This window comes from Diceros bicornis, chromosome 8 (assembly GCF_020826845.1).
Source record: "Diceros bicornis minor isolate mBicDic1 chromosome 8, mDicBic1.mat.cur, whole genome shotgun sequence".
In the NCBI taxonomy this organism is placed as follows: Eukaryota; Metazoa; Chordata; class Mammalia; order Perissodactyla; family Rhinocerotidae; genus Diceros; species Diceros bicornis.
The window spans coordinates 19,751,593-19,895,771 of NC_080747.1; the positions used below are offsets into that span (position 1 = coordinate 19,751,593).

A 144,179-nucleotide genomic window follows, 5' to 3' on the forward strand; every position below is an offset into this window, starting at 1 on the left:
CACCTGTAACCCACACCCATGTTAAAGGAAGCGTATTTTATTCATCTTAGATTCTCCTGTCATCTATCAGTTCATCCACCTGAAAGCAGCCTAGCATAGTGGTTAACATATGGGCTTGGAAGCCAGACACAATACATACAAATATTGGCTGCACCACTTATTAGCTGCATGGTCTTGGTTAAGTCCCTTCATCTCTCTATGCCTCAGCTCCCTCATTAGTAATAGGTAACACGTAATACTAATAATAATACCCACCTCATAGGGTTATTTTGATGACTAAATGAGTTAATCCACGTAAACCACTTTAAAATGTTTCTAGAGTCTTATAGTAAGTGTTCAATACATGGATTCTATCATTACTGACTCGATATAATTTATTGAAAACATACTATGTGTCGGGTACTCTGCTAGGCTGCCACATTGGTAGGTACTCTATAAATATTTGAGGACTGCCTGATAAGACCTAATATTGACTCAGCCCTTTATTAGTCAATAGCAGAGTTCTCTCCAGGTCCAAGGTCTCATTTAATTCTTACGACCATTCTAGGGGATGGATGTCATCATTCCTACTTTTATGCAGGAGCAAATGGAGTCCCTTATGCTCTTAATTGCTCTCAAGGACCTATCTGATGGGTGAAAAGTCTCCCTAGCGTTCACCTCACAAGCCCTCCAACTTCTAGAGACTTTTTCCATTCCCTCCTGCAGCTCCCTCCACTTCACACGAGGCATCTTTTTTAGCATCTGTTCAGCCTGACTCCTGTCATTAGATACATTCTTGTGTGTTTATAATGCACCACTGATTTGTTTCAGACTAAATCGTGGGATCTAAAAATAAAGTGATGTTTAACATATTTCTTTGCATATTAACTTTAAAGAAAGAGATTAATCTCTTAGAAATAATCAAAAATGGATGATCCACTCAGCATGTAGCAGTTCCCAAAAAATAAAAATTAAAAACCCTCAGATTCCCATTTTTCCTCCTTTATTCTTTCTAAACATTAATTTAAGTATATACTTCATAATTTTTCATTTTAAAAATTAAGAGGTCTAATGAGCCTATGGTAAACCAACCATGTTCTTCCCTGGGGATGCTTAAATGAAGGCAAGATTCATTTATTCTCCAAGTCAAATTCCCATTTTCAAAAATGACATTACAGAATTGTCCTCATCATCCTAAGAGATGGAACAAAGAACAATAAATAAAGTGACACATATAAGGGTATAAAAGTTATTTTCTGAAATTTCAGCCTTTTAGTCAACACATCTATTCCACCCCTCTACTACAGGCGAGGCATGATGAGGGATCCAGAACGGAGGGAGACATGGTTCCTTCCCGCAAGGAGCTTCCTAAGCAGTATGGGAGGCGAGACTTTCACATCAACAAGGACAACACAAGATAGAAAGGTTGTGGGAAGGAGAGCGATGGGAGTGGGAAAGAGAAATTAATTCTTGCTGAAGTAAAAATATGATTCGTCTATTTGATAAATCATTTTAAATGTTTCCCCCTCCAACAGATAATCACACACACCCATTTTGACGACTTCCTTCTTTTCTTTCTTTGGAACCTGAAAACGCTCTCAATCATCAGCCCTTAGATGTTTATCTTAAGCCACCAACTACATGTGGTGACATCATTTTATTCAATTCGATATTTTCCTATTACTCAGAAAGGGTTACATATACAAATAAACATACATTCTGGTGGCAACACTAAATAACGAGGAAACTGTAGTTTATAAAATGCAGCCATTCCACGCCACACTTCATTCTGGAAGAGGGAGGGCTACAGTCGACTGTGAACAATTACCAAATTGTCAATGGAATTCAATAAATGTTGTTTAAAAAAACTAATTATTTGTTACAATAACCAGCTACTACTGCCACTTTGTATTTGGAGGTTTGTAAACTACTTCCATTTGAAATGTAATTGATTCCATTTTTATCATTTGTTCAAGTTTATGTGGTTGTTCTCATCCTAAGAGATGATAACATCTATTTTCAGCAAATTATACATTATAATTCCTCATTCAAAAGCTGTAACAGAAAACAAAATGCTAATTTGTGCTGTAAACGCAACTACAGAATCATAATCATTCATTGTTAACATTAGGGACTAAACCGCTACCGGAAATAATAAACTGGAGCAAAATGTGGTAAGAGTTTTTGGTTAGAGCTGTCTTTCTTTTGCTTTGTGTCCTTTTGATTTGCTTTGTTTTGCTGTTACACAACTAACACACTTTCTAATATGCTTTCAGGCAAGAGATTACATGGATGTTTTGTGTTCTCCTAGATATAAGCCAGACACTCACTTTGCAATTCTGTATTTCAAATCTACAGGAAGATGTGCTCACAAGGCAATCAGAAGGGCACACGAAAGAGGGGAAGCATACGAGAACTGCACACCTGCTTTTGCACATTTCATTAAGCTCCCACACCTATATTTCTCCTTACATCAGCGATCACCCCTCCCCCCGCACACACTCCTCCCGTGCCTCTCCTGTACGAGGATCCCTCTGCAACACTCTCCCATCAAGGTGAGGCTTCCCCCGTGACAAGCTTCTCCTCTGCGTCAGGGACCACACAAAATAAACAAGCAAACAGAAATCTGCACACTTTAATAAATCAGGTCAATTCTTATTAACAAAAAAATAAAGGAAAGGGGGTATCTAGTATCACATCCCAGACACTCTGCTTTCCTTCAGTAACGGTCTTCAAGCAAAAAGATGGTAATATCACTTAACGGCATTTTCTCCTTTCCTTTTTTTTAAAAAATATATAATCCAAAAGAAAGAAATATTTAAACATAATTGTTATATCAAAAATGTGAATTCTTTGAAGGGACCAAAAAGTCACGTTGCCTTCTAGAGTAAATCACTTTTCTGTTGCCCTTTCATTTAACGCCGTCTGCTGTCCACGTTTACCTCTTCACTGGCAAAGTGTGATCATTGATTTCCTATGGTCTCTGGGGAAGGAAGTTCTGCTTCCCTGATGATGACTACAAAGGGTAGGTGACCCCATTCTCATTCCAATGCAAACTCTGCACTTTTACATTTCCGCTAGGGCCACAGGAACGTGAAACCAGCGAGAAGCTCTTTGTCCTCTTCGTAGAGACTGTCTTGCTGTAACTACTGACATTTAATGTTTTCCCTCCCCTTCTCCCAACTATATTTTGGAAGATCACAATATAAGGGATGAACCACTAAAAGGTATTAGTTCATGAGGGACAGAAATGTTAGGTGCATGATTCGGTACAGAAGACACCTGTTATAACACAGCCATGCTGAGAAAGGTATACTTCAGACAAAATCACCAACGTAACTAAATATAGCGCAAACCCAAAATGATATGGGTTTGCTTATGAGAGTGAGTTTATGCCTCAAAAAATATACATATACATATATATATGAGATAGGGTTTTGACGCATCTGGATGATTATGTATAATAATTATATTTGATTTATATATATTTAATATGTATAATATTTATATAAAATATATAAATATATTTAATCATATAATAATTATAATTGTTTATCCTATTCATGTATCTTAAAATTACATTTCTTCTGTAGATTATTATTTTACTGATACTCTCATACGTTTGGAATGAGCCCTCTACTAAATCGTAATTATCTGATGTTGGGAGCTGGCAATCTGAAGACCCTGTCTCTCTCTCAAACTGGATCCACCCTTCAAACCAAAAAGAATGGTAAACTCAAACATTTAGTCCATCACCAAGAAAAAAAAATGCATCAGGTAGTTATGGGTGATTCTGCCACAACAGAAGACTTTCACTAGTTGACCAAAGAGAAGTATATCTGGTTATATAAATAACCAGAAAAAAAAAAATAGACAAACAAAGGAGTTCGTCACTATTTCATGAAGGTGGCAAATAAATGACATGATCACAAACTTGCTAGGAATATACCTGTGGCCCCACGATGTCTTCATGCTGTGCTGGAGGGTAGGCAGAGTATGGACAGGAGGCAGCGAGTGGCATTCTGGGCTCTGAGACCAGACTGCTTGGAGGATATCACAGTCTTGCCCCTAACTAGCAGTAAGATCTTAGGCCAGGTACTTAACTCTCTGTGCCTTATTTTCTTCATCTACAAAAGGGAATAAAAATAAAAGTATCTAACTCACATATTGTCATGGAGATTAAATGAGCCAAATACATGAAGTGTTTGGAACAACATGAACAAACTGTAGCTATTGTCGCTGCTCTCTGGTTCCCAAGTTTTAGGGCAACAGATCTTTACAAAGAAAAGCGAACAATATTTTCAAGCTGGTGCCTTAAGGAAGCTAGTCTTACTGCAAGACCCACAACAAACCCAAATTATTACAAGTCTCTTACTTTTCTGTCTACCTAGGAGAAACCCAATGTTGGAAAAATTGGGATAACGTGAGCTGGATTTATAGGTGGATTTTTAAAATTTATTTAAGGTAAATATATAGAAATGCACCTAAAAATTATTTTGCAGTTCATACAGACACTTTTAGGAAAAGAAAAATGTTTAAAACATATAGAAGCCAAATTTATATTTTTTGAACTTTAAAATATTGGCTTTCTAACAACATTGTAAATAGAGGACAAGGGCCGGCCCCGTGACTTAGCGGTTAGGTGTGCGCGCTCCGCTACTGGTGGCCCGGGTTCAGATCCCGGGCGTGCACCGACACACTGCTTCTCTGGCCATGCTGAGGCCGAGTCCCACATACAGCAACTAGGAGGATGTGCAGCTATGACCTACAACTGTCTACTGGGGCTTTGGGGGAACAATAAATAAACAAAATAAAAATTTAAAAAAATAAATAAATAAATAAATAGAGGACAAAATTCCCAAGTCTTGATTCATCTCTGTGGATCCAAACATTGGCACCACTTTAAGAATTATGAAATGCCCAGAAAAGAGGAAAAAACTATCCAATTCTTTATAGTACTTGGACTGGACGGAAAAGATGTGTTCCTCAGTGGGCTGCTTTCTGCTTTAGCTATCCATATTCATGGAAGTAATGCCAAGCCAAAAAAACATAGGCAGCCAGCACAAGCTTTCACCAACTTACCCACATCCGTTAATGATTCTGCATTGAAACTTCTATCCTGCTTGAAAAGATAGAGTGAGTACCAAGAATTACAGGTACTGGCTAACAAAAGTCCAGGGCTGAATTCAAACAGTCACTGCCTACTCTCAGAAGATAGCGTGTGTCCTTATAAGGATGCCATTTTATATTTTTAGTCTGGAAAATTCGAGGGGGTTGTGGGGGTGGGGGCAGAGAAAGAAAAGTGAAAAAGCAGAGTCGAGTCTGGTGGTAATGCCTTCTTCACAAACGCAGGTTCAGCCATCCAGGAACCAAAGAAGTGGTCAATTGGGTGAAGAAAGGCAGATGTCTGGCTTCATAGACACCCAAGCAGTCAGCTAATTGGCTCCATTTTTCACTTTCAATTGATTGATTCAGTATCATACAGACCTGGCCTGCTTCGATTTGGGCTTACACGGTGACAACGAAGAAGGTGACCCGGCTCCAGACCGCAGGCAGTCATGACCACTCTGAGATCAGCTTCACGATGGAGACAGAGAGCTCAGACAACTCCAGGAGAGACTCACAGGTTGAAAAAGCACAACATAAAAAGATAACGCTGAGCTTTGGAAGCCTGCACTACTGCCATCCCTAGGCGTGAAACTGTAAATTAAAGAATAGTCTGTTGTCTGCTGCGCGGAGCCAAATCAGAGACATTTCACATACACACTTTAATTGGGGTTTTCATTCTAATTGAAGAAATAAATTCCACCTAAGCAGATGCTTCCCCCCCACACACTCTCACTCTGGTATACTTTGCACATTGGCAAGTGGGTCCAAAATATCTGCAGCATGCTCTATTCAGATATAAGGTGGAATTTCCCAGTTTTTAAACGGGAACGGATGCAGTTTCGGCTCTAATACACATTGGGATCTCTCCAAAAAAATCACCCCAATCCCACGCCCCCCCACCCCCCAGCTTGAATAATAAAATGTCACAGAATAAAAACCTTGCAGTCAACGATGATTCGTGGTCGGGTTTTTTGTTTTTGTTTTCGTGTTTAGTAATGAATAAATGCCTCAGTTGTTTCCAAATTTCCAGGTCTCTATATAAAGAACTCGCATCTTCATTATTTTTTTCACTTGCTTGTTTATAACCAGAGGTGTCATAATCATGTTTCTTGTGAAAATGAAAGTAATCAAAATGCCTTGTGATTCCAGGAAAAGAGCTTCTTAGGGAGACATGCCTGCCTCCTATTGATGTTGTAAAAAGGCTCCTTTTACATGGTGTTAGATGTTGAGAGCACATCATATTGATCTAGAAATAAAAAGCTTGATTTTTTTTTCTTTCGGTACAGTCAACCCTTACCTTTATAAGCACTTAACAACACTAGGAAGATGGTTTTATTTTTAATTGAGGTAGAGTAAACAAATTATATTTGAAAAGCATTGCTATTTTTAAGGAACAGAGGATTTGTAAGCTTTTTGGCAGCAATTCAGGTAAAAATCAAGAATAAGTCTCACTCTTTCAAATTTGGCCCAAGCCTTCCCATAGCAGCCCTGTCCTAAGTCCAAGAAGAGATTTAAGAGATGTCTTTGTTTTCATCCTTTCTCTCTGTAGGAACAGTTGGCAGTAGGTTTCTCAGTCGTTCCCCCAAGCTCAAACGCTGAAAACGCAAACCGGAGATCAATATGAGCCTAGGTCCATATGCATATACAGTCTTCATCCCTGAAAATGGTGATACGGCCGCATTGGAAACCACAAATCCTGGTAAAATGCACTGCCTGGCTGCATTTACCACCAGAGATTAAATCTTCTGTAGCACTTGAGGGCACCTTCCTCTAATGATGTACATCTCTCATTTGTTTCTGTACTTTTATCTTAAAGTTCATACCGCACCACTGGAAGAAGAAATCAATATTTCAAATAATCTCCCTTTCCCCACCGTACAGTTCCAGCGCACTAAGAGTACCACGCCACCCAATACCAGCCTTTGAGCTAATCATCCTCCACAGAGCAGCGCTAGCTGCTTTATCAGAAATTCTTTCCGATTTTCTTAGCAACACGAGTCTTCCTTTGTAGAAGAAAGATTTGGCCTTTTGGGAGAATGCTTTTCCAAATCAAGTTTAACTTTACCAGAAGAAACCTATAGTTTTCCTCTTTTTAACACGCCCCCCCTCCTTGTTCTTTCCTTCCTTTACTCCAGCCCTGCCCCGCACCCCTCCCTCTTGCCCACCTCCTTTGGTTTCCGAGGAGTTTGCACGTGATTGTCTGTCTTGCAAAATCCGGCCGCAGCCCTTCGCTTTTAAACGCACTCAAACGACTTGTTTCCTATCTCATTAAAGATGTTGCCAAACCTCCCATCGCTGTAAAGCTGTGTCACTGCGAGCTTCCTCACAACCAACTCTCCTTTCCCGCTTCCTTAGGAGGGAAACAAGTGCCCGAGTTTCGCGGCCCCGAGGTGCAGGTCGGAGGTGCGCGCCCGGAAACTTATCCTAACGCATCTGACTCCAGGACTGCGGGGTCCCGCGCAGACGAAGAATCCCGAATCCCGAATCCTGGCCCGGCTTGTGCGGGGTGTGTGGTTTAAGCCTTTCCTATCCGTCTCGGTCGTTAAAGGGTAGCTGGGGTTGGTTTTTGACTCATCGATAATCACACACACAGAGGGGCGCGCGGACGCCCGCTCCTGGAGAGCCGGAGTTTGCCGAGCTGGAGGGGTCCTTGGGTCTCCGCAATTCGCAGTCGGCGCGCGGAGGCAGAGAAAGCACCCGGGCCCCGCCAGACCGGGCAGGATGGCCTGGAAAAAGCCCCCAGCGCCGGCCACGGGCAGCCGGAGAACCCCCGGGTCCCCCAACTCCAGAGCCGGCCCGACCACCCCGGCAGTACCTGCCAGTTTCTACGCACAGCGGGGCCTCCCCTTTGCCGGCTGCCTCGCCCCAAACCCGCACTTCACGCGCCCACCCCACCCAGAGCTCTGCGCCCCGAGAGCGGCCGGCGCGCTTCCCGGGAGCGGCCCAGACGCCCCCACCCGCGGCGGCGGCCCGGCGGTCTGCCCGAAGCTCGCCGCCGTTTCCTGCTGCTGCTGCCGCGGCGGCAGGAGCCTCTCCAAGGCTCCCGGGCCGCCCTTATGTATTATTCACTCGGATGGCCATAGTGCTTTCTGGAGAGCCCACGCCGGAGAAGCGAGGTCTTCGCCCGACAACTACTAGTTAGACGATCTCAGTTTCCTGGAAACTGGGTGTGATGCGGGGGCGGCGGAGCATATTTTTCGGTTGTTTGGGTTGGGGGTTTGGCTTTTTTGCCAGGAGCTCGCAGGAGCGCGTTGCGCCCCGGGCCCTGGAGAGAGCGCGCCAGAGCCGGCGAGTGCGGCGGGCAGCCCAGCGAGCGGCCTAGGCTGGCGGGCCGGCTGGGGAGAAGAGATGCCGCGGCTGCCGGGCGAGCCGGGCCCAGCAGAGCTCTTTTCCTCGACACTCCACCCTCACGGGCCCGCTCCCCCCGCGCCGCGCGCCCGGCCGGGCCCGGGAATCCCCCGCGCCCCGGACCGCCCACCGAGTTGCTGCTGCCGTTTACCAATGCTCTTTCACCTCGCCTCCAGCCCCAACTTTCCCCAGCCTGGTCACAGCGCGCGCGCGCGCGCGTATACACACACACACACACACACACACACACACACACACACACCCCTCTCCCCTCCCTCGACTCCAGCTCCACTTCCCCGTGTAGTTTGGAGATGACAGATGCCTGTAGACTTTCACCAAACAAGCAGTGGGGGCAGCAGACTACAACAGTTATTTAATTAAAAGGCATTTTTCCTCTCTCTCTCTCTCTCGCTCTGGCTCCCAGAATAGCTTTTGCACCCCTAGACCCTGAACACACGCCTGTCTCTCCAGGTTATCAGTGGCCCGCTGACATCCATCTCCTTCCACGCCCCCCTTCCGGCGTCTGACCCCAGCTTCCCCGAGCTCCCCCCCCCCCGCCCCAAGTAACACAGACATGCACACCTAAAGGCCGGCGGCGGGGAGCGTCGAGGGCACGATGCAGCCGGACTGCATTGCACAGTCATCAAAGTTAAGTGTGTGTGTTTGTGGGGTGCTTGTGCGCGCAGGGGGAGGCGCGGGGTCATGGACACCGGAGCATCCACTCTGCCCCCCCCCCCCCGCTCCGCGGGGTCAGCGGACGCCTCCACTTGAGATGCAGCCATTTTAGGGAAAGAGGTGGCTCGGGGCCCGGGGGAATGAAGGGAGGAACAGTACGTCGCGGGAGACTCGCAGCTCTGCAGCCCCTCGGCGCAACTGGAGGGCGGGCAGGCGCCAGGCGCACAGGGGCGCGGCGCCCGCGGCGACTTGGGGAAGGTTGCGCTCGAGTTCCCTGGTTTTGCCTGGAGTTGTTCGGGGTAACGTGCCGGCTCCTGCCTCTTTCTCGGGTTCCCGCTGGGCTGGGAGGTGGTGGGGGGAGGAGGTGTCGATGGCAGATTAGGCACGGGAGGGACGCGACAGACCCTGGAGACTGGAGAGCTAGTGCTGGGGGAAGGGGGACACCTCCTCTCGCCAGTTGGCACTGACCCAGACAGTGCGACCCACTTGGCCCCCCAGCCTCCCCACCCCCTCCCGAGCCTCTGCCTCCCCGCCGAGTGCCAAGTGTGCGCGCGGCTGGGGGCACGGGGCGCGACGCCGCCCGGCACCGAGCCACCCCTTACCTGGTTGGAAGGGGTTTCCCAGGAGGAGCCGTAGTTGTAAAAGAAGGAAGAGAAGAAGGTGTCTTCCGACAGCCCGCAGCCCGCCATGCTCTGGATGCAAATAAAACGAGGAAAGAAAAAAAAAGCACACACAAAAAAGCAACCAAAAATTTTCAAAATCAAATTAAACCAATAAGCGAAGAAGAAATTCTCTCGAAAATAAAGAAAAGGAGGGGGAAGGGAACGGAAACTCTCGGCGGTGCTCCCTCTCCGGTGAGGAGGGATGCTCGGGCTGCCGCTGCCGCCGCCGCCGCTGCCGCCTTCTCAAGACGGTACCTAGAGAGGTTCGTCCTGACTTGGGCAGCCGCCGCCGCCGCCTGTGCCGGCTGCGTGTGTGCGCGCGTGTGTGTGCGTGTGCGTGTGTGTGGTGTGTGCGCGCAGAGCGAGAGACCGCAGGGGAAGCGAGAGGGTGAGAGAATGAGCGAGCTGGGATGGAGGGCGCAGAGGCAGAGCGAGCGAGCGGGCGGGCGTGTGCGCGCGGGGGTGCGTGCGTGTGTGTGTGTGTGTGCGCGCGTGTGGCTGGGTGTGCGTCTGTTTGGGGAGCTCACCGGAGAGCCGGGGCCGTCACGTGGGCGCGCTGACTCCGCCGGCTGCCGGGGACAGCCTGTACTACAGCCCCGGCCACTACATCAGCCCGCGCCGCCAGACCTTTGCAGCCCCCCCGGCCGCCGGCCGCCCTCCCCGCCGCGCCGTGCGTGCCCCGGGACGGCAGGGGGCGCGGGGGCAGCCGCGGGCAGGTGGGTGGGGAGGGGGTCGCCCGAAGCCGGGCAACGGGAAAGAAAGATGCCCGCAGAGACGCACATGTCCCCCGCTACGCCCCGCACCCTCCTGGCAAGCCTTCTTCCCACCCTCTTTGAAGATTTTTTTTTTAAATTCCTAAAATTGCTTTCCCGTACAGAGACCCCTCTTCCAGCCACGGGGAAATTATTTTCACACAGTTGCTATGTCTCGATTTTCTTTCTTTCCCGGTGCCCCTCGTCCTCGGCGCGCGCACACGCAGGCACACACACCCGTGGCCGCCTCCTCCCATCCCAAATGCAAACCCACTTCCTTCTGCCGGTTGCTGTAGTTAAGCTAAGTCGATGCTACATCAAACTAGGCTAGGCTGAGAGAAGTGGAAAGTGGATTTAGGGGACAATACTGCCCCAGCAGGAAGAAAGGCTCTAGTTTGGCATTCTGTTGATTTAACAGTTTAAAACGAAAAAGGATTTTGTAGCGTCTGCACTAAAACTCAATCACCTTGAGTCACAATTTTTTAAATGGAGCTATTCTCTTAAGTCTATTGTCTGTTATAAAAATGTAAACGGATATAATTCCTCCCTTCCCCTCAAGATGGTATTTTAGGACCAAACTTGTCTCTCAGTTAATCGAGTGGCCGGAACTTTTTTCCGCAAAAAACTATTCCTTACCTGTTCCCCCCAACTCTTTATACAGATATTTATAGTAGGTATAATTCAAATAAAAAATGGCATATCTGTGTAAGATGCTCTTACAAGTATTTGAATTCTCGCAGGAAAACCTGAAACAACCTGTTATAGGCAATTTATATTATTTTCTTTCCAAATCCTTTTTCCAAATGCTGCCCATTTTTATTCAAAGCAAGTGTGTTTTTCCAAGAGTTCACACTTCCTCTTGTAAATTCCCCACTTGAGGTCGAAATCCTCTGTGAAATAAACATTTCCACAGCAACCCAGTGATGTCACAAACATCGGCTCGTGATTTCAGAGGGGAAATAAAACAAGAGGAAAGGATCTCTCTAGAAAGATAGTTTCTGTTTTCTTGCAAATAGCATCACTCCTAGTAGAAATTCAGAAAACAGATTTCTGGCTAAATACTTGTTTTCTTTTTCTGAGATTGACTTATTTTTCAAAGATATGTCAAATGATCTTTTAAAAAAATAGGTCACCATCCTCTTCTCTGGGTTCATGAGGGATGGTGTTTCAAATCAGTGGTCCCTAACCTCACTGGCCACTATAGATTTTAATAAAGGGGAAAAGGATTTTTTTCTAAAAAATTATGTTAGAAAGAACATGAGAGATGAAATTTAATGTACTAACTTCAGACCCAAATAATGCTGACTGACCTGGCTTCAAAAATACAATAGTTTTTAAGAAGTATTAGACCCACAGAAATTCTATTCAGTTATCATAATTAGTTATCACACCAATATTGAATAGAGGGGTTTCTCCTCCTTCGTTCCTTCTATTGTCTGCTGTGTCTCCAGGCTGAGAGAAAGAAAAGAGGGAAGCATTCTTCATGCTGTCCCCCATTTTCATCCCTCTGCAGTCCCACTCCTATAAATAGTAAATGTAAAGGGACTGGAAAATATAAAGTTAAGCCTAATGCCTGGGGTTTCTTAGCCTCCTGTCTAAAATAAAGTCCTTTAGATAATATTTATACAGAGCATTATAGAAACTTAGTTTGTAAAGTACTTTGCATATATCTTTTAGCTCAAGTTAACATTCTGTCCCTGCAGCCACCTGGTTTCCAGGTCCCACTTCCACCCCAGTGGAAGTGAATTCTGTCTCTGTGATCCCCTTTCCTATTTGTTGAATGAATGGATTTATTCCTCACGACAATCCTGGAAGAATCAGGACTCTATATCCCCATTTCACAGATGTGGAAACAGGCTCAGAGATGCTAAATAATCTACCTGCCCAAGGTCACCCAGGTACAAAGTAGTAGGAATTGAACCCAAACTTTGTGACCCACCTCCCTCTCTCACCCAGATCTAACTGAGCCCATCATCATAGGACTGCTGTTATATGACCGTGTCACATATCCCTCCAAGAACAGTCATGGTTCCACTCTCTAACTGCCCAAACTGGTGATAAGCATACATTTGTGAGATGTGTTCATTTAAAAACTGATGGTGCATGATCCTCTTCATGAGGATCCTGTTAGGAAGCTATTATTATTTTTGTTTTATAGATGAGGAAAGTGAGGCTCAGGGAGAGACTCCCAACTCCCCATCCTACCCACAGCTGGTAAGTGGCAGAGCTGGGTCTTGAACCAAAGATTTCTGGCTCGTGGCTTCTCTTTCCCTGAAAGTTAGTCTGTCCCATCCCCAAACACACAGGAAAATGGATACACCGAGCAGGCCCAGGGCCTGCAGAGGCATCGAGGGATGGAGAGACAGGAACAGGTGGAAAGAATCTCCTCTGAGCAACAAACAGGAGAACATTTGTATAAATGAAGTCTGGCCTCCAGCCACAAACATTTGGCTTCCCTCAAATCTCCAGCTCTTTCTTTTTCAAACAGAGAAGGCCCAAAGAGGGCTACCTGGATAGACTTCTGATAAAATGCCTCCCTCTTTGCACAGCTTGTCCTCTCCCAGGGCAGCCCTGCCACATTAGAAGAATTCTTCCTCGGTAGGTTTGCTCACCTGGCATTAGCACAGTAACATGGAGGTTTGTTTGCTAGTTCCCAACAACACTAAAACAAGCCACCCCCCTCCATCCCCACAGGGGCCCAGAACAGATGGAGGCAGCCCCTTGGGAAGCAGAGGGAGCAGCAAACTCATTGAGAAAAGATCACCCCAGCCACCTTGCCAACTCCTTGCTGTGCAGGATACAGAAGTCGGAAGATGGAAACCCAAAACAGAAAGATTTTGATTTCCAAATCCACTGTGGTTGGTTCTCTCAAGACAAACCAAACTTCTGCGTGCATTCCTGTCATATTGCCAAGTCACGATTTGTCACACTGAAAATATGTGACTTGTTGAATTGATATCCTTCCATTAATGAGAAAATCCATCTTTATTCATAAACACTTTCTCCCCAAGAAATAAGTTTTACATTAATGTCGTATTGGAAATTGGTTAATAGTCCAGATGATGCTGGGGTGTTTTCCTTTTTTATAAATGAGGTGCATTAACACTCTCAAACCACTAGGGTATCATTTAGTGAATGGATGCTCCACTCCGCAGATGCGAGAGGCCAAACTGTTGTGGATGTGGATAAAAAATTATCATTTTGGCTAAAACTACAGATGGGAAGCAGATGTAATATACAGAGGAAGTAGATCTCATTCGGTCTCCTTCCTTTATTAAAATAAAATCTGCTAATTTGTCTTATTTGAAAAAAGCCCTCTGAATACAAACTTAAGCCTTAATTCTAGGCAAAGTGAAAAGCAATATCTTTCCTGCCTTCAGGAAGTTTACAGTCTCAAAAAATGTTGTTTGGTCAATCAATTTCTTTAGTTGCCAATTTTTCTTTGTAATTCTTTAAAAATTTACTCTCATCAAAATTATAATTACCCTGGGGAAAGATTAAAATTAAGAAGTAGTAATGAGACAAGGAAAAGTTGAGAGGGTAGAAGAATGGTATAACAAAAGAGGAAGATATGCTATGAAAAGTGCAGAAAGACGAGGGCAGGAGGAAGGAGGCAGTAGTTAATGCAAAAAAAGAAACTAAGGCAGAAAATGAACCTCAAAATAACTATGACAATAATAACAATAACAAACTTGTATTGGATGCTTATAATATGCCAGGCATGATGTGAAGTGCAGGTCAATCTTTGTCACTTTGGGCTTCCCTGAGATAAGGATTGGAGAAGATGCTAGGAAACACAGGTAGGGAAGTAGGAGAAGAGAGAAAAAGAAGTGAAGGAAGCATTAAAGAGTGCAAGGATGTCAACCGGAGCTTAACCCTACTTGGGAACGTCTGGGAGGGAGTGGAGAAGGCACACTTCAGAGTTACCCCACTCGAGGCGGGAGGAGGCTGGGGTATTGATCCCCCAGCTCCTCAGCTGAAGGCTGCTCCCAGATGTTCTTAATTCCCCAGCACTTCTGACCTGTGGCAAGCATGGACCAAGTGGGGTCTGGCAGCCGGAGAAAGTCCTCAGGCAAAGGGATGCAGAGGCTGATGTGAGACTCTGGGGCCACATACATGGAAATGGTAAGGGCTGTGGGAACATGGGTGGGGGCACCAAGAGCATCTGCTACCCAGACATTAACTCATTTCATTTTACAAAAACCTAATGAAGTGGGAACCATTACAGTTCCACTTCTTCCCAAGAGAACACAGTCTAGGAGAGTAAGAAGTGGCATCTGTTGTTTTTACCCAGTTAGCATCAGTTCCCTCTTTTGCTAACAGCCCCCTGCTTTTCCTTTAAGAAACATCCCCCCCCCATCTCAGTGATCTGACCTAACTCTCTCACTCCAGGGATGCGCGGGTGACCCAAGCTGACCTGATAAGAGCTCTGCCTCAGATTTTCACTGGAGCCATAAGGTGAGAGGTGTGCTCTTTCTGCCAGGAGAGCAAAGCTGGGAGGATATAAGTCTGGAGCTCTTCCAAGCCATGTTACTCCCACGAGAATGAACCCAACTGCTTGAGATTGAAGCCAGCCCAGAGGAAAGCCAGTATGAGAAGCCGGCACTGAAAGGATGCACCACAGATTCCTGACTTACATCTTTTGAGCAACTGGATCCAGCCCAACCTGAAGCTAGGCACCTCCCTGGACTTTCCAAGTGCATAAGCCAATAAACTCCTCTTTAATTATAAGCCAGTTTGAGTTTAATTCATAGAAGTTAAGCAGCTTGGCCAAGATCACACATCTAATGAGTGTGGAGGTAATATTCAAACTCAAATAACCCTAATTCCATATGGCTCTATGGACCATGTTCTTAACCACCATACTCTATGGTGGCAACTAGCATCTACTGCAGGCAGAGCTCAGAACCATATCACCCTTCTCATTGCCTGGCCCTCACTTGGAACCTCTTTCCTTCCAGAAGCAGCTGCCAATTTAAGAGGATAATGGATCACGGTACGTCTCGGCTTTATTTGAATTGTTTGTTCCAACAAATCATTCCAAGTTCAGTCATGTCTTAATGATGGTCACTTGAAGAAAGGCTGGCGTGGAAGTGATAGAAAGTTTTAAAAGAAAAAGGAGGGCCAGCCCCAGTGGCCTAGTGATTAAGTTCAGTGCACTCTGCTTCGGCGGCCCGGGTTTGGTTCCCCGCTGTGGACCTATACCGCTCGGTTAGCAGCCATGCTCTGCTGGTGGCCCCCATACTAAAAAATAGAGGAATATTGGCATGGATGTTAGCTTGGGGTGAATCTTCCTCAGCAAAAAAAAAAAAATAAAGAAAACAGGAAATTAAGACCTTCAGATTTTGTTGGTGGTAGTATTTTGTTTTTATGAATCAATCAGGCGATATTTACAGACAACTCCAGATTTAGTCAGGACCTTTGGTTGCCAGTGACAGAAACCCCACTTTGTTGGCTGAAGCCAAAAAAAAAAAATGTGGGCTTTATTGGCTCACCTAACTGAAGAGACCACAAGCAGGACTGTCTTCAGGCAAAGCTGGATCTATGCGAGGCTCAGCGTCAACAACACTGTTTCTTGCTTACCTTTGGGTTGACCTAATTCTCGGCCCTGCCTGGAGCCTCCAGCAGCGCCTGGCTCACCTATTCCTTTTTACTAGTGGTCCAGTGGAGAGTAGATAGATGCACCTCTCTCTCAACAGTCCCAGAAAAAATCCTGAGATTTCAAATCATTGGCTCTGAATGGGTCATGTGCCCATCTTTACACTAATTATGGTAGCCAGTGGGATGCAATGCTCTGATTGACAAGACTTGAGTCAATGCCCATCCTTGGCTCTATTGGTGGGGTCAACACCACCAAAGCATGTGAACTGAGGCTGGAGAAGATGCGGTTCCCCAGAGGAAAATTGGGGCACAATCTGCTAATCTCCTATTTGTGGAAAAATGATGATTGGCTGTCAAGCAGGCAAAAATGGCAGTCGTTCACATTGATTGACATTGCAGAGGACACATGACCTCTTCCTTGTCTTTAAGAAGCTCATACTATGTTCAGAGAAAAGTAACACTACCTGTAGAACAACAAAGAAAATGTATAATAATAAATGAAGTTAATTGCAGGATCTTATTTGCAGGCAACAGAATTCACTTCAATACTTTAAGCAGATAGACTGGAGTAACTCATATAATTCCTGGGAGAGCCAGAGAATTGGGTTTGGAAGCTACAAATAGGAACAAAGCAGCCAGAAAAAGAAGCTGCAAGACAGGAAGGACTAGACACCAGAAACTCTATGCCCACTGCCCAGGAAGAACAAGAAGACTTTGCCACCTCGTTAACCAAAACATCTGATCTCCTGCACTTAGCAGCCACCATACACTGCTCCCTTCTGCCTGTCAGTCTGGAGCAGGTGTGTTTGCTTGGGGGCACCTTGGTCACATGCATGACCTTACTTGCAAAGGAGTTTGGGAAATGTAGTTTTCAGCTTTCTGGCCTCTAAGCACCAAAGGGTTAATTAGGAGGTGTTGCAATGGATACTGAGTTAATTTACAATATCTGCCATAGAGCAGATTACAGGAGTTCAGTGGGAGAGATGTCAATAGGCTGGAGTCAGGATCCAATCACCTGTCACGCTGGTCTGACTTGGCTCTGACATTTACTCAAAAATTAGAGGATTGAGACGCCAGGGGATAAGACATGCACAGAAGCCTGCACTCTCAGAGCCCTTCTGGACCATACCTCTAAGTCCTGGCCACCATCTGAAGACAGATGAGGGCACGTTGTGTTTGTCTGTGGGAGGCAATCAGGAGGAGGCCTGGACCATGTTGTATGAAGAACAGTCTTGACCCCTCCCTCCCCGTCAACACCCACATGCAGTGTTTCTGTCCCTTAACTACTTCCACTTCTCTCCATTTCCACTCTGTCACCCTAGGCCAGGCCACTTTCCTCTCTTGCCAGGATCTTACAGAAGACTCCTGATGGGTCTTTTTACATCCATTCTTGCCCTCTACCAGCCACCCTCCACCCTGCAAATAGAATAATCTTTTCAAAGCACAAATCTAATCCTGGCTTCCCTTCAGTGGCTTCTGTTGCCCTGTGGATCAAAGCTCAAATCCTTCAAGCGACCCCTGTCAATTCCTCCAATCTAGCCGCCCACCCCCCACCTCCCCAAGTCTAGCACGATTTTCTATGATCCCATGTGTCCTAAGAAGCCACAAGACCCCTCATGATCGGATTCCTACAGGTACCTCTCCAATCTTATCTCAAGGAACTTTCTCCTCTGCTCCTTCTCACAGGTCTCCCAGCCCACACGCAGCCTCAGTGCTGCCCACACGCTGAAGTTCCAGAGACATCAGATTCTTCCCCATTTGTATAGCGTGGCTTCTATTGTTCTATTGTCGGCCTGGAATGCCTTTCCTATCCTCTTTGCCTGGCAAAGACCTTCTCAAGATCCAGCTTGGAAGTCACCTTTTTGGGGAAAGCCCTTGGTAACTGCCCAGAGGAAACTGCTTGAGTCTCTCTTCCCCATTTCTACACTCCTTACGACCCATTTCCCACAAGCTGGTCTTATTCACTTTGATTTTCCCTGCCTAGCACAGGACCTACTCGATGAAAGTTGACTGAACAAGACCAAATAAACTTAAAAAGAAAAAAAAAGCAATCCCCCTACACAGAAAGCACTAATAAAATGTGCTCTACGACCACCTCGAGACCTCAATTAATGTGCTTTTCTCCTCGTGAGTCCTTGCTTCCAAACAAACAGAACCTGACAGCCCGAATTAAATCATTTATCTTGCTAGTTCTCTGCCTTGGCTCTAACACTAGTGAAATAGCCCTGCTATTTCATAAGAAACTGGCAAAAGCTACGGCCCAGTACCTTGACTTTATCTGGTTGTGTAACTCATATATACACAAACATGGGAGAAATGTTCATTTCCAACGCCAAATTACCATATTTGATCATTTTGTTTTCTCACATAAACCCTAAAGAGCCTGTGTGTGTGTGTGTGCATGCGCATGCAGCAACCACGTTATTCAGCTCCATACATGTATTGCACAGTGCAGACAGCCTTAGCAGTGAAGAACACAACCAGAAATGCAGAAAATTTCTGCTAAATGTTGTGTTCCAGTTCCTTCTACACACGGTGATGCCTTTTGATACAGAGTGACCTATGGGTTTACAACCATGGGCCAGCAAGGAGACAGAAGACCATTTCCGCTCTGCCCTGTATAATTAAATACATAGATGAAGTTTTCTCTGGTTCTGCTTTCAGAGCCAAACAATGCTTGTTTGCATTCCATCATCATATATAAACATCCTCAGGCCGGGGTAATTTACCTTTGCTGTTCTATCGCTAGACCCTTAAATCAGGGCACCCTGAACCACATTAAGCATATCAGAAGGGCCTCTGGTTATGAAGCCTGCGGTGTTTATTCTTCTTTAACAAAACAATCCTATTTACAGACCGCTATTTGGACAGGGATAACGTGGATACAGACACTCCATAGACAACCCCTGCACCAGGTCTACGGATTCAAACATCTTTTTTTCTTCAAACCTTTGTCTCAGAGCTAAGGAGTCACTGGAGAGAATGGTTTGGAGGCTGCTTCTCCTGGCCTACCCTGTGGAGATCTGGACAGTGGCAAGGAGTGAGAAGGCATCAGGGAGAGCCAAGAGGGAAGGGAGGAGGTAGGGGAGCACCACGGCCCAGCAAGGTGGTTCAGCCAGGGTTTCTCGAGCTTGACCATGCACATGAACCACGTGGGGACCTCATCACAGGGCAGATTCTGGCTTCATAGGGCTGGGTTGGGGCCTGCAGGTCTGCATGTTCTAGCAAGCTCCTGGGCGATGCCGCTGCTGCTGGCCAGGGGCCCACAATTCCAGTGACGAGGCTTTAACCTCAGGCTCCGAGTCAGAATGGCCTGGCTGGGAAGCGCCTCCTTGGCAGCTGGGTACTCTTGGGCAAATGACTTGACCTCTCTGGGCCCTGGATTCCTTATCTGTGTCTGCCAAGAGGATTACATTGTGTAATGCATGTGAGGGGCTGAGTGTAATGCCTGGCACGTTATAAAAGCATTTGCTAAGTGTCACTTACTGTTACCTGGTTCAGAATTGCGACCAGAGCCCACCTCCCCCACTCCCCAGAAAGGGTGCCTTCCCTGTTTTATTATTTTGTTATTTTTAGTATTAAATGACTTTTCTTGGTTTTATTTTCTCATTACACAAACTAATACATGTTTATTTAAAGAAAGAAAGGAAGAGAAGAAGACAGGAAGGGAGGTAAAGAGACAGAGAGGGAGGAAAGAACAAAACAAAATTTTAAAAAAGCGTATCCACCAGAGAGATCATGTGACACTGTGGTCTATATACCTCCAGTCACATAGACACAGATATTTTAAATAATGGAATTAGAGTGTACGTACCATTTTGCAATCTTTTACTTTCACTTGATACATCACACGAACAAGGGACACAATAGTTGTAATGTCAACAATAACAACAGCTCGTCTTCATTAGGCTCTCACTATGTGCCAAACACCCCCTCACACACAGTAGGTGCCTTAACTCATTCATTTTCACAACGACACTTTGACACAGACTCTTACCATCGTTGTTTCACAGTTGAGGAAACCAAGGCACAGAGAGTGTAATTGACCCAAGTTCACACAACGAGTAAAGGGGGAATTCAAGTAGGAAACCTGGCAGCCTGGAAGCACAGCCCAGGCCTTTAATTTCTATATTCTGCGTCCTTTGCAGGTTCATCCTGACACGCTGTTTTTTTTGTTTTTGTTTTTGTTTTCTTGTAAGGAAGATCTGCCCTGAGCTAACATCCATTGCCAATCTTCCTCTTTGCTGAGGAAGATTAGCCCTGAGCTAACGTCTGTGCCCATCTTCCTCTATTTTGTACGTGAGACACCGCCACAGCACGGCTTGATGAGCCCGCGAATCCCGGCCCGCTGAGGCAGAGCACGAGAACTTAACCACTACACCATCGGCCTGGCCCCCTGACACGCTGCTTTATTGCCTGATTTTTTCCCACTCACCATATCACAAACACCTGTCCATGCCATTCCATATTTTTGCACAACATCATTTTGGGGGACTATGTCGTGTCCTGTTGTTTATTATCATCTCCATTTTACAGATGAGGAAAGCGAGGCTTGGCTGCTCAGGAGATTGGCAGGTGGTAGGAGGAATCACCATGACCCATCTGGGTGCCTAGGCTCTGTCACCTGACAACGCTATCCCAGAGACAGAGACACTGAGCCCTACTGCATGCAGAGTATTTCCTGGTCTGGGTGGAGAGTGGAAGACCAACACATTCTTACTGCTGCGGAACTTGCTGTCCAAGGGCTTGAGCCATGCAATAAAATAAGCCAGCAAATGCATAAAGAAGATGATTTGAGATTTTGATAATCCCACCCTGTGCTCTGAGGAAGGGGGGTGGCAGGGGTCGTTTAGGAAGACTGTTTGAGGAGGTAAGATTTGAAGCGATACCCAAATGATAAGAAGGAGGTAATTGCACAGTAATCTAGAGTCAGATTTATTTAAGTCTCTCAACATAACACCAAAGCTTAATGGTAACTCTAGAGAATGGTACTCAGAAGTATCATTTACTACAAAATTCTCATAAAGAACATGTGAGAGAGGGGAAGAGGCTGGAGGGCGCAATCTTGGCTCTGTCCTCTGTGTGGCCTTAGACAGGGTCTCATCTGCCAAATGGGCTTATGACACTTCCCTTTGGGCAGGGCTGGTGTGGACATGGAATGGAATAACCATTAGGGCACCTGGCCCATGGGGACATGGAACACTTCAGCAGATGTTGACATTGACACTCAGTGTCTGGTTGATCTGTTGAAGGGTCAAATCTGGGATATTAAGACATCAATATTAATCAATAGTAGAGTAAGGAGATTCCTGAGACCTCACAAATGACATGTATTTATGAGCCCACTGGGCATTGTCACCGATTCATGATCAAGATCCAGATCGTATTTCACACATCATTTGCTAAGTCTCTCCACCAGGGAAGCTTAGAAAATTCTGAGTAATGACTTTGGCTTCTCATTTAATCTGTTTACTCTGGTAAACTGAGGGAGAGGGCTAACTGGGCCACCGCTGACCTCTCCACTCTCAGGTGGTGTCCTTGCTGAGGTAGAGGCCTCGTAGGGAAAAATCCTTCCTCACGAATCTTTGTTCATGACAGTAAGTAATAGGAACAGTGCCAGGCAGTGGGCTAGGCCCTTTACATCCATCATCGAACTTCATCCTCTGACCTCCTGTTCTCTCCATTTTACAGACGAGAGGACTGAGGTTCGGAGAGGTTAAGGAGCTTGGCCAAGGTCACGCAGACAGTTAGGCAGCTAGCTGTGCCAGGTCCTTCCTACATCCGTATGCTCAGTCCTCACAGCGGCTCGTCAGGCTGACTTCTGCTGCAGGGACCACACCCCTTCCATTTTTCCCTGGTTAATGCCAACCTCATCTTCAGATCCCAGCGACGTCACTTCCTCGGTGAAATGCCCTTATGATGGGCTAGCCAGGTTCTGTTTTCTCCTTCACCCGCCTGTCACAGCTACAATTGCACAGCTGTCGGGGCAATTATTGGCTTCCTGGATAAAGTAGGGGCTAAGAGCACAGCTCAGACATCAGGCACATGGGATTGGGGCAAGCGCCACCTCTTGGCAGCTGAGCGACTTTGGGCGAGTTACCTAGCCTCTCTCTGCCTCGGTTTTCTGGTCTGTAACATGAAGATGGCAGCAACGATGAAATAAACTAATGTAGCTAACGTGCTTGGAGAAATGCCCGGCAGGTAGCACGCGACACATGTAGGGAAGGGCCAGAAGGCCAACCCCCCCTTACTCTGTAACCTCCACCAGGCCAGGACTGTGCCCGGCTCAGCGCCTGGCAGAGCGGGCATGCCACAAGTATCTGTAGAACTCAGTGAAGTATTATTATGCTCATCATGCTCATTTTACAAATGAGCAGCTGAGTTGCTTGCCCAAGGTCACCCGGCTGGTTAAGAGGCCCAGCTGAGACTGGCCCCGAGTCCTCTTCTCATGCCTACTTTGCCATGCCGCTGGCCATAGGGTCTGTGCTTCCCATCTGTGGTCCAGGTGGGAGAGGTGGCAGGGGGACTCCAGAAGCTTAGGAGAAAACATCCCGAGGTAGGCGCATCTTCACGCCCACTGCCCAGCCCCTGGCACAGGGGCCTGCAGGTTTTCACTCTGCCCTGCTGTCCTGAGCAGCCGCAAAAGAAAGATGGCAGCAGAGGGGCTGAAGGGAATTCCTGGGAGGCGAGAGAGGGGCCTTGGCGGGCCCAGACCTCCCTGTCCAGGGCCATGGGATCTACCCCCAGGCCTCGGGCTCCTGGGCATGGAATGAGGACGAGGGACTGCCCATCTCTCCAATGCCCTGGTGTTTTTAACTTGTTCCTTCATTTCCCCAGAGGACTTGCGTGTGGCTTGGACCTAATGATTTCCTGTGAAAGCTCCACTCGGGGTGTTTTCCTGTGAAAGCTCTACTCGGGGTGTTTTCCTGTGTCTTCAGAGGAAGGGCGAATCCAGCCAGACCGTCTCCATTCCCCTCCCTTCGCCCTCTTGGAACAGACCAACCCGGCATTTTTTTCTCTTGAATTTAAGAGCCTTGCAGACACAAAGATCCTTTTAGCTTTTAACATATTTAATAATTTATTATTTATCTGATATTTTTGTAAATGTATTCTTCAGATCATGCCTTTGCATCTCCAGTTTCTAATTTGCACCTACCTGACATAGTTTATATTACAGTCCATTGATGCTCTTCAGGCAGGGTTTCCTCTTTTAACACTTCTTTATAGTCCTAATGAACTTCTATGCTTCATTTACTCAAGAAGACAGCTCTCTCCCCCTTTTCCATTTTCCTGCTCACAGGCATACAAATCATATGTGTCACTAATACAGTGTTGGTTTTCTCAGCGTTGGTTCTTTTTTTAAACATGTTTGCCCTTCAGCCTGCTATTAACCAGTTTCTTCCTACTTTGAAAAACTTGCTCTTTTAAATTTCATCATTCAGTTTTTTCCTCAGGGATTTTACCCTTTATTAAGAAGTCAAAACCAATTTTGGAGCAATCATGGATACCAAATAGTCTCATGAATCTTTTCTATCCTCCGCAGCTCCTGGCACAGGGGTGGGCACACAGCAGGGCCACCATCAATACTTGTTGGTTGACCCAGGTGGTCAGCAAAGCAATTTTTGGAAAGGCAGAGTGGTGGGCTGGTTAAGTATAGAGGTGTGAAATCAGACTGCATAGGTTTGAATGCTGCTTTTATCCCACATTAGCTGTGTGACCTTAAGCAAGTTACTCAAATGCTCTGTGCTTCAGTTTCCTCAGCTCTAAAATGGGAATGAAACTCATTCTACCATTTTCCAAGATTTGTTGCAAGGATTAAATACATAAAGCACTTAAGATGGTTCCTGGCAGAGCAAGCTCTCAATAAACAATAACTTTTGTTATCCCTGTCTGCCTACTATTTGCAAGACTTTTAGATATTCTGTGATTACCTTGAATCACAGACATTATGAGGCAAATCTCCCCTCTCCCCTCCCCTCCAAATTAAGAACCACACGTGATAAAGGTAATAAGAAGATCTCATTCCTGGTTGTCTACACAAGAGTTCAGGTGTGTGGAAATGGCCCATCCATGAGTCCCAGTGTCACCTTGTCACTTCTGTGTGACCTCAAGGCCAGCATCTGTAAAATGGGGATGGTACTTCATCTCTTGCTGGAGAAAGAACCCACAATCCCTGTTCTCAAACCTAACATCTTCATTTAAATAATTTCTTGACTCGTTAGTCTAAAAGGAAATGCCCACACACCAGCTCGGGACAGTGGCCAGCCAGGCAACAGTAGAAGCCGTCCAGCCCTCTGTAAGGATGGGTCCACTCAGGTGGCAGAGGCAGAAATGTCCACTAGGGGGCGAGTGCGTTCATTCATTGTTCTCGGCGGTGGATCAGCCCCAGAACCGGGAAGGGAAAGCCAGCATACACAGGGCACCCGGCACCTCCTCCGGCCCCATCTCTGTGTGCACAACCATTTATAATCCTTCCTCTGCCCCAGCTCAGGTGGTTGTATTAACTCCATATTAGACCCGAGAAATCTGAGGCTAACCTGCCCAGGATCAGAGAGCTCAGAGGAGAAACTGCGATGGAACCCAGATTTCTCTCACTCCACCAGGCTGCCCCCAGGATCCCAGGAGAGGGCAGCACTCAACTTTGCCAGGAGGAAGGGAAGGTGTGCAGACTCCTGAAAGGTAGACACTGATGAAATGGAGAGTCACATGCATCTTCCCCAAAGAAGGGACATAGGTTTAGGCCTACATTTCCCAAAGTGCATCCCATGGAACTTAAGTCCTGGAGGTGCTCTCTAAAAAGGGCCTTGGGCCACATAAGTCTGTGAAATGTGGCCTTCACTATTCTCTCTGAAATACAAAGTACACGTTAGTTTGTTAAAGGTTCTGAGAAGTCCTGCAGTAAAGAAACCTGTTTGCTTGACTCTGTTGAAGCCAGTCAGCATTTCCCAGGCCTACCTGACATCGGGGTTTTCACATACACGTGACATCTATTAGTGTTCACTTTGAGAAATGCTGGTTTTGGCAAATAAGGAACATAATGAAAGTGAAGAATAGGACTTGACACACTTGAATAACGAATTGACACAGATACCTCAAGGACAGAGGAAAATGTGTCCAAGCAGGATACTTATGGAAAGTCTGAGCTATGAAACAAAAACAGGACCAGAACCATAAAGAAACCTAAGTATTTACCATATGAAAAAGCATTTCAGCATTCAGGATGACTCCTGAATATAATCCAGAAGACGAAATAAAATGGCAACCAAGTTGTTTCCCACCACAGGGTACAAAATCTGTATTTTATTAGTTCATGCTCAAAGCTAAGATCTTAGCATGTAATGAGAGTTTATTCATGAAGCTGCTACACTCACCAACATGGTCAGAGGTTTTGCTATGACTCGGCTTTTGAATGGCTTAGAAAAGTACAATCCATGCAGCATTATTCACAGTAGCCAAGAGATGGAATATATATATAATGGAATACTATTCAGCCATAAAAAAGAAGGAAATTCTGCCGTTTACAACATGGATGGACCTTGAGGGCATCATGTTAAGTGAAAGAAGTCAGACAGAGAAAGACAAATACTGTTATCATCTCACTTATATGTGGAATCTAAAAGGAAAACAAACTCATAGGAAAAAGAGATCAGATTTGTGGTTACCAGAGATGGGGGGGGGTTGGATGAAGGTGATCAAGAGGTACAAAACTTCCAGTTATGAGATAAATAAGTACTGGGGATGTAATGTACAACATAATGACTATAGCTAACACTGTGTGTGGTATATTTGAAGTAGATCCTAAAAGTTCTCTCCACAAGGAAAAAACATTTTTTTTTTTGTAACTATAGGAGGTGATGGATGTTAACCAAACTTAGTGTAGTAATCATTCCACAATATATGTAAGCAAGTCATTATGCTGTACACCTTAAATTTACACAGTGCTGTCAATTTATATCTGTCAATTTATACAGTACGTCAATTATATCTCAACAAAACTGAAAAAAAAAAAAGAGTTTCAACTTGTACTTAAAGGACTACCCCGTAAAATAAATTCAAGAGACATTAAAATAAATAAATAAATAAAAGCTATCAAACACACAGTACAGCGCACAGGGACAGATGGTTAGACCCACGGCTGGCTCTGAAATCTGCGATGTCCAGTTCACTGAGAGGCCGGCGGGGCAAGGAAGCAACCAGCTGCTGCTCCCCAGCCGGAGGAGCTGCAGGACTGACCCTGAGCAGAGCCTCGGTCAGCACAGGAGCCCCGCAGCCTCTGCTGACCCGCCTCAGGACGACATTGAATTACAACACTCGCTGTTCCCGGCGGGTTCAAGACAGGTGCAAATCCTTTGAGACTCCTCCTTTCAATAGGTGTGATCTAATTTCCCTCCCCTTGCATCTGAGCCGGCCCTAGTGACTCCCCTGACCAAGACAATGTGGCAGCAATCGTGTTCTGGGACTTTTGAGGCTAGATCATAAGAAGCATTGCTGCTTGTGTCACAGACTCTTGGAACACTCTTGGAACCCAGCCACTCTTCTGTGAGGAAGACCAAGCAGCCCTGAGAAGAGGCCACATGCAGCTCTGGCTGAGCTCCAGCCGACAGCCAGCACCATCTTGCCGGCCATGTGAGACAGCCATCTTGGAAGTGGATCTGCCAGCTCAGCAGAGCCAGCTCAGCCATGGACTACCAACAAGCCATCCAGCCCAGCCCTCCCTGAAGAACCTGACCCTACATTCATGCAATATAGAAAGATGGTTGTTTTAAGCCACTAAATATGAGGTCATTTGTTAAAGAGCGATAGATAACTGGAACACAATTTTATTGAGCTACTACTATACGATAGGCACCAAAGTAGGTGCTGTGTTATCTCCTGTCATCTTTGTGAGAGCTTCCATGAGGTAGGTATTTAATTGTACACATGTGAGAATTAAGGCTTTGGACCTGGGAAAATTAAGAAACTCACCCCAAGTCACACAGGATATCTTTAATGACTAGGGAAAGAACCCACAAAGGGAAAGAACCCACAAAATACTCCAGGGATAATATAGGTGGGAGAAAAGTAGAAAATATAGGTGGTGAGTCTGTGTGGGTTTACGAGAATGCACCTCTGATTCTGGTCTAAAAGAAAAGAAAAGTTGTAGGCCGTGGAGAATTTTCATGAAAATATGCCTGCTCTCCGTAGCAGTTATATCGCTGCTATGGGACTGAATAGGAAAAAGGAGGGAAGAAGATTTTCACAACGTTAAAGATTTTGTTCTTTAAATTAGTAAGGCTAGCACACTGACTGTGCCCTTGACACTCGTTGTTAATAACAGTGCTCACAGATTCAGCACCTACTATGCGTCAGGCATGTCCTCAGGTGTTTCACCTGTCAGGTAACCACAGGCATATTTCCTTACATTGTAAGTGCTTCAGACTTTACAAACTACGTTTACCCACATGCTCATTTCATCATGAGAGCAGATGCTTGTCCTGGGGAGCAAACAGAGCCAAATTAATCCGCAAATAATTTATATGTATCAGGCACCCCTATGTGATTGAGAAATACGACCCTTCCTTACTTCCCCCACCCCACCGGCTTGCTTATTCACTTCTGCTTTCCTACTTAACAGTTTGTATTATCATGGCTTGTACATATTTCCCTCATGAGTCTATAAAGCTTCTCTTGCATACCACGGGCCTAAGTGCAGTTCTTGGGGCAGAAAAGGCAAGTGCCGCTGGTGGGAAGGATGGACAGAGGATGGATGGACGATGGATGGATGGATGGTTGGATGGATGGATGGATGCAAGGACCGTATGTACAGTTAAGCAGTTAAGAATGGTTAGGACCTGTGGAATCACCCAGTCCTTGTTACGTTCCTGACTATGTGACTGTGGGCCAGGTACTTAACCTTTCTGAATGGAGATTCTACTACTTACTTCCACAGAGTTATCAAGGACTAAATGAGATAACGCGTGTCTCTCATAGTGGCTGATACATTATTAACGCTCAAAAGCAAAAGCTGTGAAGAAGAGGAGGAAGAGGACACTGCAGAGGAGGAAGAGCTGGGAGATGACAATGAAGAAGACAGCACAGGGCAAGTCATCAACACAGGCACTAAAGAAGAAAAAAGATGCATTTAAAATATTACCTGGTCCTCAAGGTGCCCAAAGGCTATTTAAGAAGAAATCAAACTCTACCAGGCCTTTTAACATCAAGTGTCAGGTGTTGGTGAGGACAGTACAGGCAGGGAAGTAAGGGCAGGTTTCAAGGAGGAGGGAAGATGGGCAGGATGTGGACTGTTGGGGCGGGATGGAGGCTGGAGGGAGTGCAGCGGGGAAAGAATGAGGCTGTCACAAGGCAGTGAGTATGCGCCAAATGCAAAGAGGGATGTTAATTGCTGAATGGGACGGAGTGATCTGAGAAGGTAAGCATGGGTCTTAGAGGAAGGGAGGATGCAGCTGAAAGATGAGTAGGACTTAGGCAGGAAGGAATAGAAGTGGCCTTCCAGAGGTGGGGAATGGCACGAGCAGCCACTCAGATGCCAGCACCGAGAGAATCCAGGGAGTGAACCAACTGGTTAAGGTGGAGCTGAGGGTTGATTTCCAGTTTGAGTTCCCCCAGAAGAAGGTCTTCAGACAACAAGTAGTGCCTGCACTTTTTTGGGGAGGTGATCCCTGGAAATACTGGCAGGAAAGTAGAGGCAGGGAAGGGAGAGAAGCCAATAAAAGGGGCATTGTCAAGTTCCTTACTGCTGAGAGCACTCAAGCTCTGTCCTGCTGGGGAACGCTGGGAGACGGCGTGGAACATGCTGGAGAATCTTCCCAACAGAAGGGGAAGAGAATGAGGTATTTATCCACAAACTTCCCCACCCCACGCTGGCTCAAGGCTGCTCCTGGGGCCACTGACTCTTCAAGCCTGCGCACTGCTGGAAAGCCAGGCACAGCCTCGGGCAGCCAGGCACAAGCGCTGATCCCACAGGCCTGCGACAGTTACGGACCCGCCTGACTGCCTTCACATCGAGCCAGGATTTCTCTGTCCCCAACAGTATCATAAAACCTGCCAAGTGTCTCGCTGAAGCCTGGGAAGTTTGAGGCCAGACGGGAATGGGAGAAGGGATCATGTTTGGGAATGGGGTATATTTTTTTTAACCCTGGAGCCCAGGGAATGTTTCAATAGTCACCTGGCAAAGGCAGGGAGAGAACCCAGATGGTCTCCCCAGCTCCCTCCCAGCTCTGCTGCTTTGGTGGTGAATTAGGGTGAAACAAATCTCCTCCTGGGAAGCCAAGTGAGCCATGTGATCAGAGGCACCAGCTTCACCTCTGCCCTCTGCCCAGCACAGTGGCCCAAATCCCCACAATTATGGTTTTAGAAAGCTGCTGGCCTTGGACCAGGCACCTCTGTTTTTCTCGTTTGCAGTGTACAATTGATGCCGATCTCTCGTTGGCAACTCGCTGTGTGTTTGAAGCATTCCATGATTTAAGTAGAATGCCCTTGTTTTATTGAAAGATTCAAGGAAGAAATATACAAACGACAGTAAGAATATAGGTGAAGTGGGAATGTCATTCAGGAAGCCCTTAGGCTAAAGGATTCACACCACAAGCAAGATCTTGCCTTCCTTCAATCACTCCGCAAATATTTAATGAAGCCCCTACTTCGTGCCAGGCAAAGTCACCAAAACCAAGCCTCTGCTCTCGTATATAAATAAAAATACACACTTATATATGTATATTGTCAGGTTGTAATCAGTGCTATGAAGAAAAATAAAGCAGGGTAAGGGGAAAATACGGTGATAGGAGTGTGAAATAGGCCTCTCTGAGTAGGAGGCACATGAGGAGAGAGAGACCTAGGAAGGTGAAGGAGGTGAGGGAGGAAGCCATGTCGGTATTTCAGGAAGAGGGAACCAGAAGGTATTGCCATATTGGTCTATAGCTTTTGCATAAAGCATGTGATACAGGTAGTATTTGTTTCCTATTGCTGCTGTAACAAATTATCACAAATTTAGCGGCACAAAACAAAACAAATTGATTATCTTACAGTTCTGGAGGTCAGAGGTCCAAAATGGGTCTTACAGGCTAAAATCAAGGTGTCAACAGATCTGCATTCCTTCTGTAGGCTCTAGAGAAGAACCTGTTTCCTTACCTTTCCTAGTTTCTAGAAGCTGCCTGCATTCCTTGGCTCGTGGCCCCTTCCTCAAATCACTCCAACCTCTCTCTGCTTCAGTCATCATATCTCCTACTCTGTGACTCTCCTGCCTTCCTCTTATAAGGACACTTATGGTTACAATGGACCCACTGAATAATCCAGAATAATCTGCTCATCTCCAAATCCTTAAATGAATCCAACTGCAAAGACCCTTGTGGAATGCAAGGTAATATATTCACAGGTTCCAGGGATAAGGACATGGACAACTTTGGGGGGTCATTATTCAGCCTACTATAATGGTGTACAGCCAACACTTGACCGGTCATAATGCTGGAACCCCAATTCTTCACATTCCACTGGCCTGGAGCAGGTGGCCAGGAAAGGAAGCAGAAGTCGGTGACCGGGTGGGCACTGAGGAGGCTGGTAACAGACAAGCAGAGACAGATCTAGGCAGCTTTAGGCCATCAGGGGCCCACAGGTGGGGCTCCCACAGGCAGGAGGAGCCACAAATATGCCTAGAAGTCAGAAGCCAGGCAAGAGGCAGAGGAACAAGAGACGCCATGAGCAAACAATCAGCCAGATGGAGACAACTGAAGACATCTGAATATGGATATTAAGAGAGAATTGTCAATTTTGTTATTTGGGATAATGGCATAGTGATAATGTTTTTAAAAACGTCCTGATCAGGCAGAGCTGCAAACTGACTTATGAGTGAAATGCCATGAGGTCTGAGAGTGTCTTCAAAACCTTCTAGTAACAACTACAAAAATACCGGATATAAGCTGAGAGGATGACAAAATGTTAACTGTGATGCGGGAGGTGGATACACGGGAGTCCATTACATAATATCTATACTTTTGTGCACATCTGAAAAATCCCATTAAAAAATATGAAGTCTTTTGGGAAGAAACAGCTGAAGTTTAAGAGAAAGAACCTGGCTTTTGAATTAGAAAACCTAAGACTTATTTGCACCTGAAGACATGTTCTAACCCATTAGTAACCAGAGAAATGCAAATTGAAACAACGAGATATTAAACAGGAGAAAGCGGAATACCAACTGCCAGCAGAGATGCAGGAGGAAGACTACACCGTGCAGCCACCCTGAAGAGCGATATGGCCCCACCTGCTTACACAGGCCTATTCTATGACCTGGCAGGCAGCACAGATTCTCACACAGGAGCACAGGGACAATATGCAAGGACGTGTTCCCTGTAGCTTCTTCAGTGATGGCAGTGTGAGCTGGAGACAACCTGTGTGCCTGTCACTGGGAGAGCGGGTGGGTAAACCATGGGGAGAGCAACCCACATAACACTACGAGTAGTCAGAAACAACGGATTAGATGGACCCAGGGCAAGAATGGACCTTAAAGGCATCCAGTTCAGGGAAAAATTTAAAAAGTAAGAAACAAATGATATATGGAATGTAAATTCAAAATATAGTCCCACTAAACAAAATATTCATTTGGAAAGACACACATAACAAGAAAATTCATATGAAACAGAATGGTTACCTAACAGCAGAGATCAACAAACTATGGCTCCCAGGGCAAACCCACCCTTACCCTATTTTTAGAGAGAACATTTTCTTGGAACACAGTCTCACATATTTGTTTACATATTGTCAGAGGAACTTTATCTGCACAATTGATGATAATATGCCATACACTCAAGAGATGACTAACTCAATCCTGTGCACTTGAGGTTAAAAAAAGAAAGTGGTAAGAAAATCTAGGCTTGAGTCCTCACCAGCTAACAGTCTTGGGAAATCACTTTTCCTGCCTGCGCCTCAGTTTTGACAATTGTAAAAATGGGGTAATATCCATCTTAGAGACAATACACCTGCAAGTGCCTTGTGGATTATAAATGGCTCTTTCAATGTGAAGGTTTCTTATTATCAGGGTAACAAGAAGGTGGGAATGGTATTGCAAATAGGTATCCTCCCATAACCCAAGGACGTCTTCTCCCCAGACTTCTTACTAACAGTGTCTTATCCTTTATTTTCCTTGCCCACTCTCTATGGAGAAGCCATTGATAAGGAAGCAACCAGAAGGCAAAGCAAAAAGAAGGGAAACTGCAGACCAGTGGGATACACAGATGGGAAGCAAGCTGCGATGAAGTTGGAAAGCTCAACAGGGGAGCCGGGTTTCCATGAAGGTATGTGTGGGATGGGTCCGACTTTGTGGCCACTGTCCATCAGCCCTCATAAGAGGGAGCAGACTTCATGAGGGTGATGTCACCTCATCACATCTGACCTGACGTAGAGGGGTGAGGAAATTGGTAATTTCCTATAACAAAATACAATAGCTGCCATTGTTTAGGTGCTGAGCATGTACCAGGCATATGCTAGACCCTTCACATACATAATCTTATTTAATTATTATAAGTACCCTATGAGGTAAGTACTATTATTATCATTCCATTTGACCGATGAGAATATTGAGGGTATCCAAGGTAATTATTCCAAGGTCACACAACTGGGAAGTGGCAGAATCAGTTTATTCAACTCTCCCCACAACCCTAAAAGGTATTATCACCACTGAACAGGTGTGAAGTCACAGAGCTGCAAGCGTTGGAGCCAGGGCCTCAAGAATAATGACTCCAAATGTCCCACCCTTTCACCACTGCACCAACCATAACGCCTCCCTGAGACCCCAGGGCCCAGATACCCAGCTACCAAAAGAGTGCCTTCACTTGCCCAAGCCCTGAGCCATGTCCAGCACAATATAAAAGATGGAACTAAGCAGACTGGGTGCAGCTGGAGGCAGAACTGTGTGAGGGGCCTGGGCAGCCTGGGCCTTCCATTCCCTTCTTAAGGGTGCCCAACTCCTTTCTGTTGGCTAATTGAAGGGAATGCTATCTGATGTGACTAAGAAGCTGACATTTAAGGGGGAGACAGCACGGAATGATGCCAAGAACACTAGATTTGGAGGAGGAAACAGGACCCTATCATAAGAACTTGGGTAAGTCGCCTCTCAAACTCTGTCAGGTTGGGTTTCTTCATCGCAAATGGAGACATTCTTTCCTGCTCTACCCGACACTTAGTTCCCAGTCATTTAAAAACAAACCACAGTAATGATAATTTACTGGGGACTTGATCTTGGCTAGGGACGATGCTCTCGTACATATATTACACATACTTTTATACTTAATACAAACGTCTGAGGTAGATGCTAATACTATCCCCATTTTACAGGTGGCAAAACTAAAAGTTTAGATAACTTCCTCAGTGGACCCAGGATTTGAATCCAAGTCTGTCTGACCAACAAGAGCCCATGATTCTAACCCAATGGTTCTAAACCCTAGATTCACAATGGAACCAAATAGGGTATTTTGAAAAAAAAAAATACTGATGTTTGGGCCCCAAACGTAAAGATTTTGATTTAACTGGTCTGAGGTGGGGGCTGGGTTGAGAACCACTGTTTTAACCATATTATAAAGCAGCCCCCCATTAAAAACTGGCAAACTGCTCATCTCTCTTTCCATGTCAATGCACAGAAATGCACAAAGGTGAATTAACATAGCCATACAACAAACTAAAATAAGATGGCTTCATAATGTGTGGAAAATAATGATATTCTTAAGCAAGTAAATGTTGCTCTCAGTTATCATACTATTTTATACTAAATGCAAATGAATATATTTGACTTTGCAAATTTTTTTTAAAATCTGAATTTGAAAGGTGTACATTCCGATAACACATCAGTTTAGGTTGCTGGGGTGTTTTCCTTTTTTAAAGAGAAGATATAATAGGACAAATCAGGAAAAAGAATCAAACCGTAAAACAGAGAGCTCTAATAAAACAGAGTCCAGCCTACATTCCCACCCAAATAGGAGTAAGTTAGCCCCCAAATTGTTAGGGGTGGCTCACCAATGAGTGACGACTTTATGTTGAAGTTTACATCTGGGTGAATTTTGCAAGGTCAAGGTCATTGAGAAAGATCAAGGTATGGTGGGGAGACTTACATTTTCCCTTTAGAACCCAGAATAAGAGTTATTAACCAGTTATTATTGGCTGAGGAACTAATCTGTAGCAAGCAGGTACTCCTAGCCAATTTCTAGATTTAAGCTGAAACTGTCACTGGACATCAAAGTAGCATTTGTGCTCTCTAAAATAATTTCCTCATCTGCTTATTAGCTAGCTATGGGACCTGCGACACTTAATATCTCTCAGTCTTACTTGCTACACTGAGCAACAGGAGTAATACCCAGAATTCTTCCCAGTGTTGCTGTTAGGATTGAATGAGCTCATCTGTGTTAAGTAGGTCCAGCACAGGGCCAGGAAGAACGAAGGGCTCACTAAATAGCAATTCTCCACCTTGGCAACAAATGCTCATGTCAGGTTAGTGGAAAGAGGGCACGACTCAAACACATCCTTGAAGGATCTTGGAGCTATCCTTTTCTGTTTAGTACAAAAGTTTTAGTTTTAAATACAATTCACAACTATTCCTTCGCCATAAGCCTTGTTGATTGGGTTACGTCTGTGTCAAATAGCACAAAATCACATAAGAGCTGTATGTGTTGTGTATACATGAGTCAGGATGGGCCAAGCTATACTGTAATAACAAACAGTCCCCACACCTCAGTGGCTTCTACAACACAGTATTATTTCTTGCTCATCTCTCTCTGGGGTCAGCTGGGAACTTTGCTCTGTGTCGTCTCACCCTGGAACAGTGCCACAGCAGAAGGAGAGGGAGTATGGGAATTGCATTGACTATGCTCTTACAGCTTCCACTCAGATGTGACCATGTCACTTCTGCTCCATCCCACTGGGCTAAGCAAGTCATGTGGCCATACTCAACTTCAAGAGGGATGTGAAAACCTACCACATGCCTGGAACCAGCAATATTTAGAGAATCACATTTATGACTACCATAGTGATCTTATAGTTCACAAAGCATTTGTCACAATGATTACCCAACTTAATCCTCACAATATCCAACACAGCAATTAATTAATCAAATGTGATAATTCAATTATAAGGCATCAGCAAACACCAACAAAAACAGAGAAAACCCAATATAAACAATTGGGGCAATTGTGCCCACTATTCTGAGTAAAAGCACAGTGTATTAAATGGGAGGTGTGAATCTGCTGTGCACATCTCGAGACTTGTCTGCCTCTTGAAGTGTGTCTTCTGTAATAAGTGGGATTCTCATTTTGATAGATATTTCTTTTTTGTAAATGGCCTCTGAATGAAGGCCAACTATATTGATTCTCAGCTTAAAAACTGTGATCTTTCAATACTGGAGGGAAAACTGGCCACTGTTTTTTTCTGGAAATAGCCCAAGACGCATCTCTAACACAGCACCTCCTTGGGTAGATTTAATTTGGACTATATGATTTTTGCCTTAAGGACTGACTTCAGTCTGACCCCTGCATGAAAGATGAGACTCCACTTTATTCCTCTCTGAAAGATGAGGGAATGATCAAAGGCTCTGAAGTCAAGTAACAAGAACACTGAGCAAGGAAATGGCTCAGGTTCTTCATCTCCTCAACGTAGGTCCCCTGCGAAGGAACAGCTTAGATGCATCTCCAGAGCTGTGTGCCTCTCCCTGTCTGGCCCTTGGCTCAGCATTTCAGCTACCTCTTCCACAGTGGAGATGAAAATGTGAGGCAGGAGGCTAAGTCTTAGTCAACCCCGACAAAGAGGAGTTTTGTTTTCAAAACCTGACTGCTGGGTGTCAGGCTTCAGAGGAAAAGAAAATAAATAGAGATGGTTTATCAACTCCACTTAATTATGCCAATAGAACTCAAGAGAGATTTGCTAAAGGATAGAAAATCAGCTGGCCCAAGTATGTCAATATGTCAGGGAAAGCTTACTAAACTTTCACTCATCTGATTACATCAATAAATATTTACCTTTTCTACATCTGTAGAAATAATTCATTAGATGGCAATGATGTGACCTCAATCTTTTCTCTTGACTTAAAGACTAAGGAGGAGTGTCCAACTTCCATATTCAGCAATTCTAAGACAAATAACCTGACACAGACAACACCTGGAAATGCATTAGAAAATACATATATCAAGATTTTTAAATGTGCAGTTGAGCATACCAGGAACTAGGAGAAATGCCCAGAACGGGGTTGGGAAGGATCTCAAAAGTCAAATAAGGATGGTGTGACTGGATATGCTTTGACATCTGCCCAAGTTGTCAAGATGGACAGGAGGAATGGGAGTCAGGGGTGGAATAGAACTTCGATTTCTACATAAAGCCTGGGTCTTACAAAGAGCATGCCCCAAGTGGCATAGAGACATGACAATGAAGTTTAGCTTTGCACTGGCTGGGGGTGGCGTAAAGTGGATTAAGGGAAGTAACTTTGCTGTAGAGGTAAGTCAATGAGCTTTGAGGCCTGCTCTCTCCACTCTCCACCCTCCACCTCCACCTTCAAGGTCTGAAACCCAGCTCTCACTTATTAGTCCTAGACCTTGGGCAGCTCACATAACCTCACAGCACCTCATTTCCCATGGCTGGGCTGTTGTGAAGAACTGATAAATTCAGTGCATATTAAGTGCTTAATTAGCACAGTACCTGGTACATAATACCAGTGTTCAGAGAATGGTAGGGCAAATCAAAATGTGTTTGAAATCTGTTTTTTCTTCCAGAGTTCAACAGATTTTTCCTTAAGAAACTCAAGAAATGGTATGCATCATCTGAAAATTTAATGCAAAAAAAATAAACTTCGTCTTCAGTTGTAAAGGACCAAGATTTCATAGCCATATCAGATGCTAATCAAATGATTAGGAAAAAAAAATAGTCTGAAATTAGCAAAGGTTTAAAACTTCCTCCACAGTTAAATCACCAAAACAACATACACACGCAAATGTTTTGGTAACTATTATCCAAGTTTTCTTAACGCCACTGGCATAGTTTAAAAAGTTTTTATTTGGGGAAAGCAGGAAATCAAATGTGATTACAAATAAAATAAATGTATTTAACTGCATAGGGGGAAAAGCCCTTGCTTGGAATGCGGAGACAAAATAACAAACCAAGTGACCTCGAAAAGAACTTGGGTGATCTCCGGATCTTGGTTTTCTTTGAAAATGAGGGTTTGAAATCAATGACTTCCGAGGTCCCTTCCAGCACCTTCTGATTTTATGACAGCTGTTGCAATTGCAACAGAAACTAACTACCCATTTGGCCCTCCCATTCCATGAAAACAAAACAGTATCATTTTAAGAGTCAGAGTCAAATTTTTGTTTGAATTTTCAAGTGCTACATGACTGCTAAGGTTAAAACTCCTCTCTTTCAAAAATCCAAAAGGTTGAATCATCAGAGGATAAAACCGATCACCACCGCAAACCAAAGTGAATTTTCAACCTAGCAGAAAATTTGAATTGACAAAGCACGCAAAAATTAGCTCAAATAGCTGCAGCCGTCCTCTATGAGGATCCTGATAAATGCTTGGTGGTTTAAATGTTTATTGTTTATGCTGCAGGAAGCAAGGACGCTGGAAGCATGAATGTGATATGCCCAGAACCTAGAATCTTCATTCAACAGGGAAGGAGTCCTTTTCAAAGAAAAATAACACAACTAAAAAATTACAAATTCTTAATCAGAATTGTTTAATTGTTTTCACAGGATTTTTGGGGGGACGGGGTGACACATGGGGGTAAATCACCAACTGTCAATCATGTGTTTGCAAATTTCCAATTTTTTTCAGTCACTGGATTTACATACATTTGTAGGTGATGTTTCTCCATGTACACATACAGCAGAAGACACTGTCCAAATAACTTTTGATGTAAAGTGGAACTTAGAAAGAAAAATCACTTAAGGAATCAAATCTCATATAATGGAAATACTTTAACCGCTGCATTCACACATTTGACTATGGATCCTAAATGCTTATCTTAACAGAGGAAATGCAATTAAACTGCCATCACTCAAAATGGTGTCAGAAGGCAACTACCCTATTTACTAGCCACTGATAAGTTATGACAACACTATTTCATAGCCTGTCACCATATTTCTTTTAACCCCCTGGCATTAGGATTCAGGATTTCCTCAATACTAAGAACTTATCTCAAATGCTTTAGTAAAGAACGATAAAAATAAATAAATAAATAAATCAGGGTTGTAATGCCATATTCAGAAACTAGATAATGACTTAGAATGGGGGTGGAGGGGGGAGAGCACAAAGCACCCTGGGATGTGATGAATCGCCACTTATCTGTTTTTCTAAGTTTTCTATTTTTTAATAAAGCACAAAACTTTAAACTTAAACACTAACTTAAAAAAATAAATCTAGCAGGCCTAGAAATTCTATGGGAAATCCAACGGCCACGGAAAACTTTTAGATCACTACTAGTAAGTCTTTGTATTGTTCAGATAATAAATATGAACATATGACCAAGTGTTTATATTTACTAACTAGATAAATTTGGCAAAAGACACCTAATGTTTCTTTTCACGATGAAAATGAGTTTTGAAAAAAGGATTCTCTAGGGCTGGCCCCGTGGCTTAGCGGTTAAGTGCGTGCGCTCCGCTGCTGGCGGCCAGGGTTCGGATCCCGGGCGCGCACCGACGCACCACTTCTCTGGCCATGCTGAGGCTGCTTCCCACATACAGCAACTAGAAGGATGTGCAACTATGACATACAACTATCTCCTGGGGCTTTGGGAGAAAAAAATAAATAAATAAATAAAAATTATTAAAAAAAAGAAAAAAGGATTCTCTAGACATACCTTTATAAAAGCTATTAGTACTACTTTTTGATACAAAGTATAACAAGATAAATTCCTTAATTATGCTATTTAAATATTTTTCCCTCTTCCCTTATAGGACTGGAAAAAAAAGATACTACAGAAGAAAAGTAACCGTTTATGCCAAATAACTCAAGAAGTGTTCTGTAAGTCTAAGCACCTGCTCCTGCTTGCCTAGCTGTACTTAAACTCTATCACGAGACTAAACAGGAAGATCCAAACAAATAAGGCCTTTCCCTGGAAACTTAAACTGGATCTTTAGTGAGTGCATGATGCCCTGAGTTTCCTTTGCAGACAAAACACTTTTGGTCACTTATTTGTAATCAGATACTGACTTTAGTAGATTACAGCACAGCATCTATAAACACTGTCACAGACATGACACTGTCAATTCATAAATACAATGTGGATTATCCATGAAATGCTTGCGATTTCTTTCAATACGTTTTTTTCTTGATACTTCTCTGCAAGCATCCCCTAGCATACAACCAGGGAAGGAAATCATTCAGGTTACTTAAATCTTCTCGTCATAGTCATAGCAGTATTATTGTTCACAAAGGAGAATCTCTTTCCAGGTGACTTTAACTAAGAGTCAAGGATGAAGCAAGACAGACCTCAGGAAGGTCACAATAAATATTTTGAAGTACATGTAAAGAATGGAGCTTTACTCTGGCCCCATGAAATACCTATTTAATCTTATTTGAAACAGTGGAATAGGAAAAGCTGCCACTTATGGGCATCCACTGGACCGGGTGTTGGTTACCTATTATTTCATTTAGTGAACCCAACCCTTTGGCAAAGTATTATAATCAGTCCTCCCTTTACAAAGGAGGGAGCAGGTTTGGTAAGTCACAAATCCACAACCTCACAGATGGATAAGGGTAGAGCTAGAATTTAAAACCCAATCTGTTTACAAAGCTCACTACATCATATTCCTACCCCATTCCATTCCATACCCTTGGATAATCTAGTTTCTATCCTAGCGGGTAAAAAAGAGCAGGATGTCTAAGAAGAAATTCCACTCCTGCCACTGAGTAGGGGAACAGCACAACACAAGAAAGCCACAGCATTACATTTTTTAAATATCTGCTGAAGTGTTATTGCATACCAGGCCTAGTGTTAGGTACTAGGGACGTAGTGACATGTGACATGGCTATAGCCCTTAAAGAACCCATAGCCTAGCAGAGGAAAACAGCCTTAAATTCTAAGACTGCAAGGACAGAAATGGGAAAGACAACCAATCATGATGACTCCAAGTCACGGGGAAAAGCAGTTTAGTGTGAATAAGCAGGAAGGAATACGACTAACACTGGTTGGGAAATACTTCTAAGTCACAAGTGACTTTTAGATTATGTTCACTTCAGACTAGCATATCACTGATCCATTCTAAAAACATAATCAAGAAATGGTTGCATTGAAAATCCTACCATAATATAAATACTATAATAAAAAAGGAAGTCACCATTAAAAAACAATGACCTCATCAGACCCTTGTAGTACACTTAAGAGGAGGAGCAGAGACGCAGTAAATGGCCATGGGAAACCGGCCAATGGAAAACTAGACCCACCTTGCTCACAAGGTACCTAATATATAATGTAGATAAAGTTCTAAACTTATGATGAGAATCACAATCTTAGAACCATGCAGCAAATCAAGGACTCCAACCAAACCTTATACACCCAAGCTCCCTGATACACAGCTCAGGAAAATGAATCTGGTAGCACAGGGGACCTTTAGTTAGGCAGAGTGAGGAACAGCCAGCTCTGCTGATAAATGGCCACATGACCTTGGACCTCACTTTTTCTGAAGAAAAAAAAAAAAAAAATGGAAATGATGTAATCTACCCTAGAGTTATGAGGTTCCGTTCTGATCAAGGACTCTAAAGAGTTTCTATAAATTATTTTAAAAGTTGCTATTGATTGCTTTCTCTTTTTCTCCACCATGCCCAATCATTTCTATTGCCTTCAGTCCACCTGTTTCTTGGTGAAAACATGACTATAACTGCTCAAGAGCTATCTATTCACTTAAAAGCCCTCTTTCTAAAAGATACTCAATATTATATTTCTCTATAGTAATAAAACAAAAACTGGGGGAAATTTGGGCTTCAAAGACTGTTCTTATCCCTGACAAACAACACACCTTTTACCAAAATTGACATGAGCAGATCCAGATCATTACATTACTTTAAGGAGACATCTTTAAAGCATCATCACTTTCTATACAAACTCCTGTTTCCCTAAGGTAAATGTCTCTAAAAGGCAGGGGAAGTATAGACTCAAGACATTCAAAGCTTAAAAATACCTTTAACGTCATCAGTCCAACCTCTCTTAAATGTAAAAAGGTAAACAATAACAAAATAAAATGTAAACTATATTTTAAATTACAAAAAATTCATTAATATAATTAATCTTGGAAAGTAATGATTACACAAAACAGCCAAATATAAAGCTTTAAGAATTCTTAAGTAAATATTTTACAAAAGTCTTCCGTATGTTTTTGTACTAAGCAGAACTGAAACTGTACAATAAAAAGCAAACATACTAATGTCATACACTCACTATTGCAATTCAGAGATGAAAAACTACTCATTTCTTTTACAAGTTACTGCACAAGTTTACCATTCCTTAAAAACTACAATGTTTCCCTTTTAAAGAAGAATGTAAGCACTGGGAAATCCTGTCTGTCTATCAAACACTAGGTTCTTTGATAAGGCACTAAATAATGCTAGTGCCATAAAGCCAAAATATTCCCCAGTGCATAATCTTAGCAATTCTACTTCTTTTTATAATCTAAAATAAAGCAACATACACTTCTGTAAGCATTAAAATAAATTTCCATTAAGTCACTGTCTAAAGCTGATCGCATGCTTCACTTCCCTCTGATCATGCCTCAGATTCAGCTAAGTCAAAATTTCTTTCAACTGCCCAACAGTTCTTCATATAAATAACAAAACTATGAGCTGAAATGAAGACACTTCTCAGCAGAGATATCATATCTGTTACTGAGCATAGAATGTGTTCACCTATGCCACTAACCAAAAATCACAGGAGCACAAGGTATTAAGGAAAATTCACTGATACTAGATGAGTTCACGGGTATAGTTGTGATCCAAATCTAAATACACAAATGCATTAAACCTTAAGTATAAATAAAGAACATCTGCCTTGTCTAATGATTTTTTTAAATGGCAAGATCTTAAAGACTTCACCACTTTTCTCCATGCCTACTATACCCATCCTCAACCTGGGGTAACCTTCACCTTCTGTTTTCAGTTCCCAGGCTATAGAGATCACAGAAGAGGAACCTGAGGAAAGCGGATTCACTATCCAATTCCTAAGATCTAAACCCACCCCTGTGATGATCCCATGCTTATTCAAAATCAAACCACTTCCTAATTCTCTTTTGTACATTACTTCCCCTCCCTCAAGCCTTAACTTGATCCACCCTTACACTTAGATAAGCCAACAGACTGGGAAAACATTAGCAAAACACATATCTCATTAAGGACTGGGATCCAGAATACATAAAGAACTCTTAAACTCAACAATAAAACTAATTATAAAAAGGACTAAGGATGTGACCAGTCACTTCACCAAAGAGATATGAACGGCTAATACGCATATGAAAAGATGCTCAACACCACTGAAGATGAGTCATTAGTGAAACACAAATTAAAACCACAATGAGGTACAACTACATACCTACTAAAGTGGCTAAAATTTAAAATAAAAATGGATAATTACAAAATGTTGGCAATGAAGCAGAGCAAATGAAACACTTATACCTCGCTAGTGCGACAGCAAAGTGGTACAGCACTTTGAAAAACTGTTTGGCAATTTCTCATAAAATTAAACATGCACTTATCATACAATCTTGCAATCTGATTCCTAGGTATTTACCCAAGAGAAAAAAAAAACCTATATGCACACAAAGGCCCGTATGCAAACAGCTTTACTCATAATAGACAAAGGCTGGAAATAACCCAACTTTCTAGCAACTAGTGAATGCATGAACAAATACAGTACATACATAATGGACTACTATTCAGTAATAAAAAGGAACGTAATAACATATGCAATATGGATGAATCTTAAAAGCATTATGCCCAATGAAAGAAACCAGACACAAAACACTATACACAGTACAATTGCACTTATGACCCTCTGGAAAATGCAAAACTACAAGGACAGAAGAGTCAGTGGTTGCCAAACACTTGGAATGAGGGAAGAGGATTAGCTACAAAGGGATGGGGGAAACCCTTTGGGGCAATGAAAATGTTGTGTGTCAACTGTGGTGATCACTACACAACTGTATAAATTTGTCAAACTTCATCAAACTATAGACCTAAGAAGGTACAGTTTACTGTAAATTACACCTCAATTAAAGCAGAACTTTAAAACCTGTCTCTGAACCACGACTCTTGACCTGAAATGCTATTTATTAGCCATCCAAGAAATGCTTAGTGCCTGTTGAAATCCTAATATTTGTTTGAGGTCCAACTAAACCTCATCCACAAAATTTTCTCTGATTACTTAACCCAGAAGTTGCAAAGGGCTGCCCAGAATTTAAGAGTGAAGGAAAATATCTAAAATTTCTAATAGGGAGGTTTTACATATAAATTTGGATTTCCAGTGTTGTTTGAAATACCATCAGGCATTGTGACATGACGACTGGCGAGAGCCAGGGATGCGTGCTTATCCCAGCCCTTAACCACCTCCAATGGCTCACACTTAGCCATTTAACTGATGTGGCTGCTTACTGACATCACTTTCCTCAATACTTGCCTGATTTTAACCCATCTTTCCTTTCTGATACCTATAGCTCTTTGAACTTTGTTACTACACCGTTATGCCTTGGTTTTATATTATAGATCTTTGTACACATTTTTTAAACCCCAATCAGACAATAATTCAAGACAGTCTCTGAATTATCAATCTATTTTTATAGCCTCACAAAATGCCTTCCAGAATTGGTGCTTAATAAAATGAAGCATGATCAGTGCCACTAAGCAATTTATACAGAAATTCTATAAAGGAACACCACTAACAAGTACAATAAAACTATCAGGGAGAAATGTTAAAAACAAGTTATATAAATGTGGTTTTCCAATGTTTGACTTCTCAATCAGGTTCCATTTACTACAGTCTACTATTAATCACAAATGAAGACTTTACAAAGAATAGCATATTTTCAAACAGAATAAAATATGCCCACATATTAATAAGAAAAATGTAAGACACTTGTCAAACATAAGTGACTCCCAGTTGAGCTAAACTAATAGAGGTGGCTAGAGAGAGCTGCTTTTGCTAGGTTAAGTTCATATGCCCTAGAAATGAGCAGTTATCTAGTCTAAACTAGAGAACTCACAGTAAGCGAAATAGGCAAGTTGCCATAATCTTGCCAGCGTATACCAACAGAAGTAATTAAAAAGTCACTGCAGCAAGAAATTCTCTAATAAACACGTTTGCCTCGGCAATGGCAAGATAGACTTGACCACTTGTGCGATGGTTAATCTACAAGGACATTTCATAGGTACTGGGGGCACCATTAAAAATGTCTGAGACCTGAACACAATCCTCTCCCCTACTTTCTCTAACATAAAAAGAAACTGTAACATGCAAGTCAATGTTTAAGTAAGTATATGCCAAATCTGTTAACTTTATTTTTAAATTCAATATTGACAAAAACTGCATTTGAAAACAACGTATAGGTTAGTTCCTCAGTACAAGAATTCTGGAACTATTAGAAAACATGTATAATTAAGAGATTCCTATCCCAATTATTTAAGAAGCAATTTTTAAAATGTCTCTAATTTTTAAAATGTTATTTGAAGAGCTATAGGTGCATTTAAATACATGAAGTCTCCAAAGATTAACAGGGCCCAAGGCCTGTAAGGGTTTTTTCTCAGACCTGAGCCGCATCCAAACTATCACGTAATTGCATACCCTAAATGTACAGTAAGATTAATATGAGCCAAAAGTATGCTGGGGTTGCTTCCATGGTTAATGTATCATAAGTTGCATTAACATAAGTGATGGCATGTCTGGTCCCCTGGGAAATACAAGTTCCAAGTTCCACTGTACTCTGCCCAATTTAGACCATAGTATTGAATGCAATCCAAAGAATACCTGGGAGAAGTTAATCAGGAATGTGCAGGATATCTAGAAACCATGTCAAAGAAGAAGGTCGAGGGGAAAACAGCCTATTTAGCCCAAATAAGAGTAAAGAAAGATGACAGTTAACCCAAATGGCATCATGCAGTAGAACAAACAGCCTTATTTAACTAACTTTGCTCTAGAAGGAAGAATTAGAAACAATTAGTTACAAAGATAAGAGATTTTAGCTCAGCATTTCTAACACAACTATCAAGCTGTCTTCAAAAGTAATGGTTTTCTTTAAAGTATCTCAGTAGAGGGGATGCCTATTAAAATAATTCAGAAGAGAATCCCAGGTGCTTGTAGATACTTTATTAACCTAAAATTCAAGGACTAAGTCATATGCTATATAACACAGTTGAGTGTAGAACGCTTTCTGGTTTTCTGGATTCTGGCTAAATGGGTTGATTATAGAGTATATTTTATTCTGTCCTACTTCCCCTAAATTGTGTTCATTTCCTCAACTTTTACAGTCAAAGGTTCTACTTGCTGATGGCCTTCTTTCTGTATGCCACATTCACAACAAAAAGCAGCTCTTCTATTTTAAGTGAGAGATAAAGAGACTTCTCCAGAAAACATTCAGAAAAGATTTTCTGAATATTATGGAGAGAATTTTAAATTTTAATTTTCTTGCTCTATACCTCAGAGGGCTCATTTGATAGTTCTAACCACTTATGTAAACAAAGGAAACTGTAACCACTTTGATATTCAGTTGCCAAATCAATAAAATAAAGGGGTTGGAGAACACAAGTTTTAAAAGCCATACCTTTGTCAATAACATCAATGATTAAGAAACTCCCAGCTTTGGTCAGCCTCCCAAAACTGTTGACAGTAGGGTAGGCAGAATAGTATGAAATAAAAACTCAGCTTGCTCTACTGTTTCCATGTAGCCACTCCCAATGCACACCCAACATTCACAAGATGGAAAAAGCACTTGTCATTCGAAACTGCCAAATACCAACCTTTGTTCTACATATCATGTTTCTCTCTAAGAAAACCTAACGGTCTAACTTCAGATTTTAAAAAGCACAAGATTAAACAACACATACACTACACTGGGACCTATATAAAATTGGATAGATGGTCAGATTACAAAGATACACAACTGATTTACAAACTGTATACTTGTGGCATAAATTTTAACAGGCGACATATTTCTTTGGCAAGAGCTGCCTTTTTAGTGAAAAGTCTGATCAAGTGCCTAGACTTTAACATAACCTAAAAAAATTCCAGCAGATAATGTTGCCAGTACTTAATGTACAATAAAATTTTAACCAATTTTAATGTAACCTGAAATATCAGCATGTAAATTATTTCATGGGAACGAAACTAGGCACTTAAGCAAGTATATTAACTCTTTCAAGCCACTAGGCATTATTTAGTAACAACAGCTACCTACACTAAAAGGTATCCCAGTAGCCTGAAAAACGCCTTAATTTGCCCAATTAACTGCCTTAAGCCACATACTAGAAATATGTTTCAAAGTATATTTAAATTCCAACTATGCAGGCCTATAAATTTCCTTTAACATTTAAATATTTTTAAAAGGGGGAGGGGGCAGAAGAGCAGAGTCCAGACATTAATGAATACAGTATTTAGTCTTCAAGTGAAAGGAAGTGATTTTTTTATAGACTCTTTAATGAGTTGCAACAAACACTTCATTTGTGGTTAAGAAAGGGCTATTAACTTGTCTACTGCCTGTTACAGGAAATGGAAAGTCAAATTCACATTTTAATACACTATACTAATTACTTGCTACATTGCCTACAACATCCAACTCTGAGAATTTAGTAAAACTGACCAAGATCTACAATACATTTCATTCCCTGTTTATAAACATTGGTTTCAAAGGCTAGAGTGCTTAGAATGTTTCTCCAAGTGTAACAGAGATCTGCTAAAAATGTGGTAATAAAATAATCAGCCTTATGAAATAAACTTTAAGATGAAAAGAAAGTTCTCCTTTCATCATTCTGTTTTTTGGGATCCAACTTTGAATAAAAACTATATACTTTATCCCATTAGATCACATCCTGATTAACCTAACAAAGTGCTAAGCTATGTTCTTAAAAATACTGCTGTAATGACTACTTTATCTGAGGAGTAGTCCTTGTGGAAAGATGCTAAATATGTAATCATAGTATACTTACAAAAAAAAAAAACCCCCACCCTTGGGAACAGAAGCAGCCATACTTAAAGAGACTAGAACAAAGATATCAAAGTGCTTTGGCCGAAATTAGTATAAATAGACTTTATTGAAGTCAGTGCCTCTGTACTGAGACAGAAGATTGTGTCTACATAAGCACAAGTTGTAACATTTCACAACTTCTAAAAGGAATGTCAACAATTACAACGATCATGCATACCATGGTCGATAATCACATTTTAGAAGCATTTTCAACCATTTCTAAAGAAATGCTTATAACATTGTTATATATAGAACTACTTTCAATAAACTGCAAAACATTGATCGACTTTTCCAGTATGAGCTACAGTGTCAACACAAAAGGGAGGCATAAATGTTTAATTTATGAAATCAGAATGGAATATTTACTGTAAAGAAAAATTAAAAAGCTTTCAAATAAAGGCCATTATTGAACCAACGTGAAGAGCACAACTTGAACTTTTGAGTTCATTCATCTTTTAAAGCTGTCCTCTGAATAACTTCAGTTCTAAGCATTGAATTCAGTACTGTGAATATTCCTTGGATTGAAGTTTGGCAATGATGCGGTCCAACTGTCTCTTTGCTTCACACTGAGGAAAATTGCTCATGTCATAATATTGAGGGGCAATTTTCACCAACCTGTCCAGAAGGGGGGGAAAAATTACCAAATTAACATTTAATTAAAGCACTGGAGTTGCTAACAGGATAGGCAGGCATTACTCAACATACCGATAAACAAAGGCAAATCTACAAATCCAAATCAATGTTAAAATTACAAATGCCTAATCCTTATAAATACAACTCTTAGAAACGTGTTATTCTAGTAAGCTGTGAATTTTCTGACATTGGACTTTCTATAAACTTAAGAGAAAAAACCTTCAAAATAATTCTTTTAAAAACCCTTTCTTTACGTTAACATGATGATATTAACATAAGGTCCTTCATTTCTTCACTCTGAAACACTATTTTGACCAACTTCTCCAATGTTATAGTAAAACAGGTTCCATATAAGAAACATCTTGGTATTCAAATGATTAGATCTTCTCATTTCCAAAGTTTTAACAACTATAAATATAACTTCATACGCAAAAGAATACACTTGACTGAAATCGTTTATAATGTTTAGCCATACAATTTTTTCTCAACAAAGCATTTAAGATAAAATGGTAATGTCCTACACAATTTAAGTGTCAAAGTCATCAAGCAGTGTAGGAAAGAAGTCTCACAATACACAGCCAAGTGACATCAACTAAAATAAGTGCTTTCAGTCCTACCATTCTAGGCTGACGTTTCCTATCATAAGTTATAGAATGGACCCTGGTGCAAAACAAAAACAAAAACAAAAAACCCCACAAACACACATACAAAAAGGAGGGGAGGTAACTTTGCTTAAAATAACACAATCAATTTTGATTACATTTTCTAAGTCAAATTGCTAAGATACAAAGAGGTATAGTTTTTATGCTTTCTTAGTGCCTAAAGCACCAACTTATAAATAATAAATAGTTGAGAGCTAATTATAATGGGACAGATAAAATACAAAGACAGACTGACTGACTTCTGGAACCAGGGAAATTGAATTAATCACAACAGCAAGAGAATGGCTCCAAAGACACTCTTGATGCTAGTCAATTGTAACTTTATCTTTGGCACCAAATCCTGCCTATGCCCATACCAACAATCCCACTGTCCTCTTAGCAAAGCAAAGACTCTAAGAGATCAACCATATCCAAAGCCCCATATCTACACAATGGAGTATATATCCCTTAGCTGATGAGAACACCAAGTTCCCCTATGAGTGAAAAGGAGGCTAGGACTTCTGTAACAAAGTCAGATTACATTCTGAGCAAAATGCTAATAAAAACTATTAGAAGAAAAAAGATGCTGCTTACCATTCTGGCTTGATATCTGTACACGTCCGGATGTAATTCTTTGTTGTAAGTACAAACTCATTATAAAGCACCCATTCAGGCTTGTGGTCAAGAACAGTGGAGGGATGCAACTGAACCACCTGGTTATCTTTCACAGTTAAGTAATGCCCTGTTCGCTCTAAATGTGCCACCTGAAACCAAAACCCAGCAAATTAATAAAACACTTCTGATGTACTAGTTACAAAAAAAAAAAGTGATGTAAAGCTACCTATATAATCAGGAATAGGCAGGTCTCACTTTTTGCTTTTTATTCCATGGCTATACTTATGTATCACTGCCTGATAAAGCAAGGATCAGCAAACTACTGCAGGCCAAATCTAACTCACTGCCTGTGTTTGCCAAGGCCTGTCAGCCAAAAATGGTTTATACATCTTTAAATGATTGGTGGGGAAAAATCAAAAGAAAAACACCCCGTGACAAGTAAAAATCGTATGAAATGCAAATTTCAGCGTCCATAAGCGAAGTTCGACAGGAACACAGAGGTGACCATTTGTCCACGGCTGCTGCTGAGCTCTAAGAGCAGGCAGGCTTGAGTAGATTCCCCAGGGATCTAATGGGCTCACAGAGCCTAACACCTACTATCAGCTCCTTCCCTTGCCTTAGACCAACTAGAGTGGTTCTTCAGCACCAGGTGACAACTGTGCAGTAGATGAACAATTACTAGAAGATTCACATTTTAAGACAGAAAAATTTAAGAGAGCAAAAAGGGGTGAGAAGCAAAAGAGTAACCTACCAAGAAAAGGTAATAAAAGACTGGTGAAAAAGGAGAGAGAAAGTGCACGTGCTTCTTGGCTATATTTCTTCTACCTATAATCAAACACACTGACTGGTGGCACTCATCTAATATTTAATTAACAAATATTGAAGCAGATGATTATATGTCCTTTCAAATTCCAGAACTCTAGTAGCATAAAGAATGTGCACAAATAGAAATGAATAATTATTAATAAATAATAGAAAATGAACTCAATTTCAATTAATAAATATTTACTAAGCACCTACTAGGTGCCAGGTACTATACTGTAAACCCTGTTTCTAACAAATCTTTTTTTTTTTTTTAAAGATTTTATTTATTTATTTTATTTCTCCCCAAAGCCCCAGTAGATAGTTGTATGTCACAGCCGCACATCCCTCCAGCTGCTGTATGTGGGACGCGGCCCCAGCACGGCCGGAGAAGCTGTGCGTCGTGCACGCCCGGGATCCGAACCCAGGCCGCCAGCAGTGGAGCGCACGCACTTAACCGCTAAGCCACGGGGCCGGCCCTGTTTCTAACAAATCTTTATCTTAAGAGAGAATTAGGAATCCACGATGCTTGACTATGGCTTTGTTAATCTTTTTTGAATTATTAAAAGCAAATTTAAGAACACGTCAAAAAGAAGCTCGTGTACACTAGTACATATTAAATAAATATTAAGAATATAGTTAAGATTCTGGAGAAAGAATTTTCATACCTAACTCTATTATTCACCTAATTCTAATAAGTATAAGACCTTATAATAAGATGCCACAATAAATATTTTTACTGTTACTTTGATTTCAAATACAGACAATGCACCAATCTACTTTTGTTTTGATTCAGTGCATTTAGGTCCATTCTATTTATTGAGCTTACTTGGCCTCTAGGCAGGCCACATCTTGCTTAATAGACATAGCCAGGAGAAAGAATGAACAAACAAGCAAGAGATAGAAGAGAAAATTAAAATCAATCCCAACTGAGTAATGGATTGATTCGCTTTCAATTTTATCACCAGAAATTTTTGAGTTTTTTTACAACATAATTTGCTTTAAATCCTTTAAAATAAATGTTCACTATATTTACCTGACAAGTTTTACTTCAGTTTGTATAGCCTCCAAAACAACAAACTTAAAACTAAACGAAACAGTTTAAATTACTTTTCATCTTTATTACTTAACTCAAAAGACATTTTCAGTTTTTGCAGCACCAATGTGTCTTAGTTATAAATGATCTCCCATAGGAGATCACTGAATGAAATATAGTTGTTTGAATATCTGAATTTTGAGGTGATTAGTTTCTACATAAAGAGGAAAGTAAACTATACTTCTGGATCCATCCAGACAATTGCTTCCTTTCAGTACTCTGTTATGATTATGTGTCTCAAATGAAGACCTAGATTCAAAGAAACTTTTGAATACATTTATCAAAAGACAAGAGCTGAAATTTACATTGAAGAAATAGCTGCTAATCCTGCCTGAAAAATGGCTAGTATATCCATTTAGTATAAAAACCACTCCATTAATAAAAAAAGTAATTCTAAAACTGATTTCTACCCAACTGAACTACTAACTTTGCTATTTAGGGAATTAATTTGTTACTCATTAGACACACAAAATTTTTTAGTATATTAGTTCATTCGAGAATCTGGACATAACATTTAAGATCAATATTCATATGCATTCTTAAAATGACTTTTGTGTTTAAAGGGATTCAAAGGGCTATTATAGAAAGCAAACAACATTATGTAAAAATTTAATTACACATTCCCATATTAGCCACATACCTGCATAAAATACCCAGTAACCAAAGCTTTTCTTATATTAATATAATAGTCCCTGCTTGTAAAGTCAGTACTTCGACGAGGCAAATTAAATCTGTCCATAATTCGTGATAGCTGCTGGCGTACATTGTCTGCTGACATCAGGGACCTGTAGTTAATGAAGTTGTCATAACACCACTGAACTGATTCATGATCTACAAAGTTGGAAGGAGGGGAAAAAAAGAGGGGACATGAATCATCCAAACAGGTATATTATCTAATTAAAAAAGAAAACCATTATAAAGAGCAAGCTAAATAATCCAGAAAGGGAATTTACTCACATCATTTTTATAAATGAATCACAATGTTATCAATTTTCCTAAAAATCTGTAGTGAAGTTCAAAATCAGCAACAGCACTAAGGAATTTGGCAATGGGATGACAATGATTTGAATAAACTATTTTTAATGAACTATTTTACCCATGAACATCCACCTGGTTGTTTCTAATAGATGGTCTAACAGATAGGGGTGGGCTGAGGGGATCTGCTAAAATGCCATGTCTTTCTCATTTTCAAAGAAAAGACAGCCTTAGATTATCAAATACAATTTAAAATTTATAAAAGTGAACTTCAAATGACTATTGTGTATTTTTCTTTAATTATTCCTGAGCTAGAGCACCCTAAACCTAAAGTGTTTAAAGTTTTATTGTGATTAATGTGACCCTTAGCAGCAGACAAACAACGTTTAAAATAAAAGTGATACGGTTTTACAAGGATGTCTGGAACAGCCACTCATATGTTTAATAAATAAGGGTTATATCTAAGCAATTCAAGTAATTGCACTACATGTATTTATTATCAAAGGGATATTTCTCCACTGATGAAATCTTTGACAAGCTTCCAACTAACCTAATGTTGCTCATCTAAGAGCTCAAACTGCAGCATAATGTAAAATATTATACAGTGACATCTTTTTTTTTTTTTGCAAGGAAGGAGTCGCCCTGAGCCAACATCTGTTGCCAATCTTCCTCCTTTTTTTCTTCTTCTTCTCCCCAAAGCCCCAGTGCATGGTTATATATCCTGGTTCTAAGTCCCTCTAGTTCTTCTATGTGAGCCGCCACCACAGCATGGCAACTGACAGATGGGTGCCGCAGCTCCACGACCGCAAGGCAAACCCGGGCCGCCAAGGTAGAGAGTGCAGAACTTTTAACCACTAGACAATCTGGGCTGGCTCTACAGTGACATCTTTATATCCCAAAGACAGTCACAATGAGCCTCCCTTTTGATAAATAAACCTAAGAGCGTTATTGTGAAATAGGGGTAAAAAAAATCTTAAAAAGTCAAACTGTGTTGATCCTTCTCCAGCTACTGTGATATACATTATTCTTTGGCATAGTCTTTTCTCCTTTAGTTCTAAGATTCTACCAATTAAAATATACAATCTTTTCTTAGTAGCTTTTCAGAGGAAAGACATATATTAATAAATGTTAACTTAATCATTAAAAAATGCAGCCACATTTCAGAAACAGTGTGGGTGGGCCGGTGGGGATCTTTAAATTGAAGAACTGATACGTTGTAACATCCATTAATTAACCCATTAATTAACCCATCTAGAAATAAAAGGTACCCATCTGAACTTACTGACATTTAAAACAAAGCATTGAATATCTTCAGGAGATGAAAGAGAGAGAAAGTATGCTTTAGAGGTATTTTTGCTTATGCTGATGCTCTGTAACAAGCTGAAAGGCGATGGAAAAGTTGAAACCGAGATTAAAAAGGGCACTTTTGAAAAGGGTTGTTGATTTGCACTGATCTGGAACGTAGCTTTCTGAGGTTCTAAATTTTTTAAATTCATACACTAAAGAGTAACAAAATAGTTATTTTAAGTTGTCAAGATAAACAATGTCTGATGGTTTTAATGAATATCTGAACTTGTGAGAAAAAATTTGATAAATGGGACAGAATCTAAAAATGGGAACATCTGACTAAAATAATTCTAGCTATGTATTTCTCACCAATACAGTAAACTACTCTTAAGATCTAAAGCCAAACTATTTCAGAGTGAAATTACACATACACACACAGAAATTAAGGTGTTGCAAAATAATTTAAATCTAGTTTTGTTCCTCAAATAGTATTAAATTTTACCTTTACCATGTAATCAACCATTGTCTCTGATGAAATAGACTCTCGACTAATATTTGAAATACAGCTGCTATTTCTTCAAATATTCTTAGTGTTTCAACTAATAACATAGCATCAGTTAAAAATCATTCGATTCAATAAAAGGATATGAAATGTCCAAATATATGTGGAGGTCTGAAAGTTTAATAATATTTTTTAAATGGCTCTCCTTATTTGAAAAGGTGGCAGTCAGTGATGAAAGGCTAAATTCTTTGACTATTGGGGATAGTTCTATCAAGTCATTCTGTTCCCTTTGACTTCAGACAAGTGTAAAGAGCAAAAGGTCTAAAACCAACCAACAGCTTACCATTCCTATGGCAGTGAGAAGCATTTAGTAGAAAAGAATCATGCATCTAGTGAGTGAATGCTATCATTCTAACTCATGACACTCTCTCTAACTGCCAGTCCTATTTAGAAGGGGTAGGATTAAAGCTTTTGTAGATATCTACTGTTCAATATTTTCACAGAAAGGCCTTGACTATCAAATATGTGCATAAAGAACAAGCATCACTTAGCAATTTTATCATTTTTAAACCTTAAATTCCTTTAATTGCAAATATTGCATTTTTACATTTGTGTTTAAAATCAAAATACATAGTTCTAATAGCAATCCTAAATTTCATTTTCACAGCACAATTATGAAATCCAAATACACTGCTGTGCTTAGTTATCAAAAGCTTAAATGACAACACAATCTCCTAATTTTTAAAGAATTATAATGTGAGAGTAATAGGGTAAAAAAAAAAAAAAACCCATGCTGCTCCTTTAGAAATCTTTTAATTTCCACTTAAAATGATATCTTAATAATACCAAAGGATTTTGAGAACCAAGATGGACATGAACCTGTCCCTTCTCAAGGACTTCCCTTTACAGCAGTTATCACAGTCTGTTAATAGGTTATGTGTCTGGTGGTCACACAGTATCAACCAGTATGATACAGTTTGGCACACAACAGGAATACAGTAGATTTCTTGAACTGACCTATCCTAACAGGGATAAAGTCGGTAACATCATGCATTACCAATAATTTGGACACAAAAGAGAGATAAAATAAATGTTCTGAAGTAAACCATGTACTGGCCTTCATCTTTTGGTTTCTCAATCATTTTTCATTTACCTCCCTTATCTGCCCCAACTGTTAGACCTGGGCAGAGAAAAGTTCAATACTTTTTCTTAGCTGATAGACATCAGTTCTATTCAACTCATACCAGGGTTCATATGTATGACACATGTGCAGTACTTTGGCCGCTATGCTTTGTTCCATATATTGGCCCTCTAGCACTTGTAGACCCTGAGATGAATAAACTCACCCCCACCCTACAGAGATGTGGCAGTCAGCAAACCGCTTTAGGAGTCTAAACAGAATTTCTATGAGATTGAGTTACAAATAAAACAAGACGTGCAAAATTTGAAAGTCAATGTCAGGAAACTAACTTATTAGCAGAAACCACAAACAGAATGATTGAGAACCCCACATTTTTGATAAGGGGTAATGATGTGAGGCTATCAGTCTTTGATTACATATCATCCAACCTACTGACATGCAGAAATCAAACATTTTCAAAACCTGTTGCAGTTATTTCTGCATTTTTTCTCCTTTATTTAAATTTTCCTCTCATTTAGTTTTTAGAAACCGTGCATTCCAACAACAGCACCTGGCAATAACCTGATTATTATTACTTTGCTTCCTCATTTGCAAATAACTGAAAAATGTTTTCCATGTCACTAAATATTCTCTGAAAACATGATTTAAAGCTAGAACAATATTTCATCATTTGGCTGTAGCATAAATCACCAAACCATCTTTCTATTGGTGGACATTTAGGTAGTTTCTCTTTTTTTTCCAATATCATAAACAACTCTGGGAGGAAACCTTTAATCATGTCTGTGTTCACAGAATACTAAAAGATAATTTCATAGATTACTTCTGGGTTGAAGGGTATGAATTTGTTAAGGTTCTTGGTAACATAAAATCTACTGCTTTTCATAAAGACAACATCAATTTATTTTCCCACCTCTGGTGTATGATTGTTCCACTAAACCCTCTCCTACACAGCTAACGATTATTTAAAGTCTTTGCCAATTTTATAGGTGAGAAAATGGTACCTCTCAATAATAATGTATTTTTGAACTAAAAAGTAGAGTTGAATTTTCCCCCTCATGTTTACAGACCACTTTAGCCTGACTGAGAACAGCCATTCACATTCATTGCTCATTTTTCTATTTTAGTTTTATTTTTATGTTAAGAGCTATTAATTAGTAAAAACAATAAAGTAATGATTCTATAAATGATACAGAACTATTCATAAAAAATAAAAAATGCAGAATGTATGGAAATAAATAGTAGAAGTAAGGAGATCAAAATCTGCATGTCAGTGGTAAATTTTATACAAGTATTTCATTTTATCGTCCTGTATTTTCTAGCCTTCTATAATCGGTGCTTTCTCTCGGATTATAAAAGTAAACAACTTTGAAAAAGATCAGCAATTTCTATCTAAATGCTAGTCAGGAGTTTTCCCAAAAGTACCTCTGGGTTTCTAATGTAAAGTTGTCATGGATAATAAATGAAAGTGAGATGAAGAAACATCTTATATGCTGCGAGTGACATTTAGACAAAAGAGTGCCTTTAATCTAATTTACACTTACTTTGTTTAAAAGCGTGGTAGACATTCAGCAGTGTCAGATGATCTCCATCTATGTGGGCAAATCTCATCTTGGCCTCATCTGCGGCTTTCTTGGCCTCCGTGGGGCGAACAAAACACTGTGGGACTAAACAAGGTTGGTATGGGCCCAACACAAACGCCCATATCGATGAGTCACGCATTCACAGATAGAGGAACAAGGCCTAGCTAGGTCAGTTCACAGAGCATAGGGCAGGGCAGGATGGCCTCCAACTGCATCTTGGACTGTTTACTACCTTGATTTGGTACATCAACACCTAACCACATCTGTAAGACAAGAGGGTTTCAAAGCTACAGAGTACCTGATTATGTTAACTAGATCTAAAAGTAGGCATCAAAACAGCTATTCTGAAGGCCATCAAGATACTAGAAAGCTCAACTTATTTCAAAAACCAGTGCTGATAGCTCTACCAATAACCAGAATTATGGTGTCAATAGCCTTTTAGCTAAATGTAATTTTTCAAAAGGCCATTCACTAAATCCACTGAATGGCTGTGAAAGTTATGAAGCTATACTTGCCACTGCAGGGCTAAAAACAACTTTCCAACCAGTCTACTGCCATAATTCTACAGTAATTTTTTCCCTAGTGCTGTGGCTATTACCAACTGGTGGGTATCACTATTAGCACCGGTGAGCAGAAGCAAATGAAACATAAAAAATATCATGAAATCTTGGGTTTTAAGGTAGCAGTAGTGGTGGAAGGTTAAACCGCCTTTGAATTAAGAAAATTCAAAAAGGCTGGGGATAGTCAGCCTAGTTTTCCAGCATTTTAAGAAAAGGATCAGTAAAGTCTCAAGTTTTTTTTTAAAAACCTGTTATTTGAATCAAAATCTCAATATAAAAGCAAAATCCAATATTTAAAAAAGTTGACAATTAGTCTGAAACAGTCATTATTTCAAGGGTCATCAAAATATGTAACTATAGTATTTGTTTAGAGCCTGAATATTAATTCACATAAAACTTTAAGTTGTTACAAAGCGTGCACTACATTTTTTGAAATACAACTTTCCTTAATTCACTTTAGCAATTCCATAGTCATAAAAGCAATATGAAAATAAAAATACTTAACAGCTTGGGACTTTGTTGACACATTTTTAAAGCTGTTAAAACCTTTTCAATTAAAAAAATTATAAATTATCAGTTCAAATAGAAGATAATGGGAATAATTGACAATGAGATCAAATACAGTATCAAATTAGTCTTTCCCATACAGTTTCCCCTTTAAAAAGATGCCAAAGAAGCCAAATAGAGACAATGACACATGATCACAGTAAATATTAAAAGTCTTGCTTAATGTAATTGAAGCAAGGTAATTTATAAAAGTACAGAAACCTCTCATAGCTGTGAAAGTTACTGTGAACTAGCTACCAGAGTTAATAGTGGAAATAAGTAGCACTCCATAAGGCCCCTGATTTGCACTATTTATATCAGGACCTGAAAACTTTAGAAACTAAATGAAAAACACAGCATTACAAGCTTAGCAAACTGTTTTTGTTCCATGATTTCTTCCTCACCCTTTAACATTGTCCCCAACAAATACCATGCTTAATAACTGCTGCACACAAAAGTTCATTCTCTTGATATGCTAAAGATGACCAGTAAATCCTATGTTTTGCAGAACTCCTATTTAAACAAGACATGTAGTTGGAAGATTTTCAACCGCATCACAAAGACCAATTTTTTAAAGGGCTAATATTCTAAACTCAAACAATGGTAATTATATAGTATGCCTGATAAGAGAATCTGAAGAATAAAAACTGGGCAAATAAATAAATACACAAATAATCTGTTAACTCTTGCCCTACAGTTTCTCTAAAAACCAAAATCTTGAGAGAATACAACTGGGAGAATCTAACAAAAACAACACATAAGAAAGGCAGACAACAACCTACCACCACCTCCGCAAGTGAGACTACAATTTAATTAAAATGATTCAATACTGCCCTGCCCATCTGCTCTGAGTCTGATCAGTCATAACTCTGCAAAAAACATTTTAGCTAGTTCTTAAATAAAAATTCACACCATTAAAATATATATCTACACTAAGCCAAAATTTTTATATTTATTATCCTTTAATTCTGTAAGATCCTGAATTATTTTGAGGCATTAAGTTATAATTAAGACCAATAAACCACTCTGCAACTAGAAGTCAATTCTCCCCAATACTGAAATTCGTATTATAGAGTACTCTGATGGTCAGTCAAAATTTAAGATGTCCTCTACAGTTAGCTACAATAATCAGTGTATATTTGTATGTTAACAATATTTCTTCTTTTTGGAAAATCTAATTTCCAACTTACTATTCATTTGTGGATTACATTTTACTGCTACTAAAAACAGTACTGTTTGTTTATTTTAATGTCTCAATTTTCAAAATTAGCAATTTTATCTATTAGATTTATTTCTTTTATCAAGTGTTTTTCCGCCATTGTAAAAGAATTATCATCAGATTAGATTTTAAGCCTAAAATTATACATTACTATTTCTATTTATTTGACACTAAGTTTGAAAGTCATCTTTGTTTGACTGCGACTGGAATCCATATTTATATAGATAGAAGAAGCTCACTTGAAATGATAGTTTGGGTTTGTCTCAGGCTCACTTAATAGTGCCAAGTACTAGAACAAGTTCTTCTTGTACTTTCAGTAATAAACCGCAAAACTAAGGGACCTACTAGAGAACTCAGTTACAATTGTGTTCAAACTTATTCTTTTCTTATTCCAATTTTTATCTGCACTCAAGAGAGCCAATATTTTTACTATATTTTGTGCACAATAACTTACTTTACATAATACTATGTGATTATGAAGCTATTTACAAGATATTTAGAAAACAAAATGAATTCCTTAAAACCATCTATAAAATCCACTATCATACTAAACATTAAAAAACAAAACCATAAGTGAAGTCCACCCAAATTTTGAAGCGCGGGGCTTTTTTTAGTTCCTTTCCCTCTATTACCTGACAACATAGCAGTAATAGATAGGACCTCATTAGAACAGTTGTAGTCACAACTTGCAATAACCATTTTAGCGAGCTGTGGATCTAGAGGAAACTCGGCCATCATGGATCCCAATTCAGTCAGATCTCCATCATCATTTAAAGCAGCCAGATAATTCAAAAGTTCTAGGGCTCTCATCAGAGTTTCAGGAGCTAGGGGGAAAAGGCAATCTATTACACAAGCTGACTTTAGCAAGCAAAAATATGACAAAGTACAAACTATTATAAGCAATCTCATTTTTCATTCTACAGTGGACCAAACTCAGAACTCAAACTGTCATCAAATTCAATTACAGAGATCTAGCAAACAATGAATCATACAAAACTGTGAAATTTTTCTGTACAGTAGTTAAAATTGTCATCTTCCTAAGTAAATTAATTGTTAACTCAACGTGTTTGTCAAACAATTTTTTCCTAAAAAAATAAGGAAATTTCTCACATTTTCATGCCCAGTCAGTAATTGCCAGAATAATCTATTCTGAAGGGGAAAAAAAAAGAATTTGCTCATATAATTGTCACTCTTTTAGTTTTAATGCTAAGACACAGGACTTATCTTGATGCATACTGGAAAAAAAGGTAAAATGTACTTAATATATAAACTGAATAGGATGCAGAGAAAAAGAGTCAATTTTGGTTAAAAGGTTTGATAAAATACGCTTTGAGAATTCATACCTGGTGGATCCATAAAATCAAAATGCACCAAATCATCAATACCAAGTTTCTTCAACTGTAACACAACTGATCCTAAATTAGAACGTAAAATCTCAGGATAGGTGTTATCCTAGGAAAAAACAAAATTGTTTGCTCTGTTAAACATTCTTTAATCCTCTTGCTCCAGAAAATAAAACATATCTGTTCTCTGCCTCCTTAGCTGTTTACTTTGGCATTACTTCTATATTACTGACTCTGATAAGAAAAATACTTGTGGAATAGCCTAAAAAGCAATCAGATACTTTCTTCCAACTACCTTTATAGGATTTGAAGTGTTACTGCTGCTGTCCACCTTGACTTAGAACCGTAACAAAGAGTTGTATTGGTAGATTACACCATAAATTTCACTCAAGGAAAAACTAAGGAGGTTATGGCGCCAAAAGGCAAGATGAAGTAAATGAAGCAATTTTCTTCTGGTAACAAATTCAACTTAACCTTCCAAACACACAGGACCGTACAGCAAAACCTCTTACCTGCATTTCTGTTTTATAAGCTTTCTCTGTGTAAAGTCTGAAGCATTTCCCAGGTCTGGTACGTCCAGCTCGACCAGCCCTTTGTTGAGCTGAAGCTTTACTAATAGCTGTCACCAAAAGGGACTCAACTCTGATTCGAGGATTGTACACCTATTAGAATGGAAATAAAATAAGGATGACTCTTTCTTCAGTTAAACACAATATTGCCATCCAAGAGAAGTACCCAACCCCCGCAGATAATGCCCAAATAAACATAGTAGTATCGATGACCACCTAAATCATGTTGCCAAAAAAACCACAGAATCGGGTCATCTTTTTGCCGTAACTTTCTTTCAGGTATTCTGAATCTATTGTTCTGAAAGACTCACGCTAACATGAAAAAGCTATTACCTAACATATAGATAGCTTCATCATCTTTACTCTTCCTAATTCAAAATAATTTCAGTTCTACCAGTTTCACCTTGCTTTTATATAGTGGATAGTGCTGACAGCTTTTGCCTGAAGAGAGTCTGTCAATTTCAACACCTGATGTTCACAGTGGACATCAAGAAAAATATTTTGAACTTGGTCCAGAAGTCAGTTACATGCTTTCAGTTTAATGAAAAATTTTTCCATAAAAAAACATGTACTGTGCACAACAAATTCTCTCCATTATACCTATAAAATGTAATCAAAGATCTTTGAATAATAAAACATACACTGTATTTATTGAGTAGTCACTTCATTTGGCCAAAGTGCTTGGTATTCAGTATTAAACGAGAACTTAACATAATACCTTTCCTCAAATGCTATGCCTGGCACATAACAGAAACTCTAATTTAGTTGGATAACTGACTGATCTGCAGAGATGACAACCTTGTACTCTTATTACTATCCCTATATTCCTTAAATGAACATACAAACCAAAACACTCACCATCACTACATAGAAACAAAGAAACCAATGCAACCTTAAAAGAAAAAAAGCCTAGGATCAGACATTCAACACAGGCTTAATATGTGAGAGCCAGCTATATCACAAAGGGCTCATATCACAGAAGTCAGAAAATGAGGCACAAGAAAAAAGGAAAATAATTCTAAAAAGTAAATTTCAGCCATTAAATGATTAGGCAGTAAGTACTGTTAAGCTAACAGTAATTTATAAAGTATACAACTAAAGTACTAAAATATGTACCTTTTGTTTCGCAAATCCAGGATCAATCACAAATACCACACCGTCTATTGTCAAAGATGTCTCTGCAATGTTAGTTGACACAACTACCTGTTCAGAAATAAAAAGTATATAAATTATATTACAAGTCAAGTAAAATTCAAATGACAATAAGATTAGCCATTAACTTTCACTAACAAATCTAGTAAATAAACTAGAAATAAGGTTTGATTTTCAATGGCCAATGCTATAAAAAGACAGTATTTAAGAATTCAATATTTCATTTACCTCATCATAACAACTTCCTTTTTCAACAAAAGCTATTACTTCAGGTTATCACTCAACCACATTACATTTTGATTATTCAAACAGAAGGGTAACATCAAAAGAAAAATATTGATAAAGCAGTATAAAGCTTACCTTACAGAGTGTCTCCCTAATAGAATAATCCTTGGTTAACATCCAAACTCCACACAACACGTAAATCTTTCAATATTTTCAGGCAATATTTTACAAGGGAAAACTTTATATCACCAAAACTCAAAATTTTAACAAAATGGCACATGGGGGGAAAAAAATCTCAAGTTATAATCCAAGAGGAATTGGCAGATCATCAGAATCAAATGTAGATGTTTTGCAAAGTGTGCAGTCTCAAAAAGGATGACATGTAATATGTCACTGCATACAAAATAACTGTTGAGAATCAACTGAACTTTTTATTGACAGGGAATAATGTTTAAAGCATTTACAAACTAACATGATAGGTTTTTTTTATGGAGTGTTTTACCACATTTTAAAGGGTATGTTTTAGGAAATTGGTTAGGAGCTCGACAATGACATGTTCATTTCTCCTTTTTTATTTAAACAACGGGAAAATGGCATCCTTATTAGTATTTTTACCCAGAACACCTGATTTTCAAGAACAGATTATTGCCAATAAGTGGGAGATGCCTGTATATGAAGCAGTTGACACAGAAGATGAATCAGATACAGAGTGTGCTCTTATAGCTTTTACAGTTCATAAAGGAAAAGATTAGACATGGATAGAAAGTGTAATGACACCAAAGATGTGCTGTGAGATTTAAAAAGGGTTTAGTTCCACAGCAAAGACAAGGAAAGCTTACTGAGAAAATGGCATTTAGGAGAGTAGCTGAAGCTAAGATGGGTACTACCCACAAGACAGAAGGGAAGAGCACCAGCAATAGAAGACTCAGCTTAAACAAGGACATGCAGGCAAGAATGCTCATAAGCATAGATAAGAAACAAAAGGACTCATGCTGATAGGAAATCCTGGACTAGTTTAAAAACTTCCTCGAGAATTACAGGATAATACTTTAGAATCATTTACATGTCTAAAACCAAAATACTTTCTTTTTGCACTGGCCACTTAAAAAGACTGCTAACCAGCAAATGGATAAGAAAACTACAGGTGGCTTGACATTACTGAAATACATTTTTCAGGATACTTAGATGATACTCACGTTCAATAATTAGAACGAAAGCAAACATAAACAAGGTATACAAGGTTGACAAGTGAACTTGAATAAATACAATGTTGAGTTTAATATTATTCTAGAAAGTCAGTGTATTGTAGTGGAAGTCGTCATGAATTTGGGGGTAAGTGGCAGAGCTAAAAAAAATCAAAGCTAAGTAGCTAAGCAATGGTGCAAAGGTTTTAACATTCTAAGCTTCAATTTCCTTTCATAACTCTTGTTTATTTGTCTAGCCAAGATGGGGGTTGTAAGAAATGAAATTAGGTAATGGATGTGGAACTGACTATAATGTTTGTGATTATATAAGAGGTTTTCTGGTTTTCCAAAATTCTGGGGTGAAAATTATTGTAGTTCTGGATAGATATTTAGGACATTGGAGGAAATTATTTTCAAAAAAGTTATTTTGGAAAAAAACACATTTCACATATTTCTTCTAGAACAGAATACAGTCAAGGTGATAAAAATGTGATGTGATCAGCTCTTTACAGAATTATTTAAAATAGTTAATTTTTCTCCACAAAATAATTTCACTTGATGTGCATGTGGTTTTCTGTGTTTGTGTGACAAATTACAATACTTATACAGAGATGTGGATGTGTGATTCCACAAGTGTTTAAGAATCAGTGACTACACCAACTTGGCAAGTCCCATGTCATTACTGATAGAGTCTACTGCCATCCAAAAGTCAAACTATAAAATAATGAGTGTTTAAAAAGACCTTAAAGCAACACGATTTTCGAGCTTTTTCCAAAGATTAAAAGGAAACTGGTTAAAAAGCTTTAAGGTAATAAAAACTTTTTTTGACTAGGACCTATCTACCAAACTGATTTAACAATTACTGAAATGTCCATCACCATGAGAAAAAGGGCAGGGTTCTGAAACCATGAGCGGTAGGTTTGGGGACAAAAAGGGGGAAAATTCATGTAACAAACCGTACAACACTGAAGGTACTTCTACTTACTCTACCACTGAAGCTGGAGAAACAATACTAGCTAAGGCTAAATAAAACACACACACACAGATTGTAATGCAAAAGAACAGACAAATGAGATGATAAAAGTTATCTAGCTGCCTTGGAACCTTAGCAATGGGGATGAGGCAAGTACTAAGTATGTTCTAGATATAACCGGCACATGATCTAATTAGGAATTGGTCAGAACACAAAGTGATCCTGAATTTGTCAAGGGACTTGCATATGATCAATGGGAATATATATAAACGGTACAAGCTTTCTAGACTACATTTTGGCAATAAGTGTTCAAAGAGCCTTAAAAAGTGTTCAAACCTCATTGACCAAGTACCTATTCCAGGTAAATAACCACAAATACTATACAGAATTAACCCTATGATAAAAAGTTTGACATTACTGCCACTTTTATCTTTTTTATATTTAGTGTGCTAAGAGTAAACTTTCATCTTCCCCTTCCCCCTCAATACTATGTCTTCTAATGAAATCCACTTTGATTTATTCCAATAAATTCCACTTCAAAATAGTAAAACTCAGAGTACTGGAGTTGCTCTACCTGAATTCTATTTTGACACAAGAATGCATTTAAGTTCAACTAGTTTGGAATTTTAGTCCCCAGGGAACTGTGTGGGTCTCCAATTCAGTAAGGACATTAACTTATTTGTTTGTAAACATCCTAGCACCACCACACTAAGTTATCTTCAGATAGTGTATCATTAAGCCTCTCTTTCAAACTATACAATCATCTCCACAAGGGCCATTTCTCTTTTTTACTGAGCAATGTATGCTCTGAGCCATGTTAATCAGTAACATGTAAGATAAACTACAGAAAAATCAGTTATTTGTATGGACAAAAGTAATGAAAACTAAATAAAATCAAAGAATAGTTGCTGAATTTTAATAACAAAATCTATAAAACAGTAATTATAGGTCTTAGTCAAAAGATGCACAGAAGTCACTTATTATGAGTAAACCTTAATGTATATACAAAAATACTGCTTTTGCTTCAAGTCAAATCCTTGAATAAACAGCAAGCATTATCAAAACAGGTAAAAATATCTACCTTCACATAAATACATGTATTGCATTCGCAACCTTTCTTGATCATTAAAAACTTGAAATAGTTCACAAGCGGTGCTATCAGAAGTCCACATAAAAGGAACTAAATAACTACTTGTAAAAGGAATGCTAGTTAAGTCCCCAGGTGCCTAAAGCTTGACCTTCAATATAGCCTACATTAAAAAAATTTAATACTGAAAAGCTTTTTGTTAATTTTACCACAAATTATAAACTCTATTTTGCATAAATTAATACAAGGAGGAATAAGATAACAAATAAGGCACTACCTTACAAAAAGTACCCAAATATAAAGTAACGCAGAATTATAATTATTTTGGTGGAATTCTAAAAATTGTATTAAATATTCTTTGTTCTAAATCTTTCAATACTTATCATATTCTACTCTATGCTAGCTATTATCCTTATAGTAGAACAAAGTAAACAGTTTAACAAAAAATGAATCAAACTGTACTTTGTTTTACACAACTGGAAGCAGAGAATAAATCCCTAAGTGTTCCTATGTAATTTTAAATTATTTGTGAATATCAGCAACAGTCACTCTTGAATGAAAGTTCCATTCTAGTAACTGGCACAGCAATGTTTAATGAATTCAGGACGTAAAAATCAAGCTTTGGCCTCTAATCCTTTATTTTATGAGGTAAACAGGATTTTACCAAAGTTGTGGCATTTTTTAAAGAGAATAGGAAAATAGCAACTTAACGTCAATTCTTCCTGTTCCAGTATCCACTCGTTTCCCGTCTTAAAACCTGTGTGTGCCTTAATTCTTACCCTTCCTCCTTCCCCACAATCCCACCAATGCTCTCTCCCACTTACTGGGCGTGACAGGCCCTGGGTCTGATGGTCACCTGCTCATCCTGCCTGCAAGTCAGTGCTTCGCCAGAGTGTATTTCAGCTATCTCACGTTTTCAGCTGGCACTCCTACCTCCTTCCAGGCAGCTTCCCTGCCCAGCATCAAAAATATTTGACTTGATAAGTGAATCTTTCTGTATAAACTAGCCTTCTATAGAAATTTTTCATTTTCCCTTAAACATGCTAGGCTTCAAAGTGTTTTTCCTCAAAATGAGAATGATGCATCAACTGCCAAGGAAGTCCTTCCTCCCTCCCAATGGGATCATCCAGGGAGACTATTACAGTGCTCTTCTCAACCTCTAAGATGAAGCTGACTCATGCCAAGAGATATCATGAATTCCCAGGAGAGGTCCTATAGCATTAGCTACATGAAACACCATCAATGGATGATGAAGGGGCATTATGATGGCCCTCAGTTTTAATTTTGAATTAAAAGTTCAGGATTAGATGCCAAGGTGAGCCCAATCCTTGGCGACCCCAATGGTCCTTCATAATCTGTGGCCATCATCACACATACATCCAACTGCAGCTCAATCACTCTTTTCAGTAAGATAAAATTCTCAATGTCCTTACAATTTACAAGAACACAAAAAGCAATAGTTAAAAAAAAGAATTATTTATACTCCATGGGCTTAAGCTGTAGATTCTACCAAATGTATCACGTATTGGATTGGCATCAGACTAATACTAATAGTTAACAGAACAAAGAAGGGCTCAGATGTAAGGTAAGTTTTAATAAATGTGGGCCCAATACTTCTCAAAGTAACTCAAAATGGAATGAAGAGAACTTCATGAAAAGACAGACAAACACGGTAAATCTTGCATACGCCAATTTTACTCAATGGCAAATAAACACACTTTTAAAATTAAAACAAATGAAGATATACAAAACGCACATGATTTCAAGAAATATTAAATCCTCTGCCTGGAGGATGCATTAACTCCTCTTTACTATAGAAATGCTTCAGAAATAGCTATTTTATTATATACATCTGCTGATATAGAATCAGTTAAAAACTCCACAGAGAATAAGTACTTTTAAAAGTTACCAAATCAACTTCAAAATTATATACTAAAGATAACACTTAAAACTTCCAAGTTTTCCCCTGAAGTTCACAATGCACACAAAGTAACAAGAGAAAAATGTTTTAACACGTTCTAGAGATAGCACTATGACAAAAATGATTGGAAAGTTCAATATAATGAAGTTATGATCAGACTATTTTTTAAGTCATATTCACTACTCTTGCTGATCTATGAAAAACTCAAAAGCTGATATTTTTCCCTATCAATCTCCTGTTAATTTATATTCCACTAGGCTGGTGTTGCATACCCATTGACAAGTTCTCTCAATTTGAAAAATGTATCTGGTTCTTTTAACTTTTACACAGCCATGTAAAGAAATAATTAGCCATCATATATTAAATATCTTTATAATCTGTAATTTTTCAACAACCATCAAAAATACTGGTAAACAGATTGAAAAAATATAGCAAAAAAAGTTTTGAATCTGTTAGTCCTGAATACGGAAATAAAAAAGCAATAGATTCCAAATTTGACAAGTAAATCATAAGTGGGTAGTATTTCAGGTAAGACTTTTTTCTACAAATGAACTCAAGAAATTTATATCAGCTACCATGACAGCCTAGTTTGTTCTAGATGTTAGTACTCTGTATACACCATGCTTAAATTCTTGAAAATCATCTCTCAAGGTGATAAAGGTAATAAATTATTTGTTGTTAGTGCCATCAAATTGATTCTGACTCCTAGTGACCCTGTGTACAGTAGAGCAGAACTCTGCTAGGTCTTTTTGCACCATCCTTTCACCTTCAGGCACTATAGTCAACAATGCTCCACCGCTGTTCATAGTGTTTTCAGGGCCAATTTTTTCAGAAGTGAGCGGCCAAGCCCTTCTTCTCAGTCCATCTTAATCTGGAAACTCCACTGAAACCTGCCCACCACAGGTGACCCTGCTGGTCTTTGAAATACTGGTAGCACAGCTTTCAGCATCACGGCAACACAGTCACCACAGTATGACAATCAACAGACAGGTAGTATGGTTCCCTGACAGGGAAATGAAACCTGGCCACAGTGGTGAGAGCACCGAATCTTAACCACCAGACCACCAAGGATAGGGAATAAATTATAACCATTTTAAAAAATGAAAACTTTTAAAACTAGAAATTAAGAATCTCACCAAAATTCACATGCAGCTATTATATTACCTAATAAATGCCTAGGCTTTAAAAAAAGAGTCATGTTGGCTCCACTGTTCTAGTGGTTTTCAAACTTTTTCCAAAAAAATGCAATCTTATTTTCAAAGAATCTATTAGAACCCCCATCTCTTAAAAAACAAAAGCATAGCTGCTCTGTTTCAAACTGGAACTCAGATCCCCTATCCCATTCCCCCAACAAAGTGCCCAGAAACAGGGTTGGAAAACCCTTCCTCCCTTCCTGCACCAGGCACACATCCACACCAAAAGGACCCACAGCTCCTGCCCTCAGAAACCCATGTATTTACGCAGTAACTAGTGCTGCTGTTATTAAAGATCTGTGCAGTCAACATTTCATACCTAATAAACATGACATTTGTTAGGTCTTGAAGAAAACTCTAAACAGAAGTCAAGACACTGAAGAAAAAAATGCTTAGTTTTTGCCAAATGATTTAATGGAAAGAAAGACAGCAGGTGCCCATCTTCCACTTTTCTTAACCCACCCAAATCAACCTTTCATTTGCTAAGGAGGGACCTCTAGTGTGGGGTGTAAGCAGAACCTGCTCTTTCTCTAAGGTCAAAAGATATGCAAAACTCCACCCAAAATACATTTTTTCTATTTACTTTTGAAATGCAGATTATTTCGTAGCGTACAATCCAGTTCACAACCACCCATAACTTAGTCCTTTTTAATTCAATATAGTTTGATATCTCAAAGACAATTTTTCAGCATTAATGAAATGTTTATAGAGAACATGTCTATGCTACCTTTCTTCCAATTGCTCCATTCTGTTTTTTTGGAGGCGGAGGCTCAAAAATGCGTTGCTGCTGCTGAGGTGGGAGTGTAGAGTACAATGGAATGATTTTAATGTCACCAACTTCAGGGCCCAAATCATCAACCTCACGCTTTATTCTCTTACAGGCTTCATCAATTTCCTACAAAATAAAAGTTTGCGTCTGAAAACAAAACGAATACACACTGAAATATTTTAAGTATTTATCATAATTCTAGTGCTATGAGGCTTAGCAAATTTCACTGGGATTTCCAAAATAATCCAAGAAACTTTAATTTTTGTAGTCAAATAAACACACAACTGCTTTATTGGCATTCCACATCTTTCTTCTTACAGTCGGATATCCCAATTAATTCTCAATAAATTGTACTAAAACTGAAGTTTCTCACCCAGGAATATTTTAACGGTAATCATAACCTTTTCAATTTTCACAATCTAAAAGAAATTCATGTGCCAGATATTTTACATAAGCCAATTAGGCTTTAATGTCACATATGAGTAAGGCAATTATATGGAAGATTTGCTTCATTATGCCTAATGAGAACAAACACCTTTATACTATCAACATAGATATTTAAAACTAGGTTAACCCAAATATCTTAAGCATCTTCAAAAATTTCCCTACCACTGAAAATTGCTTCAATGCATCTGCATTCAACCCCAGGTTTAAAGACAGGACACACACAATGAATACCGAAAGAGTGAGAGAGAGGTAGGTGGAGGCTCTAGGGGGTGGCAAAGGGACTTAAAAAATGAGAAGGGGGACATATTTTAAATATTTCTGAAGCATTAATTCAGTTAAACTCTGAAGTATGTTAAACAATGACTTGGCAACCTGTCCAATGAACAACCCAATCAGAGGCTATTCTTATCAATACAAATTTTGTTTTATTCAAACGACAGAATGATTTAAAAAAAAAAAAAAAAAAGGAAAAAATTTATCAGGTAAACTAGAATAAATTTCCTTGAAATGTTAAGTCAAAGTGCTTTGTTTCTGTGTTACAGAATACAAAGTTCTTGGATACTCAAGAACAAAAATTTTTTTTCCATCTATTTCAAACATACTAGTTTACTTAAATAACAGATAAGGTCTTAAAAATTGTAACACAGAAAATTACTATTAAGGATTGGATCTTAATAGTTCCCTTTGAGACCTCAAGTTTCTAAAAGAAAACGAAAGAATGCTATTCATTGAAAGAAAAAAAATATAACAAACGAAAATATTTTTAGAAAAAAACTGCTTTCAAATGCTGTATCTAGATTAGAATGCCCCCTGCTGGTATGCAAATACAAAATGGGATCTCTTCCAAATAAAAAACAAAAGACATAAATATAAATCCAAAACAAGATTTTTCTAAAGTAAAAAAATAAGGGAAAATTGACACCAATATTCAGAATACTTGAATTTTGTTAATTAACCATAAATTTGACTAGAAAATAAATGGTCAGAAGTCATTTAACCTCCATATTTCACTTACTAGAAAATATAAGTGGCCAAAATCATACACTTGCAAATTCCAGAATTTTAACAAGATTCCACCTTTACCTGGGACTAGAATATCCAATCTGCTAAGCACATGTGGAACTAAAATAAAATCACTACTGCATGGGATATAAAGACATCTCTAAAGAGGGGAGGAAAAAACCCACACCACTAATGTTTTTATATAAACAAGGTTCTGAAACAATAAGTTGTAAAACTCTGCAACAAAATTTTTCCATAAAATTTACCAAACTGTCATAAAATCAACACTGTCAGTTTAAAAGACCACGAAACTCACTGATATTCATCAACACAAAGCAACCATCAGCTTAGTTATGAGCAATACTGAGAACTGAGACAAAAGTTCAGGAGTTTCTGATTTGAGGAAAGACTTTCAGGTCCAATATGTTAGGAATTAATTTCAACTGTAATAATTTAAATAGGCTGAACTCACTGAATGTGGAAAAGACATTTTACTCAGCAAAATTAAAGATAAAAGAACGTGCAGCTTACAGAATGAAGAGTTTTAACATTTTCAAGTATCCATTTACAAACAACTGATATTTCAAATACAATCATTCTTATCTAATTCAGTAGTATAGCTCCACTAAGGAAGCTCCATTAAGGACTTCTACTAGGCAACATTTAATTTTAATCATAGGTCCAGACTTCATGCATTAACATAAAAAACATTCTAGAATTCAAATTTTCCCCAACCTTCACCAATTAAAACTAGTCTCTCCCACTCTCTAACTCAGATGACTACAGAAGCACTATTGTTTAAGTGGTCAAAACAGCAATACTAAAATTTCAAGATAACTAAATTTTATGGATGCTATTCATACGAAGACAAGAGTATTTAATTCCCAGAATCTACCATTTAACTGACCAAATAAAAATAACAAAGGTTCACAGACATGATAAATAATAATATTTTACATATCTTTAAATCAGCTCTACTAAATACAACCAATGAAACAAAATACATTAGGTATTCTGCTACCTTCTCCCCAGGTCTTCAAATTCAAGACTAGTCATCTAAAGGAAGCTTAAAAATCTAACAGGACACATTTAAATCCAGTTCACAACTACAGGAACACTTTATTCAAAGGCATAAACTCCCACCAGCATACATTTGAAAACCACAGGGCTTACTCCCCTTTTCTCCCCAGATAGGAGATAGTTGCCAAAATATGAATTGAATGAAATAAACTCATAGAAAAAAAAAGCCTTTTAGTCCTCACCATGAGGCCATCTGATATATATGATAGAATTTTAATATGCTTGGTTATTTGAACATAATGACTATTTTAAATAGTCATTTAAGAAAATGTGCTACGTACTTTGGAGGAAGTGAGAAACTATAAAGACCAGACACAAAGGACAAAATGCATACCTCAACAGCCTCAACACTGTATTACAGAATAAATACTGTTTATATGCCATCAAAAAAGCATTTGGTACTCTTGCTTATAAAATACATAGAAATTCTTCCATTCCATTCAAAATGCATAAAAAGGAAGACTAATACCAACAAAGGTTTATCTGTAAAACTGAATTTGCAACACATCTTATTTCCCAAAAGAACGAGCATGATTCTCTACTGGGAATGATTTCACATCCCTCAGGGGACATTTGGCAATATCTGCAGACATTTTTGGGTAGAGGCCAGAGATAATACTAAACATCCTGCAACCCACAACAAAGAATTAATCAGCCTACAAGGAAAATAGTGCTGAGGTTAAAAAACTCTGCTCTACAGAAAAGAAACTATGACCAATGGGGCACAAATCATAAACCATATGGACAATAAAAGAAATGCGAGGATTTTAAAAAATTACTAGCCATTTATAGTTCTTAACGCAATAGCATTTGCTCAAATATTAGATATCAAGCATCCCTGTAGAAACAGAAGACAAATAAGATAGTTCACATTCTAGTGGAGGCAGGTGGTCACATAGGAGACCTCCAATTTTGGTATCTAAGAGAACTAGGGCAATTTCCCACACTGTTTAGGCTGGTCTCATTAACGTACCACAGGCATTATACTAGCTAAAACCTTCCTCTGGAGCAGTGACCTTTAAACATAAGGGAATATAAAAATGGCCTAAGGAGCTGGTTGAAGATGCAGATTCCTATATTTCACTCTCAAATTTCACCATTTCAGCAAGTCTGGGACAGAGCCAAGAACCTGCTTTGTTTTAACAAACTCTCCTCCTGTAGGCAGGTAATCCACTGACCACACTTGAGAAAAAACGTTCTGGAGCAGGGGTCAGATCTTCTACTATAAAAGGCCAAAATATTTTAGGTTTTGCATCCACATACCATCTCTATTGCATATTTTTTGTTTTTATTTACCACCCTTTAAAAATGTAAAAACAATTCTTAACTAATGGGCCATACAAAAACTAAAACAAGAGGGTCAGCCCATGTAGCTATTTAAATTTAAATTAATCAAAATTCTGTAAAATCAAAATTTAGTCCCTCCTCTCACTAGCCACATTCCAAATACCCAAAAGCCACACGTTGCTGGTAGCCACCATACTGAACAGCAGAGACAGCACATTTCCAGCATTGAAGAAAGTTCTAACGAGACAGCACTGCTCTAGAACCTTGCTACTCAACCCTTGAAAGCTTCAGCATTACTTGAAAGCTTGTTCGAAATACAGAATCTCAGAACCCACCTGACCTACTAAATCAGAATCTACAAGTTTTCTAAATGATCTGCATGTATGTTAGTTTGAGAAGCACAATCTACAAAATTCACAAAGCCTATTAGAGCAAATAATAAGCTCTAAGAAAACCTCTAGTAAATAGCTTTTTCTAAAACTGTTTTATCCAGATAACTTTTCCTGAACTTATTTAGCCACTCAAGAAGTTTACAGCACACCTATAAAAATCCTGTTGGAAACAAGTTTAGAAAATGCTGCACCTGAGAATAAAATTCGTATCTTAAAATAAGGTAAAAATTCTAACTAAGGAATTTCGGTAATTCCTTCCAATCCCTGGTGAGCACGTGGAAGAAGACAAAAACAAAATACAAACATTCATTTTGATGGTGGATGGGCACCCGAGTTCACTCACAAGCTAAATAACTGACTATAACCTGATTTCACAGCAGCTATGATTCAAATTCATGCCTCAGCAAAACTGCAAATTACCACACACCACTCACCACGCAGGTCTCTCCAAGGCTGGGACTACAACTGCTAAATCCTGAAATTCTAAAAGCATTCAACATTCTTAAGATAATTAACTAGAACACAAACACTAGTGGTATAAAAGCTATTTCCAGATAAGATAAAGGGGGTTATATAGTTCATACATAAATATAATCAGGTTGAAGAAAAACTTCAAACATTGGGATAAGAAATATATGGTTAATATATGCCAAGTTCTTAAGTTTAAAGTTGTTGCATAATAAAAATAATATGCCAAAGGTTAAATAATGAAGCAAATAATAACCATACCTCTTGACCAGTTAAGAAAAGTAAAAGATCTCCTTCTTCCTCTTCACACATATGAATTTGGATCACTGTTCGAATTGCTGCTTCAAGATAATCTCTCTCTGGTTCGGGAGTATAAAAGATCTCAACAGGATGCGTGCGCCCAGGAATAGTTAAGAGAGGACAGTTATCAAAGTAAATCTGGAATTTTCCTGCATCTAGAGTAGCGCTCATAACTATAACCTGAAAAGAAAATAGTAAATTATCTGAAACTGTCTTCAAGGATTCTTAAAACAGACAAGTACAGTAATGTTTACTATTCTAAATTTATTAGTTATAAAGAAGCCTGCAAAAGTCTTCATACAAGTGTGATTAAAAAATCAAATACAGAAAGACTGAGCTATAGGAAGAGCTTTTTATATTTTAAAAAATTAGAAATAAACCTGACATCCAATAAATAAATAAACTACAATATATCTTCATGAAATAATACTTTAAAAACCAAAGTTTAGGGGGCCAGCCCAGTGGTGCAAGTGGTTAAGTGCGCACGCTCCGCTGCTGTGGCCCAGGGTCCGCAGGTTCGCATCCTGGGTGCGCACCACCACACCGCTTGTCAAGCCATGCTGTGGCGGCGTCCCATATAAAGTGGAGGAAGATGGGTATGGATGTTAGCCCAGGGCCAGTCTTCCTCAGCAAAAAGAGGAGGATTGGCAGATGTTAGCTCAGGGCCAGTCTTCCTCAAAAAACAAACAACCGAAATTTATAACGGATTGGTAAACAACAACATTAATATGTAGCATGATTACTGCTGTTTATTAAAACACAACATGACAACCTTGTACATAGGGAAAAACAGGAAGAAAGTGCAAAAAAAAAGAAAAATCAATGTCCAATATCAATTTCTTCCCTTCTTCCAAATCATCTTTAATAAGCATGACTTGACAACAATTTCTAAAATAAGCACGGGTTTTCTGTAATGTTGTAAAAAGCCACAGCTACAAAAGTTTGCTCAGGTGCAGGGCTGCGTGATTGTGCAGTCACCCTCCCTCTATGTAAATCATACATTATATAACCCATTAAAAATTTACTTAAGGGGCCGGCCCTGTGGCGTACTGGTTAAGTTCATGTGCTCTGCTTTGGCAGCCCAGGGCTTGTGGGTTTGGATCCCAGGCGTGGACCTACACACTGCTCATCAAGCCATGCTGTGGCAGCATCCCACATCCAAAATAGAGGAAAATGAGCACAGATGGTAGCTCAGGGACAGTCTTGCTCACCAAAAAAAAAAAAAAAAAAAATTTACTTAAATAGAAGGTTCACCCATAAAACATTCTACCACAGAGTTCTTAATTTCTACTTTGAGTTTCTCCCTAAAACTTCAATAGCTCATAAAGTTTAATCAATAATGATAGTACTCATATAGTTCGTCAAATATAGTCTTTAAAAATATAAACTTTCATAAGCAAAAACATATCAATTTTTTGAAGACCCAGAATCTTTCTGTCCAGTGTACAACCACTCTGTAACACATATACTACTAACACAGGATAATGAGTCTAAGGTCCAATGAATCAATGGTAAGCAAACACACAAACAACACAAAAAGGGGAACTTCATAAACTTTAGGAGACAAAAATGGCAGAATATTCCGTCAGTTTTAAGCCCTTATCAACACAGTAACACTGGCCAGGGTATAAGTGGTACAACAGACAGAAAAATAAACCAAGACACTAGCCTAAGTTTGCGTTCTGGGTACAGTTATTCTCACTGTTAGGAGCAGTTTGCGTTCTGGGTACAGTTATTCTCAACCTCCGGCATTAGGAGTTATAACAGGTGTGTTTGTGTTGGGACAAGGACAAAGATTTGATGGCTCAAGAAGGAGGCATCTGTACTTTATAAAGGGTAGGGTGAGCAGCAGGGTTACAAAAATACCATGCCAACAGATCATTAAAAAAAACAAAACTGGGTTAGTTAGAAATTGAAAAGATTTGGCTTAAAAATACATTACTAAAAGGTGGAAGTATACTTAAGTCTAAAACAAAGACACAGCAAAGTAGCTTAGAAAGAAAGAAAAACACCAATGTAGGTACTTGTCGGTAGCTTCTTTTACAGCTGATTATTTTTTATAGTTCATTACAGTGATCAGCATATGTTCCTGGGTTTTTATATATACATACATATATATATTTTATGAACTAAATGAGTAAAGGAAATTACTTCACCTTTAAATCTGATCTCTGTCTTACAACTTCCTTTAGAACACCCATGAGAATATCTGTAGCCAATGTCCTTTCATGAGCCTCATCAAGAATTATTACACCATAACGCTCCAGAAGGGGATCATTCATAGCTTCACGAAGTAACATCCCATCAGTCATATACCTGCGTTCACAAAGAACACACTAGTCAAGGTTCATTTTAGGACATTTTAAAACTAAACTTCATGACCTAAAAATGAGATGCAAAGACATCGGGTAAACTGAAATTAAACCTTTGCCCAAAACAAATATACTATTGTTTCATAAATCAATTACAAAATTAAGCTTCAAGAAAAATTTTTTAAGAGTATATACCAAACAAGTTGCACATTATCAAATCTTGTCAAGTGTGACGGTAATACTGAAAATGCACTGAGAAAATAAGGCTGATCATGGAATATAACAATCACATGGTTTCACACAAATGCCAAAGCAAAATTTGTCACTTAAATAAATGAATTCCTCAAAAACAAAATTTAAAACATACAAATATTCAACCTCTAACATAAAACTAAGAAACCATTTTAAATTGCTTCATAATATCACTTCACTAAAATGTTACCACATGCAAATATACATTTCTTTAAAGTCTTAATAATTCCCCACTTAAGCTAACAGGCTTCTTCCTGGTTCAAAGGGAGAGCAATGTAGTCTACCATCTTTTCCCCCCACCCCACCCAATTCAGTGAAGTGATCTTAAAGAAGCACAAAAAGGAATACATTAATGGAATGAGGGGTGACATTAGCACTATAGAAATGCTGATAAATATACACTGAAGAGAAAAGGCAAATGACGTCAGCTTGATCAACGAACCAAAAAGAGAGGGAAACCAGGCTTAGGTATGGCTCAAGACAAGACAGCTAATAGGAATCCAGGCACTCAGATAAACGGTGGCTGCAGAATGGTTGTAGGGATCAGTCATCTCCTGTCCATTCCATTCTAGCTGCTGCTGTCACTAATACAAAACAATTATCCTCAGTTTGGCAGCTGGACAAAACAAAGTCTGCTGGCAAATGCTGAAGTCACAGCTCATTCAGTTAAATACAAATTTATGATTTTATTTACAGATTTAAAATCGGTACAAAAGTCTGAAGTCATCATTTATGACTTCACAATTTTGGCTCTGTTTTTCACGAATGAGCCTAACCTAATCTTTCATGGACCAACTTGATATTTTTAGCTAATGCCATCTGTTGGAGCAATAAGTTCAGCAAATTGACAGCATACAACAGAAGTGAATCCTTTTCTTTATTTCACTTGAACTTAATGCTAAATTTATCAAGACTTTTGGCAAATAACTCCCTGTATATATTTTATGCTTCTTTCTTCTTTGGTCATATTTTTTAAAGTAAGCTACCACATTTCTGGAATCCACACAGAATAACCTGCAAGATTATTTTATATTAAGATCATGAAACAAAAAACAGTACCAATTAAATTATGACTCAATACCTTAACAACAGTGCAGCACAGTGCATGAATCAGCTGCAGTATAGCCTCTAGTTGCTTTGAGCTATCTTTGATCTGAGGACATTTGGTAATTTCTCCTGCCTTCAGATGTCATTACTGACATGAGATAGGCAATCCTTTTGCACGTTATCTCAGCAGCAAAACAACAGTTTCATCTACTTGTGGGTAACTTCCTTAGATTCAACAAAGCTCGTCTGTTGCCTCGTGAGGCAAAAAAACTAAACTGATCACTCTTCCAACAACAAATATTTACTTCAATACTATCAAATTTATACCCTACTGCTCAGTTTCCAAGTCTACTCATTTCAACATGGAATCCTAGTGTAATATTTCTGAAGGCATTTTAATTAGCAAATAAACTCAAGACACGTAGTTCAAACAATGCACATTATTTATTTCAAGTGACAAGATGTACAGCTAGATCAAGTTCAAGCATTCACAGGCAATGCCAAACTGCCACCAGTTTATAAGACCTTCACAGATTGAAGGATACATCCCAATTTCACATACTAAAAATGAGAAAAAAAGTCACAGAACTGATAAAGTATCAGAATTTAACTGGAAAATTCCTTAAAACTCATTTTAAAAAGCCACCTTATTTTGATCTTTTTCCTTCTCACATTCAAGCTTCAGACAACCACATTATGGGGATTCAAAAGCAGAGCTGACCCAAATACTCATTCATTTATATTTTTCTGAGAAGAGGAGAAATGTTACAAATAATTATAAATATTGCCAATTAGATTAATGGAACTATTATTTGCCTTGTTTTATTAACAACTATGCATATTACATGTACTAAGTTAAATGGTCAACTAAACCTGAATCTCTGACTTCCAGAATCCAGAGACAGACTCCAAATCGTTCCTCAATATTAATTAGATCATCACCCAGTGATCAAATGTCATGAGATGCTACAGTTACATATCTCCTGCACCACCAGTTAATATGGGAAGTTTGCCGTTTGTACAATAGACAGCTTCAGGAAAACCGACATTTTTAAAATTAGAAGGCCTCTTAAAGATACAGTCAAATTTGCTGCTTTTCCAGTGATGAAAACTAAATATCAGCAGCTAACTTTTCCACAGTCTCAAAACCAGTTAAATAGCTTACGAAGACTAGGTTTCAGCGTACTGATTCCCAATCCTGGGCTTCTCCTACACTAACACACTCTCCTTAAAGTCCCAGATAAATACATGTATATTTATCATAGCAAACAGCTACCTGACAATTTGCTGTACTCCTAGACGTATGCTCTTTGCTTAAAAAATAAACTAACGAGACACAGAGCACAGAAAAGGCGGAACCAGGTCTGATGGTCCTATAAAAACCATAGCATTTTCCTTTACCCTAAGTCAGATTTTACTACCTTTCATAGTAGTAATGAAATATTTACCCAGCCTAAGGGGTGAGTCACAAGAATATGGTATCACAATAATTAAACTGTGATTACATAATTTTGAAGTTTTAATAATGGACTAGTAAACAAAACTTGCATATGACAATCAAACTCTACATTTTACTAGGTACCCCATAATCCACAATGTTTTTCTGTTTTGGGTCAAAGACTCACTTAAGTCATCCACATCACCTGGGAACTGGTTAGAAATAAACAACTGTGGCCTCACCCCACATCTACTTAATCAGAAATTTTGAAAGTTGAGGCATAGCAATCTATGTTCTAACAAGCTTTCATATGAATCGGATGCTTGCTAAAGTGTGAGAAGCGCTAGTCTAAATTAATTAAGTTAAACAAGAGAAAGATTAAGCAAAGTAGATGCCTAAAGCAGCAAAAACATCCTTGGAGTGAGTCAGAAACAGTTCATATTCCCAACCATGACTGTTTAATTAATAAAGTAAAATAAACCAAAAAAACCCAGAGTGCTGAGTAGTACCAACTTAGCTTAAGTATTTTTTTCCACAGGGCACATGTAGACGGCTTATAACTAACTACAAGCCAACTGTCAACTCTGATCTCAGCCATTGTCACCAATTCTGATGTGAATAAAGTATGGTAAAATATTACACACTGCAAGAGTAGTATTTGTTTCTAGTTTTGTGTTTACATACATTTATAATTTTTTGAAACATCTCAAGTTGTATGCTTCAAATAAAAATCATGAACAGAGAAAGGAAAAAAGATCCACAGAAAGATGAAAAGTATTTTCCAAAATGAACACCAGAAATTTTTAAATTGTTAGCAATATAATATATATCAAATTATTCATAACTTTAATGAATGTCAATGACTAATGCTCAAGTTATTAGTAACGAAAAAACTGTGTCTACGGTGGGGAAGCAGTCCCCAACAACTTCATGTCACGTTATTTGGTACAAGGGTGTGTGCGTATGCGTAAGAGAGAGGGGGAGAGAAAAAGAAAGAGAAATTTCCTGAATCCCTAGGTTGAACCTTACAACCCCCTAAAAAAATTTCAATTGATCGAAGATGTTTAAAACAATAACAAAACACTAGAATACATAGATTAAATTATTTAAAACAATCCTGGGCAGGGTATGATGCAAACTCCAATGTTAAAAAAGAAGTGGTTACTTAAATAGTTGTATAAAATTCAAGTTTCTGCATGGCAGGAAGTGTCATAAACAAAGCAAAGAAACAAACAGCAAACTGGGCAAAAACTCTAACTTAGATCCAGAGTGTCAATTTTGTTAAAGCTCCTACAAATCAATAAGAAAAAGGTTAACCAACCATAGAAAGATGGGCAAAGAACACGGATCTCAAATTTCATCAATCCTATAATACTGTACATTTTCTCAAATTTAACTTCTCTATGATTGGGATGCATTTCAAAATAGCAACTTACAAATGACTGTCAACTGGTAGCAATACTTCTGGAAAGATGGGAAAAGCACCAGTCCCAGATTCCAAAAAGAAATACAAATGGCTAATACATGTAAAGATGCTCAATTTCTTACAAAAGAAATGTAAATTAAAACCATAATGAGATTCAATTTTTCACTTACAATATTGACAAAGATAAAAAAAAAAAAAAAGTTCCACAACACAGTGTTGGCAAGGGTAGAGAAACAGACACTCATTTTGCTCGTTCCTTATTGGTCAGAGTAAATAAAATCTCTACAGGTAAAATGCCCTACAGAGGGCAATCTAGCGACAGCTAATAAAATTCACACACACCCTTTGACCCAACTAATTTCACTTGTAGAGAATTCATTTCACAGATATACATCTGTGCATGTGTGCAAAACATGTGTACAAGTGTAAAAAAGTAGTAAGGGCAGCAATTGTTTGTTTTTCTTTTTAACTGATATCTTAATAGTTTATAACTGTGAAATTGTGGTCGTACATTTTTGTTTGTCAATCACCATACACGTCTCCCTTCACCCCTTGTGCCCACCTCCCCCCACTGCCCCTGGTAACCACAATACAGTTTTCTCTGTCCATGTGTTGGTTTATATTCCACAGGAGAGAGAGATCATACAGTGTTCGTCTTTCTCTTTCTGGCTTATTTCACTTAACACAACACCCTCCAGGTCCATCTATGTTGTTGCAAATGGGACAATTTTGTCCTTTTTTTATGGCTGAGTAGTATTCCATCAGCAATTGTTTTTAATAGCAAAAACTGCAAATGTGAGTGTCCATCAACAGAATTAGTGAAATAAACTATGCAGCCATTAAAAGAAATAAGGCAACTTGGTATTTACTATTCTAGAACATTATGTCCAAGACACAATGTAAATGAAATCAGCAGCCATGTCTTGAACCAGCCCTACTATAAACACTGAAGAAGTTAATCTGTTCTGAAAATCCTAGTTACGTAGTGCTATTCCAATACTGTTAGGATCTGGTTACCTTTCAAAGCATAGGCTTTATCCTGGCATAACTAAATATGCAGACAAAGCAAAACTGTCTCTAAAGAATGCAAAACTTGACTCAGCATAATCCAAAGAAATTCTTGGTATCTGCTTCAAAGGGAATCTATTAGAAATGACTGGCATTGTTTAATCTGAGTAATGAGATTTACTGCTTTCCATATTACCTAGGAAAACTTTACAAATACACATAGAGAATTATGTGGAGATGTGGAATGAGGATGGAGAACAGTAATAACACATACAGTGGTTATGAACACATCCTTGTTGCAAGACAAACTTAGGTCCAAGTCCCTGCTTTCTTATTAGTGTCTGAATTTGAACAAGTTCAACTTCTCTAATGCTCCATTTGTAAAATGACAATACAGTGGCAACTGTTTTAATTAAACAAAACAATGTATAAAGCACCTAGTACATCAACTGCCTGGCACTTGTTAAGTATTCAACACAGAACTCTACACTACACTCTTAACTAACCTCTATTTAACTAATAAACCCTTGAGATAACCTTACCCTCTATAAAACATACTGTATAGTATGTTTTATACAGTATAGCCACATTTCTGTCTCTACCAGTCGGGTCAACATAATCATATATGACATGAAATGATAAACTCAGCACAGAAAAGAGAATTGTATATACATACCCTAGGTTGTATGCTTCAGAAAAGCTTGGAAAAAGATGAGTCACACACACAAAAACCTATCAAATGTGTGAGATAACTGTAGAAGAGTGAAACGGGTCTGGAGTTGAATTCCAGAAAAGCAACACCTGTGAATTTTGCAAGTATTTGAAGTTTAAATCCCACCTTTGGAAGCAAACATTTTATTGCATAACGGAACTCCAAACAAAAGGCCCATATTCAAGGAAATGGTGTTGATCTTACATTAACAGATTGATAAATGAATACATAGGTTTTAAGTTAAAATAAAATGTTTAAGGTTTGTAAAAAATTTTACCACTAAGTTTTTAGACTGACTCACTACAATTCAGTCAAGTCACATGAGTGCCTCTATTAAAGAAAAGCGAATTATATTAAAATGCCTACACAAACAGGTTTGTCTGTGGTAATTTCTTTCAAGTTTTAATGGATCAAGACTTCTGAAAGAGACAATGACCAAAAGAAATATTTACTCATTTTTATTTTCCCTAACATATAATTCATTTTTATTTAAAGCCCCTATCAGTAGAATACTCTTTTTGAATGACAAAAGTAAGGAATAGAAGAATGACAAAGAGAAAACAGTTTTAACTTATCAGGAACTATATTAGAAGCCAAAACTATACTATACTATATTAGTGATTTTTAAAATATAGTTCTTTTCACTACTAAATATGGTGAGACTGAACACCTACCCATTCTTCACGCCAACACTATGAAATGCTCAATTATCAAAAAAGCAATTTTTAAACAAACTCACAGTGAATGCTATTATACTTATTCAATAGCCACTGATAAAAAGTCATCAAATTACCTTCTTCCATCAAAACAACTTCTTACAATATCAATTATTTCTGTATGCCATGGGTACAAAAAAACAGAATTAATCATCTATTCTAAGTATATGTCTCCTTAAAATGAAGTTAGTTACATTTTTTAAGTGATCTAGCTATTTTTGGACTCATCGCTAACTTAAGAACGTCTCCTATGCCTGTCCAAAACAGCTAGAACTTTATTTCTCAATTTATACAGTACTTATTAAGTTGTTAGGACTGAACTACTAAATAAATGGAATTCCAAGTTATTTCTTTAGGCCTAGGGTGCCCTGAAAAAATTACTGAGACATTAAGCATGCTGTGAACCAAGGCAGCATGGGAACTTTCTCTACTCTACTTAAAACCTAGCTCATTTATCTAGTTAATTTGCCTAAGTCTCTCCATCCGTCTCAGCTCAGAAGAAATATCTCTCCCTCTGTGAAATCATCCACACAATTCATGTGATACTCAAACAACCTACCTTCTTAATTGCGTCACAGCTTACCTCCCCAACCAACTCAGAGCACGGCTCCTTTATATACTTAATGTTCTTTTCATTGGTAAAGGGATAAACAAAGATTTATATAGACTCAAGTTCAACGATACATTCTTAGCAAAAACATCACAAAGTATGAACAACACTAATCTTACTATAATCAGAACAGCACTCTAGCATATTAGGTACAATGAGAACAAACTACCAGATGTAAACAGTCACATGGAAAGGCACTGTATAGTAAATTGTAAAAGGGACAAAAAGAAAGCAAAAAGAAAACATCAAGCCCCATTTGTAACGTGTAGTTTCATACTTCTTAGCTGAAATGCTTAAGATCAGCAGCCAAACTATACAGTTTTATTCTGGCTAACAGCTAAAACACATTTGGTATGTGTTTCCGAGTTAGATATGTAATCAAGCAAAAGAAATGCCTAAAATATTAACAGGGGAAAAAAATGCAACTAAATCATTCTTTCAAGGTATAGTGCCCATTCCTAAAATTTTCACAAGCTTTGAAGGAAATGCTTTACCATCCTCAACAGAATTCAGAGAAAGCTAGAACGAAAATGTAGGTCCTATTTAACATTTTGTAAGATGTTGGCATTGTAAACAAAGAGAGCCTTCTACAACCAATCCCAAGCAAATGCTTGAGTATACACACAAAGGTCAAATGTAATAACATATGTTGACCTTTAAGAAATCAAGTTAGCTTTCTATGAATTAACAAAAGCCAACAGAATTCTAATTCTAGGATTAATCAGTTTTTAGTCTCTCTGGTAGGAACTGCTTAAATGGTAAATAACCCACATTTATTCTTTATTCCCACTCCTTTCTAAAGGTCCACTAAAACTACCTTCCTAACTTCAGTGCTACACTTGAATTAGAACAAAGCCTATCACATAATAGATGTCCAATAAATTATAGTTTATAATTAATGTTTGTATAATTAATGATCTTTAAAGTACCAGACCCTTTATCTACATCTTACCTCCAGCCCTAAATGAATATTTGGATTCACTCATTCATTTCACAGCGACAAGTAATGTCAAGGTTTAATTCAAGTTAAAACTCCCAAATTGTAATTCAACTGTTGTGTTAGAAGGAAGTTTATTAAATTGGTTTTATAAGTCCCTTTTTAATTGGTTAACTGGTTAATAAGATCCAATAATTTCTCAAACTACCACCACTATCAGCAACTGCAAGAGTAGTAGTGCTGACTTAGCACTTGCTGGGTGCCAAGAATTACTCTAAGGGTTGTATACAAATTAATGTACTTGATCTCAGAGCAATCCTATGAGTTAGCTGTTATTATCAGATCCATCTTCTGAAAAAGCAATAAGTGCAGGGAGGTTAATTAATGTAGCCAAGATCATCGCTACTAAGTGGCAGAGCTAGGACACAACTCAGGCACTGTGATCCTAGAGTCTGTGCTCTTAGACCCAGTTCCTTTTGATTCTCTTCTCAAGTCATTTATTTTAAAACGAGGCTGCCTTGTTGGAAACCCACTTTGGAATCTCCAAGTAGTCCTTGTGCAGTTGTTGCTTCAAACTTGTTTTCAGGAGCCCCAAAGAATCTGCTACAGGAATCTGCTATGGCAATACTTGGTAATTCTCCCCAGTGTCAACTTTAAAAGTTCCGTACCAGCCAGCTCCTTATTGTAGCAGTGTTTGTACTGGGCTCTTTTATTTGTTAAATATTTTTGGATTCTCTTTCATCTTCTTGCCTTTTGGAGATTAAAAAATTCTACAAGTTTCTGATCCATATCGTGTGGAGTGGTACATCTTTGGCAGATTTGTTCAAAACTTCTCTCCCTCAAGCCTTACAGGGGGCTTATCACACCTTGAAACCCAAGACTGTTCATTTCTCCCTGTTGCTCAATTACAGATTTCAACCACATCCTCTGTCTTTAATCGTTCTTGATTTTCTAGTAGATTGCCCTGAAGTTATATAGAAGATAAACCTCTCAGGATGGTGCAGTCTTATGGAACTAACAAACATATGTCCTCCAAGAAAGAGCTACAACCCTTTCCGCTTCATAAACATTACCTCAGATTGGGTCCTCAGCTTTGACAGATTCCAAAAGTGAAAGGAATCTGATACCCAAAAGTGAAAGATTCAGAATAAAAGACAAATTACGTACACCAAATCACTCTATCACTATACTCTCTCCACGAAGAGAAGTTTTAACAAATCAGGGAAAATGTCTTCCCCTGAAAAAAATCTACCTCCTTTTCATGATGTTCAAGATTCACCCACAGTCCACATTGCAGCAACAAATTTCACACTCCTCTGTTGCCCCTTCCACCTCCCTCATATTAAAAAGATTCCAAGCACAAGGCAAGTATACAGTTACAGATACAAACTCTGTCCCCAAAGAGTTTATGCTCCAATTAGCCAAGACAGAGCAACCAATATTTGATCATCCATACTTTTGGCCATAAACCAGTCCTGTTAACATCTTAAAAGTGATGTGGCATGGAAACACTGACCTACACAAATCAGTTGGCTACTTAAAGAATATACAGACTATAGTGCCTTCTCAAGGATAATATTTTTCCCTGTAGAAAAGAAATCTGAAAAAAATGCTATTCTATCTGCCTAGAAAGCTAAGTTCCCTGTACCCCAATCTCTACTCTAGCAAACCACTACTTTCAATTCAGGCCTTAACTTAAATTTCACCTTCTCTTTTCCATTCTAAATTGAGTTCTCAAATCAGGCTTTCACATAAACCCTAATATTCTCTTTCAGAAGCCTAATCACAATTTGAAATTTTATATTTACATTTTTATTTGCTTTATGGGGACAGGGACCAGATTTACTTTTTATTACTATACCTAGCACTGCCCAATACATAGAAAGGACTCAATTATTAGCTGACGGAATGACTAAGCATTACTTGTGTAAATTACTGGATTCTCTCAAAATCAAAATATCTCAGTAATTTTGCAGCTTTGGGGGAAAAAAACCAAAAGAAACCTTATCACCTAAAATAATAGTGAAACTGGCTACCAAATTAACAACTTCAAATATAATGATGTTTTCCCAAAGGTTCAAGACTATCAAACTGTTTTATTCCCTAAAAAATTATCAGCTTCCTCAAAAAAATGGATTTCTTAAAATGTTATAACTCCAACTACAAAATTTTTCTTAAAATCCACTGCAAAAGTATATCAACCTCTTCTTTCTTACATTAAAATGAATTAAGATATTTTTCACTGACTAGTCATAAATTTGGCAACATATCGCTCACTGACTGGTCTGCTCTTTAGCTACCTACCTCATTGGTTCTTTGTTTCTTCCTAACTCTCACTCCAAGATGGCAAAAGGAACAAATATATTGCAAAGGGACTACTTCAGGAAAGACAAGATGGGGGCAGGCAAAGACACAATAAATGAAATATAAAAACCAGTGGTAGTTTTGAAAACTAACTTGCCTACTAGGACAGGATAGCTATTTAAGGCTAGTCTAACAGAGTGTGCACTAATTTATGCTAGATCCAACCCTCTGAAAATAGCATAATATTAAACCTAGAACCTAGAATTTATGCACATGTCCCAAACACTAAAGAAACTATATTTGAACGCTTAATCTGTATAGAGACGATTTAAAGATACACTAATTTAGCTAAAGTACTCTCAAACTTATTGAACTAGTAAACAAGTATCTGTTTAGAGCTAACATTCAATCAGGAAGTATCAATATGGTTCAATTCTGAGTCCCTCAAGCAGAATCTGCAGAAGTTAGTCTTCTTTACCTTTCTTCTATGGTGAAAATTAAAGGTTTCTTCTGGTTACACAATGGATACATAGTCATTTTATTTCTATATATGAAAGTAGCTAATGGAGACTACTGAGAGTTATCTGATGTATTTCACTCTTCCTACTCAATTAACTATGTAACTGATCCTCATTAAGTTAAGACTTTAGCTCTTTTTAACATCTGGGTTCTCAAGAAATCAGTTGATAGATCACTACACAAAATGTATTTAGGGATTCATAAAACACTGCATTTAATAAAGCATTCCCATTAGTCAAAACTACCACTAGTCCCGTACTATAAAATAGGATTTAATATCACTTAAATATAACACTAGGTTGGCTTCTAGCTCTTCAAAAGATTCTAGAAGAAATCTCAACAAGCTTACCCTGTCCAGAGTAAGATTTTTTTAAAAAGTTGTTACAGCCTCTGCAAACTATTCCACAAGAAAACACGGCAATGCCAAAAACACTTTCACTTTGAGCTATTAAATCTATTTATGTTGTCACTCCCTATTAATTGAACCAAAATCTTTCAGAAACATACATCTTTTGAAAGCCTATCACTTCCTACTACATACACACACACACCTGCCCTAAGTGCATACAACTTGCTCATCTCCCAATTTCCAAATACTGTTCTCTCTGATCAACTGTAGCTTACCAAGAAAAATTTAACGTGTAGTGAATCAAATGTCAGAATATTATTCCTCCTAAATGAGTAAAATTTGCCCTTCATTAAATCCTCAAGTCCTTGATATTATCTGCATTTTAAAGTAGTATAAAATGGCAAGTTACGATTTTGCTTATGTAATTGTTTTGTCAATTACAACATAATTACAAGTGATCAATAAAGTGATTATCACTAAAAGGATTTATTCAATGAAAACTAAAATTTAAGCCAAAATCATGTCTTACGAAGTCATAAAGACAAGCTGTCTGAAGTAAATACTTAAGTCCCACTGCTATTAAAAATGATACTGAATTCATTCATCTAAAGTTCTAATAAAATATTTATCAAAAAACTAGAAAAAACTGACATGAAACTTGTAGAGTGACTGGATACTTTAAGGAAATTTTTTTTAGTTGTGATATCATAGTTATATTTTAACAAATCTTATCTTTGAGAGAGATACACTGAAATATTTACAGATGAAATTTATGTCTAGGATTTGCTTCAAATAATATAGGACAAGGAAAAGGTTGGGATATAGACGAAACAAGATTGGCTATGGGTGAAGATGCGTAAACACCTGGGAGTTCATTATACTATTCCACTTCTGCATACATTTGAAAATTTCTATAAAATACATCGTTTTCTCACATAACACTGTATATATCTATCTCTGCCACCAAAGACTCATGTCACTGCCCATGTAATGTTTTGTTCCAAAATTGTCTTTTAAAATTTTTAAAACTCAGGGAGAAGGTTGTATCATGACAAAGAAAACATTTTTTTAAAATGATTTAAATGTCACACATATACAGAATAAACAGAAGCAACAAAAGGGGATGATTTTCAAAAGAATTACCACCAGGTAACATATATAGATAGAACTACTTACGCAGAATGCAAGGATAAGATGAAGATTAAAAAATTAGGAAAGTTAAACAAAATGTCAGAAAGCAGCTCAATATAGAAATCAATCAGGTGCACCACAACTATAATGAAGAGCAACAAGGACTCTGAGGAGACTCCAAGGGTATATTACAGAAGAGTCCTCCTTTTAGCTCATAACATATGCATGGTAATAGCTGTATAATTAACATTAAAAGCTCTTTCCCCCAAATAAACAAGGTGCCATCCCACACATTATTCTCTTCTAAAAGTAACTGTCTTTTACTAAGCTTTATCGCTTTACTTTTCTATCACACTTAAATGATACAACATTTCACCTAAGATAAGCACCAAGTAACTAAAATCTGACCTTTACCTTCAGTTTCTACTGAATAAGCTATACGTATCACTACCAAGAAAAAGAATCCACATAAAATGTCACCTACTAAGTCTAAGGTCTACTCAAGACTACTCTAAGTTTGGTTGACTCGAGGCTCCATTAGCAAAGTCCCCTATTCCAGTCACAGAAAACTAAAAGCAAAGAAAGTGTCCATTTTTAAAGATAGTACTTACTTAAGAATGGTTTTTGCACTACTGCAGTCTTCAAATCGAATGGAGTACCCAACTTCCTGGCCCAACATCACATCCATTTCATCAGCAACTCTCTGAGCCACACTCATTGCAGCCACTCTCCTGGGTTGGGTACAGGCAACTCCTCTCTTGGGTCCTGGTAATGATCGCATGTACTCCACACACCATTGTGGAATCTATCAAATAATTTCACATTTAAATTAATTCTACTCTGCCTGCATATCAGGTATATTTAACATAAAGTGTTTTTATCTCATTCCAATCACTTAAAACAATTCAATTAGGTACACCACAAATTATTATTTGACTCAAACTTACAATAGCATGAGCTTCCCAAGTCAAAGAAGGGTAATATATAACATTGATATGACATAATTGTACTCCTGAATGGGCTAGGTCCACTGAGTCTTTGCCGAATATGCTCTACAGTGTGAACCATTCCATCAATAAGCATTTCTCTATGCAGAGGGGTAAAAAAAATCCAACTTATGAAAAATTCTACTCTATAACATGTTAGTTTTCAAATATATTCTAAGAAACTGTAATTTAAATCCCTATACAATTCAACCTCAAAATGCAGGTAAAAGTAGAAATCATACCCCCTTGCAGTTTTAAAACTGTATCTTTTGTTTCAATTCAAATTTGGTTTGTAAGCCAGCAGAATCTAACTACTACCCTTCTCCCCTCAGGAGAGGTATGGACAAGGGCAACACCTTAGGTACCATCTTAAAAGTCAGTTTTAGTAATGGCCAATCTCACAATCAACAGGATCCAGAGAAGCAGCAGCAGTTCCCTGAAGAAGGGAGGGCAGTCAAGTGGGAAGACGGAAAAAACACCAACAAGCACAAGTCGGTTGGTTGCTATGATGACAGTGCAATTCCTCCCTGTTCCATTATCAACAGAAGCTAATCCAGCCTCTAATTTCCTAGTTCGTCTCCAGTCACTTACTTGGAAAAGAACCATGGGAAAAAATCTAAGTGCTCACTACATTAAATGGGAATCCACTGCTACAAGGTATGATGGGTCTCCACCAAAGCCTCCACAAGCCTATGACTCTAATGCTACAGAAAATGTGTTTTGTTTTTGTTTGTACAGGATTTGTACGATAATAGCTGTTGAAGAATACTGGTTACTGCACACTATTACTACATTTTACTTAGGTTACTTCTGCAATCTTGGGATAACCGCTGTCATTGACAAATAGCTGAAAGGGGAGCAGGGTGATTATGCTGCTTCTCTAGGAATGTAACAATGCCTATCTTTACAGGATTCAAAAGGAACAAAAACACTAAACTAAAATAGCAGGATCTCCTTGGGTCTATAGACCCACAGACAAAGTTGAAGTGGTTTTGCAGCACAGCTTTAGGTATATCTGCATTTCAGCAAGCCTCTTACAAAGGCAAAATGCACTTTAAAGACCAAGCAAAATGAAATTCAAAACATTCACTGGTCAATTAAAGCTATTTAAAGTTAATTCAGAATTCTCAAGGCAGAATATTCACAGATTTTTTAATGTACTCCAGTGAAATGGATAGCTTACTCTCACTTTAAAAATAAGACATAAACAATTTTGGCTAATTCAGCAGTTTTTGAACTTTTGATCTCAGCACCTGTTTACACTCTCAAAACAACCAAGGATGCCAAACAACTAATAGATTTACTACATTAGGAAATTAAAACCAAAAAATTCTTAAAATATTAATTCCTAACAATAAACACCCATTCTACGTTAATATAAACATTTTCTATGAGAAAGAACTACAACTTCCAACCAAAACATTTTTAGAAAGAAAAGTAGTTTTACATTTTTGCATATCTCTAACATCTAGCTTAATAGAAGACAGTTGGATTCTCTTATCTGCTTCTATTTTGAATGTGTTGCAATCTTTTTGTTTCGTTTGAAGTATATGAAGAAAACTCCAGGACCTTTAAAAGGGTTTCAGGGATTTTCAAAGGGTTCCCAGACAATATTTGGAGAATGGCTCAGCGGATGCATCTTTTCATATTTCTAAGAATAGCATTAAGAAGAGAAACAGGTACTGAAATATGCAGACTCCTGGCTTGTTCAAGCTAGGGATAAGTTCTTCTAAAGCTATTCTTTCCTTTCAGCTTCTACCCTTCCTCCATTTGAGGCCATCTTCCTAAAAACTGATCCTAAGCCCTCTAGCCTTGTTTCATTACATTATCCTGAGTGATCTTATTTATTCTCCTGACTTCTAATACTACCTACAACATATCAATGTCAATCCTAACTCTAGTTCCCATCCCCAACCTATGGTCATTTCTACCCGAAGAATGAATACTTTATTGGTATCCCAAATGAAACAAGTTCAAAACCAAAACCATTTCTCACCTTCCTTGAAATCCTTAATTCTTCCCATGTACCCCACTCAACGATAATAACATTCTAACTCCAATCTATCCTTTATCCTCCATTTTACCACCCTATACAGAGTCAAAACTTTTGTTATGACCTCCTACATAGTCTATCATCAATATTATCGCTAAACACGACATTTCTGTAAAAAATCCTTGTCACTCCCTTCCAATTAAAAAGCTAGGAAGGGTCCCCGATCTGTAGCAAGGCCCAGCCTACTGTTCCAGTCTCACTCGCCCTACCTCCCTCTTCATACATACCCTGTACTCTGTCAGGGCATACAATGATTTCCTTTCTCTGAAACTTGTGCCCTTGCTCATGCTGTCCCCTTTGGCTGAACTAGTTTCAGTTTCTTATATATGCATGTAAGTATGTGCATACCAAGCTGCAATGTGAAATCTATTTACTGAGTCTCAGTCAAAAGTTAAAGTCATTACTTCAGATTTTATTTGGAGGATTTCATTTTCTGATAGGCACAAAAAGATAACCAAAAATATGGCTGACTACTCTTAATAGTTTTGAGTCAAAGTTTAGCAAGAGTATGCCAAAAAGCATTTGAGTGAAATTCACTATTTAAACTGTTCAATTTCCCTTTAAATCCCCCAAATGCCCAGCAATCCTACGTATCCAAGTATTTTACGTATCCAAAAAAAGGGGCCAAATATTAATCCAAATAATCACAAGCCTCTTGATTTGAGTTGACCTGACCTTCTTCTACACTAACTGCTACTAAATAAACTCATCTCTGAAATAAGGTTAAGCATATAAGACCACAGAATAGCAGTATGAAATAAATCTAACTTTGGCTATGAAACAAAAGAACAAAGTTTTAAATACTGAGCCCACCTAAATCCATAACTATGTAACCTAGGGCAACCTACTAAACCTCTCTGAGATTCTCATTAAATCTAAGCCTCATTTTGCTCATCAGTAAAATGGTGATTAGCAACTTCCTTGCAAGGTTGTTAAAAAACTTCAATGAGATAATACGTACAAAGTACACAGTGCCTGGCTTTTTCCAATTGCTAATTAAATAGGCGCTATTAATATTATGCAAACTGGATAAACCATTTGAAATATTAAAAATACTATGATATTGAGAAATTTAGTTATAGCTTTTCATGTATTTAATTCTTTAAATTTCCATAAGATGATAAAAATAAACCAAGTTTAATTTCCTACATTAACACTACATTTTCCCTCACTAAAAGTTGTACTCACTAGCGCTCAGTCTCTAATAAAGCTTATCATTTTGGCTGCTACTGTAGCCTTCAAAATGTCTCCATGAAATACTCAAATGTATAGATTTGTGGTATATGTAACAAAAAAAAAGGTGTGTAACTTAAAAAAAGGATAACTTGTATACTCAGTTTGCTCAATTATAAACATGTATCATAGACGCATAAACATGGAAAATAGGCCCATAGGAAATACAACATAATATTTCTGCACAGTAAGATAAGCAATCATTAAATTCACTTCGACACACTCCTGAATTTTCTAAATTTTCTACAATGGCCAGGGACAGCTACTTTTGTAATCTCTATGAAATGTTTAACTGATAGGTCAGGCTCAAGCATATGAAAATATGGTTAACCTCACAGCAAGAAAATGCAAACTAAAAACTACACTGAAATACTACTTTTCCCCGTCAGATTTATAAAAATTTAAGTTCAGCAGTACATTCTAATGGTTTCCCACATATGTTCTCATATGTGCTCATCGAAGGGTAAACTGATTATGTTCCCTACGGAAGGCTATTTGCTGTGTGTATCACAATTACAAACAATCCTCTGACCCAGCAATATCCACTTCTGGGAATTTATCCTACATATACACTTGCCTATGCAAAACAACCATTAGAAGCAGCCTAGATGTCTATAACATGGGGCCAGGAAATAATGGCTCATCCATGCTTGAAAAAAATCCTAGCTATATTACTAATGAGACCCTAACGTTTAGTTCTGTGTGTGTGTGTGTGTAGGAGGTAACCAGATGGATGGAGGTCAGGGGTAAAGACACTTTACTATATGCCTTTTAACTCTTCCATTTTTTTTAAAGAATAGACAATATTCATGTTTCAAAACAATTATAACAAAATCATAAAAACTGAAACAAAGAAACAAACAAGAATGACAAAACCACTCCAATGGCTCACATCTCTCCACCCAAGCACTGGAAAACAAATCTTGTACCCCCAAATCTGTACTAACCCAGAGTGAAAGTGAGTGGGAGAACATCACTCTGCCATACTTAACTAACAAAACTGGAAAAAACAGCACTATTTTCCCCTACAGACTCAGGAAGATATGGACTCCCTACAGGATTCCCTCTCTCTAAGTCACTTAAGAGTACCAAACATCAAAGCAGCTATTCTTTCAGATGTTCTACCCGACAGACAAACAATGGGAATTATCACCAGGATCAAATTAAGCAACACAGTAAACTTAAACATTAATAAAATATATATCATGGTAACATTAACTCACCTGCGTTGTTTTACCAGACCCAGTCTCACCAACCAGTACAAAGGACTGATGTCTAACCAGAATATCTGTAAACCTATCCTTGTATTCCCAAACAGGGAGCTGAAGCCGTTTCTTCAGAATATCATAGTATCGAGGAGTATGGGGTAAGTTGGTAAATGGATTAATGCACTGTGGAAGTGATGTGTGTCCTGCATGTCCAGTGTGTGTTGAATGGGCAGAATGTGTCGAATGTGTTGAATGTGTCGAGTGGGTTGAGTGAGCTGAATGAGAAGCTTTTAAAGGTGGTAATCCAGCACTGATAAGCATAGCATTTGTCGAAGCTCGCAATTCCTTCTCCTTTTCTTTCTCCCTCTCCCGCTCTCTATCTCCTCTATCACGTTCTCGGTCTCGATCTTTAGACCGATCTTCACGATCCCGGTCACGGTCTCGATCCTTCCTAAAAATAAAAATTTAGAATTCAGATTCTGAACTTTAAGCAATATGTTCATGGTAGCATTATAGTCACAAAGAAAATAAACGTCCAAGAACCAAATGAATAAACTGAAATAAAACTTGATGAATTACATAAGTATGAGAAATAATGAAAAAGAACTTAAAATCAAGGATTTGCCATGCTTCACCCACAAACATCTTTCCCTTCCTTGATGATGCCTCAAATTCTGTTAAGGGACAGTTTCTCCTCACAACCTTTAGCCATCAGCTAACATAACACAAGAACTCAGTCTTCTGCAGGTAAAATCCCTTCCTACTTAGTAGAACTGAAAGACTGAGTGCAGGGTGGGGAAAAGGTAGGGCCAAATCAGGCAAAAAGAGGATGGCATCACAATCTTTCCCAGATTCTCCTTCAAGTTACATGAAAGGTATTTTTTGCACTGAAAGTATATACAAAATTTAGCAAGAACACTGCTACTGGACACAAAGACAATTGTACCTCACATTAGTTATAGCAATACAAATATAAATACGAGTTAAAGGATTTTAGGCGAAGTTGTTTTAAGTTACATTTTCCAACACTTTCCCAATTTTGTTCAATTAGCATATATTGCTCTAGAATGAGAAAAACTATAATTAAAACTTTTTATTCTTTTGTTTTCATTGTTTACTCTTGCACAATAGCTTTAATAGCAATAGTAAACACTGGACGTACGTCATAAACCTATGTACACTTTGGTCAATCATAAAGTGAAATACAGGCAATTAAAAACAAGTGTCACTGAACACTATTCAGTTATTTAAAATCTTAAAATTATGCAGATGGCCACCATATTAAACTTAGTCAATTCTATTATCTACTTCTAGTTATTAGAGATGATCTCTAATTCAATAACAATTTTAAAATAATCTATGCTTATTCATTCTACTAATCCAGTTTACTTCAGACCAAGTCATACAGCAAACTTGCCACAAGGTGTTTGGATCCAGACTTGAAATAGTGAGGCAACATGGAGCTATGACACAAGCCACTAAACATGTTATTGTTCCTCATCCATAATACACATAAGAGATACAAATTTCCCATGCCCCCCGTTATCAGTAGCAGAGTAGGAAAGACCAGTCATTCTCTATAACAGCACATCAGCTGGGCAAGAGTAACTCCTCTTGGTAGAATACAACTAAAAGGCTCAACTCCAGCACGAGTTAGGAACAGTTCCCCAATTACAGAAATTTGATCTTGTCCTTCCTGAAACACATAATTCTATTCCATAGGAATTTACTTAAAGACAGAAAAGCCTTATGATACATATACACTTTTCACAAATATATAATCCCTTTTCATATACGTATATATGAAATACATGAAAAGTGATTCTCCCTTCTCCCATCCCAAGGCTCAACTTCTACAGAATCACAGGACATACAAGCTGGGACTGAAGCCTCTCATCCCACCTGGATAAAGAAAAAGGAAATCAAAGGGAAAAAGAACCCAAAGGATAACCCAATATACATACAAGATTAAGTTTCACAATTCAAGACTCGAGCTTCCTGGTCTATCTCTGAAATAATGCCATCAACCATCCTTTCTTCGCTTCTCTCATTCTGCCTCTGGTTGAAGGTGCTCATTAATTAAAAATGTATACTGCCCCAAAATGTGATTTAGGAACAGTTTATAACAGGGTACATAGCAATGCGCCCAGCAAAGTGAGAAGTACTGTAGCCACAAATGGTTCCAAGACTAAACATCTTAAAGATCATGGAACATAAAGGAACCCTTTAAAAACTTCTGGTCTAAATAAAAAGGATTCACACTTCTAGTTCTCACTCTACTGTGGCAGGAGGGTGGGGGTGGGGGCAAAAAAAAAAAGTTTAATGAACTTCTCCTATACTTCCAGAGCAGTACCAGGTACTTAACATATGGACCTAACGTTTCAAGAGTTACAGAGTTACAATACATCGAGGATGGAGAATGATGAACAAAGTAAATCATATACCACTTTGCTTTGTTACAGTAATACTAACAAAGATGTTTTTCAAGGATGCACTTCATTACCAAAAATAATTACAGCATAGGAAGCATAAAATACATTCTGAGGACAAAGATTAGCTGCTGACCAAGAAAGGGGGGTAACTGTGATATAAGAGTAAAAGGAGCATTAGTATCACAGTTGTGTAACCATTGGCAAGGCATAAGCCTCAATTTGCTAATCTGCAAAGTGAAGAGTATTAATGAAATAGTCTCTTAGATTAAAATGAGAAAACAGGAAGGATGCAGGAGGCAAATTCAATCACCTCGAAATGTTGCCTATGACTCAAACTATCTTCAATGGGGGAGGAGAGGATTAAAAATTAAAGGTCAGTTAAGGGGGGGCTCAAACCCAAAGCTTCAAAAATATGTATAGACTATTGTAAATATTCATGTTTTCTTTTTTTAAACAGGTACTTTTACTGAAAGAAGTTTTGTTAGAAAGATTTACTAATTGAGGTATAATGCTTAAAAAAAACTCATCACCAAAGCAGTGCTTTATAATCACTTGGCCACAACACTGGCAGAGAGACACAAGATGACACAGTTGTTGAGCACATGGTTCTGTACTCTGTCTCAGCTCAATCCTGGCTCAGCACTTAAGATAACTATAGCCAGAGTTATTTCCTTCCTCATCTATAAAATGTGGCTATTCATACGTCTTGTGGGGTACTGCAAGGATTAAATGAGTAATATGTAAAGTGCTTAATGTAGTGCCTGAAACATAGTTAATGCCCAACAAATATTGCTTATCATTAGTTTCTTTTTTTTAATTTAAAACCCCATGTTAAAATTCTACATGGAATAATAGGAACTAAAGTACTGCTAATGAAGATGTAAACTGGTCACCAAAATCAGAATATTTTAAATAAGCATTGCTTTTTACCTGGCAATCTCACTTCCAGGTACTTCTCTTAAGTGTGCAAATATGTACATAGAAAGATGTTCATCATACTTTTCACCTACAAAATAACAAACACTGGGAACTACCTAAACATCAATGAACAGAAAATTGGTTCAATAAGTTATGATACTCCTTTACAAGTGCAATACTATGCAGCCAATGAAAACGGTAATGTATATCTATTCTACAGGTGATAACATATTTCTGAGTGAATAAAAATCAAAGCACAAAACAACACATATTGAAATAACCCATTGATATTATGATAGTTCACATTTGTGAATAAAATGCAGAGATCTAAAAAAATGTTCCTCAAGGGACTAAGCATAAGCACAAAGACTTCAAGAAATTTTTTGCCTTTTCCTTTATATCTTTGCGTATGGACATTTCTTGCGTTCCCTGGGTCAAGTTACTTAACATCACCTACCTACATCACAAGAATGTAGTGAAAATGTGCTTATACACATAAGGCACCTAGAATAGTTTCAGGAGCACAGTATATTTTCAAAGTTTTTTCCATACTTCACTAGTAAGTTGTCTTTTGGTAATAATTTTATATGGAAAATTTTGTGGGATGATAGAAAAAGGAATAAGGTCACTATATAACAGAAACCTTTAACTTCTCTACCTGACCCCAAAATTAAAATATATCAGGAATAAATAAAGCCATATATAGTTTGGGAGCTTGAATATGAGTGAAATCTCCCAAGGAATTACCTTCCCCTCTCAGTATTGGGGAAATGGGACAGCAGTGTTTGGCAGTGGAGTTCACAAGACCAACAAGCCTACCCTCTCAGTAAAAACCACCTGCTAACTACCAGGACTTAAAAAACAAACAAAAACAAAACTTGCAAGATTGCATGGCAGTCAGCGAAAGCGACTTCTTAAATTATCAAATATTAAAGAAAAAAAGACCTGAACACTAATAAACATTGTAAGCCCAGTGCTAAAGAAAATTAGTTCTATGAGAAATGACATTCAAGTGACATAGAACTGAGTATACAAACTTCCCTCCAGAACCTCAGAACTCGGACTTTATTCCAAAGATGAACTCTCCTTCACCTACAGGTAGATGCCACATAATATCCAAGAGAATCATAAGGTCTAAAAAGTCCACATTTTTACTTAGGATATCTGTTTTGCAAGAGAAAGCGAGCAAGCCCACATACATATGGGACCACCAATCCCAAAAAAGCGTTTAAGTGGTGCACATACACACATTTATGAGTTAGTGAATTCATTCCTTCCCAGCATGTTTTGTTCCAATCTTAACTGTTGTGAGAGCTATCAGTTGCATCTTAGCCAGCAGACAAGCAATTTATTTTTGCTTCACAGAAACCAAGAACCAAGTGTTCCCTACTTTAACAACCCATTCTAAATGTCATTAAAATCGGCTGTAATGACTCTTAACTACAGTCATAGACTGTGTGCTGTAATGGAAAAAGCAAGAGGCTAAGAGTGAATATGAAAAGATCAAGGTTCTAGATCCAGCTGTAAACCACGTAAATTTGCACAAGCCACCTTAACAACTCTGAGTCTCCATTTCTAAGTCATTTCCAGCTCTAATGAGTCTGTGAGTGTAGCTCAAATGAGCTAAAGTATTGGAGTGGGAGAGGAGACAGCCTAAGAGAGAGAAAACTAATGTCTAACATTGAAAACTAAAAACCTTACAAGGCTAAAATGTTACATACTGTTGCTCTCCATATTCAACACATAGGAAGGTATCAAAAAGTACACTCTATCTCAGCTTATACTCTCGACATTAAACAAATACCTGGAAATCAACCCAAATGAAGGACTTTGGGTGAACAAAAACTCATATAAAAGTTACACAGACGACCTAACACAGTGATTCTGTACACGTACACACACAATAAAATGATAAAATTATGCTAAGTATTTGGATGTTCAGACTTTTCTATTTTTGCCTGAGTTATCCAAATAAATCTCTGTTATTTCAGGAATGAACACATATACCGGAGAAGACAAGATTCTGATGCAACTGCTCAAGTCAATTGTTAAATTCCCCTGTACGTTTAAGGAAACGCTCAAGGAAAGGAATCTGAAACACTACGAGTCTGAGTATTTCAACTCACAACCTCCCCAAGGGCGCTATTTTTCCATAAATACCAGAAACATTTTAGAAAAGCATCGGGTTTCAAAAGATGGTTATGAACGTGGGTGGGGGTGGGGGGTTAGAAAACAAGAACTTATTGGAAAAAATGAATGCCTTCTAACGCTTATCCCAGAGATCCTCCGAAACCACTGTTTTAGCCAAAGCAGGAAATAAAGGAGATGGCGGGAGCATAGGCAGAGAGCGGAAGTTTGCCTAGTATCTTCTTTGAAGTGTTTGAATGGACCGAGGCACGCGGTCTCCCGCCAAACTATAAACTCAGAGGCTCCAAACCAGCAGCCTTCCAGCCCATCAGGTATACTCCACGTTTTCCTTTCTCCCGGCAGGCCCTCGACTCTCCCTTCCCCCGAGAACTCCTGGTCTGCACGCCTCACTCAACTCCCGCCACCCCCATCCCAGCCTTCACGAGAATCCAAGCGCTTCTCTCACTTTCCGCCCCCGTCTTTCCCTTGCTGGCCCCCCAGCCGCCCGTCGAGGCCCTCTCCCCGGCCCCTCTGCCTGAGGAGCACCTGGTGTCCTTGGAAGTGAATACTCCCGCCGCGCCCTCCCCCACCCTGCTCGCCGGCCCCAAGCCTTACCCGGGAAGCCAGGCCACGCGGTCCGCGGTTCCCTCCCGCCCGCTCCCCTCGAAGCGACTGCCGCTTGGTTCGGCCCGGGGAGGAGGCGTCCTCGTGGCCACAGCAGGCCTCACCCGCTCCCGACTGGGCCGGGCGGCGGCCGCGCCACACATCCCGCGCCCTTGCCGGGCGAACGTCGGGAGTGGCGCCGCTGTCCCCGACCCGCCGCCTTGAGCCGAGCCCAGAGGGAACAAAGGGTCGGGCTCCGGGGCCCGCTCGGCCCGGCCGGTCCTGGCCCGCTCCCTGCCGGGACCCCAACAAAGCCCGAGCCGCTGCCTCGCGCCCCCGGCCTGGCTTACCCATCGGTCCCCGCACGCTTCTTGCCGGAGGGGTAATCCTCCCCCAGGTCCAACCGGTGCCGCTTGGACATCTTCGGACTCTTCGAGCGGACGGTCGAGAAGAAAGACAAAAAGAGAAGCTGGCGGCTGGATGGGCGCAGTCGAGGGCAGCTACTTAACTCCGGAGGACCCCCCCCACCCCTCCCGCTACAACAGCTTACACCGTGCGGCCGGAACCAGGAGCTAAAATGGCGGCGGCGACGAGGGCTGGGCCTGCGCGCGCGCGCTTCCGGAGCGTGCTCTGCGTGCGCGCGTAGCGCGCGCACGCATAGGAGGCGGGAACTCCCGCCTCGCCTGTGGCTTCTTTGGCCCGCCCTCCTTCGGGTGCTTTCCGCCGTCTGAGGAGCTGCTCGGTGGCGTGAGCCTTCGCGCACCTCTGTTTTAGGAAATTGAGAGGCGGGGAAGTGTAGTCCTATCTGTCTGTATTACCCTGGCTTTAGGGGACTCTGAGACCCGGAGAGGTTTAGAAACTAATCAAGATCACACAACTGATAAGGGACAGAGTGCCAGGATTGGAACCCAACTATTTTATAACTCCAGATCTAGAACTTGCAGCCACTGACCAGATGCTCTCAATTGCAGTTAAGAAACTAAGGTGAGAAAAATCTCAAGACTTGCCATAATCCATTTTGGCCTTATTTTACCCACCACGGGCAACATGCAGTCAACATTGGTGTAATTTTTATTGGAATAAAGAAAATTGACAGTAAGGGCATAATAAGCTTTTTTTTTTCTGTGTGCCTATTATGGGCTTTCACAGTGTTAACCCGAGCTCTGTCCTCATTGTTACAGGAACCCTGCAAGGTAGGTGTTATTTTATAGATGTGGACACTAAGCCTGAGGGAGATTAAGAAGTCACACAGCCATTAGGGCTGTCCTTAAAGCCATAGCAAAGTGATGGGGTAAGATGACATGATTTTTGTGGATCTCTCCAACCGGAACCTATTTGCTTGCTCAGTTGCAATCATTCCCAGAAGAAATGCACAAGAAAAAGATCTGTGGACCAGCCCAAGCTGGGTCATCTGTGTAGTTCATGAAATGGCTGTTTGGCTACCCTGGAAGACCATATTCAGGTTCTTATCAAGTCCTCAGAACTGCAATCGCTAAGGTTAAATACAACTTTAATATTGCAACTGATAAAGAGGGTTTTTATTTTTGAAGCAAATCCACATTCCAAAGTCAGTGCGAAGAAAAGTGAATATTTTCACGTAAAATATTCACTGCTACTTTCTACCCTAAATGTACATTAACAGTATGTATACTGACTTTAGTCAGAGATCATGATGCATAATCGCTGAATTGTAAACCTGGAAAAGAATTTCCAGCTGATTTTCTGCAACATTTTACATACAAGAAAACCTGAGCCCCTAGGTCATGCCCACGTTCATGCAGCAAGTTAGTGTCAAAGTCAGAACTAAAATCCAGATTTCACTCTATGCCAGTCCCAGGTCTCCAGATTCCCAGTTTGAGGGTTTCTATAAAGTACTCTAAAATTTTGGCAAAATAATGAGGGAAAAGTTTAGAATTCTACCTGCAGAAGTGCCCCCACCCTAAGAGGCATCAGCAGGGAGACTTGGTAAAGGAGGAACTGAAATCAGAGTAATAAGACTTCCTCCTTGGGCTTAGGGTATATCTAAAGAAAAGTGTAACCTAATCAATTTTGGTGTAACCTGAATGACTGAAGAAAGGCCATATTTACCAAAGGATAGTGCCCTTTCTGGAATCTACAACAAGGGGAACCAAGGGCCAGAATCTGCCAGGATGTTCACACTCCCTGAGGTCTAGATGACTTACTCTGGATTTTCAGGCAGAATTGTCCCTATAGCAGAGAAGAACCATCCATCAAGGTCCCCTACAGCTTCCTGGAAATGTTACCAGAGAATATTTCCTTTACTCTTACTTTTTGTCTATTAGACAACCCTCTGATCTGTTATTTGGTCTGTGGCATGAATTTATTCAAATAGAGAAAATGTCTTATGCAGCTAACCAGCTCTAGGTGTCAAGCCAGAGGTGTCTCCCAACCTAAATTAATAAACAATAATGATTATGGCAAACACATAGAAAGCACTTACTGGGTACCAGACACTGTTTCTTATATATTTTAACCTATTTGATCCTTACAACAACTTTGACACTCGTTTACAGGTGAGGAAACTGCTGTACAAAAATGCCAAGTATTGTGGCAAAGATGACAGTTCTAGGATTCATCTCAGATAGTTTGTGTGCTTAAGTGCTACGCTGTGCCGCTGATGATGAATAGGTATTCTTATTCCACATTATTCTCCGAGGTTTTTGAGGATAAGTTCCCTCAATCTGACGAACTCAGTGTGAACTGATAAACTGAAGTTTCTACGTTGTCCAAGGGGAGGACTCATTTACACAGCTTTCGATGGACAAGTCAAGATTTAAAGGATTTGAATCCAGTAAGACTCCAGAGCCACACTATTAACCACTACCCTGTATCACTACTATCTATCCTTTAATTACTTCATTTGCTTATTCACTCACCAAATATTTATTAAATCCCCATGTCAGGCATTGAGTTAAGAGCTGGGGAGAGAGGAAAGAACAAAATAGCCACAGTTCCTGCCTTCATGGCACTTATCAGAGGGACAGAGACAGGCATGAAACAATGAAACACATAACTACATTGTTACAGCTCAGATAAGTGCTAAAAAGGCCATCTAAAGGGGACAGGTGCTATGAGAGCATATAACAGGTGGCCCTGATCCAGAGTGAGGGTTAGGGAAGACCTCTCTGAGAAAGGGACATTTAAACAAAGACCTAAAAAATGAGTACAAATTCGTCAGGTGAAGAGGAAGGAAAGCATTCCAGGCAGAGGGCACAGCCTGTGCAAAGGCCCTGAGACTTTAAAAAGTCAGGTGCAATCCATAGACAGAACAACATGAGTGCAATGAGATGAAGATGACATGATCTTGCAGATGCAAGAAGGGGCCGTATCATGCAGAGCCTGAGGAGTCCTGCTAAGGATATTAAGAGTTTATCCTTCCCAAGAGCAATAAGAAGACATCAAAAGGGTTTAAGTAGGACAACGATATGATCACTCATGAGAATTTGCCAGGATCATCCCACCAATCTCACTCTGAATTCTCTTCAGCTGCAAAATGCTTACAAATTCAAAAGAATCTCCACTACTGCTTTTAATCACCCTATCCTCACTCTACCATTTAATAGATAGAAATAGTTACAAAGTGCGGTCGGCACTGTGACTTGGCATGGAAATCCTGCTTCAAGAATGAAAAACATCCCTCACTTCCTGGGAGTGCTACCTGCAGACAACCTTCAGCTGTCAGCTCCCTTCAAAAACTTCATTGGCTAAAGAGAGCTGCCCAAGGGCAGTCTGAATATATTGTGGAGGTATAAGCGCCTAGCCCCTCTCCCCAGCTTGGGACAACTGTGAGCTTCAGAGCATCAGAGCTCTCTGTGGGATCATCTCAGGCCATTGTTATAATGGTATCTTCTATACTGCAATGCAGTTTGGTCACTAACCACCCAGAGGTAGCTCAGACCCCACAAGTTGGGAGCACAGTCCCCAACAAGACTGCCCTCACTCCAGATGCCATCCACAAGTTCAGGAGTCCCCAGGCCACCTACCCTTCTCACCAACTGGCTACAAATTCCCACAAGTCCCTCAGGTTCACTGATTTGCTAGAATGACTCACAGAACTCAGGAAAGTGCTATACTTGTGATTACAGTTTTATTATTATGGATACAAATCAGGACCAGCCAAATGAAAAGACACATAGGGTGAGATCTGGGAGGGTCCTGAACACAGAGCTTCTGTATCTTCTTCCTGTGGAATTAGGATATGTCACCCTCCTGGCACTTCAACATGTTCAGAAACCAGGAAGTTCCACTGAGCTTCAGTATCCAGAGTTTTTATTGGGGTTTCATTACCTAGCTATAATTGATTGAATCATTGGCCCTATGATTGAACTCAATCACCAGCCCCCTTCCCCTCGCTGGAGGTCAGGAAGTCAGGCTGATATCACAAGGCTCAAAGCTTCAACCCTTTAATCACATGGTTGATCTTTCTCACATGACCAGCCCTCATCCTGAATCGTTTCAGTAGCATAAACTCAGATGTGGTCCAAAGACCCACCATAAATAACAAAGACACTCCTATCACTTGGGAAATTACAGGGGTTTAAAAGTTACCTCTCAGGAACCGAGGACAAAAGCCAGTCAAATCATTTATTATACAATAGCATCACAGCACAGTTTTTCCCTCTGTCTGATCCTGCCTTCATCTCTTCCCTTCCACTGGTGTTGATCGTTGTGGACTCCTTAATAAACTTCGTGAATCCTAATCTTTTCCTCATGTGTACTTTTCATGGAACTCAACCTAAAAGATTTGGTGCCAGGAATGGTCCAAGAAAGCAGACACTATGACTGGATTTGGGGGTTGGCCACTGGTTGCTGGCCCACAAGGAATCAGTGGTGGCAGGTAGAATATAGCTACCACAAGAAAGCAGGGCAGTTGTTAAAAGTTTCAGCTGTGGGAAAGAGCATGTGGTGTGCAGCGAAAGAGCATGCGTTGTTCTCAAATTATGGGGGAAAGAGTAACTATAAGCACATTGGAATTTGACGGCTATTGCTATGTAGAATTGATACTTTGGAGGGAGGTAATGAAAGGCTGAGAGTGATTAATCTGCAATTCAAAGCTAAGTGTGAAAACCAGAAGACCTTCTGGGGAGCGTGTGAAGAGGTTCTCATCTCCTGCAGTGGGAAGACAGAGAAAACTGAGGACCGGTCCCAGGACTTAAATATAACAGTAGCAGAAAACCAAGTGGGAACTTCTAAAGAAGGTTAAACTCACCACTTAGGCAGGCATGATGTCAAGGTTAGGGCCCTGGTTGGGAAAGGGTGGGACTCTGACACAGGGGATGGGGACATTTAGGTTGATATACCCAAAAAGTCTTGAATCCCTAAATTCCCTTCAACCTGCTGAGCCTGTTGAAATGCTCCACTCCTCCCTATTAAAAGCTAGTCCTCCTTCCTTGTGAGATAATGAGAGGCCTCTTCTCTGCAGGATATTAAGCACTTCCCCGAGGACACACCCCCACTTCCCCTGATGACCACTAGGCAATCACAAGTCACAACATCATATTCTAGGAACATCTTAGGGCTGATAATATTGGAAAGTGACCATACCCCAAAGAAGCTGTAGGACCTAGCTGATAGGTACCAGCAGGAGCCAGGGGAGTATGCATGGGACTGAATTCTGAAGGTTCTAAATAAAGAAGGGAGGTGGGAGGTAGAACATAAAGTTAGATAAGGGAGAATTATCAACTTGGGTGTACTGTCCCAGGATACAGGATTTAACACTCAAGAACCCCAGATGATGGCAGGAACACACTTGGGATGTCATCTAGAAGCATGGGAAAAGTAATGGCCCACAGTGTATCAAGTTAGGTAGAAATGCCAGAACTGCTGTGGTTGACAGTGTAAGAGAGGATTAAACAGCTCAAAGAAAGAAACATGCTAGAGTGAAAATATTTATATAAAGGTGGAAAACTCAGCAGATGCATATATTCCATAAGAAAGTTCAGAGGATACACCACTTACCAAATCAATAAGGAATTTTCTGATAAGAGAGGCATCAACATCATTCAGAAGTTCAGTGGTGGCTCTCCCTGCAGTCCAGGGCTGAAGGTAGAAGTTGCCGTTTCAGAACTGGGCTCCCTGAAAGCAGTAGCAATGATAGGACCCGTAACATAGAGGTCGCCTGGTGGCATTTAAACATCAGAAGCCAGGTGGACGTGACAATGCAGGAGTGCAGTCAAGGGGGCTTGACCCACAGAGGTTATAGAGACGGTAAATAGAAGAAGACATCTAGGGCAAAATAGGTAGGCAGCTATCTGAGGAAGTCCTCAGTCTGAACAACCAAAATAAGTCAGTAATGGGTGATCAAGAGGTTGAGGGCAGTTGCCCCGATGAAAACTTGCCCAGCTTCTGGACTTGAACCGTGTCAAAAACCAAACTCTGCACACTGAGTAAAACAAAGCAGAAAAATGAGTTTATTGCAAAGGTTTCGACTTGCAAGCCAGGAAACTCAAGGTTATGGGGGAGCAATGAGTTCTGAGTTGCTCATGGACTAAAGGGTTTTTATGGGATAAATGCAGAAGTTTGGCTTTTTCAGCTGATTGGTTGCCTTGTGGTCTTCTTCCCTATTTGTATCAAGGTAGCTGAGTCAGGGGAACAAGGAAGTACAAAATGGTGTGAACAGACTTGGCATTTGGGGATTGGCTGGTGTCCTCTGGTGATTTCTGAAAAGAGCTGTAAATTTCTGCAACTTATGTTAGGTAAGGTTAAGTTTTATTTTTCTCTAACGCACCTGCATTGGTCAAATCCATTTTGTCCCCAACATTTGGTTCTACACCAGATTTTGGACCTAGAATATATTGATTAAGGGAGAATTCATGTCCCCAAGAGAAAGGACTCTACAACACCATAACAAGTGTGCACAGTGATAATTCCCTGAGTCCTTTCCCCAAGTGATTTATAGCCATGTACTTAGGTAGCCATACACTGGGGAAAAGAGAATACCCAAACATTTCAAGGACAATTGGATGTAGAATCTGAACTGACATTGACACTGAGAGACTTAAAGTGTCATTATGGACCCCCTGTTAGAGTAGGGGCAGAGGGTATCCTGGAATGGGGGTCTAGCCCAGGCCCAGCTCATAGTAGTTTTCCTGGGTTCTCAAACCCACCCATTTGTCACATCCCCAATCTACAAATGTACACTTAGGATAGACATCCTTGGCAGTTTGCACAACCCCCATATTGAATTCTTGGCCTTTAAGGCATAAGAGCTATCCAAGTAGAAGCTTATGAAACTGCCCCCTCCCCACCCCATTCCAGCCGAGATACTAAATAAGAAACAACCTGGGGAGGAATTTCCACTTAGACTTCCAGTATGTAGAGTTTAGAAGTTATCACTTCCATTCTTAGAAGAAAAAGATGAACAAACTGAAAACAAATGACTGTTCTTGGAGCCATTAGAAAACTGAGGTTGCTGGATGAATTGCCACCCTGAAGTCTGGAGAGACAAGCAAGTCTAAAGATTCACAGCAAAGATGTGCTTACCTGGAGCAGAAGTCGCTGGAGTCATAAACTGGTTGGAACACTCAAATGGTCATTTTGACAGATTGCTAAAAGTTGAGTGTGGACTACCTACAGAGTGAGAAACTCTTGTGGGCCTTGGTCTTAGGGGGGCTCCCACATTTTCACAGGTTTTAACTCCAGGAATCTCACTAAGTTTTCACAGTAAAAAGCCAAGAAAGTTATGCTTGTGGCTCTGGCAGAGAAAGGGGAAGATTAACCGTTGTGAAATATGCCCAGTACATTCTCCATAACAAGGGCTTACTTTCCATGAGAGAAGACTTTACCAGAGCTTTGTCTCAGCTGAGGAGAGGGCACTTCCACTCCAACCCCTTCTAGCCTTCCTGTCTCACCTAACGGGGTAAAAAAAAAAGCTGAGAAACACTTGTGAAGGTCACAGCTGTAGGAACACAGCCCATTAAAAGACTGAGTTTCAATCATCAGATTGTAGAACACTTCCCCTCCCCACTCCTTACCAACACATCAACAGGAGTCCAGTATAATAGTGGACTGCAGCTGAAAGAGCTGCAAGATGCAGACTCTAACCGAGAAAGATTTTCTAGGGAAACCCAGAGTCAACAGGGGACACTAAATAGGGACACTGGAGGAATTTGAAACCCCTAGCACCTACAGACACAGGAAACATTAAACACAGCCTGACTTCTAGCCAAATTACCATAAAACCTCACACTGAAGTCTTGCTGTTTACTTCAGTTCCTATTATCCAAAGCATTGTGCTGGCTTTCAACAAAAAATTACGAGGCATGCTAAAAGACAAGAGAAAGCATAATCTGAAAAGACGAAGAACGTATTAGAACCAAACTCAGATATGACACAGATTTTGGAATTATCAGACAGGGAATTTAAAATAAGTATGATTAATATGCTAAGGGGTCTAATGGAAAAGGAGATAATGTATGAGAGCAGATGGGTATTATAAGTAAAGAGATGGATACTCTAAAAAAGAATCAAAAGGAAATGTTAGAAATCAAAAACAGTGTAACAGAAATGAAGAATGCCTTGCAAAAAATATTAACAGAAGTTCTTCAGGGAAAAGGAAATGATATAGGTCAGAAACTCAGAGCTACATAAAGGAAAGAAGAGCGTTGGAAAGAATAAATGAAGGTAAAGTAAAAGTTTTTATGTTCTTATTCTTAATTGATCTAACAGATATCAGTTTGTTTAAAGTAACAATAGCAACAAGGTATTGGGTGATTATAGCAAATGGAGAAATGAAATGAATGACAGCAATGTCTTAAGGGATGGGAGGGAGGAATTGGGGATATTCTATGTTACCCGCACTATGCATGAAGCAGTATAGTGTTATTCGAAGATGGCCTTAGATAAGTTAAAATGTACATTGAAAACTCTAAGGAAACCACTAAATTTTTTTAAAAGTATAATTGATATGCTAAGAGAGGAACTAAAATGAAATCATATAAAATGCTCAAGTAAAACAAGAGAAGACAGAAAAAGAAGAGGTGAAAAAACAAATAAAGAACAAATACAAGTAATAGAAAATAGTTACAAAATCAACCTAGGGAAACAACAAAAAACAAGCAACTCACTTAAAAAATGGGTAAAGGATTTGAATAGACATTTCCCAAAGAAGACATATGGATGACCAATATGCACATGAAAAGATGCTCAACATCACTAATCATTAGGAAAATGCAGATCAAAACCACAAAGAGAAACCACTTTTATATTCATTAGGATGGCTATTGTAAAAAACAAACAGAATATAACAAATGTTGGTGAAGATGTGGAGAAATTGGAACCTGTGTGCATTGCTGTTGGGAATGTAAAATGGTGCAGCCACCATGGAAAACAGTATCGTGATTCCTCAAAAAAACTAAACATTGGACCTGTCTGGTGGTGTACTGGTTAAGTTCGCACGCTCCGCTTTGGCAGCCCCACGTTCTTGGGTTTGGATCCTGGGCGATCCCAGGCGTGGACTTAACACACCACTCATCAAGTTATGCTGTGGCAGGATCCTATATACAAAGTAGAGGGAGATAGGCACAGATGTTAGCGTAGGGAACATCTTCCTCACCAAAAAACCAAAAAAACCAAAAAACAAAAAAACCCCTAAACATTGAATTATCATATGATTCAGCAATTGCACTTCTGAGTATACACCCAAAAGAACTGAAAGCAGGAACTTGAGCAGTCATCTGTACACCCATGTTCATAATAGCACTATTTACTTCGTCAGTGTTATTCACAATAGCCAAAATCTGGAAACAACCCAAATGTTCATTGACGAATGAATAGATAAAGAAAATGTGATGTGTACATATAATGGAATATTATTTAACCTTAATAAGGAATGAAAATATGACACATGTACAATGTGGATGAACCTTGAAGACATTATGCTGAGTGAAATGAGATGCTGAGAGTTCTGGAGATGAATGGTGGTGGTTGCACAATAATGTGAATGTACTTAACACCACTGAATTGTATACTTAAGAATGGCTAAAATGGTAAATTTTATGTTATATACATTTTACTACATAAAAAAAAACTGAAAGGGGCCGGCCCGCCCGCTACTTAACCAGTAGTGGTTAAGTGCGCACGCTCTGCTACTAGCGGCCCGGGGTTCAGATCCCGGGTGCGCACCGACGCTCTGCTTCTCCGGCCATGCTGAGGCCGCGTCCCACGTACAGCAACCAGAAGGATGTGCAGCTATGACATACAACTACCTACTGGGGCTTTGGGGGAAAAATAAATAAATAAAATTAAAAAAAAAAGAAAGGGGCCGGCCCGATGGCACAAGCGGTTAAGTGCGCCCGCTCTGCTGCGGCAGCCCGGGGTTCGCCGGTTTGGATTCCGGGTGCTCACCGACGCATCGCTTGTCAAGCCATGCTGTGGGGTGTCCCATATAAAGTGGAGGAAGATGGGCACGGATGTTAGCCCAGGGCCAGTCTTCCTCAGCAAAAAAAGAGGAGGATTGGCAGATGTTAGCTCAGGGCTGAGCTTCGTCACACACACACACAAAAAAACTGAAAGAAAAAAGGTAAAAATGATTGGCTCCTTTAAAGGCCTAAAAGATGGGCAGTGATGGTCCCCATCATACTGCCATTTAATTTTCTTGTCTGACCTCTACAAAATCCAGACAGATCGTAGAGAATGGCAATGGACTATCACAAACCTAACCAAATAGCATCCCTAATTGCAGCTGCTGTGTCAGGTGTGTTATCTTTGCTAGAGACCATTAGAATGGACTCAAGTACATGATATGTGGCCAATGATCTGGCAAATCGACTCTTTTTTATCCCTATCAAAAAGGGAATCAGAAACAATTCACATTCCTTTGGAATGTGCAACGGTATTCATTTATAGCCTTGCCTCAAAGCTTTGTTAACTCTGCTGTTCTCTGTCACAACGTTGTCTGAAGAGACATAGACCAGCTGGACACCCCACAGAATATTACACTGGTTTGGTAAATTGATGACATCATACTAGTTGGACCAACTGAACAAGAAGTGGCTAGGAGGTTGGAGGCCTTGGTAATTCACATGCACTCTTGAAGGAGATAAACCTTAAAATATTCAGGATCCTGCCACATAAGTAATTATTAAGAGTCTAGTGATCTTGGGTATGCTGGAACATCTCATCCAAAGTTAAGGAGAAATTACTGCATCTGTAGCTCCTGCCCTTTACAAGCAAGGCAGCACAATGCCTGCCAGGTAGGCCTCTTCAGGTTCTGGAAGCAATATATTCTCAGAAGAACTGCTCCAACTGACATACCAGGTGATACACAAGGATGTCATTTTTTCAGTGGGGTCCATGACAGGAACGGACTCTGCAACAGGTCCAGGCTGCAGGTCAAACAGCTCACCTCTTGGACCAAACAGCCCGGCAGACCCTATAATATTAGTATCAGTGGTGGGAAAAGATGACATGTGGATTTTATGTCAAGACCCAATAGAGAATCAGAGTGTAGATCCATAGGAATCAAAGCCATACCAGCTGCAACAGAGAATTATACACCTTTCATAAAACAGCTCTTGGCCAGGCCCTGATAGAGACAAGTGCCTCACCACAGAGCATCAACTGACTGTGACACCAAAGCCAACCCTCATGAGCTAGGTTCTATCACACTCTCTAAGCCATAAGATGTGGGCCCAGATGAAAGTGGTATATCTACAATTGAACGTCAATAAAACCAGAGGACACAAGCAAGCTGCAAGAGCAGGTGGCATGCAGGTAGCTCGTATCATCCACCACTCTTACACGGCACCTGGTGTTATGCTGGAGCTAGTCTGTACCAGGTCATGAGAGCTCATTGTTAAATTTTCAGGAAAGCTGACATCCTGTTGACATCACATTGGTAGTTTGAAATTGACCATATTGGAAGTATTTACACCATGAAAATTAGCTGATATTTTTTTCTCCTTTTCAGAAAGCTGGTTGTTAAATATTTACCAGTACACCATTGCCCAGCTCACCTCTCTTACTGCATGGGAGGATCTTTGATGATCACTTGATGTAAGAAGAAAAAGCTTGAGCTTAATTCACAAATCACTCAACTTGGTTTGTTGTTGCAAACTAGAAATGGATAATGGCTGCACTGCTGCCCCACTCAGCATGGTCTTGAAAGATAGCAGTAAGGAGAAATCCTCCCACCTGGTCAGCCACTTTATCTGGAAAGAGAAGTGGCCTGAAATTAGAATACACAAGGATTTGTGAGCAGTGCTGCATAGCTTGGCCATCTGGTCAAGGATCTGGGAGCAGAAAGCTTGGAAGACTAGGAGACAGTCAAGAGTAGGGTAAAGCCACATGGATGAACATATGGAAGTGTGAATTGAGTGTTAAGATCTTTATTTCACATGGTAATAATCATCAGAAAGCATCTATCATAGAAGAGGCACTAAAAAACCACATATCATCTAGTTGATACAAGCCAGTCTCTGTCATCAGCCATGCCAGTGCTTGCATGACAGTCACAAGAATGGAGTCTCCATGGTAGCAGGGATGGAAGCTGTATATGGATGCAACAGCACGGGTTCCAATCAACAAGGCTGATCTAGCTACTGCCACTACTGAACGTCCAACCTTCTAGCAACAGAAACCATTGCTGAGTGCCAAATATGACACAATCCCTCCAGGAGACCAAGCAACCACTTGGTGACAAGTTAACTACATCAGACACCATCTACTCTGGAAGTGGTAGTCATTCCTTTTAACAAGAATGGAAACATATTCTAAGTATGGATTTGCTTTTTCTGCCCACATGGGCTCAGCCAGTACCATTACCCAAGAGCATATAGGATGTTTAATCCTCCAGCATGAGATTCCACATATTATTGTGTCAGACAAAGGGACACAATTAACATTAAAGGAAGTGCTGGAATAACCATGAGATACTATGTTTGTATCACATACTGCAGTACCCAGAAGCCACTAGCCTGATAGAAGAACTGGCTCAGAGACAATACTTTGTGAAGACGGCATGCCCTCCTCCACTATGCAGTGCATGTTCTAAATAAATGACCTTTATATGGTGCTGTTTCTCCAGTAGGTAGAATACATAGGTCTGGAAATCAAGAGGTGAGAGGAGTACCCCCACTTTCCTTCTAATGATCCATTTTGGGAATTTGTTCTTCCCATTCCTGAAACTCTAGGTTCTGAACAGTTAAGAGTCATGGTTCCTAAAAGGGAATACTTCCACCATGGCTGCCAACTAAGCTCTGTAAGCTCCTTATGCCAAGGGACCAGAAGACAGGAAGAGGAATTACCATCCTGGCAGAAGTAATTGGCCTTAGTTGCCAGGAGGAGGTAAGGCTGCTATTACACAATGGGAGCAAAAGAGAATATGTTTTCCACCCAGGTGATCCATCTGAGCACTTCTTGGTACTCTCCTGTCCAATTTTGATAGTAAATAAACAAGTATAGCAGCTACAGCCAGAGAATAGCATAGTGACCAGGTACTCAGATCCTTAAGTTAAGGATTTGGGTCATACCACCAGGTAAGCCACTAGGAGCACTAGAGATGCTAGCTGAGGATGAGGGTAAAATAGATGGCTAGTAGAGGAGAGAAACAATGAGTATTAATTGCAGTCCTGAGACCTACTACAGTGGTGGTGTCTGTAGATGATCCCAACAGCACACCTTCTCCCCATCATAGCCTATGTCTAATGAATGATCATTGTGGGAGAATAGGTCCTGGTCCCACCCATTGCAACCTGGACCAAACTGGAAGGGCTATCCTAGCTTTGGATTTCCCACTGGAACTGACTTAGGCCTTTTGGGGGACTATCACAGCCAAAGTTTTCTCTCTGATCAATCCTACTTTCTTCCCTTCCTTTCCGCTGGTGTTAATCCCTGGAGTGATCCCTAACAAATTTCCTGTATGCTAATCTCAGTGTCAAAGTCAGCTTCCCAGGAAACCCAGTTTAAGATACTAGGGTTGGTTTATTTATTTTCAATATGAAAAACCTCCAAACAAATTCTAGATGAATTGTTGGAAAGTTTGAAAGTCTCATATACGCATTCATTCATTGAGTCAACAAATATTTATTTAGCACCAACTATATATCAAGTGCTATTTTTTTTTTTTTGTGCTGAGAAAGATTCACCCTGAGCTAACATCTGTGCCAATCTTCCTCTTTTTGCTTGAGGAAGATTTGCCCTGAGCTAACATCTGTGCCAATCTTCCTCTATTTTGTATGTGGGTCACCACCACAGCATGGCCGCTGACGGGTCGTGTAGGTCTGCGCCTGAGAACCGAACCCAGGCTGCTGAAGCAGAGCACACCGAACTTAACCACTAGGCCGTGGTGGTCAACCCCTCAAGTGCTATTTTAAATGCTAGCACTACAGTGATGAACAAAATAGAAAAGATTCCTGCCCTTGTGGCACTTATATTCTAGTGGAGGGTAACAAGCAATAAGCATGAAATGAATAGTTAATTTCAGATACTGATGAGTGCTATGAAGAAAATAGTACAACATGGTATGATAGAGAGTGACTGGAGGTGCTGAAGGTGTGAGGGGCTACATTGATAAGGTGGTTAGGAAAGCCTTCCTTAGAAGATGGCACCTGAGCCAAGATAAGAGGAACCTAGCCTTTCAAGAACTGGGGAAGAATATTTCAGGCAGAAAAAAGAGCATGTGTAAGGAAGGAAATGAGTATGAGTATGTAAAAAGTAGGAAAAAGACCAGAGGGGATGGAAGTAGTGAACAGGAGGGAGTGGGCTAGGATGAGGTCGTTGAGATAGGCAGGGGCCAGATTGTGTAGGGCCTGTGGGTTATTGTAAGGAGTTGGGGTTTGTTTTAATTTCAATGAGAATCCATTGAAGGATTTTTAAACAAGTGGGTAATATTCTCTGTTTTGGTTTTTAAGTCATATTTAGTTGCTGTTGGAGAATCAACTATGGAGAAAAAAGGCAAAAGCAGGAGCAGAGAGACTGGTATGGAAGCTATTGAAGTAGCCCAGGTGAGAAATGATGGTGACTAAACCTAGGATGGTGGCAATAAAGCAGGGAAGATGTAGTTGGATTTGGGATGTACTTTAGAGGCAGAGCCAACAGGACATGTTAATGGATTGTCTTGGCAGAAGTTCAGGATAGCAGATAGAAAGGAGAAGAATATAGGATGTCTGAGCAACTGGGTGGATGGTGGAACTGTTTATTAAGATGGGGAGGATTGTGGTGGGTAGGGTGGAGGGAATGAATCAAGAATTCTCTTTTGGTCATGCTAAGAGACATGACACAGAGTGAGAGGTAAAGCCATGAGTTCTGATACACTGTTCAGGCCCCAGAGAAAGGGTTCAAGCTGATACAAAATATTATTGGGTTCCCCCAGCAATAAGTCAGGCCACTTCTGGATTGCCAGACAGGTCTGTTGCTAACATTGGAGGGATCTGAGGCAAGGATACAAACGAATGCTCCTGGCCTGTGGCATACACACATTCTTTCCCCTCCCTGTATGGACGCCTCAGCCCAATCGTGATGGCTCTGGTCCATCACAGAGCCATCACAATTGGGCAAGGGGCAGGAACTTCAAGCAACTACATTCTCTTGACCCTGTAGACATTTTGCCAAGTGGCTGAGTATTGGCCAAAGGAGAGCCCTGGAGGAGCCCTGTATCGCCCAGGGCTCAGGGCAGGAGCCCTGGTTCCCTGGGTCCAAGGGAGATCCTGCTCTAGGCTCTAGTATTTTGTCCCAGTTTCTCCTCCTATCGTGATAACAGTACAAATAGAGCAGTAGGAAGTGCAGGGTAGCATCTTGTTATCAGCCCCACACAGGCGCTGAATTATTTAAGAGGCAAGTAAGAATGGAAGCCCATAAAGCAAACAGAAAAGAACAGAAAGTGAGGAAGGCAAGCCCACTAGACTGTGAGAGACTTGAGATCAGTGGCCACATCATACACAGACCTGACTCCTCAGCACAACGCCTGGAGCTTACTAAGTGTATGGGGACAACTTCTCTTGCCATCCCCAGCTTTCCACACTTTTTCAGGCACATCTCTTCTTGGGAAAGTACCAGGGAGGGAGATTTCACCATTTTCACCAACTCAGTGAGAGCCTGACCTCCATTGGCCCTTATTTCTCAGTTGGGTGGGATAAATGTCACTGTGTGACCCAGCTTTTTGGTTCTTGTTCTCTTGGATTTGCATGCCCGCAGATGGAGTCTATTCTTTTTCTTCACTCCTGCTCCTCAGAGTAAGCTTGTCAAGATAGATCACCCACACTCTTCTCACCCCCAGTCCCCCCCAACAAAAGAAAGGAGGCCTACAGTTTCCCAGTTGTGCTATTTCCATTCAAAGAGGGAAGAAATATTAGCCCTACTATCAGTCTCAAGTCTAAGACACAGTTCTTGGTCAGTTCTCCAAAAGCCAATTTTCTAAAAGCCAATTCACCAAAGGCCAATTCACTAAATGGCCCAGTCTCTAAAACCCAAGTCCCTAGAAGTCTGATGTGGGTCTTTTCTGTATCTTCCATGTCTCCTTAACATGCTCATGCTTTCCTCCACCTTCTTGGAACATATTTTTGATTACTCTTCTAATGCCACTGTGTACTAATTTTATCATCTGTCTTATTTCTGCGTCTGTTTTATTGATTGATTTTTCTCATCATTATGAGTTATATTATTCTGCTTCTTTGCATGCCTGGTAAATTTTTATTGGATGCAAATACTTTGAATTTTATCTTGTTCAATATTGAATATTTTTTGTTCCTTTAAATATTTTGGGGCTTTGTTCTAGGGCACAGTTACTTGGAAGGAACTTGATCCTTTCAAATCTTGTCTTTATGCCTTGTTAGTTGGGTCCAGAACGGCCTTTAGCCGAGGGCTAGTTGAGGGAATTGTTCTGCCTGGTCCTTTCTGGAGGTGTTTCCCTCACTTCATGTTGTTTTCTCATATACATTACTATGGACTGAATGTGTGTGTCCCCCCAAATTCATATGTTGAAACCCTAACCCCTAATGTGATGGTATTTGGAGGTGGGGCCTTTAGGAGACAATTAGGTTTAGAAGAGGTCATGAGAATGGGTCCCTCATGATGGGATTAGTGCCCTTATAAAAAGAGGAAGAGACAGAGGATTCCTCTCCTCTCTATATGTGTATACCAAGGAAGGCCATGCGACTGTAGGAATCAGGAAGAGGGCCCTTACCAAGAACCCAACCAGGCACCATGATATTGGACGTCAAGCCTCCAGAAGTGTGCGAAATAAATATTCATTGTTTAAGCCACCCAGTTTATGACATTTTGTTACAGCAGCCCAAGCTGACTAATACACATATGTACTGATAAGTACTGAGCTGACCACTCAAGGGGAACCCTCTATAGATCTTCAGACCTCTCTCCATGTGGCTCTTTACTCTCTGGCCTGCCCCACAAATTCTAGCTGCCTTGACCTCCTCAGACGCTGACTCTGTCCTCAGGTCAGAGACCACTGTTTGAGTACTCCTTCCCTGCACTGTAGCTGAGAAATTCTCTCCAGGGAGTAAACTTGGGCAATCTTAGGGTTCACCTTGTTTGTTTTCCTTCTCTGAGCTGCCTGCTGTCCAATGCCTGAAGATTGTTGTTTTATGTATTTTGTCTAGTAATTTTGTTGTATAGTGGGGAGGCTAAATCTGGACCCTATTGATTCATCATGGCCAGGAGCAGAAGTCTTACAGTATGTTAGTAAACTAAGTCTATACTATAGACTCATAGAGTGTGCTCCAGTATCTAGCAGGAAAAGTCTTCTCTCATTTTTCTTTTCATTTGAAAATTTTCTTGGCTATTTGGGTCCCTTTCTCTTTCATATGAATTATATAATCAGCTTGCTAAATTCCCCTGAAAAGTCTTGTTGGGATTTGGATTGGGATTGGATTAAATTTATAAACTAATATGAGATATAACAGATATCCTTACATTTGCATATACCTTGCCCTTGGATGGAAAACGTTAACATCATAAAATAACACTTCTTACCTGGTGGATGCTATCGATGGTCTCGAAGGGGAGGATACATGATACACTTGGATGAGGACATGTTAACCAATTCAAGGCTGATAAGCTGGAAGGAGCTGGAACTACACTGGATGAAAACATTAATGATCTAAAGATTAAGGAGATAAAGTGATCTCTGGTATAGTCTGTTAAATGAGAAAACAAGAGGGAGAGAGCTATATATAGTCTCTACCATTTAAGGAAGGGAAGACACACACACGTGTATACACATACTATGTATGTATATACATGTATACATACATGTATAAATCTGTAACCACTTAAATTAAAAAATGCAGAGTTAATCAACTATAAAAGCAGTTTTAAATGACTTGCTGTGGGGGACGGTGTGAACAAGCCAACACAGAAGCTGGACTTTTCCGCATATACCTTACTTTTAGATTTGACTTTTAAACCATACATATTTTGCATAGTTATACATCAAGTTTAAATTTTTAAAAAGCAATCCCTAAACAGTGAAAGTAAAGCAAAACAAATAAACCCAGCACAACTGGAATCAGATGGCACAGCTACACAGAGAGAAGCTACTTAAGGTGACTTTCAAAGCACAGTAATTTGATAGCCCATCCCTAGTGGGATATACCCTAAGGGCAAAAAAAAAGAATTGCAAAAAATATCTACAGCTGCTCTCAAAAATCTTATGTTTTAGAGGCAGTGTGGAGACAGTTATTTTGAGACTGTAGTGTGTGCAGAATGGCCTAAAGTAAATGCGTAATTCTGTTGGGATTGTCAACAACTAAAATTTTTCAGTGTGGCAGAAAGGAGATCAATGAGTTAAGTAAAAACTTTGTAGTCTTTAATTTGAATTGGAACTATTAGTATAAATTCATGACATATGTAATCTTACAAACAAACACCATTTTCTACTCTGTCCACTGAAAAAGTCCAGAAACAGTGACTAAGCCAGTAACATCCAGTGCCCAGATGGTGGTCCCCAATTCCATTTCCCCTAGAAGGCAGCAGGGCCCTTGAGATTACAACCTGTCTAGGGCAGGAAACACACCACCTGCTGTGAGCCTCTGAGCTTCCTGCTCTCTGGTGCGACCTCAGAGATTCCCAGGTTGTGTCCACAGGACTCATAAGCCAACCTGAAGAAGCTCCCACAGACCACTGAAACAAAAATAATAACTATAATAGATTGAAATTCATCCAATATGTTTATACCCGCTAGTTCATAACAAAGCAAACAAAACAAAACAAAACTTAGTAGTCACCTTTAGGGGATTCTAGAAAACCAGCTCATCTGAAATCAATCCCTTATCTTGTTTTCTTGCCTAACCTGTACCTCCAGATGCCCAGGTGGTTGAAAAGGACACATCTTTGTAGAAGAAACTTCTAAAGCTGCTCCAGTTAACAGTAACGAAGGAATGGTGGAATCAAAATATCACCACTGTGCAACTGCTCACAAATCAACGGATGTAGGAGTGCTGAACAGCAAAGAGAGAAGATGGCACACCCTGTGCCACCTTCTATGAGGACTATTTGCCATAAAATCGAACCCAAGTGTGGTCAAACTTCTAGATCTAACCAGCAATATACACAAACTACTTCGGACAGAGGAATACATTAAATGATACCACGGAGGTGCAATTATCAAAATTCAGGCTACGAAATGCTACTGGACAAACCACTCATTTTCTTCTGAGTCTAACAAATAAACTAAATAATCATGAGATAATTGGAGAATGTTAAACAGTGACTATATGTTTAATTATATCAAAAAATTCTTGTTAATTTTTAAGACTTGATAATAGTATTTCTTTTTTAAAGAAATAAATACTGAAATTCTTACAGATAAAAAAAAAAAACAATTCTCCCCCTAAATAAATATAACACAATTCCATTTATTACTCAACAGCTTTCTTTTTGGGAGGTGGAGGGAGTTGGATAAAATTATTTTAAAAGCCATATGGAAATATAAATGCCTGAATAACAAAGAAAAGTACGAAGAAGATGAATAATGAGAGACTTGCCTTCAACTGAAAGCCACTGTAATAAAAATCACTGTAACACAGCCGACATGGTATTGGCACAAAAGTAGACAAATCAGTGGAACAGAAGAGCAGATCCAAAAATAGATCTCAGTATACATCATAATTTAATGTGACAAAGGTAGTGTTGCAATTCTATGGGAAAGAATGGTTTATTTAATAAATAGTGCTGGCATAACCGGCTATTCATCTAGAACAAAATGAATTGTATCCTAATTTCACAACAAATCCAAAAATAAATTCCAAGTGGATTAAAAACTTAAATGTAAACAATAAATCTTAGAAGAACATTTAGGTGACTACATGCAAATCTAGGGGACAGAACACCTTTTTAACTAAAACCAGAAACCTGGAAAGTATAAAGATAGACATATTTGATTATATAAAAATTTAAAACTTTTATATGACGAAAGATACCGTAAACAAAGTTGAGTCAAAATCTGCATTTAGAAAAATATGTGCAATGCAGATAACAGATAAAGGGTTAATATTTCTTATATGTGACAAATTCTTACAAAGTGATAAGAAAAAGATAAACCTTTCCAATTTTTAAAAAGGGCAAAAGGTATAAACAGGCAATTCACAGAATAGCAAATCCAAATGGCTAATAAACACATTAAAAGGTACCCAAACTCACCAGCAGTCAGGGAACTGCAAATTAAAATAATAATGAGACATTACTCTATAGCCATCAGACTGGCAAAAATTAAAAAGAATGATATTATCTATTGCAATCTCATGCATTGCTTGTGAAAATGTGAATTGTTATTGCCTTTTGAGAAAAAAATATCTAGCAGCATCTATTAAAATAAAGAATCCATATACCCTTTGACCCAATGATTGCACTCCTGGGACTGTAGCAGTAGAAATAAAAGAACTGGTACGGAAGGCTGTATGCAAACTTGTTTATTGCAGAATTATAGTAGCAAAAGCCTAAAAACAAAGAGAATGTGCACCCATAGAGGAAATGGTTGAATAAATTTTGTGTGCATCTCCATCATAAAATATGATGCAGCTACTAAGAAGAAGGAAGTAGAATTACTTCCCATGAATTAGAAGGATTTCTACAAGATGTTGAGTGAGGAATGCAAGATGCTGAGAATCGTGTATATTATGGTTCCCAGTGATAAACTGGTATATATGTGTGAGTGTGTGTGTGTATGTGTAAATGTATATGTTTGTATGCAAACTTCTGTTGGTTTATGATTACATGAGCTTGGGGAAAAAGCTTGGAATGCTCTACACGGGGTTGTTAACGGGGGCTATGCCAGGTTGGGAGTACGGAGTGAGATTTGGGTAGATGCCAAAAGAAGGGTAGAAGAAAAGAAAATCTGATTTAAATGTTTTTTTAACTGGCATAATAATATTATATATATATACACACATATTAATATTATATACATTATACATATACACATATATATGTATAATGTGTATGTATATACATGTACAATATATATTAAGGGAAAAAAACTAGAGTTGAATTTATATCTACATATTTGCAGGAATGTCCATGATATGTTGTTAAATTTTTAAAAGCTAGTAATGTGTATGGTATGATTCTATTTTGTCAAAACAAAGCACATACAATCAAACCTCTGTAACTCTGAGCTGCATAAATGCTTGTAATACTGGATGAGCCACGAAAAAGATGTGAGGGGATAAATGCCAAGTTATTAACATTTGTTACCTCAAAGGGGATTGAGATGGGGTTGAAATGCTGATTAATTTTTTCTTTACACATCGTTGTATTGTTTTGCTTGTTACAATAAGGCTGTATTGCTTTGTAATTGGAGAAATATCAAGGAGAGAAAACAAAGAAAAAAATAGTCTTCCACCTAGAGAACATGATATCTTTCATTATATATTGAGGGCTTCTTTTTTCCTCCTAAATAAAGTTTCTTTATATTTCTAGCCCAGTAAGAATTTTGTTGTTATTGTTTTCTTAATCAGGAATGAGTGTTTCAAGTTTATCAAATTCTTTTTGACATCTATTAAGATGATCATCTGGTTTTTTCCTTTAATCAATTCATGTCATTTTCTCTTCCATATCTACACTCTTCCGTGTAGTATTCTTATCCAGTCTCATGGCTTTAAAACTCATACATATGCCAACAAACCCCAAAATACATATCTCCATCACAAGACTTCTCTTCCAAACTTCTGATGCTGAATAACTGCCTATTGACATCTCCACTTGAAGGTCTAATTGATATCTCAAACTCCACAGTCCAAAATGAAACTCACGACCACCTCCCCCGTCTCCCAAACTCCACCAAACCTCCTCTGCCTGCAGCTGTCCCTATCTCAGGTGAGGACTAGCCCATCTAACCAACCGCTCTGGCCAGAAAATGTGGGTAGTCTATGACTTTTCTCTTTCTCTCACACTCTACAGCCAATGCATCAGGAAATCCTGTGCTTTGCTACCTTCCGAAGATATTCAGAATTGACCTCTTTCATCGGCTCCATTGCCTCCATCCTGGTCAGGGCCACCATCCTCTCACCTGGATTACTGGCTGTCCTGCATCTGTTCTTGCCCTTCTACAGTCTCTTCTCAACATGACACCCAGAGTCAAGCCCTTTGAAGTGTACATTAGATCACATCATTCCTTTGCTCAAAACCTTAGACTCCCCTCTCCCCGCTACACACTTCCCCCTGCCACTTTCCCCATTTCATTTGGATTAAAACCCCAGGTCCATATAAGGGCTACACAATCCTGCTCTCTGTGACCTCTCCACCTCATCTCCTTCTGCTCTCCTCCTAGCTTACTCCTCCTCAGCCATTCCAGCTTCCTTGAAGTCCCAAGAACGTGACAGGCACACCACTCCCATACTGGGGCCTTCACACTCTCTGTTCCCTCTGCTTTGAATGCCCTTCCCTCAGATAGATGCTTGACTAACTCTCTCCTCTCCTCAATGAGGACTACCCTGACCATTGTATTCAATATCCAGCCCCCTACCCCCACACAACAAATCTCCCTTGCCCCCACCTACTTTTTCGTTTGCCATAGCACTCATCCTCTTCTCCATACTGAAATGCTTATTAAGTTTATCTTTTATTATTTGTCTCCTCCCACTAAAACAAGCTCCAAGAGGGCAAGAATCTTATTTTGTTCACTGATGTGACCCAAATGCCTAGAACAGTGCCTGGCACGTACACTGTGCCTAACAAATGTCTGTGGAATAAAAGAATGAATTGGCGAATTGCACTAGCTCTGAGCATGGGTCTCCCCAAAAACCATCCTCCCAATGCTACGATTCCTCTCTTGCATGTGTTTTGAGCTGTGATGTTCTACTGGATTTTTTTTTTCTCTTAAATATGACTCCTTTTGCTTTTTCTTTTTTAGGAATATTTCCAAATTTCTGCTTCATTAATGAAGCTTTTTATTGTTTCCCCACACTGTTAGAGATTTATTCTTTGGAAAGTACCTCTTGGGTGATTTCATAGGATTTGGTGAGAAAGGAAAAGGCAGATGTGTGTGCTCACTCCTCACATCCTTGACCTCAGAGAATTGGGGGTTTGTTAGTATGAGTCAGTCTCTCCGAGTCTGGGTGAATCTGAGGAACTTCAGTTACTGGACTTTGGGCCCTGGTGACCCCATCAATACAATGTAGCCTTGTGAAGCCTGGCTTGGCCACCAGCTGGCCTTCCTCTAATATCTCCATCTTCAGTCCTTTAAATGTCTAACACTGCTCACATTAACCAACATATTATAAAGTATTTTTTCAGTTCAGAGAGGAAATGAATTGCATAAATGCTAGATAATAAAAATGAGGTTCTAATGCCTGACACCACATTTCCTTCCTACTAATAGACTCAATCTTAAAATCAAAGATATCCACCCACATCCTTAGGGAACTCATTGAAAATCTTATGCAGCTGAAAAATTTTCTAATCTCCTTTTACCATGGCTCTACTAGTCAATTAAAGACTTTTCAAAATGTAAAATATGCATTTTTATGTCTGTTTTCAAAGTCACTAAAGACCAGATTTTGACCATTGATTTATATGCTGAATATGCCTGCCCTACGAAAAGAAATTTGGTTAATTTGGGAGTTTGGGAGTGTGCTAAACTATTTTTATCTAACTTTCCCACCAGCATAGCATTTACAAACTGCAGAAAAACATGCTTTTTATTCCCTCATTTAAAAAAAGTTTTATATTCTCAACGCTTTTGCTTTTGGTTCTTTACTTTTATGTAATTCCACGACTATGTTGGATGTGGGGCGGGGGGCAGGGAGTGTTCACTGTGAGCCCATTGTCCAAGGCCAAGCGTGAATTAATATGGATCACAAAATCACAAAGCTGTGACCAAAATTATTATGTTCAAGAATGTGACTTGCCCTTTAACTACTAATATCAGCCAATAGTGAGAAGAGACCTTGAGCTATCAGCTGAGTCAACACCCCACCTGTCAACACCCCACCTGTCAACTGGATAAACCAGTTTTTCCAGATCTTTATGTTCAACCTATAGATTCATGGCTTTGGCCTTCTGCTAATAGTCCTATCCCTTTCCCCTAACTGCTCCGAGATACTCCTAATAAGAACTCCAGTTTGTAAACTGTTGGTATAAATGGCTTCTATTATCTTAGGAACACCTATGGGAATGGAGGCCCTCATCTTATTTTAAAGTTTATTTCATTGTTCTAACACCCTGATAGTAAATAAGTTCTTCCAAAACTTTTTGATGCAATTGTAAATGGTATAATCTTTTTGAGCTCTCTTTCTGTTAGTTCCTTATTACCATATAGAAATGCAACTGATTTTTGTAAGTTGATTTTGTACCCTGCAACTTTGCTGTAGTTGTTGATTATTTCTAATAGTTTTCCAATGGATTCTTTAGGGTTTTCTATGTATAAAATCATGTCGTCTGCAAATAGTGAGAGTTTCACTTCTTCGTTGCCTATTTGGATTCCTTTTATTCCTTTTTCTTGCCTAATTTCTCTGGCCAAAGCCTCCAGTACCATGTTGAATAAGAGTGGTGAGAGTGGGCAGCCTTGTCTTGTTCCTGTTCTCAGAAGAATGGCTTTCAGACTTTCCCCGTTGAGTATGATGTTGGCTGTGGATTTGTCATGGATAGCCTTTATTATGTTGAGGTGCTTTCCTTCTATACCCATTTTGTTGAGAGTTTTTATCATAAATGGATGTTGGACAAAACTTTTTTACTTTGCTGTAAACTCATTTTCTTGTAATCAAAATTATTGGACATGGAAAATCATTGCTCATCATCCTCTGTATTATTCTTGGAGACAAGGCACAAGATCTGTCTTTGGTCTGTTCTATTTTAATTTTTACTCATGAAAAAATGGAAATCTTCTTTTCATTTCTCATCATTTTTGGATGCTATTCAGCAATTCCATGTGATTATTGAAATGTGGTGGCCAAAATGGGACCCCATTTACCAGATCTTTGTAGAGATGGTAGCTTTCAAAAGATTGAAACAATAGGAGAAATTAAACAGGAAATGACAGATTTAACTGTCTAAAATGTTTGGATTTCTGTACCATGAAAATTAATAAAGCTGGTTGGGAAAGTATTTGCATCACATATAACAGTAAAAATTCATATCTACACTGTTTAAAGAATTCACTCACATATATGAAAAACTGCTAATATGTAAGATCCAATTTTTAATGAATACTTTTGTATTCATTTTTTTGTCTTTTTTACTTAAAACGATATTTTTAAGTAACATCAAGTCTCTAGTAAATACACAAACGGACAATACTCTTATTGGCCAACATTCATTTTTCCTCAAAATCTAGTTGACATGTCATGTCTTGAAAGCCCCCAACAAACCCCTAGGGAAAGTAAGCTCTTCAAACTCTACGATCCTATATTCCATAACACATCCCGCTGCCCTTGTTATAGCGGTCACTACATTATTCTGCAATTATTTATATGACTGTCCTTCATGCTGGAAATAACCACCTGATAAAGTGTCAGAGCAGGGACCATGTCTTTGTTACATTGTCTAACATGGTGTGTGGTACATGCAGTAGGTGCTTCATAATTGCTTACAGAATGAATTAGTTCATATTAAAACAAATGTTAATGGTATTTAGAGAATTATAGAAAAGATCTCCCTCCTCAAGCTGTTAATCAAAGATATGCAATATAATACACTATTATTTTGTTCAGGAAGACTTTAATACACCGATGGACATGTTCTTTTTGCCTGGAAATTAAAAACATATGAATATTACTAAAAAGATATTAAAAGATAGGAATTCCCCCAAAATGAATTTATAAATTCAATGTAATACCAGTCAGAATGCAGGATTTTTAAAAACTTAACAAAATTATTCTGAAGATCATCTAGAAAAACAAACATGAGAGAAGAACCGGAAAAAAAAATCCACAGATAATAAGAAATAATGAAGGGAAATAGCCCTATCAAATATTTAAATGTTTCATTAAATTACAGTAATTGATGTGCTATGAACTGATATGGAAACAGAAAGATTCTATTAAATAAATAGAAAGGGAAATTCAGAAATGATCAGAAGTATATATGAACATTATTGTAAGATAAGGTCAGCATCTCATAAAATAGTGGTGAAAAAAATGGCCTGTCCAATAAAGTATGTTATGAAAAATGGAAAGCCATTTGACAAAGATCATCTGGATCTCTACATCACTTCTTTCACCAAAGGAAATTTAATGGCTTAAACTCTCAAAGAAATGCCATCACAACAATAGCAACAACAACGACAACAAAAACCCTAGAAGAAAATGTGGGTAAATAAAATAGTTTGAATGGGGAAGGCCATACTAAGCATGACATGAGGTTAAGAAACCACTAACGATAAGATTGATTATTTAAAGTTTTTTTAATCTTGAAATATCCATACATCAAAAAAAAAAGCAAATAAACACAAAAACAAATAAACCAAACACAAAAACAAATAAACAAAAACCTCTCCATAGAGAAAATAAAAACACAAATACGAATCAGAAAGAAAAGTATTTGTAATCCATGAAGGACTAATCTCTTTAACATGCAAAGAGTTCATACTAATTCACATGGAAAAGATTAATAATCCAGTAGAGAGGCAGACAAAGGATCTGAACACAAAATTCATAGGAAAGCAGGAAATGCTAACAGATAAAAAGATTTGAGTATCAAAATAAAGTGATGAAATTCCATTTTTTACCTATTAGATTAGCAAATATATTTTTTAAAATATTGGTGTCACACAGTGTTAGCCACAGAGAGGGGAAATTGATACTCGTGAAACAATTGCTAAAGGGTGAAAAGATACGCAAAATATTTGGGAAAGCAATTTGGCAATATTAATTAAAAATTTAAATTAGAACAAACATGCAAAAATATGTTTAGGGATTTCTGTTGTTGTATCCTTGTTTGAAAAAATAAATGCTAGATACAACCTGAATGTCTACCAATAGAGAATTGATTAACTAAATTATGATATAACTGTACAAAGAATTTCTATGCAGCTCAAATAAAATGTGCTAGAATAGAAGGAAATGGAAAGGTGTCTGTTATATCGTTAATTAAAGAAAAAAGCAAGTTCAGAACAGTGGTAGAATATGATCCTATCTGTTTTTGTTTTTCTTTTTAATTGAGGTAACATTGGTTTATAACATTATATAAATTTCAGGTGTACATCATTATATTTTGATTTCTTTGTAGACTACATCATGTTCGCCACCCAAAGTCTAATTACAATCCATCACCACACACATGTACCCTTTGGCCCTCCTCCCTCCCCACTTCCCCTCTGGTAACCACCAGTCTAATCTCTCTATCTATGTGTTTGTTTGTTGTTGCTGTTTTTATCTTCTACTTGTGAGTGAGATCTTACAGTATTTGACTTGCTCCGTCTGACTTATTTCACTTAGCATAAGGTCCATTCTTATGGTACTCAAGGTCCATCCGTGTTGTCGCAAATGGCAAGATTTCATCTTTTTTTAATAGCTAAGTGGTATTCCATTGTGTATATATATCACATCTTCTTTATCCATTCGTCCCTTGATGGGCACCTAGGTTGTTTCCAAGTCTTGGCTGTTGTGAATAATGCTGCAGTGAACATAAGGGTACGTATATCGTTACGCACTTGTGTTTTTGTGTTCTTTGGATAAATACCCCGCAGTGGAATAGCTGGATCATATGGTAGCTCTAGTCTTCATTTTTTGAGGAATCTCCACAATGTTTTCTATCCCATTTGTTTTTTAAAGTATATATGTGGCATGTATACTTTACATGTATTTATATAAAACCTATCTGGAAGGATACACAATTTATTAACAATGGCTACTTCTGGAAATGAGATTGAGAGGAGAAAGATATGAGAAACTTTTACCATACTCTCTTATTTTTTATGAATATGAAGTATTTTTGTAATTAAATTAAAAAACATTATAAAATCATGCTCGTATTTTACGTAGCAGTTGTTAGAAGCAAATCCCTTGGACAAACAACTTGGCAACACATGATGGGCCACAGGTCTGGGACTAGGGTAAGACGAGTGAGGCACTTGCCTTGGGCACAAAATTTAAGGGGATATTAAAAAACTCAGTAGTCAAGATAAGTGTTATTTTAATGCAATATTTTTTTTTAAATCAAAGCTAACACACACACAAAAAATCTATGATGAACAAAATACTGGCAAAAATTTAAAAGTCCTGCAATTGCACAGCTTGCCTCGCTCACCTCACCCTAATTCTAGTCCCCTTGGATCCTGTCTTTATTTAAAGTTTTGTTATCTTATTAATTATTGATTTTTAAAAACTTTTTAGTGTTAAATAATTACGCATTCACAGGAAACTGCAAAGACAGTACAGAGGGGTCCTCTGTTATTCTTCAGCTAGAGTTTCCCACAACTGTTATATTTTATATAACCATAGTACAATGTCAAAACCAGGAATTTGACATTGGCACCATGTGAGTATAGTTCTATGTCATTTTCTAACATATTGTAGATTCAGGTAACCACCACCCCAGTCAAGATAATGATTACACCCCCTCAAAAATCTCCCTCATGCTATGCTTTTCCATCACACTCATCCCTTCCCCTCCCCCCTCCCTAATCCCTGGCAAAAAGTAATCCAACTTCCACATCTATAATTTTGTCATTTTAAGAATGGTATATAAATGGAATCACACAATATGTGACCTTTTGAGAGTGGCTTTTTTTTTTTTTTTGTGAGGAAGATCAGCCCTGAGCTAACATCCAATGCCAATCCTCCTCTTTTCGCTGAGGAAGATTGGCCCTGGGCTAACATCCGTGCCCATCTCCCTCTCGTTTATATGGGACGCCACCATAGCATGGCTTGAGAAGTGGTGCATCGGTGTGCACCTGGGATCCGGACCTATGAACCCCAGGCCTCCAAAGCAGAGCGCACGTGCTTAACCACTGCGCCACCAGCGGGTCCCAAGATTGGCATTCTTTCACTCAGCATAACGACCTTTGCAAATCCATCTGAACTGTCGTGAGCATCAACAGTTTGTTCATTTTTATTGCTGAGTAGTATTCCATGGTATGGATGTACCAGAGTGTTCGTTCTACTACTCACCTATTGAGAGAAATTTTGATTGTTTTCAGTTTTTTGCTATTATAAATAGTGCTGCTATGAAAAATCACACATAGGCTTTTGGGCAGATCTAAGTTTTTGTTTCTCTAGAATAAGAGGCCTGGAGGGGAATTGCTGGGCTGTATTATAAGTGTATGTTTAGTTTTTTAAGAAAGTGACAGACTATTTTCCAGAGTGGCTGTACCATTTTACATGCCCACCAGCAACGCATGAGAGATCCAGTTTTTCTGCATCCTCACCAACATTTGGTATTTGTTATGGACTGAAGTGTGTCTTCCTTAAATTCCTATGTTGAAGCCATAACCCCCAATACATCACAATGTGACTGGAGATAAGGTCTTTAAAGGGGTGATTAAGGTTAAATGAGGTCATTGGGGTGGGCTCTAATCCAATATAACTGTGTAATGAACACAAGTTAATACAATTGTGTAATAAAAAGGGCACTCCTTCATCCATACCATCCCTGAAGAAAAGGCTTCAGTAGCTAAATTCTTATCAACATCTGGTAACTCTCTCTTGTCCCCTCAAGAAATTAAGTGAATGAAAAAGGGGAATTTTCTCTCCAAAGACTAAATCCCTGGATTTGTATACTTTTTCTAGTTTTTCTTCTTTATCTCCAATGGTACATATTTCCCCTCCCTGTCTGCTCTGGTCCCACACCCGGAATTCAAGAATACAGTGAAGAATATGGAAATTCAAAGGGAGAAAGCCCAGGGTAGTCGCTCCCTCATCCGTTTGCACAGCCACTGCCCTGGTTGAGACCCTCATCCTCTCTCCCTGGAATGTTGTGACAGCCTCCAAATGGCCTCCCTGCCCCAGTCTTATTCTCATCCCATTCATTTTCTATACGGCTATCACAGTTGTTTTTTTAAACACATGCATTTGATTAGGACACTTCCCTGTTGAAAACCTCTTGTGACTCCCTCATGTGTAAAGGATAAAGTGAAACATGAGACCCTACCTATGGCCCTGCCACTCTGGCCAGTGTGCTTTTTCTATCACCCTGATAGAGCCTAAACTCTAGCCACTGAACTACTCAGTGTTTCTTGAATAAGCCAAGTATTTTTGCTTCAATCATGTTATTTTCCTATAATTTTAACTCTCCTTACTCCTATGACAAAAAGTTTACCTATCTTTAAAGACAAATCTGAAAAAAAAATCACGGGGCCGGCCCGGTGGCACAAGTGGTTCCTGCTTCGGCGTCCCGGTGTTTGCAGGTTCCCCTCTGGGGCACGCACCGACGCACGGCTTGTCAGGCCATGCTGTGGCGGCGTCCCATATAAAGTGGAGGAAGATGGGCACAGATGTTAGCTCAGGACCAATCTTCCTCAGCAAAAAAAAAAAAAAGGAGGGGGAGGAGTGGCATTGGATGTTAGCTCAGGGCTAGTCCTCTTCACAAAAAAAAAAAAATTAAAAAAAATAAAACAACCACCATTTCAAAAAGCCAGTTTCTTTCCTCCCTCTCCTGTTTCAAAGAAAATCACCCCATTTCATGTCTCATGGTCCTTTACCCTATCACCTGTGATCTTATCTTCCTAATCAACAAGTGTAACACATTTTCTGATAAATATAATTTATACTAATGAGGGCAATGGATAAAATACTTTAAATCAAGACTCCATAGCACATTTGACAATATATTATAATTGCAGTATATTAATATACTCTAAATCATACTCTCCATAAGCACATTTGACAGTATAATATAATCACCATAGTTCCTTGATTTTAAGACACTATTGACTTTAAGATGGCATGTTTATTTAGTAATAACTTTTTAAAAAGACCATTAAACTACATCAAATTTTTAAACTACCAAATTTATCCAGATAACTATATTCTACTTTTTTTGTTTAGTATCACAGAGTTTGAGTCTTCAACATATTGAGAATTTAAGGGTCCTTCTGAATCACATCTTACCATCTGCAGTTTGCATAGCATCGTGGTTTATGTCATGACCATGTTTGTAATCTGTACTGGTGACAGTGACCTCTTTAGCACCTTTAGGTAAGACCATTAGGTATTGGAGTATATTAAAGATTATTAGAGTTTTGTCTCTGTTTCTTCTTTGCTTAAACTCAAGGTCTTGGTTGCCCCTCAATTGAATGACATATTGCTGGAAGTTAAATGGCTTCTGTTTAAGTGACAGGAAGCTTTGAACAGAGAGACTTCTAGAGCATGAGTGATAATCCTTCATGCTGAGGGAATTGGTCACACCTGTCTCTCCCAGGTTTGGAAGTACTATCAGCTCTTCCTGAGAGACTTGGAGGTGTGTATTATCTTTAATTGCATTGCCTGTTGAAGAGAGAAATTTTTCTGTGTGCTCAATATTTTCTTGTTTTAATGCTTCATCACAGCATAATCTTTTAGAATACATTTTAGCCACAATTAAAAAATCCAGGGGCCCGCCCCGTGGTGTATCTGTTAAGAGCTCACGCTCCGCTGCTGGTGGCCTGGGTTCAGATCCCTGGCGCGCACCAACACACCGCTTGTCAGGCCATGCTGTGGCGGCATCCCATATAAAGTGGAGGAAGATGGGCACAAATGTTAGCCCAGGGCCAGTCTTCCTCAGCAAAAAAAAAAAAAAATTGAGGAGGATTGGCATGGATGTTAGCTCAGGGCTGATCTTCCTCACACATGCACAAAAAATAAAAAATAGAAAAACAAAAAACAAAAAAAATCCAAAAGCTAGTTAAAATTTTGTCACCAATGCAAATAACTCATGGAGGTGAGAAAAGGGCAAACACACTCATCGTGCGTCACTACGTACTCCCGAGCTTGGGCCTTCTCGCCTGTGTTATCCCAGACAGTGACAATTCACTCTTCTGCTTGGCTGCTGGTAGGAAAGTAAGGATTGGCATTGATTGTAAAGGCACATTTCAATTCCAGAAATATCAAAACTTAAGAAATATTTGCATTTATAATCACAAAATTAAAGTTGTTGTTTATGTGTTTGTTTCCTTTGCAGGACTATGTGCTCCTTAGTTCTGCTATTTTTTCTACTTCATCTGTGTGTTCCCAGAGTCCAGTATGGTGCTTGGTTTGTATTATGTGCTCAATAAATACTGTGGAATATATGGGTAAATACCAACTACAAGCTAATCAGGTACCTGATGAAACATGTTCGTGTATCAGTTATTTACTTGGGCTAACATACGTTTGAAGGGTGGTTCTCAATTTATTCTTCCTTGTTCCATAAACTGTAATGGAGATGTTTTGTTGCTCAATTTGAAGAAGGATCTTCTCAAATTCAAGAGGAAAAAAGTCATATAAATGGGTAGAATTTTCTCACTTAAATTATCCATGAATCTTTGGAGCCTGCTCCTACTTCTCTGGTAGAGAACAGTTCACAAACAGATGAATAAACAAGTAACAAACAAGTATTAACAGGACGTTTTAGAAATACCTGATAGTCCTTAGGTCCAGAGACTGGTTTTTCAAGGAAGTGTGTGCTGAAGCTTGTGATTCTTTAGTGCATACATGTCCTCATGTAGGATATAGGCTAGTAAAATTGTTCTTGGTTCATATGATGGAGTTAAATAAACCAGAATTTCATGGTATTATTCAAAGAAACTTCTCAACCGTTCAGGAGTTAGGACTAGAAGCACTGTCTGCACAGAGGTTCTTCAAAGACGGAGGCATGAAAAGCCTGGGAGTGGGGTGTTCTGGTTATCCATTGCTTCTTAACAAACTATACCAAAACCTATTGGCTTAAACCAGCAACCAGGTTATTATAGCTCATGATTTCGCGCATAAGGAATTTAGGCAGGGGTCAGCAGAAGTGCTTCACGTGGCATCACCTAAGATCACATGGCAGCATTCAGATGGAGGCTGGGCTGGTCAGGAGAGTACAAGTTGGCTTTACTCACATGTCTGGTAGCTTGGCGAGTTGGATGAATGCTGGGACTGTCCACTGGGGTGCCTACATGTGGCTTCTCTATCCTGATGGCATGAGGGTAATTTGTCTTCTCACTTATCAGCCCAGGGCTTCATGGCTGTTTATGAACCAATCTCAGAATTGTATAGTGCTGCTTCCACCATATTCTATTGGTCCAAGCCTGCCCAGATTCAAGAGGTGGGGACATAGATCCTACCTCTCCAAGGAGGAGCGTCAAAGAATTTGCAGCCTTATTTTAAAACTGCCATGAGTGTGGGGATGGGGAGAATTCAACAGCAAGCCAAATTTATAGGGGGAAAGATTGTATGCCCATCAAGCCTGAAGGGCATGGTGAGGCTGCAAGTGGGAGGATGAGAAATCAGGTCAGAATCTAAGCAGCAAGAGTCAGACACTATGTGATAGGAGGAACCGCTGGCACCAGGTATTCGGAAGTAAGATCCATGAACAGCAAGAGATGCTGCAGTTTCCCTTTAGCGGTGGTGCAGTGCTTAGCGTGTGTGATATGGGGTGATATTGCTTATCAGAGCAACTCAGATGGCAGGACAGTTGCCTCTTTATGTTTGGACATCTGAGCAAGTTTAACAATGTAGTCACTGGAAATTGCCATTTCCTCTGCTCAGGAGCTCAGTCCCTTTCCTGTACCCCAGATCACCTCTCTAAACCCTGACCAGTGATTACTGTGTTCCTGGCCTTTCCTCAAGCAGAGGTTTCTCTTCAGTTCCCCAGTCCACCCATGGGCAGAGCCGGGGCTTCTCTGACTTCATTAAACTCCCAGCAGGGCTACATCATCATCAGCAAGTCTCAAATCTGTCCCCTGAATTCTGTTTTCCTCTATTATTTCCCCCATATCCTTCAGTCCCCTTTTCTCTTCCAGTCACCTTGCTGTTCTCATCCCTGACTAGCGATCTCTTAAAGCTTTCTCTGAACCAATATTTTTCACCAAAAATTTCCCTACCAGCAGCTCTCAGAATAGCTGGCTGTTAAGTTGTCAGGAAGTTTGCAGGCTGGTTGACTTCACGTAGACAGCTTCAACTTGGCCACGGTAGAGTTGCCAGGTAGAGTCCCTGCCCAGATCCGGTTGTCAACCACTCACCAGCACGCCCCTGCCTGCTTCTTTATGATTTTATTTTCTTTCCTCTTGTCACCCCCACCACCTCTGTCTGAATTTAATTCAGAAATTGCCATTTCCACTTGCTATGGAGTCACAGAACATTTGCATTCAAAAATATAAAACGGTTAAGAGCAAGTGGCTTCGCCTCTCCAAGCCTTCATCTCCTGTCTGTAAACCAGTGATAACAATGTCCCCAGCATAGGTTGTGGTGGGAAAAGATCAGGTCATGGACGTGCTCAGCAAATACTCAATACTTTTTGGCATATCGCGCTGCCACCCCGCCCCACCCAGCCTTGGGTTACTCATTTACCCACAGATAATTTTTGGAGCTGTCGTGTTCTTTGAAAAGCTGGCACTAATGATTCATCAGTAAAGTGTGTTTTAAGTTGAAAAAAAAAATCGTTTTAATGGTGGAAAAATCTCACAACAATGATCCCACATTCTTTTATATTTCTGTGATGAACTGTGAAAACCAGCTCTCTTTCTGCAATGCTAGACCCTGGGCAGTTTGGAGGTATTCTGAATGTGAACCTTTGGATTGTTATCCATGCTGGCATGCTTTCACTTTGACAAAGCTATTCTTCTGGAAATACCCACATGGCATTTGTCTATATTTGACTTTGCCCTAATTTCATAGGACCAGCTTCTCTCTGTGTTGAGGTCACCGTGCATTGAGGTCAGATATGAATCATTTGGGCAAAACATGTTAGCAACCCTCATCCCTGCTACTCCAGAGTCTGAAACACACGCATCCCATCCTGTGTATCACCTGACACAGGTAATGGCTGTTAACGTGTTTTGCCCAGTGGAATTCATATCTGATTCTTCCTGCAAGATTAATTTTGCTTGGAAAAAGAAATATTTTCTTATGCTAGTGTTACTATGTTTGATGAAATTAATTGCCCCTTACTTATAAAAATGCATATTTTAATGGCTAACAAGAGATGCATAAAGTAAAAATAAAAGACAGGAAAAGACAGAGGTTATTTATTTGACTTTCGAAAGTGTCAAGGTCCTTTTTTTTGCTGCCCCATGGTCCCTATGGACCATTTTATTTTAATGTTAGACTTGCTGAGGTATAATTTACATGCGGTAAAATTTACCTATTTTAGTAGAGTTCTATGAGTTTTGACAAACACTTGTTGTGTAACCATCACAATCAAAGTATAGAATGTTTCCATTCCTTCCCCAAATTCCCAGGGCCCTTTTAGCCCACCCCCTTTCCTCATCCCCAAGTCCTGGCAATCACTGACTTATTTTCGGTCCCCAAAGTCTTGCGTTTTCCAGAAAGTTGTATTAATGGAATCATGCACTGTGTAGCCTTTTGAGTCTGGCTCCTTTTCTTCACCTAATGCATTTGAGATGCACCCATGATGCACTTGTGCGGGTGGTTTGTTCTTTGTTCTTGCAGAACAGTATTCCATTGTATGCACACACCACAGTTTATCCATTCACCAGTTGAAGGACATTTGGGTTGTTTTTCAGGTTTTGGTGATTATGAATCACTATAAATATCTGCATATAGACTTTTATATGAACATAGGTTTTCGTTTCCCTTGAGTAAATCCCAAGGACCATTTTCTTAGCTCCCCCGCACTCCTGTGGCTCCCATGCATCTGTCTGCCTTATCTCAGAACCCCTGCCTGGAGAGTTAAGCACTGTTCTCACTTCAAGCAGAGATGTGTGACGTCTAGAACCAGGGATTAGTTTCAGTATTTAGGTCTCTAGACCACTGACATATCCTCTACAGAGAGAGGGAAATAAATATTACACAGAGAAATAGATGGGTGATAGATTGACGGAGAAGTGAGGAAAAATAAGGCAAGCAAGCATAAGACAAGTCTCCTATGTCAGGTGCTGTAATTAAGGGCTGCTTCTTAATTAGCAGCCCAGCTGCCTATAAAATTGAATTGTGCTTCTCTGCTTATAAACTGGAATCGTGACTCACTGAATTATGATTTGCTTAAATCCACTCTTGCCATTTGCGTATGAGCTAATGTATTGCAGCTGATATCTGCACTAAAGTGAGATGATTAGGAGGTCTCTGGTCATCATAGATTTCTATTAATAATTCTATTTGAAGAACAATAATAGCTAACACTTACTGAGCGCTTGCCATGTAACAGACACCGTTCTAAGGACTTTACATATGCGAAATCATTTAATCCTCGTGACAACCTTAAGAGCTAACAATAATTTTCCCCGCTTTGCAGATTTTACAGAATCTGAGGCACAGAGAGGTTAAAGATTGCTAGCAAATGGCAAAGCTTGAATGTAAACACAGGCCATCTGGCTTGTGAGCCCAGTTGCTGAGCCACTAGACTATCCTGCCCCTCCACGCCTGCCATTATGAGCCAGACATCTGGTGTCTCTTCTTTGCTCTTCACCCTGGTCCAGCCAAGTGACGTCTCATTATCTCTATTTTACAGATGAGGGAATTGAGACTCAAAGAAACTAAGTAACTAGGTCAAGGTGCCCCGGCTGTTGGGTCAAGGAATTGGGAATGAAATCCAAGTTAGTCCACCTGCTCTCTACCACCTCTCCCTGCCTCTAACAAAATCACTTGGCTTGCCTTGGTCTTGACCTAAGTTGAAAGGCTGTTGAAGATATGAAATGAAGAGGAATTTGTCCGTGTCTCTGTTAATCTGCTGTCCAGGCTTAACCTGTGCTGCCTGCGTGTTCCTGCCGGGAGCTCGCTCCACGCAGCCTGCTGGCCCCAGAGAGGATCTCTATGGGGACCAGGAGGCATATTGTAAAAATATTCTCAAACGATAATCTCCCCTAGGAAAGTTGGGGGGAAAAACACCAAAAAATAAGTACTTGTTAAGGATATATTTATAATAGATACCCTTTTGCATTCATTTGACTCAAATTTTCTTAATAGGCTGCTTATTCTGGGCACCATGCTTGCTCTAATTAGTTTTTTTATCATGTGATGGTTGGTCTCTGGAGAGAGAGAAAGCTTGAAAGCACGAGCAGCAGCTATGGCTATAAAACCGCTGAATGAGCCCGTCATTCCCTTGGCTGTGCTTCCGTGAGGTGGAGGTGACGGCCAGCCCAGTCCTTGTCAATTTTACATTCCACAAAAATGCCCTGATGTGGGGGGTGGGGGTGCTTGGTTTTTATTATTTACTTTGTTATCATTGGGCATCTTCTCTGTTCTAAGCTCTGTGTTCAGCATTTTTGGACCTTAGCTATCTCCAGTTTACACAACAGACTTTATGCACACATCTGTCTCCCTACTGAATTATGGGCCCCCGAGTATAGGGAAATATCATCAAGGATGAAATAGATCTGGTTTCCATCATCCAGGAGCCCCTAGTTTAGTAGGAGAAACTGACATTTATATAAACAATCTGAAACATGGCACACTATGACAGTGCAATAATATTATAACAATAATAATTAACATTTAAGGGAAGAGTGTCATGGTCCCGGCACTGTGCTAAATCCTGCACGTGTTTATATGCTTCTTTAATCCTCAGTGAAATCGGTGCTGTATCAGTTATCTATTGCCATAATGCTGTGTAATGACCATAAAACCTCAGTGGCATGCAACAACATGTATCGCTGTTCACAAGTTGCATTGTCTGGGGGTTTCTGCTTCTGGGGTAGCTGGCTGTTGGCTGAGGCACTTCGGCTGGGTTCTCTTGTGCATCTGGGAGGCTGAGGGCTGCCTTATCTCAGAAGGTCTCAGATGAGACAATTTGCCTCCGTTTTACTTGATCTCTCCTCCTCCAACAGGCTAGCTCTGGCTTATTCTCACAGCAGAGGCAGGACTCCAAGGAGCACATGGAAGCACACAAACCTCTAGAGGCTGAAACTTGAAGCTGGCACACTGTCAATTCTGCTTCATTTGCACTCGGCCAAAGCAAATTTACAAAGGTAACCTAGATTCAGGGAATGGGGAACAGGCTCCACCTCTTGATGAGAGGAGCTACAAAGAAATACTGTAAAGAGCATAGATACCAGAGGGGTGAAGACTTGTAGCCATTTTTGCAATATACTACAGGGACTATTATCATCCTCACTTTACAGATGAGGAAACTGAGGCATAAAGAGGTACCTAAGCTCACACAGAAAGTCGTGGCATCATAAACAAAAGGGCTATGGAAGTATCGGCGAAGAGGAGATTGATGCTTTTATAAATGACTTGAAAGCTTTGGTGGGGATGAAGTGGAACATGGGCACTGTAGCAGATGGTGCTGATGTCTTGCCCCATTTCATACCAGGACCACCTATGAGTTCACTGGCAACTGTGGTAGACCACCTGCCAGCTTCTCGCCTCAAGGGACTCTCTGTTTCTTTGCTTGAGGCATTCTCCAGGGCCATCAAATTTGCTCACCTACTTGCAGGGCAGCCTGCAAGTGTCAGAGTTAATGCTCCCCAGGGCCACCCTCAACCAAGGTGGGATAGGAGCTGGTGAATCACTACGCCAGCTTTCCCGTCCCATAGTGGAACAATTCTGTGGCACATTGTACAAAGTCCCTCAGATGATCCCTCTAGGGATTGAGCCCCAGTTTACTCTCGGTGTAGTAATATGCTCATTAATACACACTTTATTGTCTTCCTCTTTCAAAGAAGCCACTTGCACCCAAGCCCTTGTCTCAGGGTCTGTTTTGCAGGAAATCAAACTAAGAAAGCTTGAAGGATGGGTAACATATTGACAGATAGAGGGAGGCTAGTGTAGTGATCCAGGTAAAGTGTCTTGCTTCAATAAGGTCTTGAAGTTTATTAAGGTTCTACGCCAGTCTATTCTGTTTGTCAAGAAATGCTTTTCAGAACATGGGACTGATTTTGTAACATGTAGCACACAAAGCAAATATGAGGGTATCGCTTACCTAGTTACTCATCATGCATGTTAACATTTTCTTTTTCCATCTTAAAAAAATAATTTTTCCAGTTATAAAAGAAATGAAGGCACATGATAGAAAAATTGGAAATGCAAAAGAAAGTAAAATAAGAAAAAAATACATAATCTGACCACACAGAGGCAACTCCTACTAAAATTTTTTCTGTATTTCTTTTTGATTTTTCTTACATGCATATTTTTAATATATTTCATGTATACTATATATTCAGTTTCGGATTCTCCTTTCTCCCGTAATGTCAGAGCAAAAGCACTTTATAGCATTATTAACAAATTTCCAGAAATTTAACTTCTAATGGCTGCTTTAGATTATATCATGTGAATGTACAACAGTTTTTTTTTTTTAATTTTTATTTATTTTCCCCCAAAGCACCAGTAGATAGTTGTATGTCGTAGTTGCACAGCCTTCTAGTTGCTGTATGTGGGACGCGGCCTCAGCATGGCCGGAGAAGCGGTGCATCGGTGCGTGCCCGGCATCCGAACCTGGGCCGCCAGCAGCGGAGCGCGTGCACTTAACTGCTAAGCCATGGGGCCGGCCCTGTACAACAGTTTTACTTAATCATTCTCCCACTTTTGGATATTGTGTCTAAATTTTCTTTGTGCAAATAATATTATATTTACATCTTTGTGTAATCACCTTTTATTTTAATTTCGGATTATTTGTTTTAGGAATGATTCCTGGAAATAGAATTAGTAGGTTCCAGGGTTTAAACATTTTCACAGGCTTTAGGCTACTGAAATCTTAACTTTAACATTTAGGTTTTGCCCAGGACAGATATCTATCTTAGCATCTGAAGAGGTTTTTAATTAAGAATCTCATTCATACGATCAACATGCCATATTTATTCAGTGCCTATTGTGTTCAGGGATGGTTCTAGGTACTGGAGATACAGCGATGAACAAACCAACAAAATCTCAGCCCTGGGTGAGTAGAAGATGAACCTTGAATATCTTTTAATGAATACTAGAGAGTAAGGAGGTACTCAAAAAACTGATGAGTGCATGTCACAAGGACACAGAGCCTGCTTGAAAGGGTTCCCACCAGCAAAATCTGGGACAATTTGAACACCAAATAATTAAGGACAATAGTGAATTATAAACCATTAAAAAATAGAAATTGACGAATCTATTTTAATAATAAGTAGACAGACAAACAAACAAAGAAGGAGAAGAGAAAGCTCTTGCTTACAGTAAAATGCCAAGTTCCCACTGGTAAATGGGCAGAGAGTGCTGAAGCGGGAAATTACCACCCTACCACCGTCATAGTAAACATTGGCTCAGGCAAGAATCATTGATGGATTCTAAATCTAGGAGGTAATTTTCATAAAGAACAGAAGATTCTCACGGTCTTAAGCGTCTCTCTAGAGACTGGTCATCAGTTGCAAGGGAAAGAATGGTACCTAAACAGCGCAGAAATTGGACATCACCTTGACCAGGTGGTTACAACCGACGTCACCCATGAGGGGCAGGTGGACGTTGTGTGCTTCCAGATGTAGTTCATTGAGAAGGACACCTACGGTGAATTCTGGTTGGGAACACATAACCTGAATCTAACCATGAGGAAACATCAGATCAACCCCAAATGAGAGAGGAAGGAGAGAGAGAGAGAAGCACTATAGTCTTCAAAAGTGCCAGTGTCATAAAATACAAAGAAATGCTGAACTGGGGGGAAAATGCTATAAAGCACAGTATTGGGTCGATTGACATGATTGGGTCAATTGTCAATTGGGATATAGTAAGCAGATTAGATCAAAGTGTTTTATGAAGTTGATAACTGTACTGTGTTTATTTAGGAGAATATCCCAATTCTTAGGAAATACCCACTGAAATAATTAGAGGTAAGGGGCCATGATGCATGAAACCTGCGGTCAAACTTGCAGAAAAAGTATTACAGGTTCCCTCCACTATCTGAAAGTTTGCTTTACGCCGCTTCGCTTTTATGAAAGACCTACATAAGTACCTGCTTTCGCTAACCGAAAGAAATCCGAAGGGGATTTTCGCTTTTTTGAAATAAGGAGAAAAGCAAAAATAGCATTCACCGTTCATTTTTCAGCGAGTGGTGATAGAGGCAGCGCAAGTGGCATCGCCAAGCTCCTTGCCCCGGAACTACACTTGGCATCTCACCATCAAGCCACCACAGCTTTGAGCTGTGTCTGTGGGCATCTGTGCTTTATCTCCATTTATTTTGATAGGTTATTTTTTGGGTCTGGGAAGGCTCAAAAATTTTTCCCATATAAATTAATGGTAATTGCTTCTCTGCTTTACAAAAGGTTTCACAGGAACGCTCTACTTTCGGACAGCAGGGGAAACCTGTATATAATTATATAACATGGTTACATAATTGAAACAATCGCATATGTTTTCCATATGAGAGGGAGGGAGCAAATTATAAACTGTATGGGTAAAATGCTAACACTAGGTGAATCTTGGGAAAGGGTTCATGGGTGTTCTTTGTACTATTCTTATGTTTGCCACTTTTCTGTGTTTGAAATTCTTTCCAAACAAAATTTATACAAAAAAATCTCTGACCTCACAGAGCTTACATTCATCAAGATTACAAAAAGATTGGGTGAGAATAACTGAATCCACACAACTGGAATGAAAACTGTGAACATTTTACTAAATATGTGCTTAAGCATGACCACTCTTCGGTATCACCTTTCAGCACCCTCTCTCTAGGATGGGATGGTTATCCTTTACCAGTGGGGTCCTCTGCCTGAACCCCACTCCTTCATGGGTGTGTCCACATCTCATCCCCCTATTGTTCTACATGGCAGTATTTCCCACTTCAGGGCTATGTCAGTCAGGCTGTAACTGGGGCAATGGAAACCCTCTGAGTATTTAAAACAGAGGGGGTTTAATGCAGGGAATTGGTTACACGGGTGATGGGTGAGTTGAGAAGACAAATGGGCCAGTGAGGTGGCCCAGAGATTTGCAACAGCAGAAAGCCACTGCCAGCCCTAGGATGGAGGGATGAAGGGAGAAGGCAGCGTTGCTGGAGCCCAGGGGCTGGGGTCACTTGGTGGACGCAGGAGCCACCACAAGCCTGTCTGGTAGGAGCTGACAGCGGGGACACAGCCGCTGCTGGAGGAGCTGTCCAGAGGCCGAGTGAAGTCCCTGCTTCTCCCTCCCTCTTGCTCCAGGCTCCCACTACTGCCTCCCAGTGGCTGAACCCAGCGGGAGCCAGCTAACAGGGCAGCCTCAGAAATGCAGCCGGCAGGGGTCAGCCCGTCTCTCACGCTCTTAACACACACCTTGCGGGTCGCAGAGCAGAGGAAGGGTGAAAAACAGATCTTAGGATGCCCACCCCTGGGCCCTTATTGTTATTGGCAGATAGTGCTTGGTGTTCGCATCCACAATGTTAAAAATCCCCTTTATATATTATCTTTAAGGAGGCTTGGGTTCTCTCCTATCTTTTTTGTGAACTTTTGGTCTAATTTCTTGGGCCTGTGACTCTGTCTCTCTATTCTAAGCCCTCTGTCTCTGTTGTCCGTGATTCCTCTTGAACAGACCTGGGTGGGTAATGGTTTCTATGGCAAGAGCAGATCCCTTTGAAGTCCTGTATAGTATTCGCATTAGATGACGTTTCTACTGTGGCTGCACCTTTGGGGGTGCTAATCATGCACTTCTTACCCTCCCTCTGGTCTAGCTGCTGTTTCCCAAACACCATCTGTAGTCACGTGAGCAGTGTTTTAACTCTCTTTGGTGGGAAGAGACTCTTTTCACTTGGGACCTGGTCTGAAAGCAAAGTTCCCCGCTGGACAATGCTATGGCACATTCTGTGTCCTATTACTGAAGTCAACCCTAGCATCACCACTCAAGGATGCCGCTAAGGTCACTTCAGGCCCAATGGCTTGTAGCCTGTGCTCTTTTGTGGTCTTGTATCCAAGAGCAAAAATGTTGGGTCTTGGCTTCCCATTTTTCCTGGAAAATTAATTTATTCTTTCCATGTCCACACTAAGGATGACCAGAATATTTGAAACAGGCACATATTGGAAGTAGGATTGGGGGAGGAGCAGGTAACACCCTATTTCAGAGTGACTAAATGTCAGCTATCTAGAAGTCCCCAATTCTCTCAGCCTGCAGTCACTATGTCCTTTAAGATTTAGAGAAGATCAACTCAAATTCCGATCTCAGTTTCATAGGGAATCAGCA

The 144,179-nt window shown here is 39.6% G+C and overlaps 1 protein-coding gene across 1 annotated transcript; it reads right to left on the bottom strand.

Moving 5' to 3' along the window:
- Nucleotides 1–47,347: 47,347 nt before the first annotated feature.
- Nucleotides 47,348–101,126, bottom strand: DHX15 (DEAH-box helicase 15). Its single transcript, XM_058546820.1, has 14 exons — nt 100,959–101,126; nt 94,544–94,979; nt 89,660–89,853; nt 76,444–76,603; nt 74,249–74,467; nt 69,270–69,437; nt 61,924–62,010; nt 60,751–60,900; nt 60,239–60,347; nt 59,528–59,719; nt 56,532–56,654; nt 51,726–51,916; nt 49,168–49,337; nt 47,348–47,914 (listed from the first exon to the last, which is right to left on the bottom strand). The coding sequence occupies exons 1-14, from the start codon at nt 101,027–101,029 to the stop codon at nt 47,797–47,799; spliced, it is 2,388 nt and encodes a 795-aa protein (XP_058402803.1). The 5' UTR covers nt 101,030–101,126; the 3' UTR covers nt 47,348–47,796.
- Between the last annotated feature and the right edge of the window lie 43,053 nt (nt 101,127–144,179).

Bases quoted from the DNA above. Each gene is read 5' to 3' on its own strand.
- DHX15 (XM_058546820.1), bottom strand. From the start codon at position 101,029: ATGTCCAAGCGGCACCGGTTGGACCTGGGGGAGGATTACCCCTCCGGC. The intron at 59,720-60,238 runs GTATGAATTCTC...TTTTCCCCCTAG, and splicing joins TGATTTTATGGATCCACCAG to CTCCTGAAACTCTGATGAGA. The intron at 51,917-56,531 runs GTAAGTGTAAAT...CCAACTTTGTAG, and splicing joins CTACCACGCTTTTAAACAAA to ATCATGAATCAGTTCAGTGG.